The sequence below is a fragment of the Chiloscyllium punctatum genome, chromosome 29, assembly GCF_047496795.1.
Source record: "Chiloscyllium punctatum isolate Juve2018m chromosome 29, sChiPun1.3, whole genome shotgun sequence".
NCBI classification, from domain to species: Eukaryota; Metazoa; Chordata; class Chondrichthyes; order Orectolobiformes; family Hemiscylliidae; genus Chiloscyllium; species Chiloscyllium punctatum.
This window is the reverse complement of record NC_092767.1, coordinates 72703981-72843621: the sequence shown is the minus strand read 5'-3', so window position 1 is coordinate 72843621 and position 139641 is coordinate 72703981. Positions and strand designations below refer to the sequence as shown.

The window sequence follows — 139641 nt, the reverse complement described above, 5'->3', positions numbered from 1 at the left end:
GGTGAGAGAGAAGATTTCCCCTACTTGACCGGAAGAGTAATGAGAGGCCGTCAATATGAGACAGTCCCCAAGTGAGAATTCAGAACTACCACAAACCCCTACGTAATTTGAATAAAAGAACATGCCTTGTATTTGTAAGGAATGGCTCTCTCCATGTGAGTGTCCATTGATTCTGGACCTTGACCATGTTGTGAAACTTGAAAAGGTTTCAGAACAGATTTACAGGGATGTTGCCAGGGTTGGAGGGTTTGAGCTACAGGGAGAGGCTGAACAGGCTGGGGCTATTTTCCCTGGAGCGTCGGAGGCTGAGGGGTGACCTTATAGAGGTTTATAAAATCATGAGGGGCATGGATAGGATAAATAGACAAGGCCTTTTTCCTGGGGTGGGGGAGTTCGGAACTAGAGGGCATAGGTTTAGGGTGAGAGGGGAAAGATTTACAGTAGCTCAGTGGTTAGCACTGCTGCCTTACAGCACCAGCCTCAGGGTAGCTGACTGTCTGGAGTTTGCACATTCTCCCCCCGTATCTGCGTGGGTTTCCACTGGGTGCTCCGGTTTCCTCCCACAGTCCAAAGATGTGCAGGTCAGTGCGGATTGGCCAGGCCAAATTGTCCAGAGTGTCCAGGGATGTGTGGGTTAGGTGCATTAGTGAGGAGAAATGTAAAGTAATAGGGAAGGGGAATAGGTCTGGGTGGGTTAATCTTCGGAGGGTTGGTGTGGACTTGTTGGGCTGAAGGGCCTGTTTCCACAATGTAGGGATTCTATGATGAAAATCCTATGATGTAAAGGGGCATCTTTTTCACACAGAGGATGGAGTGTGTATGGAATGAGCTGCCAGAGGAAGTGGTGGAGGCTGGTACAATTACAACATTTAAAAGGAATCTGGATGGGGATATGAATAGGAAGGGGTTAGAGGGATAGGGGCCAAATACTGGCAAATGGGACTAGATTAATTTAGGATATTGGGTCAGCATGGATGAGTTGGACTGAAGGGTCTGTTTCTGTGCTGTACATCTCTATGACTCTAAGTGTAAATGAGCTATCTCACAACTTTGACTGATTATTCTATCCTGGCTGCTGTCTGGCTAATAGCACAGTCAAGATTATTCAACGAGTGTTGTCCAAAACCTATCGTCTTGGCAACGCCTCACTCCCTTGCCCATGAGTCAGCACTCTTATATAAACTGCGGCCATTATTGGAAATTTGGCACTCTTGCTTTGGATCCAGATGCATGTCAGGTGATACTTATTTCTATCTTGCAAACTTCAAGCTCTGCATGACCGAGCCATTGCTGCATTGCCCTTTCAGAGAGCCTTCGCAGATTCGATGGGCCGAATGGTCTCTGTTTGAGCAGCACCATCCTATTAGTCAACCACCCGGCTCCTGCTCCCTGGTTCCAGTTCCAATTGCACGTTGGTGGCTATCAGTTACAATGAGAGGCCTCCTCTTTGCCTAATTCCCTCTCCTGTTTCTTGCTTCCCCCGTCCCCGTGACAGATATTTCCGGATCCCTTGGAAAGTGCCGATGAGTGTTGCCGGAGGATCAAAGGCCGCCTGCCCTCGATTACAGTGGAGCTGACCGACGCGGGTGAGGTGGAGAGTGGCGAGTTACGTTGGCCCCCTCCCGAGGAGCCCAGCCCCCGTGCTGACGCGGAGGATGGCTTTGAGGCCAGTGCTGAGCCAGACGCACCCGGAAAAATCCAGCCAGGGCCGAGTGAAGCTGCACCAGCCGGTGAGGATCGCTGCCATTTCCAATTGCGGAGGCTGCACCTCTCTCTCTCTTTGCCGTCTTTTACCAGTCCGGTGTTGGGTGGGCGCCAACGCAAACATTCATGGGGCATCACTCCATGGTGACGTCACCAGAATCACCAAACTGGGAATGTTCCGTTTCAATCAGAATAGGGTGGCACGGTGGCTCAGTGGTTAGCACTGCTCCCTCACAGCACCAGGGACCCAGGTTCAATCCCACCCTCTGGTGACTCTCTGTGTAGAGTTTGCACATTCTCCCCGTGTCTGTGTGGGTTTGCTCTGGGTGCTCCAGTTTCCTCCCACAATGTGCAGGTATGTGCAGGTTAGGGTGGATTGGCCATGCTAAATTGCCCCTTAGTGACCAGGGATGTGCAGGTTAGGGTGGATTGGCCATGGAAAATTACCCATAGGGTTCAGGGATGTACAGGTTAGGGTGGATTGGCCGTGCTAAATTGCCCCTTAGTGACCAGGGATGTGCAGGTTAGGGTGGATTGGCCGTGGAAAATTACCCATAGGGTTCAGGGATATACAGGTTAAGGTGGATTGGCCATGCGAAATTACCCCATAGTGCCCAGGGATGTGCAGGTTAGGGTGGATTGGCCATGGGAAATTACCCATAGTGCCCAGGGATGTGCAGGTTAGGGTGGATTGGCCGTGCTAAATTACCCCATAGTGCCCAGGGATGTGCAGGTTAGGGTGGATTGGCCATGGGAAATTACCCATAGTGCCCAGGGATGTGCAGGTTAGGGTGGATTGGCCGTGCTAAATTACCCCATAGTGCCCAGGGATGTGCAGGTTAGGGTGGATTGGCCGTGCTAAATTACCCCATAGTGCCCAAGGATGTGCAGGTTAGGGTGGATTGGCCGTGCTAAATTACCCCATAGTGCCCAGGGATGTGCAGGTTAGGGTGGATTGGCCGTGCTAAATTACCCCATAGTGCCCAGGGATGTGCAGGTTAGGGTGGATTGGCCGTGCTAAATTACCCCATAGTGCCCAAGGATGTGCAGGTTAGGGTGGATTGGCCGTGCTAAATTACCCCATAGTGCCCAGGGATGTGCAGGTTAGGGTGGATTGGCCGTGCTAAATTACCCCATAGTGCCCAGGGATATGAAGGTTAGTCGCATTGTTAAGGGGTAAATATAGGACAGAGAAATGGGTCTGGGTGGGTTACTCTTTGGAGGGTCAGTGTGGACTTGTTGGGGCGAAGGGTCTGTTTCCACACTGTAGGGATTCTAGGATTCCACTCTGTGAAACTCCCCCTCCCCCAACCCCCACTAACAATATCCTGGGGGTCACCATTGTCCATGACTAGACTCCCCACGTTGGCTGCGAGAGCAGGTCGGAGGCTGGGATCGCAGCACTGAGTAACTCAGAGGCTGGGGGGATGTTCGTCAATGATTGCACTTACGTTCAGCACCAGTTCCTCAGATACTGACGCAATCCCTGTTCAAATCCAACAAGGTCTGGCCAAGGGACGGACAAGTGGCAAGTAACATTCGTGCCACGCAAATGCCAGGCTATGACCATCACCAATAAGACGCAATCTAACCACCGCCCCTTGGTATTCAATGGTGTTACCATCACTGAATCCCCCACTGACAACATCTAGGGGGTTACCATTGACCAGAAACCTGCCACATAAACACAGTGGCTGCAAGAGCAGGCCAGAGGCTGGGAATCCTGCAGTGAGTAACTCCCCTCCTGACTCCCCAAAGCCTGATCACCATCTACAAGGCACAAGTCAGGGGTGTGAGGGAATACTCCCCACTTGCCCCTGGATGGGGGCAGCTCCAACAACACTCAAGAAGCTCGACACCATCCAGGACAAACCAGCCCCCCGCTTGATTGGCACCACATCCACAAACATCCCCTCCCTCCACCACCCGACGCTCAGTAACAGCAGTGTGTACCATCTACAAGACGCACTGCAACAACTCACCAAAGATCCTCAGAAACTACTGTCCACAGTGAGAGAACGGCAATGAGAAATTCCCTTTTCACTCTATCTGTGCTCACCACACCCTTCCCTAAGCCTCCCTCTCCCCCCACTGTCCCGTTTACTATCTAAGTTGTACCTTACCCATAATGCCACATGGGCAGGTCTGGAAGTCCTGCTGAAAGTTCTAGAAGATCCAAAATTCCAGTCCCACCCTTATCCCCCATTACCAACGGGTTTACCCCCACGGGAACCAAGGGAGCGACTTCACCCTGAGAAAGGAACAGGGTAACAGATACGTTTTTACTCTTTCTTGGCCAGGCCAGATGGTGTGCTCCATCCCTAATTGACCCCTGAACTGAGTGCCTTCCTTCGGCCATTTCAGATGGCAACCAACAGCCGATCACACTGCTGTGGGTCTGGAGTCACGTTTAGGCAAGACCAGGAGGTAGGAAGAGGAAAGGTCATGGAGGGGGTTACAGAGAAAGGGAGGGTTGATGGAGGGGGTTACAGAGATAGGGAGGGGTGATGGAGGGGGTTACAGAGATAGGGAGGGGTGAGGGAGGGGTTACAGAGGTAGGGAGGGGTGAGTGATGGGGGTTACAGAGATAGGGAGGGGTGAGGGAGGGGTTACAGAGATAGGGAGGGGTGAGGGAGGGGGGTTACAGAGATAGGGAGGGGTGAGGGAGTGGGTTACAGAGATAGGGAGGGGTGAGGGAGGGGGATTACAGAGATAGGGAGGGGTGAGGGAGGGGGATTACAGAGATAGGGAGGGGTGAGGGAGGGGGATTACAGAGATAGGGAGGGATGATGGAGTGGGTAACAGAGATAGGGAGGGGTGAGTGAGTGGATTACAGAGATAGGGAGGGGTGAGGTGAGGGAGGGATTACAGAGATAGTGAGGGGTGAGGGAGGGGGATTACGGAGATAGTGAGGGGTGAGGGAGGGATTACGGAGATAGTGAGGGGTGAGGTGAGGGAGGGATTACGGAGATAGTGAGGGGTGAGGTGAGGGAGGGATTACAGAGATAGGGAGGGGTGAGGTGAGGGAGGGATTACGGAGATAGTGATGGGTGAGGAGTTGGAGGGGTTTGAAGACACGGATGAATATTCCCAGAATCGAGGGGAGGCTGGGTCAGGGCCTGGTGTCGGCTCGTGGATGCAGTGTTCGATAGGATTCCCCCTCCCCCACCTCACCCTCTCCCCGGGACGTCCCTGTTTCTGAGTGAGCGGCATTGTCCACAACTCCCTCCTCATGTTGTGTTTCTTTCCCAGGAGAGGAAGAGGCGGAGCAGCAGGAGGCGGAGACGGAGAGAGGTGGGGGAGCCGAGGCCGTGAGCCTACCCCAGGCCGAGGAGGGGGGTGAGGGGGTTGGCGAAGTGAGGAACTGAGAATGGTGTCCCGTTCCTGAGGTTGGTGGTGAAGGAATCAGCTCCTGGACGGAGGGTGCAAAGCCCACCATCAACATTCCAAACCCCTCCCGCCCAATAAAAGATTCGGATGACCTTCCTGACCCCTGACCCCCTCCATCTTTACCTGTCAGCTTGGCTCTGGGACCTTCACTCATCACCTCAAACTCTAGGTTGTGACCGCCTTGGTGACACGGTGACTCAGTGGGTTAGCACTGCTGCCTCACGGCCCCAGGGACCCGGGTTCGATTCCACCCTCGGGCGCCTGTCTACATGGCGTTTGCATGTTCTCCCCATGTCCGCGTGGGTTTCCTCCCACAGCCCAAAGATGCGCAGGTTAGGGTGGATTGGCCGTGGGAAATTGCCTCATAGTGTCCCAGGGTGTGCAGGTTAGTCACGGGGAAATGCAGGGTTACAGGGTAGGGGGGGATCGGTCTGGATGCCCTTTGGAGGGTCGGTGTGGACTCAATGGGCTGAATGGCCTCTGCCTGCACTGTAGAATGGAATAGATTCTCTGGTATGATCCAGCATGGAGGGAGGACAAGGGACAGCAGATCCATTGATCCCCACCCCACTGCTATCCCCCTCTTTGGGGAGGCGGGGGGGCTCCAGAATCATGTGATCTAATCTCTAGCGATCTCTCAAAGTGTGGAAGCAGACCATTCAGTCCATGGTGCTGACGATAGCCCACTTGAATAGATCGGTTTCCCATTGGATTCAAATGAATGCAGGAGTCGGCCATTCTGCCCCTTCAGCATGCTGGGTCATTTGCTGATTGGACCACCGGCTTGACTCCACCTTTTAGTCTTTTCTCCCCCTTTGGATCTCTGCTCTTTCCCCAGAATCTGGACACTGTTCCCCCACTCACCACTGTAACGTCGGGCGTTGAATTTGCTTCCATCGACTTGGTAAGAACCCATCCTGGATTACAACAACTCCCCAAGGAACCTCCTTACCTCAGATCAGCTTTGTCTGTTTTGATTCTGAGGAACGCTCATCATTCAGAAATGTTTACTCTGTTTCTGTGTCCACGGACGCTAATGACAGTTTCCAGTTTTTATTCTCTTGCGTCTTAGGGAACTGCTCCTCCTCTGCTTTGTCAAAAAACCCTTCATGTTTCTAAACGCCTCGATCAAATCTTCTAAGAGGACATCAACTTGGTCCTGCTCCAGGTGACGCAATCAGAAATTGCTGGAAAGACTCAGCAGACCTGGCAGCATCTGTGGACAGAAAGCAGTGTTAATCTTTCAGGTCCAGTGACCCTTCCTCAGATCCATTCATTTCCAATACAAGACGCACTACAGAAACTCACCAAAGATCCTCAGGCAGCACCTTCCAAACCCACGACCACTTCCATCCAGAAGGACAAGGGGCAACAGATACTTGGGAACACCATTCCCCCTGCAGCCACTCACCTTCCTGAAATGGGAATATATCATTATTCCTTCAGTGTCACTGGGTCAGAATCCTGGAATTCCCCCCCTCAGGGCATTGTGGGTCAACCCACAGCACACGGACTGCAGCGGTTCAAGAAGACAACTCATTCCCACCTTCTCAAGGGGGCAACTAGGGACGGGGCAATAACTCTTGGCGAAGCCTTTATCTCAGGAGTGAATACGAAAGTATTAACAAAGGGTCTGATGCTGGTTAAAACCAAACTTCGGCTGTCATGCGATTTGTAAACTGAATGATTTGTGGTAGAATGGAGCAATTTCAGATGCTCCCTAACTCACATTCACACACACACAAGCACAGGTGGTCACACACACAGACACACCTTCATACGTACACACACACACACACTCACACATGCTCACACACACTGCTACACAAGCACACACACACACACAGACACACAGACACACACCTTCATACGTACACACACACACAGATGCACATGCACTCACAAACACACACACTCATAAACACACACATACTCACACACACATACCGATGCTCTCTCTATCACACACACACTCGCACAAACACACATATACAAACACATGCATGTTTGGTTTTAACCAGCATCAGACCTTTTGTTAATACTTTTGTATTCACACATACACACACACAGTCACACACACTCACAGATGTACACACTCACAGTGGCACACACAGATGTACACACACTCACTCACACATACACACACATACAGATGTACACACACACAGTCACTCACACATACACACTCACTCACACATACACACACACTCACAGATGTACACACTCACAGTCACACACACAGATGTACACACACACACACACACACAGTCACACACACTCACAGATGTATACACACACACATAAACACACTCACTCACACAAACACACACACTCACACACATACACGTACACAGTCACACACACTCACAGATGTACACACACACACATAAACACACACTCACACACACACACTCACTCACACATACACACACAGTCACACACACTCACAGATGTACACGCACACACATACACACACACAGAGTCACTGTGACGTTGCCCACTGGTGGCAGTGTTCAAGATCTGAATAGGATGCAGGTTAAGAGATCCTTGAACTTTTTTCTAATTGTAATGCAGTGTACCTCTTAAATCTTGAGTGTGTCTCAGTATAACCCATAATTATTCTGCTTGCGTGAAATAGAATTGCTACAGAGACCGGAAACTGTAGAGACGTGGTGCTTGTTAAAATCCCTGAATGTTAATCTCTTTCTGCATTAAAGGAATGACTTTGATTCTGTTAAAGTGCTGAATTGTTGCATCGTTCATTTCAAAGTTTGTTTTCTGATGGGAGAGGGGGTGGCACAGGTCAGAGGTTTCTGTTTGTCGGAGGGTCGGTGTGGACTCGATGGGCTGAATGGCCTGCTTCCACAGGCTGCATGGATTCGACGGCTTACAATCCCATTTCAACGGCGTTGTCACAAGATGTCTCGCTGTTGAAGAGCACGGAGGAATCACCTCATTGTTCAGGGGCACAGGGATCAGTCACAAAGGGCTCAGAATTGTCAGCTCAGCAACAGTTCACAAGTTCACACCCCATCCGACAATAAGACCAGAAGGTGTTGGAGCTGAAGTGGGCCGTTCAGTCCATCGGGTCTGCTATACCATTCAATGAGACAGTGGTTGAATCTGACCATCCCCAACCCCATCTTCCTGCCTTTTCCCACGATTCCCCTTCCTGACTAAAAATCTCTCTCTCTCTCAGCCTTGAATACCCCATCCTCGACAGCTCTCTGTGATAAAGAACTCCACAGATTCCCTCCCCTCAGAGAGAAGGTATTCCTCCCCATCTCTGTCTTCAATGGATGGCCCCTTACTCTGAGATGGTGCCCCTCTGGGCCTAGAGTCTCCCACACGAGGGGAAACACCCTCTCCACATCTCCCCCTGTCAAACCCCCTCAGAATCTTGTACACCTCAATAAGGTCACCTCTCATTCTCCTAAACCCCAATCAGGACAGGTCCAACCTACTCATCCCCTCCTCAGGAACAGTCCCCCCCCCCCCCCCCCCCCCCGCCTTCCCCAGGATCAGCTGAGTGAACCTTCTCTGGACTGCCTCCAGGATATCTATCCTTAAAGGCCCAAGATGATTCACTGTCTCCCAGCCGTGGTCTGACTTGTGCCTCGTAGAGCTTTAGTAAAGTCTTCCTATATTTATACTCCATTCTCTTTGAAATAAAGGCCAGCGCTCATTTTCCATCTACTTGCTGAGTCATAGAGATGTACAGCATGGAAACAGACCCTTCGGCCCAACTCATCCATGCCGATTTTATATCCCAACCCAATCTAGTCCCCTATCCCTCCAAACCCTTCCTATTCATATACCCATCCAAGTGCCTCTTAAATGTTGTAATTGTACCAGCCTCCACCACTTCCTCTGGCAGCTCATTCCACACATGTACCACCCTCTGTGTGAAAAAGTTGCCCCTTAGGTCTCTCTTAAATCTTTCCCCTCTCACCCTAAACCTATGCCCTCTAGTTCTGGACTCCCCGACCCCAGGGAAAAGACTTTGTCTATTTACCCTCTCCATGCCCCTCATGATTTTATAAACCTCTGTAAAGTCACCCCTCAGCCTCCGACGCTCCAGGGAAAACAGCCCCAGCCCGTTCAGCCTCTCCCTATCGCTCAGATCCTCCAACTCCTGACAACATCCTTTGCCAAACAATTATTTGAAATGAGAGGTGGGGGGAGAGGTTGGTGCTTCACTGCAATGCCCTCCACAGTTGAATATCCTCTGGATCTCCCAGTTGACGGATGACCATTTGGAGGGTATTGGGTCAGTGTGTGGCGGGGGAGAATGGCTGAAACACCTCAGACCCTGAGGGGAACTTGACCGGGTGGATGTGGAAAGGACGGCTCGTCTTGTAGAACAATCTAGCACTGGGGGTCATTCTTTAAAAACAAGGGGGCGCCCATTTAAAATGGGGATGAGGAAACAACTTACTCTGTCAGTGGAGTCTTTGGAAACTTCCTTCCCCAAAAGGAAGCAAAGTCTTTGAAGGTAGGTAGCAGTGGACAGATTGGTGTTGAGTCATTGTGGAGTGGGGGGAAAGGTTATTGGGACGTAAGCAGGGAGGTTGGAGAGGTGAAAGGGGCTATTATTGAATGACAGAGGGGTAGAGTGGCCTCTGAGAATCAGAGCCAGCAATTACAGCTACAGTCCACCAGGAGGAGTGCCTCCTCCACAATGACTTTTTTTAACTGATTTGTAAACTCATTTAGCATCGTAGGGTCAAACAGCACCTGTATATTGGGGAGGGGATGGTCTAGAGGTATTATCGCTGTACCATTAATCCAGGGAACCCGAGCTCAAATCCCACCACGGCAGATGGTGAAATCTGAATTTAATAAAATGTGTGGAGTTAAGGATCTAATGTTGACCAGGAATCAATTGTCACTAATGTCCTTTAGGGAAGGAGTCTGCCATCCTGACCTGGTCTGGGCCTACATGTGACTCCAGACCCACAGCAACGGGGCTGACTCTGCACTGACCTCTGGGCAATTAGGGAGGGCAAGAAACGCTGGGCAAAAGTGAGGGCTGGAGATCAGAGTCAAGGGTGTGGTGCTAGAAAAGCGCAGCAGGTCAGGCAACATCCGAGGAGCAGGCGAATCGACGTTTTGGGCAAAATCCCTTCGTCAGGAATAAACCCTAGTCTGAAAGGCACCCCCCTCAACCTGTGAATGAATAAAGATAAACTTCTTACAAAGTGGTAGGTTTGTGTTGCCTCCTTAGAGGAGTTTAAAGACTTCCTGCATTCCTCAGGGGAAGGAGGAAAATAGTCTATCTTTACGGTGTTAAAAATCACACAACACCAGGTTATAGTCCAACAGGTTTAGCTTTCAGAGCGCTGCTCCTCTGTTGGGTAGCTACCCGATGAAGGAGCGATGCTCCGAAAGCTAGTGCTTCCAAATAAACCTGTTGGACAATAACCTGGTGTCGTGTGATTTTTAACTTTATCCACCCCAGTCCAACACCAGTGTGTCCAAATCATGGCTTTGAACTGAGAGAGGGACCAGAAAAACCATCCGCACTCCGCCTGCCGAGTGAATATTCCTCCTGGACATTACTGTCCAACATCGGAAGGCAGTCCTCGCTCTCTCCTTGAGGTCGAAGGTCAATGAGGAGGCCATTCAGTCCCAGAATCACTGGGATGACCCCACCTCCTGAACAAAGAACAAAGAAAATTTACAGGCCGGGAACAGGCCCTTCAGCCCTCCGAGCCTGACCTATCCAAACCCACTGTCTAAACCTGTCGGTGAATTCCTAAGCATCTGTATCCCTCTGCTCCCCACCTACTCATATATTTGTCCAGACACATCTTCAATGAATCTACCGTGTCTGCCTCTGCTAGCAACGCGTTCCAGGCACCTACCACCCTCTGTGTGAAGTACTTGCCGCGTGTAACCCCCTTAAACTTTCCACCTCTCACCTCGAAAGTTATTGAATCCTTCACCCTGGGAAAAAGCTTATCTCTCTCCACCCTGTCCATACCCTTCATGATTTTGTAAACCTCAATCAGGTCCCCCCTCAATCTCCTTTTTTCTAATGAAAACAAACCTAACCCACTCAACCTCTCTTCTGGTTTGGAGGGATCGTCTTATGAGCAAACCTTAAGGCGATTGCGACTCTACCCCCTGGTCTTTAGAAGAATAAGGAGTGAACTCATTGAACCAAGTCGGGGCTCGACGGGGTCAATGCTGAGAGAACGCTCCCCCTCACGGGAGAGTGTAGACCAGAGGGCACAGCCTCCGAATAAAGGGCCACCCACTTAACGCTGGGATAAGGAAGAGTCCCTTCTCTCTGAGGCTTCGGAACTCCATGCCTCAGGGAGCCGAGGGTATTGGGTCAGAGTGTGGCAGGAGAGAATGGCTGAAACACCTCAGACCCTGAGGGGGACCTGACCGGGTGGACGTGGAAAGGACGGTTTGTCTTGTGGAACAATCTAGAACGGGGGGGTCACCCTCTAAGAATAAGGGGGCGCCCATTTAAAATGGGGATGGGGAAACAACTTACTCTGTCGGTGGAGTGTTTGGAAATTGGTTTCCTCAAAAGGAAGCAATGTCTCGGAATATTTTGAAGGTAGATGTGCTGAGTGAGGGGGGGAGGCGAAAGGTTATCGGGAGGTAGGAAGGAAGGTGGAGAGGTCAGAGAGGCCATTGTTGAACAACGGAGGGGTGGAGTGGCCTCCGAGAATCAGAGCCAGCAATTACAGCTACAGTCCACCAGGAGGCAGAGTCCTTGTATATACAGTATTTAGATTAGATTACTTACAGTGTGGAAACAGGCCCTTCGGCCCAACAAGTCCACACCGACCCTCTGAAGAGCAACCCACCCAGACTCATTCCCCGACATTTACCCCTTCACCTAACACTACGGTTAATTTAGCCTGGCCAATCCACCCTAACCTGCACATCTTTGGACTGTGGGAGGAAACCCACACAGACACAGGGAGAATGTGCAAACTCCAAACAGACAGTTGCCTGAGGCGGGAATTGAACCAGGGTCCCTGGGAGGCAGCGGTGCTAACCACTGAGCCACCATGCTGCCCATTTGAGAGAGATTCTTGATCAGTCAGGGAATCATGGGAAAGAGCCAGAAAAGTGGACACGAGGGCTGTCGGGTCAGCTGCGATCCTACTGAATGGCGGGGCAGGCTCAAGGGGCAGAATGGCCTCCTCCTATTCCTGTTTCTTATGAACTTACAGCCCCTTGAACTAGCTCTGCCAATTGAGACTGAACGTAGCTGATCTGTGCTTCAATTCCAGACACCGGAGGCCATTCGGCCCTTCGAGTCTCCTCCACCATCCGTCACCATCATCAATAAGCTAACCCGGCTTTCTCCCCCCAGCCTTTGACCTCATTCGCCTCAAGTGCTAACCTGGATTCGATTCCAGCCTCAGGCGACTGACTGTGTGGAGTTCGCACATTCTCCCCGTGTCTGTGTGGGTTTCTTCCGGGTACTCCGGTTTCCTCCCACAGTCCAAAGATGTGCAGGTTAGGGTGGATTGACCGTGCTAAATTGCCCATAGTGTTAGATGCATTAGTCAGAGGGAAATGGGTCTGGGTGGGTTACTCTTCGGAGGGTCGGTGTGGACTTGTTGGGCCGAAGGGCCTGTTTCCACACTGTAGGGAATCTAATCTGATCTAATGTTGTGTCTACTTCCTGTGGTACTGAATCCCACAGGCTCACTGCTCTCTGGGTGAAGAAATGTCTCCTCATCTCCTTCTTAAATGGTCCACCCCCAAATCCTCGGACAGTGACCTCCTGGTCCTGGACATACCCACCATCGGGACCGTCCTCCCTGCATCAACCCTGGCTAGTCTTTAAGTCTCTATGAGGTGTCCCCCTCATTCACCTGAACTCCAGTGAAAACATTCTTAACCGAGTCAACCTCTGCTCATACATCAGTCCCCCCATCCCAGGGATCAGCCTGGGAAACCTTCACTGCACTCCCTCGAGAGCGAGAGTGGGCTTTCCTCGGAAAAAGGGGACCAAGCGTGCACACAATATTCCAGGGGTGGCCTCACTAAGACCCTGCATAACTGCAGCAACTCACCGCTGCTCCTGTACTCGGAACCCCTCGCAATGAAGGCCAACGTAAGGGCTCTCTGAATGCCCTTAACCAGAAGGGAAGACAAAACAATATATTCAAATCCAAAACCTTCCACTCTAGCCAAAAAATATTTGATTGGAGGGGTTGGGTGGGGTGGGGAGAGAGGTGCCCAATCCTCACTTTGCGTGACAAACGCATTTCGGATATTGTCGAAAAGAGAGCCCTGCTTCTGAAAAGAAACTCTTCTCCAGATTCATCTGGACATGTGCAAGAATGCCAAATTTCAGACAGCCACAATACAGGAGGAAAGGATGCTGACAGGCCGACGAGTGGGCTCTGATTGGCTGAGACATTGCCATGGAGTTAACGACAGGGAACCTTAGGCTCTGCAGACTCCCAGGGAAATCTCCAAGTGGGCCTGGATATATACTTTTTGTCTGCAGAAAGCAGGAGGGGAAGGGAAAAAGGCTGCTGATAGGTCTCTGATATGGTTCTCTCCCACCCAAGTAAACCCAGACACATAAGTAGAAAGTGGGCTACACCACCAGTGCTTCATCTGGAGGCTCACTGAAGATTGCTGGATTGCTTGATTGGGCGGATTGGCTAACCACTCTAGTATGGTGACGAAATGTCTGAAAACAAACCTTCCAGCTCAGCGAGCAAGCCTACATCCAGAACCTCAACCTGAGCTACAAGTCTTCTCAAAACTCACTAACATTTTCTCCCTGCACTATAAAGTGTTAGATGTTATCTGCAAACTTACTAACTGCACCTCTTATGCTCACATCCAAAGCATTTATATAAATGACGAAAAGTAGAGGACCCAGCACCGATCCTTGTGGCACTCCACTGGTCACAGGCCTCCAGTCTGAAAAACAACCCTCCACCACCACCCTCTGTCCTCTACCTTTGAGCCAGTTCTGTATCCAAATGGCTAGTTCTCCCTGTGTGTCATGAGCTCTAACCTTGCTAACTAGTCTCCCATGGGGAACCTTGTCTAAAGGGTTCAGAAAAGATTTGCAAAGATCTTTTTTAGATTAGATTCCCTACAGTGTGGAAACAGGCCCTTCGGCCCAACAAGTCCACACTGACCCTTCAAAGAGTAACCCAACCCCCTCTGACTAATACCTAACACTGTGGACAATTTAGCATGGCCAGTCCACCTGACCTGCACATCTTTGGAGTGTGGGAGGAAACCGGAGCACCCGGAGGAAACCCACGCAGACACGGGGAGAATGTGCAAACTCCACACAGTCAGTCGCCCGAGGCTGGAATCAATCTGGGGTCCATGGTGCTGTGAGGCAGCAGTGCTAACCAGAGTTGGAGGATTTGGGCTATTGGGAGAGTTTGAATACGCCAGGGCTGTTTTCCCTGGAGTGTCGGAGGCTGAGGGGTGACCTTATAGAGGTTTATAATATCATGAGGGGCATGGATAGGATAAATAGACAAAGTATTTTCCCTGGGGTGGGGGAGTCCTGAACTAGAGGGAATAGGTTTAGGGTGAGAGGGGAAACATATAAAAGGGACCTAAGGGGCAACTTTTTCACACAGAGGGTGGTACGTGTGTGGAATGAGCTGCCAGAGGAAGTGGTGGAGGCTGGTACAATTACAACATTTAAAAGGAATCTGGATGGGGATATGAATAGGAAGGGTTTGGGGGGATATGGGCCGGGTGCTGGCAGGTGGGACTAGATTGGGTTGGGATATCTGGTTGGCATGGACGGGTTGGACCGAAGGGTCTGTGTCCGTGCTGTACATCTCTATGACTCTATAACTCTAAGTCACATGACACCAGGTTATAGTCTGCTAGGTGAACCTGATGAAGGGGCAGCGCTCTGAAAGCTTGTGATTTGAAATTAACCTGTTGGACTATAACCTGGTGTCATGTGACTTCTGACTTTGTCCCCAACCCAGTCCAACACCAGCACCTCCACATGGTGGCTGCTATAAACCGTTGTGATTGTGTGAAATTTGGTACTCTTGTACCCGTCCTGATCAGAGGAACGCCAAGGTGATCAGCAACCGGCCTCTCTCTTTCAGTGAGATTGAAGACATTCACACAGGATGACCTGACTAGAAGGTGTATGCCCCTTCCCCCTCACTGTGGTTCCACCTCAACCCTCCACAGATACAGCAAAAGGAGTCGACCGCTGGGTCTCTCTAATCCTGGACACAGAGGGACCGTCCAATGGTGAGAGGATGGCTACATCAGGCCTGTCCTGATTGGGGTTTAGGAGAATGAGAGGTGACCTTATTGAGGTGCACAAGATTCTGAGGGGGTTTGAGACGGGGAGATGTGGAGAGGGTGTTTCCCCTCGTGTGGGAGACTCTAGGCCCAGAGAGGCACCATCTCAGAGTAAGGGGTCATCCATTGAAGACAGAGATGGGGAGGAATACCTTCTCTCTGAGGGGAGGGAATCTGTGGAGTTCTGTCGAGGCTGGGGCATCAGGATATTCAAGGCTGAGAGAGAACTTTTCTTTTTCTGTTCAGAATGGTGGCACAGTGGCTCAGTGGTTAGCACTGCTGCCTCACAGCGGCAGGGTTCCAGGTTTGATTCCAGTCTCGGGCGACTGTCTGTGTGGAGTTTGTACATTCTCCTCATGTCCAAGTGGGCCAAAGGGCCTGTTTCCACACTGTAGGTTAGGGTGGATTGGCTGTGTTAAAGTGTCCCATAGTGTGCAGGTCAGGGTGGATTCACCATGGGAAATTGACCACAGTGTTCAGGGGTGTGTAGGTGTGTGTGGATTGAAGGGCTTTTGTCTGAAATGTCGATTCTTCTGCTTCTCAGATGCTGCCTGACCTGCTGTGCTTTTCCAGCACCACACTCTCGACTCATGCTAAATTGCCAATAGTATCCAGGGATGTGTAGGTTAGGTGCATTAGTCAGGGGTTAATGTAGAGTAATAGGGGAATGATTCTCTTCGGAGGGTTGGTGTGGACTAGTTAGGCCGAAGGGCCTGTTTCCACACTGTAGGGAATCTATAAATGAGAGAGAGAGAGATTTTTAATCAGGAAGAGGAATCAAGGGAAAAGGCAGGAAGATGGCATTGAAGGTTCTCAGATCAGCCATAATCCCATGGAGCACACTTGATGGGCTGAATGGCCTTAATCTGATCCTATCCCCTCTGGCTTTACAGACAACAAATGGGAGCAAGTGTCCCATCCTGAGAAGGAGTTTTCTTTTTAAATAAAGAAAATTAAGAGAAAGTTAAGGATAAATGAAGATTTTTTTGAAGTGATGGGCAGGATAATTAAGGGTGAGATAAAGATGACGATGTGGTGTTCGTGATACATTTGACTCAGTGATAATGTCACTCGGTGGTAGTCCAGAAGGTCCGGCTAATGATCTAAGGCCTGTTGCTGACAGTGAAATTTGAATTCAACAATCTGAAAGGAAATAGATAGCTAATGGTGACCATGCCCCTCGTGACAACTACAGTCAGACAGTCACAGAGTCATCCAGCACAGAAACAGACCCTTCGGTCCATCCTGTCCATGCCGACCAGATATCCCAACCCAATCTAGTCCCACCTACCAGCACCCGACCCATATCCCCCCCAAACCCTTCCTATTCATATACCCATCCAAATGCCTATTAAATGTTGCAATTGTACCAGCCTCCACCACATCCTCTGGCAGCTCATTCCATACACGTACCACCCTCTGTGTGAAAAAGTTACCCCTTAGCTCTCTTTTATATCGTTCCCCTCTCACCCTAAACCTATGCCCCTCTAGTTCTGGACTCCCACACCCCAGGGAAAAGACTTTGTCTATTTACCCTATCCATGCCCCTCATGATTTTGTAAACCTTTGTAAGATCACCCCTCAGCCTCCGACGCTCCAGGGAAAACAGCCCCAGCCTATTCAGCCTCTCCCTGTAGCTCAAACCCTCCAACCCTGGCAACATCCTTGTAAATCTTTTCTGAACCCTTTCAAATTTCGCAACATCTTTCCGATAGGAAGGAGACCAGAATTGCATGCAGTATTCCAACAGTGGGCCTGACCAATGTCCTGTACAGCCGCAGAGTGACCTCCCAACTCCTGTACTCAATACTCTGACCAAGAAAGGAAAACATACCAAACGCCGCCTTCACTATTTTATCTAAAGCTAGTGTGTTTCCAATTAAACCTGTTGGACTCTAACCTGGTGTTGTGTGATTTTTAACTTTGTACAGCTCAGTCCAACACCGGCATCTCCAAATCATCCCAGAGACTCCAATTTCAAGGAGCTATGAACCTGCACTCCAAGGTCTCTTTGTTCAGCAACACTCCCCAGGACCTTACCATTCAGTGTATAAGTCCTGCCCTGATTTGCCCTTCCAAAATGCAGCACCTCACATTTATCTAGTTGACTGAAATAAAAACCATTTGGTTCATTAAAATCTTTTTGAAATCTACCATTCTGAGCCAGTCTGGCCTAGATGTGACTCCAGGCCCCTGTTTCGACATAAATGCCCTCTATAGTGGGTGAGTAAGTCAAGGATGGATACTGTCTATTAGCCCAGCCAACAGCAGTTCATCCGATGAAAGAATTTTTGCAAAAAAAAGATCATAGTGGTTAGAAACGGGAGAAAGAAAGGAATGAAATCAGATAGATTTAAGAGAGAAGGAGAGTACTGGGTTGGAAGAGAGATTTAAAAAGATGTGGAAATGGAAGAAATGAAGTGAAAAACACAGGGGGATTCAGAGATGACATTGCATGGACAACAGTGAGATAATTCAGTGTCCCCTTCAACATCCAGTGTCACAATTTAAGCTGGGCTTGAAAGAGTCATAAATGTAATCATGGTGTTTATTTAAGCATTTGGATCACACCCAGCATATACAAACTGCCTTATTATTGAGGGAGGATGCACATGTGGGAAACTCCAGCAGTTTCTCTGTAGCTGTATTCCTGTCACACCAGAGATTACCGGCTGCCTCAAACTCACACCGAGAGTTTCTGTCTGTCTCTCTCTCTGCAGCCTCCAAACCAGGTAAAGTGATTCTCAGTGAACCTTTCACTCTCTCTTGGGATAGTGTCCTGTAGTTTAAACAGATGGCGCAATCCTCTGTACTTAGCTAAGCTGTATAGAGTTTGCTGGATTAACTCGTATTGAGTCCGTTTTCCTGGTGTTCAGCTCGTGAACAGAATTACAAAGTATTTTCTTTTGATTATTAGATAATTAGATTTGGGAAAGTTCATTGCGATGTGTAAAAACACAATGCAGCAATAAAAACCACTTGTTGGAATATTGCGTTCAATTCTGCTCTTGCTACTGTAGGAGAGATGTTGTGAAACTTGAAAGGTTTCAGAAAGGATTTACAAGGTTTTTGCTGGGGTTGGAGGGTTTGGGTTACACCGAGAGGCTGAGTAGGCTGGGGCTATTTCCCCTGGAGTACTGGAGGCTGAGGGGTGACCTTATCGAGATTTATAAAACCATGAGGGGCTTCAATAGGATAAACAGACAAGGTCTTTTCCCTGGGGTGGGGAGAGTCCAGGACTAGAGGGCGTAGGTTAGGGTGAGAGGGGAGAGATTTAAAAGGGACCTAAGGGGCAACTTTTTCACACAGAGGGTGGTGCGTGTGTGGAATGAGCTGCCAGAGGAAGTGGTGGACGCTGGTACAATTACAGCATTTAAAAGGCATCTGGATGGGTATATGAGTAGGAAGGGTTTGGAGGGATATGGGCCGGGTGCTGGATTAGATTAGGATATCTGGTTGGCTTGGACGAGTTGGACTGAAAGATGTATTTCCGTGTTGTGCATCTCTATGGCTTTACATGTCACTGATATGATTATAGTTTTATTTCGGCTATAAGCACTTTCTGAATGTATTAAGCCCCCTTTCTGCGTGAGGTGATATACTTGCTTGATGATCCCTGCTTTCCTCCTCTGCATTTCAATTTAAAGCATTGAGTTTTCCTATCCGTCAGGAACAGCCTGTTTTCGCTTCCCGCGGTCACTCAGTGGTCAGAGCCTGTCACAGTCTGCACAGCTCTCCCCAGCTGGAGCAGGATCTCAGTGTGGGAATGCACTGCTCTCTGTGTGAGATTAGCCCTGCACTGTGGTATGGTCCTGTCAATCTCACTTATACACAATATCTGGTGCCAGAATAAGAGACTAGAGACTAGAAAGTTAGAGATATCCAGCACAGTGTCCGGGCTGAACTCACCACTCTCTGTAACCGTCTCCGATCTTGAATGGTTCCGTTGCCATACAGGTAGTGATACATCCAGACAGAATGCTCTCGATGGCGCACCTATAAAAGTTGGTAAGGGTATTCGCCATCATGCCAAATTTCTTCAGCTGCCTGAGGAAAAAGAGATATTGTTGGGCCTTTGTAACCAGTGCGTCCACATGAAAAGTCCAAGAAAGCTTGTTGTTGATGACCACTCCCAGGAGCTTGACACTCTCCACTCGTTCCACCTCTGTGCTGTTAATGTGTAGGGGGGACATGAGTAACATCGCGCCGAAAGTTAATAATGAATTCCTTGGCTTTGCCAGCAATGAGAGCTAGGTTGTTCTCAGTGCATCATTTTTACATGGTGATGTGAAGGTAGGAGAGTTTATGAGAGAGTGTGAGTGTGAGTATGAGAGTGGGTGGGTGTGAGTGTGAGAGTCGGTGAGTGTGAGTGTGTGAGAGTGTGTGGGTGTGAGTGTGAGAGAGGGTGAGTATGTGAGTGTGAGAGTGTGTGGGTATGAGTGTGAGAGAGGGTGAGTATGTGAGTGTGAGAGTGTGTGAGTGCGCGAGTGTGAGAGAGGGTGAGTATGTGAGTGTGAGAGTGTGTGAGTGCGCGAGTGTGAGAGAGGGTGAGTATGTGAGTGTGAGAGTGTGTGAGTGCGCGAGTGTGAGAGAGGGTGAGTATGTGAGTGTGAGAGTGTAAGGATGTGAATGTGGGAGTGTGAGTGTGAGAGAGTGTAGGTGTGTGAGTGTGACCATGAGAGTGTGTGGGTTTGAGTGTGAGAGTGGGTGAGTGTGAGTGTGAGAGTTTGTGGGTGTGAGTGTGAGAGTTTTCAAGTGTGAGTGTGAGAGTGTGTGGGTGTGCGAGTGTGAGTGTGGGGATATGAATGTGGGTGTGTGAGTGTGAGACAGTGTGGGTGTGTGAGTATGAGAGAGTGTGGGTGTGAGTGTGAGAGTGTGTGGGTGTGAGAGTTGGTGGGTGTGCGAGTGTGAGAGTGTGGGGATATGAATGTGGGTGTGTGAGTATGAAAGTGCGTGGGTGTGAGTGTGAGAGTGGGTGAGTGTAAGAGTATGTGGGTGTGAGAATGTGTGGGTGTGTGAGTGTGAGTTATGAGAGTATGTGAGAGTGTGTGAGTGTGACTGTGTGCACACTAGCTCAGTCCCAGTGTGAATGTGCCTGGGTTGTGTTCCTGTGAGGGTCACCAATGTCAGTGCTGTGGACCCAGTCAGAGTGAAGCAGTTCAAGGAGATTGTGGGGAGGGAGAGGGAGGGATTGAGAGAAGCTGAGAAAACGTTCAAACAAACAGGTCTGAATCCTGATTTCCCATTCAGCCAAAACACGGGATGCTACCGTCAGCTGAATGAAAGTGAAAGTATCTCTGAGATTAAAACTACAGATGACACTAGCTTTTACCAGTTACTTCCTGCTTCTCTGCCAGGTAGGTCTGTGGAGTCTACTTTCTGTAAGATATCAGCAATATCTAAATATAATTCTCTCAGTAAATATCATCCCCATGGGCTGGGTTTATACTGAGCCCAGGGACACTGACGGAGTTAGCCATCAAAATCTTATTCCTCTTCCACGTTACACCTCTCTTTCTACCTCTCTCTGCCACACTCTTGTCGATCTAACTTCCAGTCTCTCTGACTCTACCCTCTGTATCTTTCCAATTCTCGTTGTTTCCCTTTCTTCCTCCCTCTCTCATTCACTCTTTCTCTTTCTCGTTTTGCCTCTCTCTCACTCGCTCCTTCTCATTCGCTCACTCACTCGCACTCTCTCTTTCTTGTTCAGCCTCTCTCTCTCTCTCACACTCTCTGTTTCTCGTTTTGCCTCTCACTCACTCACTCGCACTCTCTCTTTCTTGTTCAGCCTCACACTCACTCACTCACACTCTTTCTCATTCTCTCACTCACTCAATCTCTCTCTTTCCTGTTGTGCCTCTTTCTCTCACTCTCTCTCTCTTTCCCGTTGCTTGACCCTGTATTCTCTCGTTGTCAATCTATTTCTTTCTTGCCGTCTGACTCTCTCCCCCACTCCCCACCCCCTTGTTTCATTCTGACAGGAGTGCACAGTCCCTTTAAACACAGCCACTTCCCACAGTGGGAGCTGTGGAGCGGGAAGGGGGTCAAAGTCTGGATCCAAGAGCTGAGTAAACCCAGATCTGTAGCACGGTGCTTAATGATTAAAAGTGTCCTGTAAGGGATTGAGAGGGGAGTGGGTTTGTATTGATTTGGAACACTGACCGTTTGTCTGATGATTTGAGTCATGATGAAGCGTGTTTTCTGGAGAGCAGGCAAGGTTGAGAAGGGAAACTGATAAAGAGTTTCACCAAATTAAGAGGGATGTAGGTAAGGAAAATCACGATGATCCTTTCTCCTCCTCTTGGGAAATAAGGCAGGGCAGGTGACTGAAGTGTTAGTGGGGGAGCACTTTGGGACCAGTGGTCATAGTTTTAAATGCATTCACGTAGACATGGACACTGCTAACTAGAGTCAAGATTAGTGTGGTGCTGGAAAAGCACAGCAGGTCAGGCAGCATCCGAGGAGCAGGAGAATCGACATTTCCATCAGGAAGGGCTCCTGATTCTCCTGCTCCTCGGATGCTGCCTGACCTGCTGTGCTTTTCCAGCACCGCTCTAATCTAGATCCTGATCTCCAGCATCTGCAGTCCTCACTTTTGCCTACATTGCTAACTAGATTAGCATTTAATGCTGAGGGCAGTTAAGAGTCAGCCCCAGTGCTGTGGGTCTGGAGTCACGTATAGGCCCAGACCAGGTAAGGGCAGATTCCTTCTCTGAAGGATGTTAGTGAATCGGATGGGTTTTTCCCAACAATGGATTCGTCATTATTAATTCCAGGTTTATATTAAACTTGAATCCCACCATCTGCAGTGGCAGGATTTGGACCTGGAGTCCCCAGAGCATTATCTGGGTCACTGGATTAACAGTACATAGATAGTATCACTAGCCTATCACCTTCCCTAGTAGCCATAGAAACAGATAGGCTGTGTATAAATTAATTGGAGTAAAGCCAATTTTGGCAGTGTAAGACAGGAACTTTTAAGAGCTGGTTGGAGTAGACTGTTCACGGGGTGATGGGGTAACTGACAAGTGAGAGGCTTTCAAAATGTGACTTAACAACAATTCAGAGACAATATGTTTCTGTCAGAGTGAAGGGTAGGCCTGGTAAGGGGGGGTGGGGAGTAATGGATGAATGTAGATATTGAAACTCTGGTCAAGAATAAGAAGGAGGTATATGTTAGACACAGATGACTGAGATCAGTTCATAGAGTCAGAAAGATGTACAGCACAGAAACACTCCCTTTGGTCCAACCCGTCCATGCCGACCAGATATCCCAACCCAATCTAGTCCCACCTGCCAGCACCCGGCCCATATCCCTCCAAACCCTTCCTATTCATATACCCATCCAGATGCCTTTTAAATGCTATAATTGTACCAGCCTCCACCACTTCCTCTGGCAGCTCATTCCATACACGTACCACCCTCTGTGTGAAAAAGTTGCCCCTTAGGTCTCTTTTAAATCTTCCCCCCCGCCCCTCACCCTAAACCTATGCCCTCTAGTTTTGGATTCCCCCACCCCAGGGAAAAGACTTTGTTTAAGCTATCAGTGAATCTCTTGAAGAATTTACGGGGTGTAGAGGCATTCTGATGAGGGAAACCAGGTGGGCAAAAAGGGGATAGGAGATAGCCTTGGCAGGTAAGATGAAGGATAATCCAAAATAGATTCTACATTAAGAACAAAACAGTAACTCAGGAGGAAATACAGCCCCTTAGAGATCAACAAGGTCACCTATGAGTGGAACCACAGGAGATGGGAGAGATACTAAACATATAGTTTTGTCAGTTTTTACTGTAGGGAAAGAAGTAGAGGCTAGGGAACTTGGGGGAATAAATATTGATGTTTTGAAAATAGTTCACATTACAGAAGAGGAAGTGCTGGAGGTCTTAAAAAAAAACATAAAGGTGGATAAATTTCTGGGAACCAATCAACTGTATCCCAGGATGTTTTTGGAAGGTGCGGAGATATGTGTATCATCTACAGCCATGAGTGAAGTACCAGAGGACTGGGGGGAGCTAATGTGGTGTCTTTATTGAAGAAAGGCTGTCAGGGGAAACCTGGGAACGATAGACCTGTGAGTTTAAGTCAGTGGTGATCAGTGTTGGAGGGGATTCTGTGGGACAGGATTTATATGCATTTGGAGAGGCAAGGACTGATTCAGCGTGGCTTTGTGCGTGGTGTCTCACGAACTTGATTGAGTTTTTTGAGGTTGGAAGTAGATGAGGTAGGTGAGGGCAGAGCGGTCGACGTTAGGTGAGGGCAGAGTGGACTTTAGTAAAGCCTTTGACCAGGTTTAACACGGTAGACTGATTAGTAAAGTTAGATCTCATGGGATTCAGAGAGACCTTGCCAACTGGGGAGGGTTGGAGTGGATTGGATTGGTGGCCAAAAGGTGGTGGGGATATCCCTGAAAGAGCGGGAAAGAGGCACGAACCCTCAAGACATTTGAGGCGCATTGAGATGAGCACTCAAAAGACCAGGGCACACAGGACTCCGGCTCAATAATAGGGTTAGAATAGAGTGAAGCTTGATGACTAGCATGGCCATGATGGGCCGAAGGGCCTCCTGCTGTGCCGAGCCCGATTCTGTGACTGCGAGGGGCGACAGAGGAAAGATCGATGATAGCTGAAGCCATGGGCACAGTGTCCCTTTAAGAAGTCAATACCCCTTCAGTGTGACAATTCACGTCTGTGCCCCATCGAATATTTAATAAGACAGTTCACCTTGAAATAAGATGGTGTCACGTTAACTGGTTGGCACTGGGTTGTGAGACTTGGCAGCCAACGACTAAAAGCAATGTGAACACATCAGCGATCAGAGATCAGGCCGAGATACAACACTGAGAAATCACGTGGGGCACGGGGACTTTAAGTAAAGCTTTTGTTAGTCAGGGCTAACACTGGACTGACGTTACAGGCAGGAAAGCTACTGAAGAGACGTTCATTCGGGAAACACAGGGGCCAGGCAGGATTTGAAACGTCGAAGGGTATGCAACAACACTGTGCATTTATGTAGCACCTACGCGGCAGGGAAGGGAGTGTTGTAGGTTGGAGAGAGTGCAGAGAGTAGGGGGGGTTGGGTGTAGGAGGAGGGGGCAGTGAGTGGGGGGGTGGGGGAGGAGGCTGCAGAGAGTGGGGAGGTGGGGTGTAGAGGGCAGAGAGTGGGGGTGTGGGGATGGAGGGGGCAGAGAGTGGGGCGGTGGGGAAGAGGGGGGCAGAGAGTGGGTGTGGGGGAGGAGGGGGCAGAGAGGGGGTGTGGGGGAGGAGGGTGCAGAGAGTGGGGATGTGGGGGAGGAGGGGGCAGAGAGTGGGGGGGTGGGGGAGAGGGGGGCAGAGAGTGGGGAGGTGGGGTGTAGAGGGCAGAGAGTGGGGGTGTGGGGATGGAGGGGGCAGAGAGTGGGGCGGTGGGGGAGAAGGGGGCAGAGAGTGGGGGGTTGGGGGAGAGGGGGGCAGAAAGTCGGGGGGTGGGTGTAGGGGGCAGAGAGTGGGGGTGTGGGGGAGGAGGGGACAGAGAGTGGGGGGGTGGGTTAAGAGGGGTCAGAGAGTGGGGGTGTGTAGGAGGAGGGGGCAGAGAGTGGGGTGTGTGTGGGAGGAGGGGGCAGAGAGTGGAGGGGAGATAAGCGACACCCAAAAAAATATTTCCGTGCAAGGATTTGAAGTAGAAAATAAAACGTTATTGATTTCGGAGTCACAGCAAGGGGGGGAGGCAGAGGGGGGGGGGGGAACGAACCCATCCCGAGATCAGAGAGGTACAGCAGGAGGCCATTTGGCCCATCATTTCCATACCGACTCTCTTCAGGGCATTCCATCCTCTGATAACCGGTGAGGGTCACCAATTCTGAATATTTATGGTCCCAGAAGTCTCCCCTTCTTTACTCAACTCTTCCCCCATTTGGTCACATTAGAATTAATTTCAAAAGGAGCTTTTCCCTTATGTTGCTGTGTCTGTGCAGCTTAAAAGGTTTTCTGCTTTAAATTTAATAATTTACAATAACGATCGAGCGAGCTTATGAGCGTGAGGAAAGGTGCTAACACAGAGATCAGGAATGAGAGGAACGTTTGAAAAGTAAGATACAATGTACTAATCAGTCATAGAGATGTACAGCACGGAAACAGACCCTTCGGTCCAACCCCTCCATGCCGACCAGATATCCCAACCCAATCTCGTCCCACCTGCCAGCACCTGGCCCATATCCCACTCTGGCTTATCTGGGCCGTAGAGATCATGGAACATTCTGGTCATTAAGGGGAGTGATTCTGGTCATGTTACCTTTGATGTTTGGTGATTGTTGGTTTCTGTCGTTAGCTGAAAGACGTGTTCAGTTTCCCTCGACAGTGGCTTTGCTGATGACATATTTTCATAACGTTTTTTATACGGCACGGAACGAGGCCGTTTGGCCCATCAAATCCTCACCAGTTACCAAACATCCATCTGTTCTCACCCCCTTTTCCAGCACTGGACTCGGAGCCTTTGTATGCTGTGGCATTTGGTTGGTACTGCTGCCTCTCAACGCCAGGTTCGATTCCACCCTCGGGCACCTGCCTGTGTAGAGTTTGCACATTCTCCCCGTGTCTGTGTGGGTTTGCTCCAGTTTCCTCCCATAGTCCAACGGTGTAGATTGGCCATGGGAAATGCTGTGTTATGGGGATGGGTGGGATGCTGTTTGGAGGGTCAGCGTGGAGTCAATGGGCCGAATGACCTGCTTCCACACTGTAGGGATTCTTCTGTAAACTATTTCCAGTGCTCACCCAAATAATCTCTTCAATGTCTTGAGGGTTCCTCCCTCTAACCATTTCAGGCAGTGAGTTCCAGAAACACTCTGGCTGGAGACTGTGCTCCCTGGGTAGTTGACTGCTCTAACTAAAGGAGGGAACGTTTCTCTCTGTCTATGCTCCTCAAAACTTTATACACCTCAGTCAGATCCCACCCACACCCGCTCCAGCCTCCCCTGCTCTCAACCCCAGACACTCTACTCTGTTTTCTATCTAAGTAGCTGCACCCCGGGCAACAGCCTGTAAGCTAATATTTAGTATTAGAGAGATTTGTTTTTAATTTAGTGCACACAGTGGGTGTCCAGTGGAAGTTCTTAGCTCTCTGGCCTTCACTGTGCTGCTCCGTCAAGAACATGGAAACCAGGGATTTCAGGTTTTGTTTTAAGATCCTTTCCAGGAAAAGAAGTACACAAACATGGTTTTTTTTTGCACAGAAGTGTCTCTGTTCAACTGCCTGTAACATGAGACATAGAGTCATAGAGATGTCCAGCACAGAAACAGACCCTTCGATCCATCCCGTCCATGCCGACCAGATATCTCAACCCAATCTAGTCCCACCTGCCAGCACCCGGCCCATGTCCCTCTAATCCTTCCTATTCATATACCCATCCAAATGCCTTTTAAATATTGTAATTGTACCAGCCTCCACCACATCCTCTGGCAGCTCATTCCATACACGCACCACCCTCTGTGTGAAAAAGTTGCCCCTTAGGTCTCTTTTATATCGTTCCCCTCTCACCCTAAACCTATGCCCTCTAGTTCTGGACTCCCCCACCCCAGGGAAAAGACTTTGTCTATTTATCCTATCCATGCCCCTAATTTTGTAAACCTCTATAAGGTCACCCCTCAGCCTCCGACGCTCCAGGGAAAACAGCCCCAGCCTATTCAACCTCTCTCTGTAGCTCAAATCCTCCAACCCTGGCAACATCCTTGTCAATCTTTTCTGAACCCTTTCAAGTATCACAACATCCTTCCTGTTGCATGGAGAATAGAATTGAACACAATATTCTAAAAGTGGCACTACCCACAGGAGATCACATCTCAGTTTTTAAAAACTTCAATCAAGTGTCAGTGTTGAAGATCAGTTCTGACACCCCTCAGGTGTGACATAGAATCCCTACAGTGTGGAAACATATTCTTCGGCCTAACAAGTCCACAACGGCCCTCCAAAGAGTAACTCATCCAGACCCATTCCCCAAACCTATTAATCTACACTTACCCCTGACTAACCGACCTATACATCTATGGGGCAATTTAGCACGGCCAATCCACCCTAACCTGCACATCCCTGGACACTACGGGGCAATTTAGCACGGCCAATCCACCCTAACCTGCACATCCCTGGGCACTGTGGGACAATTTAGCATGGCCAATCCACCCTAACCTGCACATCCCTGGACACTATGGGGCAATTTAGCACGGTCAATCCACCCTAACCTGCACATCCCTGGGCACTGTGGGACAATTATCATGGCCAATCCACCCTAACCTGCACATCCCTGGATACTATGGGACAATTTAGCACGGCCAATCCCACCCTAACCTGCACATCCCTGGACACTACGGGACAATTTAGCACGGCCAATCCACCCTAACCTGCACATCCCTGGGCACTACGGGGCAATTTAGCACGGCCAATCCACCCTAACCTGCACATCCCTAGGCACTATGGGGCAACTTATCATGGCCAATCCACCCTAACCTAAACAGGTTTGGACTGTGGGAAGGAACTGGAGCACCCAGAGGAAACCCACGCAGTCACGGGGAGAATGTGTAAACTCCACACGGAGTCACCCAAGGCTGGAATTGAACCCAGGCCCCTGGCGCTGGGATGCAGCAGTGCTGACCACTGAGCTACCATGCCACCCCTAAAATTTCCATGATTCCTCAGCCGCAGAATTTACAACCTCAGCCTACTGTCTGGTTTGGTATTTAAAAATATTTAAAAGCTCAATATTTTGGTAAGCAATTCAGGGAGACAACCTCTTTAATGACATGAGAGTCACTCTCGCTGATGGTCTTGAGATAAATTGCAGGTCCTTTCAGATTAGAATTGAGTATGAGCCATGAATTTTATTTTCCACTTTCATGTTGATATCAGGTTGATTTCCACATGAATTGCAATGCAGATTATTTTTGATCAGATAAGTATTAGTGATAGAGGAAAAGGAATAAACAAGAACAAGGTGAATTCCAGTGTGAGGTGCGACAAGACTGGACTGGATCTGCCCGGATCTTCACGTTGCTGTCAGAAACCTGATTCAATACCTGTACAAGGTCACCTCAAGGTTATTGCAACTAGCTGTGATTGAGGCAAAATGCTTTTTCTTTTCCAAAAGCGTTCTCCGACACATTCCCTTCCGGGCATCTGCTATAAAGCAAAGGTTGAGCCACGCTCCGAGAACTGAAACCGAAACACCCAAAGAGGAGCACCTTACCCTACAAACCAGTGTGACCTGCCTTTCAGTAACTTCTGTTGGTTAAAGAAAATAACCCACGACACTCACTTTAACATCAACAAGTATTTATCTAACTCTAACAGAGAACAAATTAACTAAGCTATCAACAAACCGAATAAATCCCTTCTAATGACCAACTAATCCCAAATGAAGCAAGATTCTAATGGTATGCTGTTCCAATAAACACAAGTCCCATTCGTATAACAAAAAATGTAGGATTTAGTCTCTCAAAATTACAATCGGGTTACATGTCGAGAGAGAGAGAGAGAGAGAGAGAATGATTGACTCTCACCGTCATCTACGTTTCAAAGAAAGCATCATCTAAAAAGTAATGGTTCCAACGATGGAAAAAGGTGTTCCTGACAGAAGACTCGATGGAAAAAGGCACAGAACATTCCGGAAGACGTGTAACCCGATTGTAATTTTGAGAGACTAAATCCTACATTTTTTGTTATACGAATGGGACTTGTGTTTATTGGAACAGCATACCATTAGAATCTTGCTTCATTTGGGATTAGTTGGTCATTAGAAGGGATTTATTCGGTTTGTTGATAGCTTAGTTAATTTGTTCTCTGTTAGAGTTAGATAAATACTTGTTGATGTTAAAGTGATTGTCGTGGGTTATTTTCTCGAGAGAGAGAGAGAGAGAGAGAGAGAGACAGAGCTGAGGGCTGTTAGCTCCGGCGAATGGCAGCTTGCCTTGGCGTCTTTGTCCAGCTGCCCCCTTCTTTTATACCCGTGATGACATCTCAATGTTTCTTGCAATAGGATCAGTCCTATGTTGGCAAAACCATCAGGTCAGAGTATTGAGTACAGGAGTTGGGAGGTCATGTTGCAGCTGTACAGGACATTGGTTAGGCCACTGTTGGAATACTGCGTGCAATTCTGGTCTCCTTCCTATCGGAAAGATGTTGTGAAACTTGAAAGGGTTCAGAAAAGATTTACGAGAATGTTGCCGGGGTTGGAGGGTTTGAGCGAGAGGGAGAGTTTGAATACAGTCGGGCTGTTTTCCCTGGAGCGTTGGAGGCTGAGGGGTGACCTTATAGAGGTTTACAAAATCATGAGGGACATGGATAGGATAAATAGACACGGTCTTTTCCCTGGGGTCAGGGAGTCCAGAACTAGAGGGCATAGGTTTAGGGTGAGAGGGGAAAGATATAAAAGAGACCTAAGGGGCAACTTTTTCACACAGAGGGTGGTGCGTGTATGGAATGAGCTGCCAGAGGAAGTGGTGGAGGCTGGTACAATTACAACATTTAAAAGGCATTTCGACAAATACAATAGCACCTCGACTTACGAACTTAATACGTTCCAGGACCCGGTTCGCGAACTGAATCAATTTTTCCCGTTGTTCGGATAGCGTAAGAATGCTTGGACGGCTGTTCACGGCACACGCGCCAAAGACGAACTGAATGAGATCACATGGGGCCCGAGAGCTTTTGCGTTCAACAAGCGCGTAGCAAAGCAGAACAACGAAACCACATGGTCGCACACGGGCTTTTTGTGTTCGTACCTTTGTTCGTACCTTGAATTTCGTACGTACGTTGAAGCAAAATTTTACGTACAATCCTGTTCGTAAACTGATTTGTTCGTGAACGGGGTCGTTCATACGTCGAGGGGCTACTGTGCATGGATAGGAAAGAATATGAGCCAACTGCAGGGAAATGGGGTTAGCGTGGACGGACATGTTGGTCAGCGTGGACCGGTTTGGGCTGAAGGGCCTGTGTCTGTGCCGTAGGACTCTACTGGAACATACTGTGATATGAACAAGACCCCGATTGACGTACAGTATTGCAGAGTCAGGACATTGCACAGCTTCCCCGAGCTGAGGGACATGAGCTGGTTTGGCCTCAGTGTGGTGCCAACGCAGAGGTGAATAGGAACAGGGTTAGGCCATTCAGCCCCTTGACCCTGCCCCACCATTCAATAGGATCATGGCTGATCTGATATTCCTCATGTCCATTTTCATAAATCATAGAATCCCTACAGTGTGGAAACAGGCCATTTGGCCCAACAAGTCCACACTGACCCTCTGAAGAGTAACCCATCCAAACCCATTCCCAATTACTCTACATTTATGCCTGACTAATGCACCTAACCTCCACTTTCCTGAACAGTATGGGGTAATTTCCTATTGCCAATCCACCCTAACCTGCACATCCCTGGGCACTGTGGGACAATTTAGCATGACCAATCCGCCATAACCTGCACATCTTTGGACTGTGGGAGGAAACCGGAGCACCCGGAGGAAACCCACGCAGACACGGGGAGAATGTGCAAACTCCACACAGTCAGTCGCCTGAGGCTGGAATCGAACCCGGGTCCCTGGCAGCAGTGCTAACCACTGAGCCACCGTGCTAACTCTTTCCCCGTAACCCTTGATTCCCCGACTGATCAAGAATCTCTCTCAGCCTTAAATACACACCAGGACTCTGTTACCACAGCTCCCTGGAGGAAGGAGTTCAAAAGACTCATAGCCCTCTGAGGGAAGAAATTCCTCCTTGTCTCAGTTGTCCATTGACTCCCCTTCATTCTGAGACTATTCTGGGACAGTGCCAGAGAGCACACCTAAATAAAGCAGCGTTGGGCCAATGGGTTCTTGCTGAGTGAAGGGGGTGAAAGGTCAAAGGGGGGGGTTGGAGACAAGGCCACATTCAGACTAACCATGATCCTGTTAAATGATGGATTGGACTGGATGGGCCAAGTGGCCTGATCCTCCTCTTAATCCCTGTATTTGGAATTCTGCCACTGGCAATCCATCTCCCTGTTCACTCGATTCAGACCCGTATTGACTTGCAACACCTCGATAGCATCACTGGATGTGTGCAAAGCCCTGGCCGTACTCTGTCTGGATGACTCCTCGGGCTCTTGTAGTGCCTGTATCGCTGAAACAATGCAGGCATGACAGAGCCGAGAGATTTACAACAGCCACAGCAAAACGTTCCGTCCAGGAAGACCTGATCAGGCTGGGAATCTTTTCGCTGCAATGCTAAGGGCTCCGGAATGATCTGATAGAATTCCTTAAAATTCTGAGAGATCTTTGATACGGTAGATTTGAAGAATTTCGCAACTTGACCTGACGGTCAAATAAACATCGAGACAGAGGAAATAGAAGCAGGAGGAGGCCATTCAGCCCTTCGAGCTTACTCCACCATTCAATATAATCATCGCTGATCATCCAACTCAGTTCCCTCTTCCTGCTTACCCTACACCCCATTCCCTTTAGCCCTGAGAACTGTACCTCACTTCTGTTGGAAAATATCCAATGTTTTGACCTCAACTGCTTTCTGTGGCAGAGAATTGTTGCTGGCTCAGTGGCTCAGTGGTTAGCACTGCTGCCTCACAGTGTTAGGGACCCAGGTTCAATTCCTGCCTTGGGTGGCTGTCTGTGTGGAGTTTGCACATCCTCCCCCGTGTCTGCATGGGTTTCCTCTGGGTGCTCTGGTTTCCTCCCACAATCCAAAGATGTGCAGGTTCGGGTGGATCAGCTATTGGGGAATACAGGGATAGGGCGGGACACTCTTTGGCGGTTCAGGGTGGAATCAATGGGCCGAACGGCTTGTTTCCATCCCGTAGGGATTCTGTGAATGCAGCAGGCTCCCTTCTGCTGTCTGGGTGAAGATAGAATCCCTACAGTGTGGAAACAGGCCATTCGGCCCAACAAGTCCACACTGACCCTCCGAAGAGTAACCCACCCAGACCCATTCTCCTACCCTACATTTATCCCTGACACCCTGGGCAGCATTGTGGCTCAGTGGTTAGCACTGCTGCCTCACAGCGCCAGGTACCCAGGTTCGATTCCACCCTCGGACGACTGTCTGTGTGGAGTTTGCACGTTCTCCCCGTGTCTGTGTGGGGTTCCCCCCACAGTCCAAAGGTGTTGCAGGTCAGGTGAATTGGCCGTGCTAAACTGCCTATAGCGTTAGGTGCTTTAGCAAATGTAAGGTAGGGGAATGGGTCATAGTGGGTTACTCTTCAGAGGGTCAGTGTGGACTTGTTGGGCCGAAGGGCCTGTTTCCACACACTGTAGGTAATCTAATGTGCCTAACCTACCCATTCCTGACATTTCTCGCCACCTGGGTCCACAATGACTTGCCCCAAATCATTAAAATGAGAACTTGTTTCCGAATGTTTTTACAGAACGAAGCCTTGTTTCGAAAGAGACACACGTGGCGTGTTCAGCAGTTAATAATCGGGGTTAGTAGCTGTGTCTCAGCTGATGCACAGGCACCGCCTGGTTTGTCCAGTTCCCTCCTGAGAGACTGTGACCCCTCTCCTGACGAGGGAGTGCGGCACTGTTGGACATACAGCCACGATGTTGAGATGTTTAACAGAGTGAGTGCCCGTCCACCCGCTGTTTTGAGAGAGAACAAGCAGGCTCTCTCCTTTATTTACAAATCACATCAAACCAAACGACCTGCTCATTTTTCTCTTGCTGTTTCTGGTGGGTGCAAATGGGCTGCCGCATTTCCTATCTGCCGAGATCATTTCATTCTTGTGATTTGAAAAGACTGGCACAGATTTAAAAAGAAGTGCTATCAAAATGTAACTCTTCCTTTTTGAACAGCCACAGTTTTAGTTCTGTCATAGAGATGTACAGCACAGAAACGGACCCTTCGGTCCATCCTGTCCATGCTGACCAGATATCCCAACCCAATCTAGTCCCATTTGCCAGCACTTGGCCCATATCCCTCTAAACTCTTCCTATTCATATAACCGTCCATGTGCCTTTTAAATGCTATAATTGTACCAGCCTCCACCACATCCTCTGGCAGCTCATTCCATACACTTACCACCCTCTGGGTGAAAAAGTTGCCCCTTAGGTCCTTTTGAAATCTTTCCCCTCTCACCTTAAACCTATACCCTTTAGTTCTGGACTCCCCTACACCAGGGAAAAGACTTTGCCTATTTATCCTATCCATGCCCCTCATGATTTTATAAACCTCTATAAGGTCACCCCTCAGCCTCCGACGCTCCAGGGAAAACAGCCCCAGCCTGTTCAGCCTCTCCCCGTAGCTCAGATCCTCCAACCCTGGCAACATCCTTGTAAGTCTTGTTTGCATGAAGCTCATAACTCAGTGAAAGGTTGAACGTCGGGGATTTGTCAGGACTTGTAAAGACTGAGGCACAGTAACTGTTTGACATTTATTGTGTGTTGCCTTGGATCATAGCCACATGAGCCGTCAAACCCTGGCAGTTTCTTCACAATCTGACCGATCTCTGGATCACAGATTGTGTGAAATCTCTCACACATCCACAAGTCCAAACCTTCCATGGATTCTTCCGTGATCCGGAGCTCAGAATGTACACCCACACAGTCACTGAGATTTACAGCACAGAAGAATGTCCCTAGGTCCATTAAATCTACACCAATGAAATGCTCTCCTCCCACAGTCCAACCATGTGCAGGTTAGGGTGGATTGGCCGTGCTAAATTGTCCCATAGTGCCCAGGGATGTGCAGGTTAGGGTGGATTGGCCGTGCTAAATTGTCCCATAGTGTCCAGGGGTGTGCAGGTTAGGGTGGATTGGCCATACTGAATTGTCCCATAGTGCCCAGGGATGTACAAGTTAGGGTGGATTGGCCGTGCTAAATTGTCCCATAGTGCCCAGGGATGTACAGGTTAGGGTGGATTGGCCGTGCTAAATTGTCCCATAGTGCCCAGGGATGTACAGGTTAGGGTGGATTGGCCGTGCTAAATTGTCCCATAGTGCCCAGTGATGTGCAGGTTAGGGTGGATTGGCCGTGCTAAATTGTCCCATAGTGTCCAGGGGTGTGCAGGTTAGGGTGGATTGGCCATACTGAATTGTCCCATAGTGCCCAGGGATGTACAAGTTAGGGTGGATTGGCCGTGCTAAATTGTCCCAGTGTCCAGGGATGTGCAGGTTAGGGTGGATTGGCCGTGCTAAATTGTTGAGGTAAAAACAATGACTGCAGATGCTGGAAAGCAAATTCTGGATTAGTGGTGCTGGAAGAGCACAGCAGTCCAGGCAGCATCCAACAAGCAGCGAAATCAACGTTTTGGGCAAAAGCCCTTCATCAGGAATAAAGGCAGTGAGCCTGAAGCGTGGAGAGATAAGCTAGAGGAGGGTGGGGGTGGGGAGAAAGTAGCATAGAGTACAATGGGTGAGTGGGGGAGGGGATGAAGGTGATAGGTCAGGGAGGATGGTGGAGTGGATAGGTGGAAAAGGAGATAGGCAGGTAGGACAAGTCCGGACAAGTCAAGGGGACAGTTACTGAGCTGGAAGTTTAGAACTAGGGTGAGGTGGGGGAAGGGGAAATGAGGAAACTGTTGAAGTCCACATTGATGCCCTGGGGTTGAAGTGTTCCGAGGTGGAAGATGAGGCGTTCTTCCTCCAGGCGTCTGGTGGTGAGGGAGCGGCGGTGAAGGAGGCCCAGGACCTCCATGTCCTCGGCAGAGTGGGAGGGGGAGTTGAAATGTTGGGCCACGGGGCGGTGTGGTTGATTGGTGCGGGTGTCCCGGAGATGTTCCCTAAAGCGCTCTGCTAGGAGGGGGTCCAGTCTCCCCAATGTAGAGGAGACCACATCGGGAGCAACGGATACAATAAATGATATTAGTGGATGTGCAAGTAAAACTTTGATGGATGTGGAAGGCTCCTTTAAGGCCTTGGATAGAGGTGAGGGCGGAGGTGTGGGCGCAGATTTTACAGTTCCTGCGGTGGCAGGGGAAAGTGCCAGGATGGGAGGGTGGGTTGTAGGGGGGGGCGTGGACATGACCAGGTAGTCACGGAGGGAATGGTCTTTGTGGAAGGCGGAAAGGGGTGGGGAGGGAAATATATTCCTGGTGGTGGGGTCTGTTTGGAGGTGGCAGAAATGTTGCCGGATGATTTGGTTTATGCGATGGTTGGTAGGGTGTAAGGTGAGCACCAGGGGCGTTCTGTCCTTGTTACGGTTGGAGGGGTGGGGTCTGAGGGCGGAGGTGCGGGATGTGGACGAGATGCGTTGGAGGGCATCTTTAACCACGTGGGAAGGGAAATTGCGGTCTCTAAAGAAGGAGGCCATCGGGTGTGTTCTGTGGTGGAACTGGTCCTCCTGGGAGCAGATACGGTGGAGACGGAGGAATTGAGAATACGGGATGGCATTTTTCCAAGAGGTAGGGTGGGAAGAGGTGTAATCCAGGTAGCTGTGGGAGTTGGTGGGTTTGTAAAAAATGTCAGTGTCAAGTCGGTCGTCACTAATGGAGATGGAGAGGTCCAGGAAGGGGAAGGTGGTGTCAGAGATGGTCCAGGTAAATTTAAGGTCAGGGTGGAATGTGTTGGTGAAGTTGATGAATTGCTGAACCTCCTCACGGGAGCACGAGGTGGCGCCAATGCAGTCATCAATGTAGCGGAGGAAGAGGTGGGGAGTGGGGCCGGTGTAATTACGGAAGATCAACTGTTCTACATAGCCAACAAAGAGACAGGCATAGCTGGGGCCCATACGTGTGCCCATGGCTACATCTTTGGTCTGGAGGAAGTGGGAGGATTCAAAGGAGAAATTGTTAAGGGTGAGGACCAGTTCGGCCAAACGAATGAGAGTGTCGGTGGAAGGGTACTGTTGGGGACGTCTGGAGAGGAAAAAATGGAGGACTTGGAGGCCCTGGTCATGGCGGATGGAGGTGTAGAGGGATTGGATATCCATGGTGAAGATGAGGCGTTGGGGGCCGGGGAAACGGAAGTCTTGGAGGAGGTGGAGGGCGTGGGTGGTGTCTCGAACGTATGTGGGGAGTTCCTGGACTAGGTTAGATTAGGTTAGGATATCTGGTCAGCATGAATGAGTTGGACTAAAGGGTCTGTTTCCCATCTGTGACTGTATTCCCATCCCATTATCTAGCACTTGGCTGATAGCCTTTTCTATTGCAAGTGCACATCTAAATACTTGTTCAATGTGTTGAAAGAGAGCAAAAACATGTTAATGGAGGCTTCTCTCTCTTTCTCTCTCTCTCTCTCTCTCTGTCCAGGGAGGGCCGATCCAGCCATCCAATGCCAATCATGAAGAGCATCGTATCCAGGCTCAGCCCCACCCAACCACAGGCAGGGCCTGTAAAACTGCTGGAGGAAAGGTTGCTGGGCAAGAGCATGCCAGCTGAGAATAACCCTTTCAAGACGGCAGACACAATCGATCAGACAAACCCTTTTGCTGAAGACTTAAACCCGTTCCATGAGGGGGAGGGGGAGGAAGGGGCAGAGGGCATCCAGCTGCTCAACACAAGCCTGCCATCAGGTGAAGCGACCACGCCCAAGAAAAATGGCGCCGATAAGCACCCTGCCTTGGGGGCATCGCTGAAGAGGGCCTTCAGGATGAGCAAGAAACCAGGCCGAGGCCCCACCGAGGACCAGGGTGAAGAGAAGAAGCCGTTCTTCAAATTCCCGTCGCCTCTCTCCGATCCAGAGACGCCTTGGAAAGGCCCGGAGAAGAAGGGGGTCCGCCGGCGTTCGGAGGAGCTGAGCTCGCCGGTGAAGCTCGGAGACGGGATGGAGAAGGAGAGCCCGGCCGAGCTGTCGCCCAGGAAGGTGATGTCCTTCCTCAAACGGACCAAGGCGAAGGCAGAGTCGCCAACAGAGAGAGTGGAGCCCGGGGGCGGGGCGGACAGAAAGACAGAGACGCTGCCTGAAGTCAGGGAACCCCTCTCAGGTAGGATTGTCCCTTCCACGGGAAACCCTTCACCCGGCTCCCATTCATGGCGTAGGCCTACTGTGGGTGGGGGGGTGGTGAACAACTGCCTTCTCCTGCTCCCTGATGGTGGGGAGGAGGCAATGGCCTAGCGGCATTATTGCTGGAGTGTTAAACCAGAGATGAAAAACGTGGTGCTGGAAAAACACAGCAGGCCAGGCAGCGTCCGAGGAGCAGGACAATCGACATTTCGGGCATAAGCACTTCTTCAGGAATCCTGTTAAACCAGAGACACAGGTAACATTCTGAGGATCCAGGTTCAAATCCTGCCAAGGCAGATGTTGGGATTTGAATTTCATATTTTAAAAAAAAACCTCTGGAATTAAGAGTCTAATGATGACCATGTTGGGAAAATCCCATCTGGTTCACTCATGCCCTTTAGGGAAGGAAACTGCCTTCCTTACCTGGTCTGGCCTACATGTGACTCCAGACCCATAGCGATGGGGTCGTAACTGCCCTCTAGGCAATTAGGGAATGGGCAATAAATGCTGACCCAGTCAGAGACACTCTCATCCCGTGAATGAATGTAAAGAAACAGCAACCCTTTGTTGGACTGGCAGATGGGTAACGTCCAAACCTCAGGGTTATCTGTTCGAGGCAGTCACTGAGAAACCTCTTCACACAGAGAAGGTGGCAATATCAAATGCATCGCCTCCAAATGGGGCAAATGCCAAAGGGTGAGGAACCTCTGGCACAGGGTCCACTCAGCAACAGGAAGGGCACGGCCTACGTTTCTCAAAATGGAACTGTGCAGAAATCTAGCAAACAGCAGTAGGCCATTCAGCCCCTCGAGCTTACTTCCCCATTCAATGGCTGATCATCCAACTCACTCTCCTGTTCCCACTTTATCCCAAAGAACCATTTCAGTGACACATGATCCAAAATCCTGGAATTCTCTCCCTAAGGCATTGTGGGTCAACCCACAGCCCGCAGACTGCAGCGGTTCAAGATGGCAGCTCACCGCTGAAATAACTCCACGGAGGCTGTTATCCGTCACCAAAACTGAACAGTCCTTGACCTCAGTAAGACCCCATTCAGAGGCAGCTCTCAGAGTGAACAGAACCCCTGACCCTCCTGTTTCTATCTGTCAGCCAGGGCTCCCTGATTGAACCAGGTTGACAGCCCCAGTCAGGGAACTCAGATTCCACAAGATTCAAGGACAGTTCCTTCCCTGTTGTTATTAGACTTCTGAACGTCCCTCTCGAATTTTAAATCTTATGTTGATCTTGCTTTTGGTGATGTGGAGGAGCCAGTCTTGGACTGGGGTGGACAAAGTTATATATAACATAACACCAGGTTATAGTCCAACAGGTTTATTTGAAATTGCAGGCTTTCGGAACGCTGCCCCTTTGTCAGGTGAAATTCACTCCGAAAACTTGGGATGTCAAATAAACCTGTCAGACTATAACCTGGTGTCGTGTGACGTCTGACCTTGCTTTGTTCTATCACCCTGCGATCTTTGTGTGGCATGACGTGCCTGTACTGCACACAAAACAAAGCTTTTCACTGTACTCAGGTAAATGTGACGATAATAAATCAAATCAAATCAAATCCAGATGATCTCATCATAATCATTACACCCACCACCTTCCCAAGGGGCAACTAGGGACAGGCAACAAATGCTGGGCCTAGCCAGTGACGCCCACATCTCTTGAATGATTTGTTAAACAAAACTCCTTAAAACATTCAGTGTTTTGGCTGCTTTCTGCGGTAGAGAATTTGACAGACTCCCCCACTCTTCCAGCTGAAGACATTTCTCCTCATCTCAGTCCTATCCTGTATCCTTAACCTTGTGATGACAATTTCTAAAAGTTATTTTGTCCTTGGTTTCTCTCACGAGAGGTTGTAAAGGCAGAGGTGCCGAAGAGTCTGGTTTAATAATGGAAAGGGAGTGGCTAGTTTAGATTAGATTCCCTACAGTATGGAAACAGGCCCTTCGGCCCAACCAGTCCACACTGACCCTCCGAAGAGTAACCCACCTCCCTCTGGCTAATGCACCTAACACTATGGGCAATTTAGCAAGGCCAATTCACCTAACCTGCATGTCTTTGGACTGTGGGAGGAAACCGGAGAACCTGGAAGAAACCCACGGAGACATGGGGAGAATATGCAAACTCCACACAGACAGTCACCCGAGGCTGGAACTGAACCCGGGTCCCCGGTCTCCCAGTTCAGGTTTTCTTAGTTCGTTTGAGCTGTAGCACTCACAAGGTTCTGGAGTCCAGGGGAGTTGCAAACTTCATAGCATCCCTACTTTGTGGAAACAGGCCATTTGGCCCAGTAAGTCCACACCAGCCCTCCCAAGAGTACTCCCGAGACCCATTCCCCTCCTATTCTATGTTTCTCCTGACTAGCCCACACATCCCTGGACACTATAACGTGGCCAATCCACCCTAACCTGCACATCTTTGGACTGTGGGAGGAAACCGGAGCACCCGGAGGAAACCCACGCAGACACGGGGAGAATGTGCAAACTCCACACAGTCAGTCGCCCGAGGCTGGAATCGAACCCAGGACCCTGGCGCTGTGAGGCAGCAGTGCTAACCACTGAGCCACCGTGCCACTCGTATTCGTCAGTGAGGAATACCTCTGACATTCTATTGAAGTCTCTCTCTTTGGTTGTGCTCCCCTCCTGCCTGTAAGAATCTGTCTTTGAATTCATCTTTTTGCCAAAGGGCTGTGTTTGTGGGATGTTATTGTACTGGAACAGTTAATTAGTAATAGTTACTGTGTCAGGTCGGTTAACTTTTCCAACAGTTAAGTTATTCTAAAACTCTGGTTTCTTTTGTTCGTGTTGCGACTGTAGAGTTTAAATAGATTCTGTTTTGCTTAAAGCCGGGTGGTTTGACCAGCTGTATCCCAACTGGAACATCCACTTCACATCTGCCTTCAAAATAAGGAAAAGTTAGGGTCTAGGCTACCTTCTTAAAATATTTTGAGGGGTCTGGCCTGGTCTATCACCGACTGTTGAAATGGAATCTGTGTTCACAAGAATGGCCCAAGGAATGAAATGCTTAACATCTGAGGAACATTTGAGGACCCTGGGTCTTAAGAGGAGGGGGTAGGATCTAATTGAAACTTACAGAATACTGAATGGCCTGGACAGAGTGGATGTTGGGAAGACGTTTCCAATGGTAGGCCTTTTCCCTGGAACCTACACTCACTGCCACAGAGGGTTGTGGAGGCCATGTTATTGAGTGTATTTAAGACGGAGATAGATAGGTTCTTGGGAATCAAGGGTTACGGAGAGAAAGAGGGGGAATGGGGCTGAGAAACCTACCAGCCATGATTGAATGGTGGAGCAGACTCGATGGACTGAATGGCCTAATTTTTACTCCTATGTCTGATGGATTAAGGGGGTCAGTCGGTTGAACTCTCCAAACGGTTAACGTTTCCGTTTCCTCCCATTCAGTGCTCGAGATCCACAAACTGATCGAGAGGAGGGAGCTGGCGCTTGCGAATAGCCACATTGTGGAGTTGGAGGCGGAGGAGGAGGTCGAGAGGGTGAGGAACGCCGAGGGGGGCAAAGATGGCAGCAGAAAAGCGAAGGACGTCGAGCTGCTGTACGAGGCATTGGAGGGCGAGCTGAAGAAGATTGTCGCCGAGTCCCTCAGCCAAGCCCCGGAGATGACGCACCTGGAGCAGCTGGTGCGGACAATTGAGGAGGAGGAGAAGGTGGACAGGGCGTGGACCACCCGAGGAGGTCTCCCTGGGGGCCCCAGGCCCAGGGAGCTGCGTCAAAAGTGGCGGGAAATGGTGAGGGAATCGGTAGCCGCGAGATTGTCCAGTTGCCAGGGCGACGCCCCAATCGACCAGCGCCTGAAACACCTCAAAGAGCAGATCACGAGCGACCTGATAACCATCCGAAAGAATCTCGTTCTGGCCTACCCAAAGGAGTACGATGCGTTCAATGTCCACGTTAACAGCTACCACGAGGTGGTTTCCTCCTGCCTCGCCGAGATGGCCCAGAAGGATCTAGAAATTCACCAACTCTACAGCTTCCTCCAGTGGTGCCATAACGATTACTTCAGGTGAGTGTCCCCGAGTTGGGGAAGAACGCCCACCGAGCAACCATTGGCGGTTCCTGCCTGACGTCATAATAATGGGACATATCATTGGATAACTGTGGGGACTGGAGGTCTCACTACCAGAGTTGGTTGCCATGCCAGCACTAAGGGAACATGGGGATTATAAGGTGGAAGAGCAGCCCTAGGTTTGTTGAGCAGAACGTTCCAGCTCAACATCCAAATGACAGGCACGAGTAGGCCATTTGGCCCCTCTGCCTGCTGCACCAATCAATGAAATCAGACAGACATAGAGACGTACAGCATGAAAACAGACCCTTCGGTCCAACCCGTCCATGCCGACCAGATATCCCAACCTAATCTAGTTCCATCTGCTGGCACCCGGCCCATATCCCTCCAAACCCTTCCTATTCATATACTCATCCAGATGCCTTTTGAATGTTGTAATTGTACCAGCCTCCACCACTTCCTCTGGCAGCTCATTCCATACACGCACCACCCTCTGTGTGAAAAAGTTGCCCCTTAGGTCTCTTTTATATCTTTCCCCTCTCACCTTAAACCTATGCCCCTCTAGTTCTGGACTCCCCCACCCAGGGAAAAGACTTTGTCTATTTATCCTATCCATGCCCCTCATGATTTTATAAACCTCTATAAGGTCACCCCTCAGCCTCCGACGCTCCAAGGAAAACAGGCCCAGCCTGTTCAGCCTCTCCCTGTAGCTCAAACCCTCCAACCCTGGCAACATCCTTGTAAATCTTTTCTAAACCCTTTCAAGTTTCACAACATCCTTCCTATAGCAGGGCAACCAGATTTACATGCAATATTCCAATAGAGGCCTAACCAATGTCCTGTACAGCTATAACACGACCTCCCAATGACCTCCCAACCCCGATATAAGTAGTTCTTCCATAAGTGATGGTTGTGTAGCCCTGTGTGATAGAAAAATCACGCTTTGGAAACAGCACTTTAAGTGTTGGTGCTGTAATCGTGTTACAGCCGACACACATTTTAAAAGGTTGCACTCTAGAAATAGTGTCCCCAATTCGCCAATCGCGAATTCGCTTTAGCGAAATGCGTGTTATAGTAGAGCGACCTGTACTCAATGCACTGACCAATAGAGGCAGGTGCACCAAATGCTGCCTTCACTATCGTATTTTCGAGAAGCTATGAACCTACACTCTTTGTTCGCAACTTTATCGGTCCACTCCAAGTACTCCCCTCCCCCTTTGACCTATCACCCCCATTCTTAACTAGAATCGATCCACCACTGCCCTTTTCAGATACCCTCCTCCACCACTTTTTGGGGAAGAGAGTTCCTCAGACACATCACACCTCTGAGGGAATACAAATTCACCTCATCCCTGTCTTAAACAGGCAGGGGGAATGATTCCTTACTTTTAAACAGTGACCCCTGGTTTGAGGTTCTCCACAGATGGGAAGGAGCATCCATTCCACATCCACTCACTCATAATCTTGTGTGTTTAAGTATAGTCACCTCCTAAACCCCAGAGGGCACAGGCCTACGCACTCAGATCGCTGGTCATAGAATCCCGACAGTGTGTGGTCACGGCCACAAGTCCATACTGCCCCTCCGAAGAGCCAGAACCATTCCCTTACTATTTTATATTTCCCCCTGACTAATGCACCTCACCTGCACATCCCTGAACACTACGGGGCACTTTCCCACGGCCAATCCATCCGAACCTGCACACCTTTGGACTGTGGGAGGAAACCCACGCAGACACGGGGAGAATGTGCAAGCATGACACAGACAGACGCCCGAGGCTGGAATCGAACCGGGGTCCTTAGAGCTGTGAGGCAGCAGCGCTAACCGCTGAGCCACCGTGCCAGGGTGATCCTAACAGCATGGGTTCAATTCCTGCAGCCAGCTTTGGACAGGTTGGTCAGAAAACATCGAAAACAGAGTAGTGAGAGCCCGATAGGGGAATGTCGCCTTCCTTGAGGTAGTCAATCAGCTTGACCACAGTTTCGGTCTCCTTTACTTGAGAAAGGGTGTACTGGCTCTGGAGGGGGTGGTTCCTAAACTGAGGGGGTTGATTTATGAGGAGAGACTGATTAGACTGGGATTATATTCATTGGAATTTAAAAGAAAGGGTGGGGGGGGCTCTGAAAGAAACATATAAAATTATGAAGGGAATAAATAAGATAAGAGGTGGAGAGAATGTTTCCACTGGCGGGTGAATCTAGAACCAGGAGGAAAAGCCTCAAAATAAGGGGGAGTGGGTTTGGGACTGAGCTGAGGAGGAACTTCTTCCCCCAGAGGGTTGGGAATCTGTGGAATTCCCCGCCCAATGAAGCAGTTGAGGCTTCCCTGGTGAATAATTTCAAGGTGAAGATAGAGTTTTGAACAGTAAAGGGATTAAGGGTGATGGTGAGTGGGGTAAGTGGAGCTGAACCCAAGATAAAGGTCAGCCGTGATCTTATTGAATGGTGGGGTAGGGTGGAGAGGGGCCGGATGGCCTACTCCTGCTCCTCGTTGTTATGTCCAGTGTCCAGGCCCGTATTGGGTTGGGAGGTGGTGGGGGGGGGTGGAGGGAGAGGGGCAGAGGTGTTTGTACCACATGACCGCTGGTTTCCACGGAAACCGTAACCCCCCTGAGGTGGCTTCGGAAGCTGGGCACCGGGGGGGGAGCCTTTCGGTTACATCATGCTGTTCACTGCCTCCACACCTCGCGGCCAAGCGACATGTTTCTGAAACGCAGCCGGTTTGAAAAACGGAGAAAGGAGGCAACAGCTGATTGGCCGCACAGCAAGATCCCACAAGTGACACTGGGGAATGATTGTCAGATTGCAGCGAGAGAAAAGAAACTGAAAGGATGCTGGCAATCTGGAACAGAGACAGAGCTCGGGTTACTGTACCGAGATACAGTGAATTGCGTGTTCCACAGGCAGATCATACCCAACTAAGGGCCCTCAGCAGGTCTGGAAGCATCTGTGGATTGGGAAATAGAATTAACATTTCAGGTCCAGTGACCCTCCTTCAGAACCAGGGTCTTGTGTGATACAGCGTCAAGGTGGCTCAGTGGTTAACACTGCTGCCTCACAGCGCCAGGGACCTGGGTTTGATTCCACCTCGGGCGACTGTCTGTGTGGAGTTTGCACATTCTCCCCGTGTCTGCGTGGGTGTCCTCCCATAGTCCAAAGATGTGCAGGTCAGGGTGGATTAGCGGTACTCAATTACCCATGGTGTCCAGGCTAGGTGCATTAGGTAGGGGTGGGTTACTCTTCAGAGGGTCAATGTAGACTCGTTAGGCTGAAGGGCCTGTTTCCACACTGTAGGGATTCTATTCTTTGGCTCTATATCCAGTCTACAATCACTGTAAGAGGCCTCAGTTTAAAATAACCTTTTAAGAGATTGAAATAACTCCACGGAGGCCGGTATCCCATCACCAAGTCACCCTTTATTTACACGTGCGTGGGTTCTGACTGCCCAGCTCAGAGCCAGTCCCTAGAGTGAGGGGACACTCTTGCTAATTTTGTTTTTGAACATGATGTCTGACACACCTGTTATTTTCCATTATTTTCCCCAGACCATCATCTGACAGCGGCTGTGTTTATTTTTCCCCAGCCCCCATGTCGTGTGTGTGTGTGCCGGTGTGGGACACAGTGAAGAACAACAAGGGTGTAAATCTTTATTTATATTCCACCACCAGGAAGAAAGAAAACACCCGAGTGGCCAGTGACAAGCAGTGCCCTTCTCAGAGGGCAGTGCTGTGTGATCAAACAGTGAAGGGGAGGGCAGGGATAAAATCAAAATAAAGTTGGAGGGGGAAATAATGCACTCCACTCCCTGCGGCGCCCACCTCTCCCTGAACAACTCCAGGGTGTTGGTGGACACCGCGTGTGAGACTGCTTTTTTTTAAGAGCCAGCTCTCAGAGTGAACAGCACCTCTGAAGAGACTCTTTTTTTATTTTTTAATTATTTTTTTTTTCTTTTTTCCAGAGTGTTAGTGGACACCGTGTGCTCCTTCTCCAAGGACACCCCGGCCCTAACGTAACTCCCCTTTTTATTTTTTTAAAATTAAAAAAATTTTTTTTTTAAATTTAACCCCCACACTACCGCCTAACTGCGGTAGTGCTTATTTTTTCCCCAGCACCCATGGTGTGTGTGTATGTGCAGGTGTGAGACACAGTGAAAGACACAGTGCACGAATCTTTATTCAATTTCCACCACCAGGAAGATAGGAAAACACCCGGGTGGCCAGTGACAAGCACTGCCCTTCAAACCACAGGGCAATGCTGTGTGAGCAAAACAGTGGAGGGGAGGGTAGGGATTAAATCAAAATAGAGTTGGAGGGAGAAATAATGCACTCCACTCCCTGCGGCGCCCACCTCTCCCTGGACAACTCCAGGGTGTTGGTGGACACTGCGTGCTCCTTCTCCAAGGACACCCGGGCTCTAACGTAACCCCGGAAGAGGGGCAGGCAGTCGGCCCTAACGACCCCCTCCACGGCCCGCTGCCTGGACCTGGACACTCCTGTTTCTTTTTTTTTATTTTATTAAACAGTTACAAAACAGTTTATAAAAAAACAGTTAACATTTACAGCTGTTTACAACAACAATTTTACAAGGGAGAGGAGCAGCAAAGCCAGGCCCCAAACCCTACCGTTCAACCAGTTTACAGGGAATTGAGGACTAACCATAAATCCCAGTTTCAACTATAAAAAGACAGCAACAATGACCTTTATATATAAGACAATCCAGTTACATAAAAGAAGTGCAAATAATACAGACCCAGCAAGCCCCCACCCCTCCCACCTTCCGACCACTCTAAGGCAGCCCGCCCCTACCCACCTTCCGGCTCTCGGTCCACCCCATGCCCCTTCCAGTTCTCGGTCCGCCATGACACCCCTTTCAACCACCTCTAGGACAGTCCACCCTGGTACCTGCCTAGGGCGACAGCGTACAGGACGGCCTACCCACCTTCCGGCTCCACTAACCACCCTCAGCGCCTTTCGACCACCTCTGGGGCAACACTCCTGTTTATTTATTTTTAATTTTCTTTTGGAGGCAGGCCTCTCCTCAGGCAACAGCAGCAGCAGCAGCAGCGGTGGAGGTCCTGGGGAGGGGCCCCAAGGCAAGTCCCAGGCAGCAGCAGGGAGGCAGGCCCCAAGCAGCAACAGGGAGAGTCCTCGTACGTGTTCACACACAGAGTCACAGTCCTATACTGAGCCAATTTCTCCAGAAGGGGGGAAAACACCCAAGTGGCCAGTGACAAGCACTGCCCTTCTCTCCTGTTTATTATTTTAATCCCCTGTTAATTTTTTTTTTAAACACCCGAGTGGCCAGTGACAAGCAGTGCCCTTCAACAAAAAGGCAATGCTGTGTGAGCAAAACAGTGAAGGGGAGGGTAGGGACTAAATCAAAATAGAGTTGGAGGGAGAAATAATGTACTCCACTCCCTGCGGCGCCCACCTCTCCCTGAACAACTCCAGGGTGCTGGTGGACACCGCGTGCTCCTTCTCCAAGGAATTCCCTGGTTTTTTTCTTTTCTTCTTTTTCTTTTTTTCTTTTTTTCCCCAGCACCCATGGTGTGTGTGTGTGTAGATGTGAGACACAGTGAAAAGACACAAAGTGCACCAATCTTTATTCAATTTCCACCACCAGGAAGATAGGAAAAACACCCGAGTGGCCAGTGACAAGCACTGCCCTTCAAACCACAGGGCAGCTGAACCCAAAGGACTGTCCACCGGCCGACAGGCGCCCGTGCCTCCCCCCTCGGAGGTCAACCTGGCGCCGGGTAACACTCCTGTTTATATCTGTCAGCCAGGGCTCCCTGATTGGATCAGGTTAACAGCCCCAATCAGGGGACTCGCAGACAATGACATCCATCTGGCCTTTGCTCCAATCACTGCAGAGGTTACTGCTCCTTCAGTACGACACTGCGGGATTTGAACCCGTAACTGCGGGCGGGTTAGCCACACAGCTTTGGCTGATCCTTTCATGCTTCCCCTTGGTGGTTTCTCTTTCAGAGATGTGGTGGGACACGAGGAACTTGCTGCACATATCAGAAAACAACAGCTGAAACCATTGCTACCACCAGAGACTGTGCAGCAGCTCGAAGACAGATGCATTGCCCTGGTGAAGGTAAGAACAAAACTTGTAGGCCCACCCGCCATTTTGGAAAGCAAAAAAAACACCGAAACCTTCCAGAAACTGGGCTAGAGCATCCCCCTATCTCCATGACACATGGGGGGGCGGAGGAGAGGTTACAGTTTCACAATTGTCAGTGAGGGAGGTAGGAGTGAGATGGGGAGAGTCGAGAGTGTGGTGCTGGAAAAGCACAGCATCCGAGGAGCAGGAGAGTCAACGTTTTGGGCAAAAGCCATTCATCCATGAGATAAGGAGAGATTGCTTTAATCAGGGAGTTGTCTCTTCATTCATTCACCATTTATTGCCCACTCCTAATTGCCCAGAGGACAGTTAAGAATCACAGAGATGTACAGCACAGGAACAGACCCTTCGGCCCAACTCGTCCATGCCGGCCAGATATCCCAATCCAATCTAGTCCCACCTGCCAGCACCCGGCCCATATCCCTCCAAACCCTTCCTATTCATATACCCATCCAGATGCCTTTTATATGCTGTAATTGTACCAGCCTCCACCACTTCCTCTGGCAGCCCATTCCATACACGTACCACCCTCTGCGTGAAAAAGTTGCCCCTTAGGTCCCTTTTATATCTTTCCCCTCTCACCCTAAACCTACGCCCTCTAGCTCTGGACTCCCCCACCCCAGGAAAAAGACTTTAGCTATTCACCCTATCCATGCCCCTCATGATTTTATAAACCTCTATCAGGTCACCCCTCAGCCTCCAACACTCCAGGGAAAGCTTGGAGCCCATTGCTGTTGGTCTGGAGTCACATGTAGGCCCCAAGTGGGTAAGGATGGTAGTTTCCTTCCCTAAAGGACATTAGCGAACCAGATGGGTATTTCCAACTATTGACAATGGATCGTTTTCAGACGTTTCGTCACCATACTAGGTAACATCTCAGTGAGCTTTGTCTGGAATGTGGTGACGAAACATCTGAAAACAGACCTTCCAGTTCAGCAAGCAAACCTACATCCAGGACCTCAACCTGAGCTACAAATCTTCTCAAAACTTATTGACAATGGATTTATGGTCATCATTAGACTCTTCATTCTGGATTTTTTTTTAAAAATTGAATTCAAATCCACGATTTGCCGTGATGGGATTCCAACCTTGGCTGTCAAGTCCTGGAGTGAGACTTAAACGTGGAGCATCTGATTCTGAGGTTACCTCAATTTATCGCTACGGGAGACTGGACCGCAGTGAGAGTTCGAGAGCATCCGTTGGGTGTTAGGGTGCTTCTGGCGATAAAAGAATTGATCGGGGAGGAGGAGCCAGGGTGTGGGGATCAGATGTAGGTCGAGCAGGATTATCCAACACACACCTGAGTTGGGAGGGCTCGGCCAATTGGGATTGGAAAGGGCTGTGATTTCTCACTGTCCGTTACCTGAGCACAAACACAGGCGCGAGATCTTTCTAATTGCTTCACTTGGATTGTGTTTCAAAGACGCAGATTACGAAAAATATGGATGAGGAGCTCAGCGTAGAGAAAGAGAAATGGCAGCAGGGGACTGACACCTATCAATCAGAACTGTCAACCAAGGTGATTCAGGTAATGTCAATCACTGAGGGCATCCACCCTGCGAAACAGTTACAGTCTGCCTGGAGAATCACATTTCACATTCAGCATCGAGATGCGGCCAAATTGTCACCCTGAAAATGGACCTGTTGTAGTTAAACCCAAGGTGCCTCTTTCCTGTTGCACTTAATACCACTGAGTGTCTCCCTCAAACATTTCAGAAGGGGGCTAACACTCCATCTTTCATAGGGATCCCAGATGGAGAGACTCCATCTTTAATAGGGATCCCAGATGGAGGGACTCCATCTTTAATAGGGATCCCAGATGGAGGGACTCCATCTTTAATAGGGATCCCAGACGGAGAGACTCCATCTTTAATAGGGATCCGAGACGGAGAGACTCCATCTTTAATAGGGATCCCAGACGGAGAGATTCCATCTTTAATAGGGATCCCAGACGGAGAGACTCCATCTTTAATAGGGATCCCAGATGGAGAGACTCCATCTTTAACATGGATCCCAGACGGAGAGACTCCATCTTTAATAGGGATCCCAGACGGAGAGACTCCATCTTTAATAGGGATCCCAGATGGAGAGACTCCATCTTTAATAGGGATCACAGACAGAGAGATTCCATCTTTAATAGGGATCCCAGACGGAGAGACTCCATCTTTAATAGGGATCCCAGACGGAGAGACTCCATCTTTAATAGGGATCCGAGACGGAGAGACTCCATCTTTAATAGGGATCCCAGACGGAGAGATTCCATCTTTAATAGGGATCCCAGATGGAGAGACTCCATCTTTAATAGGGATCCCAGACGGAGAGACTCCATCTTTAATAGGGATCCCAGACGGAGAGACTTCATCTTTAATAGGGATCCCAGACGGAGAGACTCCATCTTTAGTAGGGATCCCAGACAAAGAAACTCCATCTTTAATAGGGATCCCAGACGGAGAGACTCCATCTTTAATAGGGATCCCAGACGGAGAGACTCCTTCTTTATTAGGGATCCCAGACACAGAGACTCCATCTTTAATAGGGATCCCAGATGGAGAGACTCCATCTTTAATAGGGATCCCAGACGGAGAGACTCCATCTTTAATAGGGATCCCAGATGGAGAGACTCCATCTTTAATAGGGATCCCAGACGGAGAGACTCCATCTTTAATAGGGATCCCAGACAAAGAAACTCCATCTTTAATAGGGATCCCAGACGGAGAGACTCCATCTTTAATAGGGATCCCAGACGGAGAGATTCCATCTTTAATAGGGATCCCAGACGGAGAGATTCCATCTTTAATAGGGATCCCAGACGGAGAGACTCCATCTTTAATAGGGATCCCAGATGGAGAGACTCCATCTTTAATAGGGATCCCAGACGGAGAGACTCCATCTTTAATAGGGATCCCAGACGGAGAGACTTCATCTTTAATAGGGATCCCAGACGGAGAGATTCCATCTTTAATAGGGATCCCAGATGGAGAGACTCCATCTTTAATAGGGATCCCAGACGGAGAGACTCCATCTTTAATAGGGATCCCAGACGGAGAGACTTCATCTTTAATAGGGATCCCAGACGGAGAGACTCCATCTTTAGTAGGGATCCCAGACAAAGAAACTCCATCTTTAATAGGGATCCCAGACGGAGAGACTCCATCTTTAATAGGGATCCCAGACGGAGAGACTCCTTCTTTATTAGGGATCCCAGACAAAGAGACTCCATCTTTAATAGGGATCCCAGATGGAGAGACTCCATCTTTAATAGGGATCCCAGACGGAGAGACTCCATCTTTAATAGGGATCCCAGATGGAGAGACTCCATCTTTAATAGGGATCCCAGACGGAGAGACTCCATCTTTAATAGGGATCCCAGACAAAGAAACTCCATCTTTAATAGGGATCCCAGACGGAGAGACTCCATCTTTAATAGGGATCCCAGACGGAGAGATTCCATCTTTAATAGGGATCCCAGACGGAGAGATTCCATCTTTAATAGGGATCCCAGACGGAGAGACTCCATCTTTAATAGGGATCCCAGATGGAGAGACTCCATCTTTAACATGGATCCCAGACGGAGAGACTCCATCTTTAATAGGGATCCCAGACGGAGAGACTCCATCTTTAATAGGGATCCCAGATGGAGAGACTCCATCTTTAATAGGGATCACAGACAGAGAGATTCCATCTTTAATAGGGATCCCAGACGGAGAGACTCCATCTTTAATAGGGATCCCAGACGGAGAGACTCCATCTTTAATAGGGATCCCAGACGGAGAGACTCCATCTTTAATAGGGATCCGAGACGGAGAGACTCCATCTTTAATAGGGATCCCAGACGGAGAGATTCCATCTTTAATAGGGATCCCAGATGGAGAGACTCCATCTTTAATAGGGATCCCAGACGGAGAGACTCCATCTTTAATAGGGATCCCAGACGGAGAGACTTCATCTTTAATAGGGATCCCAGACGGAGAGACTCCATCTTTAGTAGGGATCCCAGACAAAGAAACTCCATCTTTAATAGGGATCCCAGACGGAGAGACTCCATCTTTAATAGGGATCCCAGACGGAGAGACTCCTTCTTTATTAGGGATCCCAGACAAAGAGACTCCATCTTTAATAGGGATCCCAGATGGAGAGACTCCATCTTTAATAGGGATCCCAGACGGAGAGACTCCATCTTTAATAGGGATCCCAGATGGAGAGACTCCATCTTTAATAGGGATCCCAGACGGAGAGACTCCATCTTTAATAGGGATCCCAGACAAAGAAACTCCATCTTTAATAGGGATCCCAGACGGAGAGACTCCATCTTTAATAGGGATCCCAGACGGAGAGATTCCATCTTTAATAGGGATCCCAGACGGAGAGACTTCATCTTTAATAGGGATCCCAGACGGAGAGACTCCATCTTTAATAGGGATCCCAGACAAAGAGACTCCATCTTTAATAGGGATCCCAGACGGAGAGACTTCATCTTTAATAGGGATCCCAGACGGAGAGACTCCATCTTTAATAGGGATCCCAGACAAAGAGACTCCATCTTTAATAGGGATCCCAGACGGAGAGACTCCATCTTTAATAGGGATCACAGACGGAGAGACTCCATCTTTAAAAGTGATTATTATTGGAATATATTCCATTTGAAAGTTTTTTTTTTGTTTAAAGATGTTTGCCCTGTTTCCCCAGCTCCTGACAGACCATGTGGAGAACTCTGCTGCAGTCACTCAGGAGCTCGGGGCTCGGGTTGCTCTCTGCTGCCTCTCTGGCCTGGCTGACTTACTGCAAAGGTATTGTCCCACAGCGCACTGGTTACAATGAACACACAGGAGGGGAGTGGGGGCAAACTCAGTGTGGGGGGGGCGGTGGAGGGATGGTACCTGAGGGATAACCCCACAACGGACGGTTCCGAGGTCATTATCAGTTAACGGCGCAACACGCCCTGCATTAAGAATCACCTCAAAGCTAAAACAAACGCTCAAAGTTAATGAATCAGTCACATTGAATCCATATAGTGTGACAGCAGGCCATTCGGCCCATCAATTCCATACCAACCCTTCCAAAGAGCAACCCAGCTAGACCCAACCCCCTATCCCTGCATTCCCCATGGCTAAACTACACATCCCTGGACACTATGGGGCAATTTAGCACGACCAGTCCCCCCTAACCTGCACATCTTTGGGCTGTGGGAGGAAACCGGAGCAAACCCACACAGACACGGAGAGAATGTGTGAACTCCACATGGACTGTTGCCCGAGGGTGGAATCAAACCTGGGTCCTTGGTGCTGTGAGGCAGCAGGGCTAACCACTGAGCTACCATGCCACCCCACCTAGTTGGGCTCAGGGTTTTGTTTATAGGAACCCCGGTCTTTAATCTTTCGGGAGTGTGATAGTAATAATAATAATAATTATTATTATTCATTCACAGCATGTGGACATTGCTGGCTCGGCCAGTATTTATTGCCCGTCCCTAATTGCCCAGGGGACATTTAAGAGCCAAACAAGTTGCCGTAGGTCCGATGGAGGGAGGGGGTGGTGTTATTGCATTGCTGCTAGACTGTAACCTCGGGGTAAAAAGGTAAAAACAATGACTGCAGATGCTGGAAACCAGATTCTGGATTAGTGGTGCTGGAAGAGCACAGCAGTTCAGGCAGCATCCAAGGAGCTTCGAAATCGACGTTTCGGGCAAAAGCCCTTCATCAGGAATAAAGGCAGTGAGCCTGAAGCGTTGAGAGATAGGCTAGAGGAGGGTGGGGGTGGGGAGAAAGTAGCATAGAGTACAATGGGTGAGTGGGGGAGGGGATGAAGGTGATAGGTCAGGGAGGAGAGGGTGGAGTGGATAGGTGGAAAAGGAGATAGGCAGGTAGGACAAGTCCGGACACTGCTTCTTGATTTGATTTAAATTATTATTGTCCCATGTCCCGAGATACAGTGAAAAGTATTGCTTTGCGTGCTATCCAGGTAAATCCTACCTTCCATCAGGGTTAATAGAACAGAATTCAGAATGTGGTGTTATAGTTACAGAGAAGGTGCAGTGAAAGATTAACTCTAATGTATGAGAGGTCCATTCATCAGTCTGATAACAGCGAGGAAGAAGCTGTTCTTGAATCTGTTTTCAAACTTTTGTATCTTCTGCCCGATGGAAGAGGTGGAAGGTGGGAGGGGTCTATGATGATGTTGGCTGCCTTCCCAAGGCAGTGGAAAGTGTAGGCGGAGTCAGTGGATGGGAGGCTGGTGATGGACTGGGATGTGTTCACATCTCTCTGGAGTTTCTTACAATCCTGGGCAGAGCAGTTGCCATACCAGGCCACGATGCATCTGGACAGGATGCTTTCAATGGTGCGTTAATAAAAATTGGTAAGAGTCCTAGTGGACATGCTGCATTTCCTTTGCCTCCTGAGGAAGGAGAGGTCATTCTACACATGTTTTGCCAATGCAAATTGGTTATAACGCGATTGACGAATTGTGGACGATGTTTGGATAACACAAGCTTGCTCCTGAATGGGTAAAGCGAGTTTTCTATGAGTGATCTTCGTCAGGGCAGTTTTCCAGAGCGTGAGCTTGCAGAGGTATGCAACTGTCACCTTATACCAGAACAACCTGTCGAGGTGTTGGTGTTCTCCAGGGAGCACCAGGTTCAATGCTGGTATCTCCTCTGGGATTTACACTCACTCCACCAACCGGGAATAGAAAGCCACTCTCAGTAGCTGTGGCCATGTCAATTCTCCTCAGTTGTTGTAAAAACCCATCTGATTCACCAATGCCCCTTGAGGGAGGGAAATCGCTCATTCTTACCCAGCCTGGCCTGCATGTGAATCCAGTCCCAAAGTAGCATCATTGACTCATTAGCAAGCTCTGAGGCAGCTGCTCAACGCTAGACAGACAAATACAGGATTTTACTCGTGTTGGTGTTGGGATGTCATGTTGAGGTTGTACAGGACATTGGTGAGGAGAAAGTGAGGACTGCAGATGCTGGAGATCAGAGCTGGTAATGTGTTGCTGGAAAAGCGCAGCAGGTCAGGCAGCCTACAAGGAGCAGGAGAATTGACATTTCGGGCATGAGCCCTTCTTCAGGAAGGGCTCATGCCCAAACATCAATTCTCCTGCTCCTTGGATGCTTCCTGACCTGCTGCGCTTTTCCAGCAACACATTATCAGCCCAGGACATTGGTGAGGCCTCTTCTGGAGAACTGTGTCCAGTTCTGGTCGCCCTGTTGCAGGGAGGATATTATTATTAAACTGGAGAGGGTTCAGAAGATTTTTTGCCAGGATTTTGCCAGGAATGGAGGGTTTGTGTTAACGGGAGAAGCTGGATAGATTGGGACTTTTTTTTCGCTGGAGCGTCGGAGGCTGAGGGGTGACCTTACAGAGGTTTATAAAATCACGAGGGGCAGAGATAAGGTGAAATGCAAGGATCTTTTCCCTAGGATGGGGAGTTGAAAACGAGGGGGAATATTCTTAAGGTGAGAGGAGAAAAATTTTACAAACACATCCGGGCATTTTTTTTTAACACAAAGAGGGTGTTCATGTGGAATGAACTTCCAGAGTTGGTGGTGGATGTAGGTACAGTTAGAATGTTCAAAAGACATTTAGATAAGTCCATGAGTAGGAAAGATTTGGAGGGAAGTGGGTCAGGAGCAGGCAGGTGGGACTAGTTTAGTTTGGGCATATGGTCAGCATGGACTGGATGGGCCGAAGGGTCTGTTTCCGTGCTGTGTGATCCAGATCCCATCAAAGAGTAACAGCAGGAGTAGGGTGCAAAGTGCTTCCAGCTATCGAGCAGAAAGGCGCTATAGAAATACAGGTTTTTCTTGCTCTTTCGGCGTAAATCCCTGAGGTACATATTCCCACCGTCGGTTTCTTCAGCTGACGGTTGATTTCAAAGGAATGCTGCCAAAGACGTGTGTGTGTGTGTGGGCAGAGACCGTGTGCTGAGGGAGGCAGGGGATTTACTGACATTTCTCAGACAAAGAAACACTTGGAAAACAACCAAGGCCTGGGGAGGGGGGTGGGGATAAAATGCAGAGGAGGCGCATAGAGCCAGGAAGCTGTGCGCAGATTTGTCAAGGGTGGGGAGACAAACTTAATAAAACATTAGGAGCAAGGGTAGGCCATTCAGCCCATCGAATGGGCCACACCTGCTCCCACTTTCCACGTTGATAAAACGCGTTGACCAATTTCCTGGACTTCTCGAAGACTGCTGCTAGGTGGGATCTTTCTCTCTGTCAGACCGTGACTGGGGAATTGTTAAGTATCATAAAACCCCCCCACTGTGTGGGAGTAGGCCATTCAGCCCACACTGACCCTCCAAAGGGCATCCCACCAGACCCCTGTGACTCTGCCTTTCCCATGGCTACCCCACACATCCCTGGACAGGGTGGGGGCAATTTCCCATGGCCAATCCACCCTAACCTGGGCATTGATGGACTGTGAGAGGAAGCCCACACAGACACGGGGATGAATGTGCAAACTCCACACAGACAGTCGCCCGAGGCTGGTATCGAACCCAGGTCCCTGGCGCCATGAGGCAGCAGTGCTAGCCACTGAGCCACTGTACTGCCCCTATAATCTGCTGTTACACAGGAAATGCTAACTTAACTTGATTTAAAGGTGGGGTCCCAATTTCCAACTCTTCCCCGCACCCACCACTTGCCCCAACTTCCTGGGTGCCAGAATTATTGAAGAGGAAGGAAAATTTACATTTTACAGTCAAAATGATACTGACACAGGAGATCTGAAACCGAAAGCGCTGGAAAAACTCAGCAGTATCTGCGGCGAGAGAAACACCAAGTTAACAGTTTCACGTCCAGTGAGAGTAAGGTGGGTGGTGGTGGTGGAGGGGGGGTTCAGTTAGTTCGGTTGGCTGGATGGCTGGTTTGCAACATGGGTTCAATTCTGAGGTGACCCTGAAGGACTCTCCTTCCTCACCTCTCCCCTCGCCCGCGGCATGGTGACCCTCAGGTCAAATCACCACCAGTTGTCTCTCTGTCTAATGAGAGAGCAACCCCTATAAGATCTTCCCCTTTACCTCATAAGACAGAGCTTTCAGGGTTAATGGGTCAGTGACTTTAAGCATTGTCTCACTGGATTGACATCAGGGTGAGGGGTGAGGGTGAACAATGAGTCTTTTATTGAGGGCAAAAGGAATGTCAAAAATTCGAGCAAGACTCCACACCCATTTCCCCCACCCTCACGCCTTCAATCGTGTTTCCCACCTGCCCCCTAAAGTTGCTACACTATTTTTCTGTAGGTTTGTCGCTGCCTCTGCTACCCAAAGGTGCAGAAGAAAAATCCCATTTGTAGGAATTCGCACAGAATATTTTATTTCCCAGAAAGCGCCCACATGTGGTGAGATCCTACAAAGGTTAGAATTCCCTGTTCGGCCCCAGCGCTAGAGGGAAACACCAAGGTGGGAATCTCAAGGCTAGCCCTGGGCTGTGTTTAAAAGCCAAAATTTAGACAAGGCCACACTGGACGTGAAACTGTTAACTCGGTGTTTCTCTCGCCCCAGACACTGCTGGGTTTTTCCAGCACTTTCTGTTTCTGTTTCCGATCACCTGTGTCAGGAGCATTTTGATTTGAATATCTAAATTTTGTTTCCCCCTTCGATAGTTTGCAACTTTATTTCGGGCGCCCAGGGAGTTTGCAGCTAAAGTAACGCTAGTCGCCTTTCCAGTGTGGAGCCTAACTGTTCTGTAAGATCAAAAGAAGGCCATTCATAAGGGTGCCCTGTAAGTGTGGCACGGTGGCTCATTGGTTAGCGCTGGCCTCTCACGGTGCCAGGGACATGGGTTCGATTCCACCCTTAGGTGACTGTCTGTGTGACCTTTGCACGGGCTTGCTCCCACAGTTGCAAAGGTGTCCAGGTTAGGTGGGTTAACCGTGGGAAATGCACGGTTATAGGGTAGGGGTGTGGTGCTATTCAGAGGGTATGCGTGGACTTGATAGCAAAATGGTCTGCTTCAACCAAGTAGGTCATCAGCCCAGAATCTGATCCTGTTTCGGCGGTGGGGGGGGGAACAAAACATGTTTGTGTTTTGTTTCTCATTTTACCCAATCGCTTCAAGGCTGCCCCTATGCAGATCTAATTTTTTTCCTTTTCAATATTATATTAGAATACCTACAGTGTGGAAACAGGTCATTTGACCCAACAAGTCCATACTGACCCTCTGAACAGTAACCCACCCAGACCCATTCCCCTACCCTACATTTACCCCTGACTAATGAGCCAAACCTGCACATCCCATGGCAGTAGGGTACGATTTAGCACAGCCAATCCACCCTAACCTGCACATCCCTGGGCACTATGGGACAATTTAGCACGGCCAATCCACCCTAACCTGCACATCCCTGGGCACTATGGGACAATTTAGCATGGCCAGTCAACCCTAACCTGTACATCTTTGGACAGTGGGAGGAAGCCCATACAGTATGGTGGCTCAGTGGTTAGCATTGTTGCTTCCACAATGTCAGGGGCCCAGGTTCGATTCCTGCCTCAGGTGATTGTCTGTGTGGAGTTTGCACTGTCGGCACCCCCCACCCCCCTTCCTTCACTTGTGCTATGCTCATCTCTATCTGCCCATCTTGGTTCAATAATGTCTATCAACCTCAGCTTTGAAGCTTCTATTGCACACTCTTCCTCTTCCCCCTTCCCGTTATGTCTGTACTGTGTCCTAGAGGGGTACAGCCCAGAAACAGACCCTTTGGTCTAACCTATCCATGCCGACCAGATATCCCAACCCAACCTGCCAGCACTTGGCCCATATCCCTCCAAACCCTTCCTATTCATATACCCATCCAGATGCCTTTTAAATGCTGTCATTGTACCAGCCTCCATCCACATCCTCTGACAGCTCATTCCATGCACGTACCACCCTTTGTGTAAAGATGATGCCCCTTAGGTCCCTTTTAAATCTGTCCCCTCTCACCCTAATCCTATCCCCTCTAGTTTTGGACATTCCCCTACCCTGGGGAAAAGACCATTCTATCCATGTCCCTTGTGATGTTGTAAAGCTGTATAAGGTCATGCCTCAGCTCTCTGTAGAGTAATGTCCTCTCGTTTCCAATGCTCCCATTGACCCTGCAAATGTTTTTTGCCCTCAAGTACCCATCCAATTTTGTTTTGCATTCCTTCACCAAACCTGCCTACGTCGGCAATGGATTCCTCGTTATTGTTACTCACTGTTTAAGGTAAAATCTTCCTAATGGACTCCCTCGCCTTTCTTGGTCATAGCTTCAAATCTGTCCCCCCCCCACCCAACCCCACCATAGTCCATGTAACATCTGTGACTGGGTCACTCCTTCCCCCCCCCCCCCCCCCCCCCAATCTGAATCTTAGCTCGGGACTCATGCCTCAAATGGACTTGACCCAGAATCATTTGGTTCGAGGATTTCTGGGTCTACAGGAGAAACATGAGCAACGGGGAGGGTTGCCTACTCTGGGGGAGGTGGCGGGGGGGGGGTGGGGAGGCGTCGCGGTATATCACGGGCAGGTTCTACCACATGACCCCTCCCCACTCCCCCACCCCCACCTCATGCCAGCCCAATGGCAACATTGCCTGTGCGCCGGATGGGTTCCCTCTGAAGGTCTGAGCACCGTCGGTTGCCTTGATGACGCACTGACTCTCGAGGTTGGAGGTCACCATGCGCACAGACTCGCGGATCCACGCCCTTCAGGTGTATGGATCACTGCTCCCCCTCAGCTCCCTTGCTATTGATCCAACCTTTGGGCACCCCGCCTTCCAGCAACCAATTGGGAAAGAGAGGAGGACTCCTTGCCAAACAATTGTGTTTTCAGCTCGGGAGTTGGCCAAAGGCCTCATCCCCACCTGATTGTCCTTCCGTTGAAAACACTAAAAGTAACATTTGTAAAAATAATGGCTCTGATGGCCTACAGGTCTCTTTCTCCCCACATCCCTTTGGGTTTCCCCCAACCCACCCCCCCACTCCCAATTCGACCCAGCTTCAGGGATTTTAAGTGTCACCTCCTGACAGAGTTAGTCTTAGAAGGAGTGGACGCTGGGAAATTGTTTCTGCTAAGCGGGGAGACTAGGACTCGGCACAGCCTTAGAATTAGAGAGGGTCAATTTAGAACAGAAATGAGGAGACATTTCTTCAGCCGGAGAGTGGTGGGCCTGTGGAATTCATTGCCATGGAGCCCAGTGGAAGCCGAGACGTTAAATGTCTCCCAGGCAGAGATTGGTAAATTCTTAATTTCGCAAGGAATTATGGGATAGGGAGAGGGTGTGGGTAAGTGGCATTGAAATGCCCATCAGCCATGATTGAATGGCGGAGTGGACTCGATGGGCTGAGTGGCCTTACTTCCACTCCTATTTCTTATGGTCTTATAGTCAGAGTGAATTCACACCAGGAGACAGGTTGCTATGGTAACAGTCACCCTTTTGTGTGCACATTCGGTCTGGAAACCTGCCTGGTTGCATTGTTTCCTTGACTATTGTGTTCAAGCCCTGGATCTGCCAGCTCAAAGGCAGGGACACTACCCACTCCACCGTGTGACCTTGCTCTGCCCAGTAACTGATTGCTGAATCTCATTTACTTTTAGATAAACTAATAATGGTGTTCACCTTCCAACGTTCATCTCAGAGACACTCTCCGCTTCCTGGGGGGAATGGGTGGGGACTGGGGAATTGAACCAGTCATCATTGCTCTGTGGGAGTTGTAGGTTCCTGCTAACTCCTCTTTAAGATTCCTTTATACTTTTTGCTTCACGCTACACAAAAAGCACCTGAGATGTCAGGTCATGTCACTCAATATTTCTCTGTGGTTCCTGTTCTGCCTGAGTAACACTAAGTATTGTTGATGAAACAGCTCATTAACTCATAATCCAGTGACCTGGATCATTCCCTTTGGGTTTGAATCACTGGGTCAGCTGGAGGCCATTCAGCCCAGTTCCGCCAGCTGTCAGTTCGCCGCAGCCCCATCACAAACTGGGAAGAGGCCATTCGGCCCCTCTGCCAGGCAACACCATCGTGGCTGGTCTCCAATCTGAATCCTCACTAAACCCTAATCACCTTTCACCCCCGCCCTCCCCTTTGCTCAATGCATGATGGGTAACCCCTAGTTTTTAAACAGTCCCATTAAATTAGTAATGTAAGGTAAATTAGGTTTGACAAAGGATCAGTTAGTCTCGAAACGTCAGCTCTTTTCTCTCCTTACAGATGCTGCCAGACCTGCTGAGATTTTCCAGCATTTTCTCTTTTGGTTTCAGATTCCAGCATCCGCAGTAATTTGCTTTTATTAGGTTTGTTTTATCATTGGATCTGTGCTTCCCTGGTTAGACCAGCCCATCCTTACTTGCCCAGAGTCAACCAAGGGTCTGGAGTCATGTGTAGGCTCAGACCAGGTAAGGATGGCAGTTTCAAAAAAACACAGAAAATTTACAGCCCAGGAACAATCCCTCCAAGCCTGAGCCGATCCAAATGTACTGTTTAAACCTGTCGCCCAATCCCTAAGCATCTGTATCCCTTTGCTCCCCACCTACTCATGCATCTGCCCAGACATACCTTAAATGAATCTATCGTGCCTGCCTCTACTCGCAACGCATTCCAGGCACCTACCACCCTCTGTATGAAGTACTTACTGCGTATATCTCCCTTAAACATTTCACCTCAAACACGTGATCTCTCGTTATTGAATCCCCTTCCCGAAAGGACATGAGTGAACCAGATGGGTCTTTCCTGACAATGGACTTATGGTCATCATTCGATTCTTAATTCCCTGGCAGGAATCGAACCTGGGTCAACCCGGGCCATTACTTGGATTAGCAGCCCAATGACAATACCAGTAGGCCATTCCCTTAACAGTACGCTGGTTCAAGGTTCGCCCACATTATCTCCACGTCCACCCGGTCAAAAACCCCCTTCAGGATCTTCAGTGTTTCAAATGAGGCACCAGTGACTCGTCAAACTCAGGCAGATAATAGCCCTGGCTTCAAACTTTTCCCCTGAGTCAACCCCCCACTCGTCCTATCCCAGTAGGCCCACACGTCAATTGCTCACAAATGCCCCTTTTGGAATCCAGCTCCACCCCCTGCGTCGATATGGCACAGGAGAACATCCTTCTTGGCTGCCTCAGAAAATGGGGGAGGGGACTGGGTTTTGACTGAATCGTTGGGGGTCCTCAGGTTTGACTTCCCAGGGCCCCCGCGACCGACCCCACCCCTCCAAAACATTGTGAAAGGAAGGAGATGGTCTTAACACCATTGCGGGTGCGGAAAGATGTGAATTTGTGTAGCCTCTGGGGATTGTAGTGACATTGTGTAAGGCACGGGTTCGGGTTAGTGAGGCGCTCAGTTGTAGCTCTCTCCATCAGCGTGTCATCCCCCACCCCACACACACACACACCCACACACACACACCACACACACCCACACATACCCACACACACCCACACACCCACACACACACACACACCCACACCCCACACCCACACACACCCACACACACACCCCCACACATACACACACACACACACACCCCACACACACCCACACACACACCCCCACACATACACACACACACACCCCACACACACCCACACACACACACACATACACACACCCCAAACCCACACACACCCACACACACACCCCCACACATACACACACCCACACCCACACACGCACCCCCCACACACACACACCCACACACACACACCCCACACACACCCACACCCACACACACACCCACACCCACACACACACCCCACACACACCCACACACACACACCCCACACACACTCACACACCCACACCCCATACACACACACCCCCCACACACACACCCACACCCACACACGCACCCCCCACACACACACACCCGACACACACACCCCCCACACACACTCACACACCCACACCCCATACACACACACCCCCCACACACACACCCACACACACACACACCCTACACACACACCCCACACACACCCCACACACACCCCACACACACACACACCACACACACCCCACACACACCCCACACACATACACACACACTCACACACCCACACCCCATACACACACACCCCCACACACACACACCCCCACACACACACACGTCCCACAAACACACACACCCCACACACACCCCACATGCACACGCACACCCACGCACACCCACACTCCATACACACACACACCCACACACACCCCACACACACACACACGTCCCACACCCACACTCACACCCCACACACACCCCACACACACACACACACCCCACACACACACACCCCCCCCCCCCACCCCCACACACACACACATACACACACACAGGTCCCATACACACACTCCCCCCCACACACGCACACCCCACACACCACACACACACACACACACACTCACACACCCACACACATACACACCCACACACACCCCACACACACACACACCCACACACACACACACACACATACACACATACGCTTCACCCCACACACACACCCACACACACACACCCCACACACACCACACACACATACACCCCACACACACACACCCCCCACACACACACATATACTCCCCCACACACATACACACATACACTCCCCCCCACACACACCCCGTCACACAGCCCACACATACACACATACACACACACCCCACACACACACACCCCACAACACCCACACACGCACATACATTCCCCCCCACACACACACACATATACACATACACTCCCCCCACACACATCCCCACACACACCACACACACACCAAACACACACACCCACACATACACCTCCCCCCACACACACACACGCCCCACACACATACACACACACCCCACACACATACACACACACCCCACACACATCCTACGCACACTCACATACACTCCCCCTCCCCCCCACACACACACCCCACGCACTCTCCCCCACACATTCCCCCCACACACTCACATGCACACACACTCCCCCCACACACTCACACACATACACTCCCCCCACACACACTCACACACACACACTCCTCCCACACACTCACAGACACACACACACACTCCCCCCCCACACTCACACATTCATACACACACATACACTCCCCCCACACACACTCCCCCCCCTACACTCACACACACATACACTCCCCCCACTCACACTCCCCTCACACACTCACATACACACATACACTCTTCCCACACACATTCACACACACACTCCCCCTCCCCTCCCCACACACTCACACACACACACTACCCCCCACACACTCTCACACTCACATACACACATACACTCCCCCCACACAAACTGACACACACACACACACTCACCCCCACACACTCACCCCCACACACATACATTCTCCCTCCCCCACACACTCACATACACACATACACTCCCCCCACACAAACTGACACACACACACACACTCACCCCCACACACTCACCCCCACACACATACATTCTCCCTCCCCCACACACTCACATACACACATACACTCCCCCCACACAAACTGACACACACACACACACTCACCCCCACACACTCACCCCCACACACTCACCCCCACACACATACATTCTCCCTCCCCCACACACTCACACACACACACACTCCCCCCACACACTCACACACACACACTACCCCCCACACACTCTCACACTCACACTCCCCCACACACTCACACACACATACACTCCCCCCACACATACTCACACACACTCCTGTCCACACACTCACACGCTCACACATACATACACTCCCCCAACACACACTCAGACACACACTCCCCCTCCCCCACCCACTCACACACACTCCCCTCATACACTCACACACTCCCCCATACTCACACACACACACTCACTCCCACACAGTCACACACACACACACTCCCCCCACACACTCACACACACACACTCGCTCCCACACAGTCACACACACACACACTCCCCCCACACACTCACACACACACACTCCCCCCACACACTCACACACTTACACACACATACACTCCCCCCACACACTCACACACTTACACACACATACACTCCCCCCACACACACACTCACACACACTCCCACCCACACACACTCTCTCACACACACTCCCCTCCTCCACACACTCCCCCCACATACTCCCCCCACACACTCAAACACACTCACCCCCCACACACTCACACACACTCCCCCCACACACTCACACACACTCCCCCCACACACTCACCCCCACACACTCACACACACTCCCCCCACATACTCACACACTCCCCCCACACGCTCACACACACACTGTTGCCCCCCCACACACTCACACACGCACATTCCCCCCACACACTCTCCCCCCAAACACTCACACACACACACACACCCCATCCCCACACACTCACACACACACACTACCCCCCACACACTCTCACACTCACATACACACATACACTCCCCCCACACACACTGACACACACACACACTCACCCCCACACACTCCTCCCCACACACAATCCTCCTCCCCCACACACTCCCCCCACATACTCCCCCCACACACTCACACACACACACTCGCCCCCCTCCACACACAGTCGCACACACACACACTCCCCCCACACACTCACACACACATTCCCCAACCACACACTCCCCCCACACACTCACACACACACTCCCCCCACACACACACACTCCCTCCCCACACACTCACACGCTCACATACACTCCCCCACACACAGACACACACACACACTCACCCCCACACACTCACACACACAGTCACACACACACTCCCCCTCCCCCACACACTCCCCCCACATACTCTCTCCCACACACTCACACACACATATTCCCCCCGTACACACACACACACACACTCGCCCCCCCTACACACTCACACACACATTCCTCCACACACACTCACACACACACATACACTCCCCCACACACACTCACCCCCACACACTCACCCACACAGTCACACACACACTCTCCCCACACACACATTCCCCCTCCCCCACACACTCCCCCCACATACTCCCTCCCACACACTCACACACCCATACACCCCGTACACACACACACACACACACACTCGCCCCCCACACATACTCACACACACACATTCCTCCACACACACCCACTCCCCCCACACACTCTCCCCCACACACTCACACACACACATACACTCCCCCACACACACTCACCCCCACACACTCACCCACACAGTCACACACACACTCTCCCCACACACACATTCCCCCTCCCCCACACACTCCCCCCACATACTCCCTCCCACACACTCACACACCCATACACCCCGTACACACACACACACACACACACACTCGCCCCCCACACATACTCACACACACACATTCCTCCACACACACCCACTCCCCCCACACACTCTCCCCCACACACTCACACACACAAACACTCCCCCCACACAGTCACACGCACACACTCCCCCCCACACACTCACACACAGTCATACACACACTCCCCCCACACACGCATTCACACACACACTCCCCCTCCCCCCCCACACACTCACACACACACTCCCCCTTCCCCACACACTCACACACACTCCCCCCACACACTCACACCCCCCCACACACTCACACACTCCCCCCCACACACTCACACACACACATTCCCCCCACACACTCACCCCCACACACTCACCCACACAGTCACACACACACTCTCCCCACACACACATTCCCCCTCCCCCACACACTCCCCCCACATACTCCCTCCCACACACTCACACACCCATACTCCCCCGTACACACACACACACTCGCCCCCCACACACACTCACACACACACATTCCTCCACACACAGTCGCACACACACATACTCCCCCCCACACACTCACACACACACTCCCCCCACACACTCTCCCCCACACACTCACACACACAAACACTCCCCCCACACAGTCACACACACACACTCCCCCCCACACACTCACACACAGTCATACACACACTCCCACCCACACACACATTCACACACACACTCCCCCTCCCCCCACACACACTCACACACACACTCCCCCTCCCCCCACACACACTCACACACACACTCCCCCTTCCCCACACACTCACACACACTCCCCCCACACACTCACACCCCCCCACACACTCACACATTCCCCCCACACACTCACACACACACACTCGCCCCCCACACACTCACACACACTCCCCCCACACACTCACACACACACACTCTCCCCATGCACTCACACACACACTTCCCCCCAACACACTCAAACACACACACACTTAACCCCCACACGCTCATACTCCTCCCCACTCACTCACATACACACAATCCCCCTCCCCGCCACACACACACACACACAAACTCCCTCCCACACATACACACTCACATACACTCCCCCCACACCATCACGAACACACACTCCCCCAACACACTCAAACACACAGTCATACACACACTCCCCCCCACACACACACTCCCCCAACACACTCAAACACACAGTCATACACACACTCCCCCCCACACACACACTCCCCCAACACACTCAAACACACAGTCATACACACACTCCCCCTCACACACACACTCACACACACACTCCCCCTCCCCGCCACACACACACACACAAACTCCCTCCCACACATACACACTCACATACACTCCCCCCACACCATCACGAACACACACTCCCCCAACACACTCAAACACACAGTCATACACACACTCCCCCCCACACACACACTCCCCCCCACACACTCACACACAGTCATACACACACTCCCCCTCACACACACATTCACACACACACTCCCCCTCACACACACACACTCACACACACACTCCCCCTCCCCCCACACACACCCACACACACACACACTCCATCCCACACATTCACACTCATATACATTCCCCCCACACCATCACGCACACACACTCCCCCAACACACTCAAACACACACAAACTCCCCCCCACTCACTCACACACACACTCCCCCTCCCCCGCCACACACACACCCCACACTCACACACACACACATATCTACACCCCCCCCACACACACACACACACCCACACCCCCGCCCCACAGTGCCCCAGAGTTTGTTCAGGGTGGCCCGGTTGCGGAGTCTGTGTGTTATTGCCTTGGCAGTGGGTCAGCCCTCGCTGTAGGGTGTGTTGTTGGTGGGTGTCTGGTTAACGTTGCTCCCCTCTCTCACCCTCGCAGTTTCCAGAAACACGCGCAGCAGTTTTTCCAGCAATACCCCGAGAAGGTGGACGGTGGGGAACTGAGGGGCGCCCAAGCCATCGCAGTGGTCAACTGCTGCCCTGCTTTCAGGTAAAGGTCACTCCACGAGAAAGGGTGAGCAGGGATGTGGGGGGGTAAAGGCAGGGATGTGGGGGGGTAAAGACAGGGATGTGGGGGGGGGTAAAGGCTGGGATGTGGGGGGGTAAAGGCTGGGATGTGGGGGCGGTAAAGGCTGGGATGTGGGGGGGCAAAGGCTGGGATGTGGGGGCGGTAAAGGCTGGGATGTGGGGGGGCAAAGGCTGGGATGTGGGGGGGTAAAGGCTGGGATGTGGGGTGTTAAAGACAGGGATGTGGGGGTTAAAGACAGGGATGTGGGGGGGGAGTAAAGGCAGGGATGTGGGGGGGTTAAAGACAGGGATGTGGGGGGTGAAGGCTGGGGTGTTGGGAGGTAAATGCTGGGATGTGGGGGTTAAAGGCTCGGGTGTGTGGTAAAGGCTGGAATGTTGGGGTAAAGGCTGGGATGAGGGGGAAAAGGTTGGGATGTGGGGGTTAAAGGCTGTGTTGAGGGAGTAAAGGCTGGGAAGTTGGGGGTAAAGGCAGGGATGAGGAGGTAAAGTCAGGGATGGGGGTAAAGGCTGGGATGTAGGGTTAAAGGCTGGGAGTTGGGGGGGTAAAGGCAGGGATGTGGGGGTAAAGGCTGGGAGTTGGGGGGTAAAGGCAGGGATGTGGGGGTAAAAGCAGTGATGTGGGGTAAAGACTGGGAGGTCAGGGGTAAAGGCAGGGATTGGGGGATAAAGACTGCAATGTGGGGGTAAAGGCTGGGATGTTGGGGTAAAGGCTGGAATGTTGGGGTAAAGGCAGGGATGAGGGGGTTTAGGGAGGGGGTAAAGGCTGGGAGGTTGGGGTAAAGGCTGGGATGAGGGCGGTAAAGGCTGGGATGAGGGGGTTTAGGGAGGGGGTAAAGGCTGGGAGGTTGGGGTAAAGGCTGGGAGGTTGGGGTAAAGGCTGGGATGAGGGCGGTAAAGGCTGGGATGTGGGTGTAAAGGCAGGAGGAGGACACACTGGTGAATAGAATTGGTGCTAGCACAATCGGCCGAATGGCCTCACCAGGCCTTAGCCCTTCAGAGTCAAGTTGCCAGCCTTTGTCTCCCGTGGTATGGATGGTTGTGACCGTCAGAAATTAGGCATTCTTGCATCAATCCTGATGAGAAATTTCAGCAATGTGACTTTTTTATTCATTCATGTGATGTGCATGTCCCTGACCAGACCAGCATTTATTGCCCCATCCCTAATTGCCCCAGAGCGCAGTTAAGGGTCAACCCCATTGCTGTGGGTCTGGAGTCACGTGTAGGCCCAGACCAGGTAAAGATGGCAGTTTCCTTCCCTAAAGGACATTAGTGAACCAGATGGGTTTTTCCTACAATTGTTTCATGATCATGATTAGATTCCTAATTCCAGATTCCTTTCTTGAATTCCAATTTCACCATCTGCTGTGATGGAATTTGAACTCAGGACCCCAGAAAAACTAGATTAATCGTTTATTGATTATATCACTAGGCCATTGCATACCCTCCCTTTTTAGTTATGTCCAAGCTCTGAACTTCCAAACTGCTCTTTAAAGTGTTATTGCAATGCCCTTCTGTCCTGAGAGAATCCCTACAGTGTGTAAGCAGGCCATTCAGCCCATCTTGATACTCTGAACAGCATCCCACTCAGACCCAACCCCCGACTCTACCTCTGCATTTCCTATGGCCAACCCACCCTAACCTGCACATCCCTGGGTACTATGGGGTAATTTAGCATGGCCAATCCACCCTAACCTGCACATCGTTGGACTGTGGGAGGAAACCAGAGCACCCCCAAGCAGACACTGGGGGGAATGTGTAAACTCCACACAGACAGTCACCTGAGATAGGAAGTGAACCCGGGTTCCTGGTGCTATTAACCACTCTGCTACCTCAGCCCCTTTTTCTATATTATTGTCATTTGAGCAGCGACATTATAGCGACAAAATAATGGGTTTTTGACCACATTTTGACAGAATGGCTGTTGTCATTGAGTCAGCCAGTCTTTGCACAGTACTACCAACATCATATCTTGTCTGTTACTCTCCATTACATGAACAGAGCAGTTATTCCATAATTGTGGGCGGCACGGTGGCTCAGTGGTCAGAACTGCTGCCTCACAGCGCTAGGGACCCGGGTTCAATTCCTGCCTCAGGCAACTGTCTGTGTGGAGTTTGTACATTCTCCCCATGTCTGGGTGGGTTTCCTCCAAGTGCTCCACTTTCCTCCCCACCGAGTCACAAAGATGTGCAGGTTATAGTGAATTGGCCATGCTAAATTGCCCGTAGTGTTAAGTGTAGGGGTGGATTGCTCTTCAGAGCGTCGGTGTGGACTTGTTGGGCTGAAGGGCCTGTTTCCACACTGTAGTAATCTAATACCCAAGCCACTGTATCACAGTCCTCAGACATAGGGAAATAAGGTTCTTCACCAGGGGAGTGACCCAGAACCTTTTATAGAGGTTAGATCCCCTAACCGCAGTAATCCTGGGCACTCAGGAAGACTGTGAAGTTCCTCAAGAGGGGTCGGAGGGAGATTTACCCAAATGGTTCCTGGGCTGAGGCATTTTGGCGGCAAGGTCAAAGATCAGAGAGGCTGGGGTCAGTCTCCTCAGAGTGATGGAGGTTGAAGGGAGCTGTGGGCAAGGCAATGGCGGCTTTAGAGAAGGGAACAGGGCAAAGCTGTTAGCCTGAGCTTTCAATGCAAGGACCAGGGAGAGGCAAGAAGGAACAGGAGGAGGAGAAGGTGAAGGAGGAGCGGCCTTCGCACAGTGAGCTGGAGGTCTCCGAAGCCAAGAGGACTTGGAAGCTGCAACAATGAATGATTTCAAAAGGGAATTGGATGGGCGGGAAAATAAACTTGCCGGGACTAGAGAGACTGACTGGATTACTCGAGAGGGAGTCAGCATACTCTCAAAGGGCCCAACGGTCTCATTCTGTGTCATTATGACTCACATACACAGGACAGGTATTCCACAATTAACGCCAAGTATTGACCATGGAATGTACACAGGTCCAGTTCGATGCTACGATGTCCAGAGGTGCTTTATAGCAAGCAGTCACTCTCTACCACGTGAGTCAGGTAACCAGTAACCAATAACTCTCTACCACATGTAAGTCACCAATAACCAGTCACTCTAAGCCATTTGTAAGTCAAGTAATTGATAACCAGTCACTCTCTACCACATGTGAGTCAGGTAACCAATAACCAGTCACTCTAAGCCATTTGTAAGTCATGTAACCAATAGCCAGTCACTCTCTACCACATGTGAGTCAGGTAACCAATAACCAGGTGCGAGTGAAGTTGGAAACTAAGGGATGAGGTGTTAAGATCTCCATCTCTGTCCCAGATGCCCTTTGCTCTGCCCGAAATATGTCAGTCTTCCAGGGTTGACCCTGAGCATGTGTTGCAGACTGACACATTCCAAGGTCCAGGACTATGACGCACTAGAACTTGGGGACATCAGCTGTCAAGGGACAGTGGGGGAAGACCGCCCTCTGAGGCCTCCCTGCCGAAGGTAAATGGGGATCCATTCGGATAATGGACCCTCCCAGTCTCTCAAATATGTGTAAATATTAGTATTGTGTGAGTAAGAGAGATCGTTGATCCGTTGGGATTGAGTCAAAGTCCAATATTTTGTTAGTTTACTTGACATGCAAATGTACAGAACCGAACAACTGACAGTGTGTATACACAAAGGGATTTTTTTAAACGCATAAAGTATATTTCTGAAATTAAAACAAAAAGGCCCACTTCGCTGTTCAGCCTCTTGACTCTCCCATTGGCTTCTGCAGAGACTACATTGAGCGTCTGAAGCAGAAGGTCTCCAGTGACGGTGAAGAAGAAGCCAAGAAAGCGTTGGCTTCCCTGGACAGAGTGGTGAAGGGAGGGAACGAGATGCTAACGCAGAGGCTGCTCGAGGAGCTAAAGGTGTGGGACCGCTGGCTTCCCTTTGCTCACTGTCACATCTGGGTGGGTTGTGCTTTGGCGAGTCAGTGTGGGCTTGATGGGCCGAAGGGCCTGTTTCCACACTGTAAGTAATCTCATCTAATTTCCAGCGACATATCGCAACACGGTTACTGTTGGACACTTGCACAACATCTGACCACCAAAGGTCTCTGCCTTCCTTGTGGCTAGAGCACAAGCTCAGCCCCCTTGTAACCCAAGAGCTGAAACGATCTTTGGTTACGATCGGGGTCAGTAGGTGTACAGTGGCGTCATGGCTCAATCAAAGGGATATCAAGGCGCTGGTGAAATCTGGGAGCAGTTAGCTGCCCTTATTTAAGAAAAGATATTAATTTGTTGGAGGCAGTTCACAGAAAGTTCAGTTGGATGATTTCCAGGGATGGAGGGATTGTCTTAAGAGCAACATTTGGGGCTCTACTCAGCGGAGTTTAAGGGGTGATCCCGGTGAAACATTTCGGATTCTGAAGGGGTTTGACGGGGTCAATGCTGAGAGGATGGCTCCCCTCCTGGGAGAGTCTAGGACATAGTCTCAGATTAAAAGGGTGCCCATTTAAGACTGAGATGAGGAGGAAATCCTTCTTGAGAGTATTTGGAATTACTTGCCACAGAGAGCTGTGGGGCTAGACCCTGAAATGTACACAATTGAGGGATTGTTGTGTATGTCTCAAGGGATCGATGGAGAGATGCCAAGATGGAGAGCTGGGTAGAGAGATGCCGGGAGGGGGAGATGCCAAACTGGAGGGAGAGATGTCAAGATGGGAGATACGCCAAGATGGATAGATGGATAGAGAGACGCCGGGAGGGAAAGATGCCGAACTGGAGGAAGAGATGCCAAGATGGGGGAAGAGATGGAGAGATGCCGAGGTGGAGAGATGGATAGAAAGATGCCAGGAGGGAGGGATGCTGAAACGGAGGGATGCCAAGATGGAGAGATAGAAAGATGGATTATGCCAAGAGAGATAGACGGAGAGATAGGTAGGTTGGTAAATCAAGGACTACAGGGAAAAGGCAGGAAAGTAGATGTGAGGAATGTTGGATCAGCCATGATCCTATGGAATGGTGGAGCAGGCTTGAGCAGCTGAATGGCCTACTCCTGTTCCTATTTGTTATTGGCCTCGCCCCCCCCCCACTCCTGTTTCTGGTTGGGAAATGTCGACATTCGGTTGAGCCCAGGGTCAAAGGTTGAAGGTCACAGGTGGGGAGTGGCCATTTTAATGAGGTACAAGGAGCCAATGGCTCTTGGGAGGAAAGAGGAGGCCGATTACTCGAGTACGGGCAGGGCCTGCTGGTTCCGTCGCTGTCTCTGAGCTGGGAGGGTGCATTCACCAACATCTCTGCCTTTCATCCCCAGCCAAACTTCTCGAAGCTGCTGAAAAGCAAGTGGCTGCAAAACAAGGAGATCTTTGAAAGTATCACCACCATCATCAAGAAACACTTCAACCAGTTTCGAAAAATGAAAAGCCCTCCCTACCAGGTAAGGAGATCTTCCTCCACCTCATCGCTTTTGGAATCCAGTGACTCGAATTGGGGAGGGGCCATAGTAGATTAGAATCCCTACAGTGTGGAAACCAACCCTCTGAGGAGCAGCCCACCCAGACCCATTCCCCTCCTCTATATTTACCCCTGACTAACGCACCTAACACTATGGGCAATGCACCTGACCTGCACATCCTTGGATAGTGGGAGGAAACCCACGCAGACACAGGGAGAACATGCAAACTCCACACAGACAGTTACCCAAGGCAGGAGTCGAACTCGGGTCCCTGGCGCTGTGAGGCACTGTGCTAACCACTGAGCCACCAAAACACCCAGCCAGCCCAGAGAGAAAATTCCAGAACAAAATAGACAGTAATTACTTGAAAAGGAACAGACTGATAGTGCTGGAGCTCAGACAAGTTGGGCCAGTATTCCTCATTGGCCAGTTGTACTGGTATTTCTGTCTAGGAGGGTTCATGCCCCTGATCTATTACCATCAGTGTGTGTTAAGAAATCTCTGTGAGTTGCTGCATTCAGTGTTTTCAGGATAAAGTCTCATTGTGAATAGACCTACTGTGCACAGTCTCACATTGACCCCATCCCCAGCACCCAGCTCCTGATTCACCAGGGAATTGTCTGGTATTGGGGATATGGGGAAAGGTTAAAAAGGCTGGGATTGTATTCACTGGGAAGACAGAGGCTGAGAGGAAGACCTGACAGAGGTTATAAGAGGCGTAGATAGGGCGGATAGTCCGGGGCTTTCCCCCAGGATTGAAGTTTCAGATTCGAGGTTCGAGGGGGAAAGTTTAAGGGGGATGTGCGAGGGAGGTTTTTCACGCAGAGGGGGGTAGGAGCCTGGAACGCACTGCCAGAAGGGGTGGGAGAATCAGGCACATTGAGGTCATTGAAAAGGCATCTGGATGGTTACACGAATAGGGAGGGAATAGTGGGATACAGACCGAATAAGGGCAGAAGGTCTGTTTTCCAGTTTAGTTACGGCATGATGATCAGCACAGGCTTGGAGGGCCGAAGGGCCTGTTCCTGTGCTGTACATCTCTTCTGTTCTTTGGATGGGGTGGGTGGGGGGGGGGTTTGGAAGGTGAGCAGAATGTGTCCGGGCCAATATTTACAAAGCAATAAACAACATCATTGTCAAGGAATTGTTTAGAGCCGTGGAATGTTTATGAAAGCAACTCCCCTTTGTTTACAGCTGCCCCACGTTCAGGCCCAGGTACAGTCTCACTGTCTACAGTCGTCCTATTGACAGACACACGCTGTCTCCATTTCCAGAGATACTGTCTACAATCCCAATGTATACAGTCTTTCTATTTACAGACACACTCTGTCTAGCCCCATTGTGTGGAGGTGCTGGTGTCGGATTGGGGTGGACAAGGTCAGAAGTCACATGACACCAGGTTATAGTCCAATGGGTTGATTTGAAATCACAAGCTTTCAGAGCGCTGCCCCTTCATCAGGTGGAGTCATTGTGATTTTAAGCAAACCTGTTGAACTCTCACCTGGTGTTGTCTGACTTCTGACCTCACTATTGACACTCCCACTGTCTACGGTCTTGCTACTTAAAACTGTATACTGTCATACTGTGTACACTCCCACGATCTACAGAAAGGTACAATCCCTGTCTATACATGCTTTGGAGATGCCAATGTTGGACTGGGGTGGACAAAGTTAAAAATCACACAACACCAGGTTATAGTCCAACAGGTTTATTTGGAAGCACTAGCTTTCGGAGTGCTGCCCCTTTACAATCACCTGATGAAGGAGCAGTGCTCCAAAAGCTAGTGCTTCCAATTAAACCTGTTGGACTATAACCTGGTGTTGTGTGACTTTTAACACTGTCTATACAGTATGTACAATCCTGTTTACCACAGACTCTGTATTCACAATCCCAGTGTGTACAGTCCCACTGCCTCACCCTCCTAAGGCACAATATTCATATAATCGTCGATGCGAGGCTGAGGGAACCTTGCGATTTGAGTCCTTTGTCCATCAAGCTGAACTAAGCTACATGTTTTGTTTTTTTTCCCCTCCTCCCCAGGATTTGGCGAATGGTATTCACAGGAAGGTGGTCACTGAGTATGTGAGAGCAGTGGTGCAGACGAGGGTGGTGTGCAGTTCGGCCGACATGCGAATGAAAGTGGCAGGACAGCTGACGCAAGAGTCTGTGGAGCTCAGGGAGATGTTTGCCAGCCTGGTAGGGTCACCGTTTGTGGGAACGTGGGAATAGAAGCGGGCCATTCAGCCCTTCGAGCAAACCTGTCCCACCGCCCGACAGATTCCGTCAATTAATTCCCGCACGCACACCCAACGCTGTTAATCTTTGGTTAATAAAAATCTGAGATTAAGAACGGGATATGGGCCGAGTGCCGGTAGGTGGGACTAGATTGGGTTGGGATATCTGGTCGGCATGGACAGGTTGGACCGAAGGGTCTGTTTCCATCTCTATGACTCTATGACTGACTGAGCATTAATGTGTAGAGCTGAAATGGTGTTGCTGGAAAAGGGATACAGCAATAGACAGGCTCTAGAGGTGGCAACACAAATGGGCAATAAATGCTGGCCTAGTCTGTCAACCCCTCATCCCGTGAGTCAACAAGAAAAGCTTGTGGTGCTGAAATTGGAATGATTATCACTAACATTTATTACTAGTGCCACTGAGTTTTTAACTACTTCTTAGCACTTATTCAAAAAATTATCACTTGCTCGGCCAGTATTTACTGCCCATCCCTAATCGCCCAGAGGGCAGTTAAGAGTCAACCCCATCGCTGTGGGTCTGGAGTCACGTGTAGGCCCAGACCAGGTAAGGATGGCAGTTTCCTTCCCTAAAGCATATTAGTGAACCCAGATGGGTCAAAGGGCTTTTTAATTCCAGATTGGTTTCAAAATCCATCTTGACGGTATTCGAACCCATGCCCGTAGTTGTGGATTACTGGGTCAGTATCATTACTCCCCTGCCTCCCTGGTACATGAATAATACCTGGACTTAAAGGCGTTAAGTTGTGAGGAGAGGTTATACAAATGAGGCCTGTTTTCTCTGGACATCAGAAGGTTAAGGGGTGATCTGATTGCAGTCTCCAAGATTGGGTGGCACAGTGGCACAGTGGTTAGCACTGCTGCTGCACAGCACCAGAGACCCGGGTTCAATTCCTGCCTCAAGCAACTGTCTGTGTGGAGTTTGCACATTCTCCCCGTGTCTGCGTGGGTTCCCTCCCACAGTCCAAAGATGTGCAGGTTAGGTGAATTGGCCATGTTAAATTGCCCACAGTGTTAGGGGTAAATGTAGGGGAATGGGTCTGGGTGGGTTGCTCTTCGGAGGGTCAGTGTGGACTTGTTGGGCTGAAGGGCCTGTTTCCACACTGTAAGTAATCTAATCTTATCATATTAGCAGGGAAAGACATGATAGGTCAAGATAAACTATCTCCATTGGTTACAGACCAGGTAAGGATGGAAGATTTCCTTCCCAAAAGGACGTTAGTGAACCACATGGGTTTTTATGACAATCAATTCATTAGATTGCAAGTTCTAGATTTTCTTTTGTTCTCCCCTCCCACCATTGTATTCAAATCCCACCATCTGCCATGGTGGGATTTGAACCCAGCTCCCCATTACCTGGGACTCTGGATTAACAGTCCAGTGATAATGCCACTGGACCATTGCTTACCCAAGTAAAGTCCCCATCATCGCAGGAATGTGGTTGCGCAGGAACAGGCCATTTGGCCCATTGTTGGTGAACCCAGACAGGCAACACCCACATCCTGTGAATGAATATCAACGCAATTAGGTTGGAGCTTCCCCAGACCGTTACACACAACAGCTCGGGATCACTGGGCCCACTGCTGACAGTGGTAGACTCAAGGCTTCGTTCCTTCCAGTCTGGCACTCATTGTTCTTCCCTGCTGTCCCCTTCCTTTCCGTCAGAATTCGAGTGCCTCATGGCTGGATACTGCTATTGAACACCTGGCTGAGATTATCTCGCTGAAGGATACTTCCTCCATCCAGATGGAAGTCGGGGCCTTGGCGGACAGTTACCCCGATGTTCGGTGAGTTGCTGCCTGATTCCTATTTCTCTCCTCTTCCTCGTCCCCAGGGCCAGGCCTCCTACAGCCGCACCGAGGGAGAAACCAGTCCTGTGGACAAATGACCCCATCCAGGGCTGAATCCATGAAGATCTTTTGGAGGAAACCATTTTGAAAGGGTGATCATGGCTCCCCCTTCCCATGGAGATCCAGGATTGTCCCTCCAAGGCCGGGAAGAGATATCGGAGTCCCACATTCCAATGGGGAGTCAGTCACCAGTCTCAGTATGTGATGGTCACTGTCTTAATCAATGTGAGGTAGCTCATAAGCTGGACAGAAAGACCCTCAACCATCATACCCATAGCTCCAAACTCTAAACTCCCCATCACCATCCTGGAGGTTACCTTTGACCAGACACTCAGCTGGACCCATCCCATAAACACACAGAAGCTACAAGAGCAGGTTCAGGGGTTGGGAATACTGCAGCGAGTAACTCTCCTCCTGACTCCCCAACTTACCCTGATGGGGGCAACTCCAACAACACTCAAGAAGCTCAACACCATCCAGGACAAAGCAGCCCCCGCTTGATTGGCACCACATCCACAAACATCCCCTCCCTCCATCACCAACGCTCAGTAGCAGCAGTGTGTACCATCTACAAGACGCACTGCAGATATTCACCAAAGATCCTCAGGCAGCACCTTCCAAACCCACTCTCTCTCTCTCTCTCTCTCACACACACACACACAAACACACACACACACACACACACACACACAGATATATCCACACACACTCTCTCTCTCTCACACACACACACACACACAGAGATATATCCACACCTTCTCTCTCTCTCACACACACACAGATATAACCATAAACACGCACACACACACACTCTATCTCTCTCTCACACACACAGATATATCCACACACACTCTCTTTCTCTCTCACACACACACAGATATACCCACACACACTCTCTCACACACACAGATATATCCACACACACACTCTTTCTCTCTCTCACACACATACACACAGATATATCCACATACTCACACAGATATATCACACACACACAGACACACACATACATATCCACACACACTCTCTCTCACACACACACAGATATATCCACACACACTCTCTCTCTCTCACACACACACACACACACACACACACAGATATATCCACACATTCTCTCTCTCTCACACACACACACACACACACAGATATATCCACACTCTCTCTCTCTCACACACACACACACACACAGATATATCCACACACACTCTCTCTCTCTCACACACACACACAGATATATCCACACACACTCTCTCTCTCTCACACACACACACACACACAGATATATCCACACACACTCTTTCTCTCACACACACACACACAGATATATCCACACATTCTCTCTCTCTCACACACACACAGATATAACCATACACACACACACACTCTATCTCTCTCTCACACACACAGATATATCCACACACACTCTCTTTCTCTCTCACACACACACAGATACACACACACACACACACACATATCCACACACACTCTCTCTCTCTCACACACACACAAAGATATATCCACATACACACTCTCTCTCACACACACACAGATATATCCACACACACTCTCTCTCTCTCTCACACACACACACACACACTGTTATAACCACAAACACACCCCCACCAAAACTCCCTGCAGTGTACGAACTGAGCTGTTGTAACATCAGTGACCCCCATGTCTCATCCCAGAGCATTCAGCAACTGGAGTCGGGGAGGAGGGGCTGGGGACAGAGCTTTGGAATTCATTTGAGGGGTTGCCAATATTTGTCCGCTGCAGTATTAGAATAATCCAAATCCTTCCTCTAGCCCTGGACAATGTGCAAACAATGGGAAGTACTTGAAGCTGACAAAATCTTCCTGAACCTGAGTAAACTCCCAAGTGCACTCAGAGTCTGATGCCAAGGGACACTAAACATTTGTAAAAATATTCTCTGCTATTCCTATCACAAGGTTCTTGGCAGAGAGAAGGTGCTGAAGGAGGGGCATTAGCAATTGGCGTTTCTTAATTTGTTATTTTTCCTGAATGCTCAGCATCCTGATGTTCCAAGTGTCACTGCTGATGGATTGTGGAGAGTGTTTCATTTTCCTGTGTGAGGTCTCGGGGTCCTTACTTATAGCAACAACAGAGGAAGGAAGATTTTGGCAAGGCCCTGAGTGTAGGAAGTGAAATTAGGAGCATCTCCTGTCCCGGTGACCACACTGAGTACCAACGAAAAATAAAAATCAGACCGGGTGAGGCAAAACCAGCCATTCCAATTCCTCGGCCTCATTTCCCAGTCTGACATCGCGAATGACCTCACTGCCAAGGGAGGTAAAATCCATTCGATTTATTTTTAGTCATGGAACAGCAGATCCCATTCCCCCTGCCCTTCCCTGGAGTGCTGCCATCTTTGTACGGATGGGCCTTCAAACCTGGAGAGCATCACAGTGCGAGATAGTGAACACAGCATGCACAAAGCGAGGGAAGTTACTTTGCATTTGTGTAGCCCCTTTCTGTAACCTCCTGACTTACCTCACAGCCCGTGAGGTGCGATGGTAAGCGTTTGCCATGGTCCCAGAGTGGTGGGCACAAGTTCTCCAAGACAGCGGTGACTGGTGGTGCGTTGAACCCAAGGGTCACCACACCTCAGGTAAGGGGAGAGGTTGAGGAGCATCCTTGGTAACCTCAGCTGGTCCAGGACTTGAGCCCACACTGTTGGCTTTGCTATGCAGCCAACTTAGCTAACCAGATTGCAATTGGCAAAGGGATTTTAAAAAAAATTCGTTCACGGCTGAGGGCGTTGCTGGCTGGGTCAGCATTTATTGCCCAGAAGGCACTTAAGAGTCAACCCCATTGCTGTGGGTCTGGAGTCACATGTAGGCCAGACCAGGTAAGGATGGCTGATTCTTTCCCTAAAGGGCATTAGTGATCCATACGGGTTTTTCCAAGCAATTGTTTGATGGTCATGAATAGATTCATAATTCCTGATTTTTATCGTATTCAAATTCCATCATCTGCCATGGCAGGATTTGAACCAGGACACTCTGGATTAATACTCTAGTGATATTGCCTCTGGGCCATCACCTCCCCATAGCCTCCCAGCACAGATATCACTAGGTCTTTGTTGGAAGGGATTTTCTTTTTGTGTGTGTTTTGGAGGTCAGCGATGAGGAGATGAACGGGCCACAAAGCTAGGTCAGGAGAAAAAATTCTGTTCTCTCGTTGATCTTACAGGAAGGAGCACATCGAGGCCCTGCTGAACATACGGGGAGACATCAGCCACCAAAACCGCCAGAACATCTTGGAGACGCTCCGAGACTTTAACGGCAACAATGGTGGCTCCACCTTGTCTCGCAACAGGGCGTTATTTGCCGAGATTGATGCCACCCCAGTTGTGCAGTGTGCCAACCTCAACATGAGCTGTGCTTTGCGATGCTTTTCCGTGTTCCGCCGATGCAGCGTGCGCGTCAGGTGACCCGGTGGAGCTGGGATCCTGATGGGAAGCACACCCCTCCCCCCCTCCCCCTGCCTCCACCCCCCAACTCCTGTTGCCTGTGAATAGCATAGAGAATGATCCCGGAAATTATCACAAACTGCTGATTGGAGGTCGAGTGATTGGCAGACGCGTCGCGGATTTACCTTGGACAACTCGGAGCCTGATCCTGACCGTGTTTGAGAGGACGCAAGCAGAGTCTGGAGACCAGAGAGTCAGAATCCATCACTTCCTGCTCCAGTCCCCAGTGGTAAATCCATCCCAAAGTGATTGGGATATCCAATATGGCGCCAATTGACTCACTCAGAGAGGGCACATTGACATGGATAGTAGGAACGACACTAACCTGGCACTATTTGGAGTCAAATAATAGGTACCCAGTACCTAAGATGGTGTCAAAAGTGGCAACATAGGAAACTTTTCACTGCGCTCAGTTGCGTGCACGTGACAATAAAGCTCATTCAATTCAAATGATCGAGAGTGATCCTGAGCTGCAATAGAGGAGGTAGCTATGAGGTGATTGAAAATACTGAGGAGATTGAGGAGTGACCTTATAGAATTTAATAAAATCATGTAAGGTAGACATAGGCAGGTGGCTTTTCCCTAGGATGAGGAATTCCAAGGCTAGGGGCCACATTTCTCAGGAGAGAGATTTAGAAAAGACATGAGGGGCAAATTTTTGACACAGAAGTGTTTCCCACGTGGAATGAACTTCCAGAGGAAGTGGTGGATGCAGGGGACGGTTACAATGTTTGAAAGGCATTTGGATAAGTCCATGAATAGGGAAGGGTTTGGAGGGATGTGGGCCAGGAGCAGGCAGGTGGGACTAGTTTAGTTTGGGGATTATGTTTAGCCTGGCCAGGGTGGCGGGGGGGAGGCTGTTTCCATGCTGTACGACTCTTTGAGCTGCTGGAACTTGAGTAACACTCAGGTGCATTTTTATTTTAATTCTTCCCTGGGTCATGAGCACAGGGAGCATTTGTTGGCCGTCCTTAATTGGCCTTGAACTGTCTCACTCAGCCATTTCAGAGGGCAGTTAGGAATTAACCCCATCGCCGTGGGTCTGGAGTCACGTGTAGGTCAGACCAGGTAAGGACAACAGTCCTTTTTTTTATTCTAAATCCTTGGTTATATTTGTCTCCTGGTAATTTTTTCTTTTCTTATTTTCTGTTTTGTTTTTATTGCTTTGTTTTCTTCCCCCACACTGCCGCCTAGATGCAGTGGTGCTGGTATTTTCCCTAGTCACCCATGTTGTGTGCGTGTGGGTGAGGACAGCGGTTCTTCAAGGGGCTTGAGAGAACCAGATAGGTTACTTTTTAATTTCAACGTCTACCTTTGAATTCCATTTTGTTTTTATTACCGGAGTTTAACTCCCAGCATTTGTCCACGGTGAGATTTGAACCCCTGGCCCCAGTGGATTTCAGATTTTGATCAGGAATCATAGAATCCCTACAGTGTGGAAGCAGGCCATTCAGGTAAAAACAAAGACTGCAGAGGCTGGAAACCAGAAGCTAGATTAGAGTGGTGCTGGAAAAACACAGCAGGTCAGGCAGCATCCCAGGAGCAGGTTTTTCCAGCACCACTCTAATCTGGAAGCAGGTCATCCAGCCCATCGATTCCACACTGGCCCTCTGACAAGGAGCAACCCAGCCGTATCCCGATAATCCTGCATTTCCCATGGCTCACTCTGCTAGCCTGCACACCACTGGGGACACGTAGCATGGCCAATCTGCGAATGTTGGACTGTGGGAGGAAACCGGAGCAAAACCCATGCAGGAACGGGGGAATTCTACACAGACGGTCACCTGGGGCGGGAATCAGACCTGGGTCCCTGGCGCTGTGAGCTAGCAGTGCTAACCACTGAGCCACCGTGGAGTTGCAATGACCTGGAACTCCCTGCCTACCGATCGAGGTGAACGTGGAAATGATGTCTGATTTGTTTTTTAATTGATTCATCCCTCATTTCCCAGAGTGCATTTCAGAGGCAACCACATGGCTATGTAGGTCAGACAGGGCGAGGGTGGTCGGTTTCATTCCTTGCCCCCTTCCCCCACAAAGGGCATTAGGGGATCAGATGAGATGTTACGGCGATTACATGGTCGTGTTTAGCCCAGCTTTTAAGTCCAGAATTTTATTTTCATACAGAATCCAAACTTGAACTCATGGCGTCGGACCGTTGCCCAAGTTGACTGGATTACGCGTTCAGGGCCATTATCACTGAGGCAACACTTGCCACTCCTCCAACAAATGGCCCATTCAGCCCATCTAATCAGTGTTGTTCTTTCAAAAGCCCATTGGACGGGCGCTTGAAGGAAATAAATGAACAGGGAGAGATTGGAAGGTGTTGGGAGGGGGTGGGGGTGAAATTGGACAGACCTACAGAGATCTATGGCCCGCATTTGGAATATCGTGAGCAGCTCGGGGCCCCGTATCTCAGGAAGGATGTACTGCAGGGTGTCCCGAGGGAGGTTTACACGAATGATCCCAGGGATGATGTTGAGGACTCTAAGTCTCCACACAATGGGATTTGGAAGGATATGGGGAGAATCTGATTGAATCTTGCAGTATATTGAATGGAGTGGGTGAGGAAACGATGTTTCTCTGAGGAGGAGAGACAGGGCACAGCCTCAGAGTGAAGGGAACTGAGATAAGGAGGCATTTCTTCAGCCAGAGGGTGGGGAATTGTTGCCACACAGGGGCTGTGGAGGTCAAGCCATTGAGTATCTTTAAGACAGAGTTGAATGATAAGGAGATCAAGGGGTTACTGGGAGAATGGGGTTGAGAAACATATCAACTACATCGGAATGGCAGAGTGGATTAGATGGGCTGAGTGGCCTACATCTGCTCCTAAAGCCGATGGTTTAATGGAACCTATGGGCTGAATGGCCTCATAAAGGCCACACAGTTCCAGCTACAACCCGTCTGAGCACAGGGAGATCCCAGTGCACCTCTGACAAGTTTAGGGTGAGAGGGGAAAGATATAAAAGAGACCTAAGAGGCAACTTTTTCACACAGAGGGTGGTGCGTGTATGGAATGAGCTGCCAGAGGAAGTGGTGGAGGCTGGTACAATTACAGCATTTAAAAGGCATCTGGATGGGTATATGAATAGGAAGGGTTTGGAGGGATATGGGCCGGGTGCTGACAGGTGGGACTAGATTGGGTTGGGATATCGGGTCAGCATGGACGGGTTGGACCAAAGGGTCTGTTTCCATGCTGTACATCTCTCTGACTCTATGACAGGGGAGGACCCTTGGGTCACATGACACAGAGCAGCAGTCAAGCTGAACGGCCCCGGGGGCAAGGTCAAAGGTCATGCGCAGCCCGGCAGTTCCACATCTGCCCCGATTGGGTCGAGGTGGGCGTTGGAGGCGAAACGTCGCCCGACGTCCACATCCGCCAAGCGAAGGGCCATAATCTTCAGCCGCTGGGGGAGTCCCAACCCACACTTCATTGACGCGAGTCTCAAAAACTCATCAAAACCACAGTGAGACTCATGGATCGACTGTGCCTTCAGACACTGTCTCCAGTGGAAGACATTACGGATATATTTATAGACTGCAAGGGAAATCCTGGGGAAGTTCTGATGTAATCACCAAGATTGTGTCCATTCAGGAACGCCACATTGAAATAAAATTCTTGTATCCCAGACAGCCTCCTGTCGCGATTCTCCGCGACTGTTCCAGGGATGACTTGCGTGGAAAGTTGGGGCTGTTCGCACAGGGTTTATGAGTCAGGAATCTCCGAATTAAGGCAGAGATGACGAAGAAGCAAATTCAGAGAAACTCAGCAGGTCAGGCAATCTCTGCAGGGAGAAAAGATCAGGGTTTGAAGGGAGGTAGCTGAAGAGGTTAGCGGAGGTGTTCATGGTGATCTTTCAGGAATCGTTAGAAACAGGGAGGGTCCCAGAGGACTGGACAATCGCTCAATTGACGCTCCTGTTTAAAAAAAGGGGGTAAAACAGAAGACCAATTAGCCTAACCTCAGTCGTGGGTAAGATCCTGGAATCCATCGTGAAGGATGAGGTTTCTGCAGACTTGGAAGTGTGTGTGGTAAAATAGGGCAAAGTCAACATGGTTTCATCAAGGGGAGGTCATGCCTGACAACTCTATTCGAATTCTTTGAGGAGGTAACAAGGAGGTTAGACCAAGGAGAACCAATGGATGTGATCTACCTGGACTTCAAGAAGGCCTTTGACAAGGTGCCACACAGGAGGCTGCTGGGTAAGATACAGGCCCATGGTGTCAGAGGCAAAAGGTGCTAGCATGGAGAGAAGCTTGGCTGTTTGGCAGAAAGCAGAGGGTCCTTCTCAGGATGGCAGCTAGTGACAAGTGGTGTTCCGCAAGGCTGTGTTGGAACCATAACTTTTCACTTTATACATTAACGATCCAGATGAAGGAACTGGGGGTATTCTGGCTCGGTTTGCAGATGATACAAAGATAGGTCAAGGGAGAGGTAGCATTGAGGAGGCGGGGAGGATTTGGACAGATTAGGAGAGTGGGCAAAGAAGTGGCAAATGGAGTACAACGTGGGAAAGTATGAGGTCATGCACTTTGGTAGGAAGAATAGGGGCATAGACTATGTTCTAAATGGTGAGAAAATTCAGAAGTCTGAAGTGCAAAGAGACTTGGGAGTTCTAGTCCGGAGTGTCTCAAGGTAAACTTGCAGGTTGAGTCAGTAGTTAGGAAGCCAAATGCAATGATGGCATTTACTTTGAGAGGACTTGAATATAAAAGCAGGGATCTACCTCTGAGGCTCGATAAGACTCTGGTCAGACCACATTTGGAGTATTGTGTGCAGTTTGGGCCCCATATCTTAGGGAGGATGTACTGGCCCTGAAGCATGTTCAGAGGAGATGCACAAGAATTGTCCCAGGAATGAGAAGCTTAACATATGAAGCACATTTGAGGACTCTGGGTCTATACTCGATGGAGTTTAGAAGGATGGGGGGGGAGGGGTCTGATTGAAACATACAGAATACTGAATGGTCTGGACTCAGTAGATGTTGGGAAGCTGTTTCCGTTGGTCAGAGATACTAGGACCCAAGGACACAGCCTTAGAACAGAGATAAGGAGAAACTTCTTCAGCCAGAGAGTGGGGAATGTGTGGAATTCACTGTCACAGAAGGCTGTGGAGGCCGGGTCATTGGGGATATTTAAGACAGAGATAGATAGGTTCCTGAGTATTAAGGGGATCGAGGGTATGGGGAGCAAGTGGGAGAATGGGATTGAGAAATGTATCAGCCATGACTGAATGGCGGAGCAGACTCAATGGGCTGAATGGCCTAATTTCTGCTCCTATGTCTTATGATCTTATGGTTAACACTTGGGGTCCAGTGAGCCTTCTTCAGTACTGTTGTGAAAAACATTATCTGTGTTTCTCTCTCTACACTCCCCCCTCCACATGGGGAGATGATAGTCTTGTGGTGTTATTAATGGGCCATTGTCCTAGGGGCACAGGTTCAAATCCTGCCGTGGCAGATGGTGGAATTTTATTTCAGTTATTTTTTAAAATCTGGAATTAAGAGTCTAATGATGACCATGAATCTGTTGTCGATTGTTGGAAAAACCCATCTGGTTCACTAATGTCCTTTAGGGTAGGAAACTGCCATCCTTACCTGGTCTGGGCCTACACGTGACTCCAGACCTACAGCATTAGGGTTGGCTCTTAACTGCCCTCTGGGGTAATTAGGGATGGGCAATAAATGCTGGCTTGGCCAGCGACATCGTAGTCCTGTTAATGAATCCTTTAAGTAGACAAGCAGAAGGCTGGGGGGACACAGCAAGGCAGGCAGCATCAGGAGGGACAGGCAGGAGGCTGGGAGAACACAGCAAGGCAGGCAGCATCAGGAGGGACAGGCAGGAGGCTGGGAGAACACAGCAAGGCAGGCAGCATCAGGAGGGACAGGCAGGAGGCTGGGGGGACACAGCAAGGCAGGCAGCATCAGGAGGGACAGGCAGGAGGTGGGAGAACACAGCAAGGCAGGCAGCATCAGGAGGGACAGGCAGGAGGGTGGGGGAACACAGCAAGGCAGGCAGCATCAGGAGGACAGGCAGGAGGCTGGGGGAACACAGCAAGGCAGGCAGCATCAGGAGGGACAGGCAGGAGGCTGGGGGGACACAGCAAGGCAGGCAGCATTAGGAGGTGAAGAAGTCAACAGTTTGGGTATTGACCCTTCTTCAGGACTGGGGGGATGGGGGTAGGGGGAGCTGCAGATACAGAGAGAGGGGGATGGGGTGGGGAGAGGAGCAGGGTAGTGAGGTCGTGAAAGGTGAACACCGGTAGTGGGTACGATCTGATTGGTAGCTGGAAGGAAGTGGATTCCTCATCCATCGACAGAGCAGAGAAGGTGAGAAACCGAGACTAGGTGAAAGCATTCAAAATCGCAAAGGGGTTCCAATGAGGGAATGTCCCTTTCAGCTGGGAGCCCGAGATTTGACTGGTCAAAGGACCAGAGATAACTTGGACAAAGACATACTTTTACATGTGATGTGAAATGGCTTTGGAAATCACTGCTTGATAAAGTGGGCGGTGTACGGATCCAGACTTCACCTGCCAAAGGGCGATGGGTTGATTTGCAGGTGAAATAAATTCACTGGGATACAGGAGAAAGTGAAGAAATGAGACAAACTGGCCCTTTGAAGGAGCCGGTACAATCTCAACGGGACGAATGGACTTAATTGGGTGCTGTATCACTCGCTGATTGGATGTCCCCACCCGAAACTTTGCTGGACAGGTCTCATTTTAGCAGATGGTGGGTGACGGGGGTGGGATAAACAGCAGAAATTGGGATTGAAAAGCAACAACGACAGGTTGTATTGGTGTGTCGCCTATTCGTAGCAGGGCGCTCTGCAGGAGCATGGTCCCTAAAACCTCTGACAGCGCATGATGGGAGGACATAGCAAGACAGCAGAGGTCAGATTTAAGGAGTAGCCCATGGGTGGGCAGAGAGAAAGAGAGGGTTGGGGGAGAAAGTCCAGAGCTTAGGGTCCCACAGAGCTGATGGTACAGCGATGGAAATCAGAGATGTTCAAGAAGCGGGAAATTGGAGGGAGAGAGGTTGGAGGAGAAGGGAATGAGGGACTTATGTCATAGAGTCATAGAGCCCTTTGGTCCAACTCGTCCATGCCAACCACATATCCCAACCTAATCTAGTCCCAGCATAGAGGGATATGGGCCGGGTGCTGGCAGGTGGGACTAGATTGGGTTGGGATATCTGGTCGGCATGGATCAGGGTCTGTTTCTGTGTTGTACAGCTCTATGACTTTTTGACTCTATTTGCCAGCACCCGGCCCATATCCCTCCAAACCCTTCCTATTCATATACCCATCCAGATGCCTTTTAAATGTTGCAATTGTACCAGCCTCCACCACTTCCTCTGGCAGCTCATTCCACACACGTACCACCCTCTGCGTGAAAATGTTGCCCCTTAGGTCTCTTTTATATCTTTCCCCTCTCACCCTAAACCTATGCCCCTCTAGTTCTGGACTCCCCGACCCCAGGGAAAAGACTTTGTCTATTTATCCTATCCGTGCCCCTCATGATTTTATAAACCTCTATAAGGTCACCCCTCAGCCTCTGACGCTCCAGGGAAAACAGCCCCAGCCTGTTCAGCCTCTCCCTGTAGCTCATACCCTCCAACCCTGGCAACACCCTTGTAAATCTTTTCTGAACCCTTTCAAGTTTCACAGCATCCTTCCACCAGCAGGTAGACCAGAGCTGAACACAGTGTTCCAAAAGCGTTCTCACCAATGTCCTGTACAGCCTCAACATGACATCCCGACTCCTGTACTCAATGCACTGACCAACGAAGGCAAGTGTCCCACGCACCTTCTTCACTGTCCTGGGAGATAGTGAGGACGGCAGATGCTGGAGATCAGAGTCTAGAGGGTGGTGCTGGGAAAGCACAGCAGGTCAGGCAGCATCTGAGGGGCAGGAGAATCGACGTTTCGGGCAAAAGCTCTTCATCAGGAATCATGTCCTGATGAAGAGCTTTTGCCCGAAATGTTGATTCTCCTGCCCCTCGGACGCTGCCTGACCTGCTGTGCTTTTCCAGCACCGCACTCTCCACTCCTAAACTGTCTACCTGCAACTCCACTTTGAGCAATTCAGGAAATTGGGTTTGTTTCGCGTAAAGGGTTTTTTTTTTAGGCTCATTAAGGGAATTGACATAAAGATGATTCAGACAAATTGTTTCCTGCTCCCAATCCCATTGGAGGCAGGCTTGTAACAGACGAAGTTTAGGAAGGGAAGTGAGTGCGGCAGTTTCACATAAAGAATCGTGGAGCATGTTCCTGAGGAAGGACGTTGAGACAAACCACCAAAACGGTTCTCTCTGCGGGTAGACCTGTCAACTCCAGCAATGGAACAGGATCTCCACCGTGACGCTGCCAGACACGTCACCCAGGGACAGACAAAAGATTGTGCGTTTTTATTTTAAACAAGGCTTTGTGAATCATAGCCGTTTACCAGGGCAGAAAGAGGCCATTCAGCCCATTGTCTGGATGCCAGCTCTCCAAAGGAGCAATGCACCTCTCCTACCTTTTCTCTCTGACCCCACACGTTCTTCCTTTACAAGTAACAAGCGACAACCTACTTCGATTGAAGCCCTTGGCTCTCAGACAGTTTCATTGGATGCATTTCTTCAGCCAGAGGGTGGGGAGTCTGTGGAACCTTTTGCTGCGGGGGGAGGGGGGGGGGGGGGGGGCTGTGGAGGCCAGGCCATTGAGTGTCTTTAAGATAGAGACAGGCTTGTTCTTGATTAGCAAGGAGGGTTGTGGGTTACGAGGGGGGCGGGGAAGGCTGGAGTATGGGGTTAAGAAACATGCCACAGTTGGGGTGGCACAGTGGCTCAGTGGTCAGCACTGCTGCCTCCCAGCGCCAGGGACCTGGGTTCAATTCCACCCTTGGGTGACTGGAGTTTGCACGCTCGCCCCGTGTCTGCGTGGGTTTCCTCCCACAGTCCAAAGGTGTGCAGGTCAGGTGAATTGACCATGCTAACCTGCCCATAGTGTTAGGTGCATTAGTCAGAGGGAAATGGGTTTGGCTGCATTACTCTTCAGAGGGTCAGTGTGGACTTGTTGGGCCGAAGGGCTTGTTTTCACACTGTAGGGATTCTAACCTAATCATGGTTGAATGACAGAGCAGACTCAATGGGCTGAATGGCCTAATTCTGCTCCCATTGCGTACGAGGTAGCCTAGGGGAGGTTCACTGAGCTGACCCCAGGTATGGAGGGACTGTCTTATGAGACGACATTGAGGAGAAGGAAAGGTGACCGTATTGTAAAGCCCAACGTTCTGACGGGGCTGGGCTGGGGAATGAACCTGCTGGAAATCAGAAACAAAAACTGCAAACTCTGATTTCTCCCCACAGATGCTGCCCGACCTGCTGAGCTTTTCCTGCAATTTCTGTTTTCGAGTTACAAGGCTGCCCTTAAGCTAGCATTTAAGGGCAGATTATATAAGTGTTTTTATTTGAATGCGTGCATCCATCCAGGATTTGGGTGACTACCCTCAACGCATAACCAATGAACGCTCTCCCCCTCAGGTCTGGGAGAGAATTACGAATCATATTGCAACGTTAATGGTGTCGCCGTGTCGTCCCTTTGCACTTCCTTCAGCCTCTGTTATAGCACAACAGTGAATGGCCATTCTGACAGCTACAACACTGGTGCGTCTGTTTGAATCCGACTGACTGAATTCACTCAGAATGAAGGGGTCCTGACATTTCAGAAATCCAGTGAGAGAATTGAATGTGTGTGGAGGTGCAGGTGAATTTGTGGGGGATATGGAAGGATCCCTTGGGGCCTTGGAGGGAAGTGAGGGGGGGGGGGGGGCGCAAGTTTTGCATTTCTTGCGGTTGCAGGGGAAGGTGCCGGGAGTGGAGGTTGGGTTGGTGGGGGGGTGTGGACCTGACGAGGGAGTCGCGGAGGGAGTGGTCTTTTCGGAACGCTGATAGGGGAGGGGAGGTTTGGAACGCTGATAGGGGAGCCCCGAAGAAGGGCTCATGCCCGAAACGTCGATTCTCCTGCTCCTTGGATGCTGCCTGACCTGCTGCGTTTTTCCAGCAACACATTTTCAGCTCAGAGGTCCATTCAATGTTTCCCAAAACAGGTGTATCCTTCTATGAAACTTAGGGTCACTGTCAGAGGCCATTTGGCCCCTCGAGTCGGTGGGTTTTACCTTTTGTCAAAATGCGGTCTCCTGGTCTCAATTCTAACTCTCCTTTCCACAGAGCCAACAGAGAGTGTGAAACTATTTTCTAACCAACCTGTCACTGTTAGAATATAGAACATTTCAGCACAGTACAGGCCCTCGATGTTGCTCCTACCTGTGGAACCAATCTGAAGCCCATCTAACCTACACTATTCCATTTTCATCCAAATGTCTATCCAATGACCATTTAAATGCCCTTAAAGTTGGCAAGTCTACTACAGTTGCAGGCAATGCATTCCACACCCTTACTACTCTCTGAGTAAAGAAACCATCCCTGATATCTGTCCTAAGTCTATCACCCCTCAATTTAAAGCTATATCCCCTCGTGCTAGCCATCACCATCTGAGGGAAAAGGCTCTCCCTGTCCACCCGATCTAACCCTCTGATTACTTTGTCTGTCTCAATTAAGTCACCTCGGTAAATACAATGACTGCAGATGCTGGAAACCAGAGTCTAGATTGGAGTGGTGCTGGAAAAGCACAGCAGGTCAGGCAGCATCCGAGGAGCAGGAAAATGGACGTTTTGGGCAAAAGCCCTTCGTCAGGAATAGAAGGGCTTTTGCCCGAAACCAAAACGTCGATTTTCCTGCTCCTCGGATGCTGCCTGAACTGCTGTGCTTTTCCAGCACCACTCTAATCCAGAATCAATTAGGTCACCTCTCAATCTTCTTCTCTCTAACAAAAAAAAAGCCTCAAGTCCCTCAGCCTTTCCTCATAAGACCTTCCCTCCATACTAGGCAACATCATAGTTGAACTCAGGCCTCTTGGCTCAGAGGTAGGGATGCTGCACCACGGGAGCCCCTCACACACTTTAATCAACGACACGGTCCAGAGCCCTGGACAGACTCTCCCAGTGCCGTAGTGAGGGAGTTGAGTGAGCAGAAGGGCTGGACTGAGGGAGTGCCCTATCTCACACCCAGGCCTTGGCTCACCCCTCGGTGTAAATGACACCCCCTTGACCTGTTCTTTCGTTCAGAAGGAGAGCGGGGGAGTCCTTCCCAAGTGTCCCAGCTGAAAACAAACATTCGTTCAGGAAAGATTATCCAACCATGACCGCGTTGCTGGCTGCGGGGAGCTTGCTGATTGGTGATCCTAGCGGAGCAGCGCAAGTGCTGCTGGGGGCCCTGGGACGGCCTGAGGGCTGTGACAGGTGCTAGGCAAATGCAGGTGCGCGAGCTCCGCCCTCATTCTTCGGCTTCCAAAGTGCCGAAGAGGCTGCGACTCCTCTTCTGAAGAGGATCTATGCGTCTCTTTACGATGACAGTGGGGTTTGTTTAATGTCAATGGGCAAGTGACTGGAAAGCAAAACTCAACCTTGCCGTGAACTCTTTGTGGAACGTTAGCCATCTATTCACCAGGTCAGATCCCCTCCCTTTAGACTAAATGTAGCCTCTAATCAGCAATTTCCTTAGTTACAGCAATGATAAACTTAACACAAAAGAATTCACAAGACAGAAGGTTCTGTGTCACACACTATGCTTGTGTAGGAGTCACAGTGCGACAGAGTTGGGGGATTTACATTTCTCTTTGTGGATTGGAAATATTCCTCTTCCTTGCGACCGTTTTAGCTCCGGTGCAATGCTTGACTGAAATGAAAACCGTGCTATCCCGTCGTTAAAAATTGCTCGCCTCACACCTGCTACTTCCCAGTTAAAGGAATTGACAGCATCTACGCCCCAGCCTGCAAGTTGGGGCAGCACGGTGGCTCAGTGGCTCAGTGGTTAGCACTGCTGCCTCATAGCCCCAGGGAACCGGGTTCGATTCCAGCCTCAGGTGAACGGCCGTGCGGAGTCTGCACGTTCTCTGTGTGCTTCCTCTGGGTGCTTCAGTTTACCCCCACAGACCAAAAATGTGCAGTTTAGAGTAGATTAGCCCATAGTGTCCAGGGATGTGCAGGTTAGGTTGGATTGGCCATGGGAAATTGTCCCATATGTCCAGGGATGTGCAGGTTAGGGTGGACTGGCCATGGTAAATTTTCCCATAGTGCCCATGGGTGTACAGGTTAGGGTGGATTGGCCGTGCTAAATTGTCCCATGGTGCCCAGGGATGTGCAGGTTAGGGTGGGTTAGCTATTGACAGGCCTGGTGGTGCATCTGGGTGAGATGCTCTTCAGAGGGTTAGTGTGGTCTCGATTGGCTGAACAGCCTGCTTTCATGCTGTAGGGAACCTGTGAAGAGGGTGGGGGGGAAAGCAAGGAGCACGGTGCTCAGTGGGAGAGCAGGTGCAGGTGTGATGGACCAAATGGCCTCCATCTGCACCATAACATTTCTGTTGTCTGGAGCTGAACATATATCAAAACCCAGAGCAACAAATCCCTAAGCCCACCTTACTGGGGAGGCAATAGCCTAGTGGTCTTAGTGGGGAAGCCATTAATCCAGAGACCCTGGTAATGTTCTGGGGTCCTAGTACAGCAGATGGTGAAATCTGAATTCAATAAGAAATCTGGAACTAACAGTGTTGTAGACCAGGCCAGACCCCATCAAAACATTTCAGGGAAGGTAGCCCCAGACCCTAATTTTGCTCGTTGTTTTAAGCAGGGATAAAGTGGATATTCCAGGTGAGATGCAGCTGGTCAAACCCCTCAGTTTTAAACAAAACAGAATTCATGTACAGGCTCCTCATTGAAATACAAACAAAAGAGAGTAGCATATAGAATAACTTAACCAATCCAAAAACCCAACCGACTCTATTGCAATGTAAGGATGCTGTCCCCATTTCCTGCAACACCTCCCATAAACATCCCCGTTCGCAAAGAAATTCAAACACAGGTTCTTACAAGAGATATGTCAGAGAGATAATCAGCACGGAATCTCTTTGCCCTGTAGCTGTTTCTTTGAGTCCCCAGCTAAAAACCCAAACCAAACCAGAAAAATCCCTGAACTGGGGGAACTGGCCATTGTACAAGTGTTTTTTTTTAAATCGAAAAGCCCTTTTCCCTCCATGTTGCCTTTGGCAGTATCTGTTAGCCATAATCGAAGTGGTCTAATCCCAGACAAACCGGAGCCTCTGTCTTTTACAACCCCCTTTGGAAAAAAAAACAAGGACAACATAACCTCGTTAAACAAGAAACATCATCACAAAATAACTGTGACACAATTTTTGGGAAAACCCCATCTCGTTCACTAATGTTCTTGAGGGAGGAAAACCGCTGCCCTTACTTGGTCTGGCCTACATGTGACTCCTGACCCACAGCCAATGTGGTTGACTCTTAACTGCCCCCTGGGCAATTAGAGTTGGGCTGACCCAGCCAGCGACGCCCTCATCCTGTGAATAAAACAAACCAGACAAGGGGTCAACAGAACACGTGGTCTGCACCAGTTCTGGTTATCAAGTTACAAACGGGCTATAGAGGCACCAGAGACGGTGTGAACATATGCATCTGGAGCAATACTAGAGTATTCAGCCCATTCCACATTCAGGCCGATACCCCGCCCTGTCATGGTGGAAGGGTCTTGTCAATCATCCCTGAGACGTGGGCCTGAGGGGTGACCTTATAGAGGTTTAGAAAATCATGAGGGGTGTGGATAGCCAAAATCAAAATGGGCGGCACGGTGGCACAGTGGTTAGCACTGCTGCCTCGCAGAGCCAGAGATCCGGGTTCAATTCCCGCCTCAGGCGACTGACTGTGTGGAGTTTGCATGTTCTCCCCGTGTCTGCGTGGGTTTCCTCCGGGTGCTCCGGTTTCCTCCCACATTCCAAAGATGTGCAGGTCAGGTGAATTGGCCATGCTAAATTGCCCGTAGTGTTAGGCAAGGGGTGGATGTAGATGTAGGGGTATGGGTGGGTTACGCTTCGGCGGGGCGGTGTGGACTTGTTGGGCCGAAGGGCCTGTTTCCACACTGTAAGTAATCTAATCTTTTCCCCAGGAGTCCAAAACTAGAGGATATAGGTTGAAGGGGGAATGATTTAAAAGGGACGCAAGGGGCAACTTTTTCACGCAGAGGGTGGTGCGTGTCTGTGGTGAGCCACCAGAGGAAGTGGTGGAGGTGGACACAATTATAACATTTAAAAGACATTTGGGCAGGTACATGGATAGGAAAGGTTTAGAGGGATATGGGCCAAACGCAGGAAAATGGAATTAGCTTAATTTGAGAAACCCTGGTCAGTATGGCCTCTGTAAATGCAAAGACTTAGGAAAGGCTCTCGTTAAGCCTCAGTCACAAGGTCATGTCCAAGTCTGCAAGGTTGACGAGTTCTGAGGGAGTGTGGGAGGAGATTTTTCGGGACTTCAGTGCGGTGAAGAGACTGGAGAAACTGGGAGCACAGCAGGTGAAGGGAAGGTTTTCAGAATTACCCAGTGGAGCGAATTGGGAGAAATTGTATTGACTGGGAAGGAGTGTTGACAACCACAGGAAACGGAATTGGCAAAGGACATTATTTTTCAAAACAGTGAGTTGTTATGATTGAGTCAGTGCTGCAGTTGGGGGGGGGGGGGAGCAGGCAGTGGAAACATGTTCAATCGGAAGTTTCAAGAGGAATAAATAGATTGGAAAGGAACAAGAAATTGTAGAGTTATGAGGAAAGAGGATCGGAGAGCCCTTCCAAGGAGCCAGGAGAGTTATGATGGGCCAAATGGTTTTTTTCTGCACTGCACCATTCTAATAGATAAAGCTTCAATTGTTTTCTTTGGAGAAGACTTATACAGCATGGAAACAGACTCTTTGGCTGAGGGCTGACCTTATAGAGGTTTACAAAATTATGAGGGGCATGGATAGGGTAAATAAACAAGGTCTTTTCCCTGGGGTGGGGGAGTCCAAAACTAGAGGGGCATAGGTTTAGGGAGAGAGGGGAAAGATATAAAAGAGACCTAAGGGGCAACTTTTTCACACAGAGGGTGGTACGTGTATGGAATGAGCTGCCAGAGGAAGTGTTGGAGGCTGATACAATTACAACATTTAAAAGGCACTTGGATGGGTATATGAATAGGAAGGGTTTGGAGGGATATGGGCCAAGTGCTGGCTAATGGGAATAGATTAGGTTAGGATATCTGGTCAGCGTGGACGAGTTGGACCGAAGGGTCTGTTTCCGTGCTGTACATCTCTGTAACTCTATGAATGAGAACATCCTCTCATGACCTGAGTCCTGTAGTCCATTGTTCCATCAACATATACTTAATGGACCAAAGGGCCTCAGACCCTGAGTGTTGATGCGTGGTTGAGTCATCACTGGGATCTTTGTTGAGCGATATATTTTACTTCTGGACCCTGAGTGATCCTGTGCGGAAATTAACATTAAATAGTGTTGCCATGTCTGAAATCTGGCCTCTATTGACATCCTGGGAGTTACAATTAACCAGAAACTGAACTGGACCAACCTTATAAGTACAGTGGCTGCAAGAGCAGGTCAGAGGCTGGGCATCGTACAGCGAGTAACTGCCCTCCTGATTCCCCAAAGCCTGTCCCACCATCTACAAGGGACAAGTCAGGAGTGTGAGGGAATACTCCCCCCAACTTGCCCCTGGATGGGGGCAGCTCCAACAACACTCAAGAAGCTCGACACCATCCAGGACAAAGCAGCCGCTTGATTGGCACCACACCCACAAACATCATAGTTCCCAGGAATGTGCAGGTTAGGATAGATTGGCTTTTATTCCTGATGAAGGGCTTTTGCCCGAAACGTTGATTTCGCTGCTCGTTGGATGCTGCCTGAACTGCTGTGCTCTTCCAGCACCACTAATCCAGTATCCATGCTAAATTGCCCCATAGTGCCCAGGGATGTGCAGGTTAGGGTGGATTGGCCATGCTAAATTACCCCATAGTGTTCAGGGATGTGCAGGTTAGGGTGGATTGGCCGTGATAAATTGTCCCATAGTGTCCAGGGATGTGCAGGTTAGGGTGGATTGGTCATGCTAAATTGTCCCATAGTGTCCAGGGATGTGCAGGTTAGGGTGGATTGGTCGTGCTAAATTGTCCCATAGTGTCCAGGGATGTGCAGGTTAGGGTGGATTGGCCGTGCTAAATTGTCCCATAGTGTCCAGGGATGTGCAGGTTAGGGTGGATTGGCCGTGCTAAATTGTCCCATAGTGTCCAGGGATGTGCAGGTTAGGGTGGATTGGCCGTGCTAAATTGTCCCATAGTGTCCAGGGATGTGCAGGTTAGGGTGGATTGGCCGTGCTAAATTGTCCCATAGTGTCCAGGTTAGGGTGGATTGGCCGTGCTAAATTGTCCCATAGTGTCCAGGGATGTGCAGGTTAGGGTGGATTGGCCGTGCTAAATTGTCCCATAGTGTCCAGGGATGTGCAGGTTAGGGTGGATTGGCCGTGCTAAATTGTCACTCAGAGCTTCTTTGTGCCCACGCTCTGTGTTGGTACCCGATGGAGTTAAATCTGCAGAATTTCCTGAGGGGCCTAGTTATTTTGAAACTTGGCTGAGGGCTATCTGACTTCATTCACTTAACCCGCCCTCCTTCTTCCGAACTGCCCAGCCTGCATTGTGTGCAATCATTTTCAGATGATAATCATGTTTATCTCACTGCCGGGTATTTCAGTCTTGTGTATTTTTCCATCAGCTCTCCAAGACACAGAGTGAACATGCTCCCTGCTCACTGACTTCGACTCAGACAATTTGATTCTGGATTTGCCCCCCCCCGATGCCTTCCAATCCATAGGGGTTGCTGCTAATTGGGGGGTTTGAGAGGGGTAGGGGGCATGCCTGTCAGAAACCAAAATACTCAGAGATTTAGGCTTGAGCTGTTATACAATAAGCTCGTTATCACTTTTTTTTAATTTCAAAAATATACTTTATTCATAAAATGATTTGATAGTCTATACATTTGGTCATGCCATACATATGTCAACATTTACATACACAGATCAGAATTTATCATTGTTATATACAGGTCTGTGTATTTCTCAATCATATATCCATATATTTTGCTGAGGCATCAGCAGAGTCCAAATGACTGCGTGGGCCCCCTGTTCTTCTTTAGGCAGGCCGATCTTACACGGTGGTCTTTCCCCACCGCGCCTTGGCGGCAGCTGCCCCAAGCTTCAGCGCGTCCCTCAACACATAGTCCTGGACCTTGGAATGTGCCAGTCTGCAACACTCAGTCGGGGTCAACTCCTTCACCTGGAAGATCAACAGGTTTCGGACCGCCCAGAGAGCGTCCTTCACCGAGTTGATGATCCTCCAGGCGCAGTTAATGTTCGTCTCGGTGTGAGTCCCGGGGAACAGGCCGTAGAGCACGGAGTCCCGCGTCACGGCGCTGCTCGGGACGAACCTCGACAAGCACCACTGCATTCCTCTCCAGAGGCACATTCCAGAAGGAGGTGTGTGACAGTCTCGTCCCCCCCGCAGCCACTTCGAGGGCAGCGTGCGGTGCGGCTGAGAGTCCGGGCGTGCATGAAGGATCTCACAGGCAGAGCCCTTCTCAGCACCAGCCAAGCCACGTCTTGGTGCTTGTTGGAAAGTTCTGGCGATGAGGCATTCTGCCAAATGGCTTTGACAATCTGCTCAGGGAACCGCTCGACAGGATCCGCCCTCTCCTTTTCCCGAAGGGTCTCAAGGACGCTACGTGCTGACCACTTCCTGATGGACTTGTGGTCAAAGGTGTTTTTCCTCATAAATTTCTCCACGAAGGACAGGTGATACGGAACGGTCCAACTACTCGGAGCGTTCCGCGGCAGCGAGGCCAGGCCCATCCTTCGCAACACCGGGGACAGGTAGAACCTCAGTATGTAGTGACACTTGGTGTTTGCGTACCGGGGATCCACGCACAGCTTGATGCAGCCACACACAAAGGTGGCCATCAGGGTGAGGGTGGCACTGGGCCTGTTTTTTTCCCCCATTGCACCGGTCTTTGTACATAGAGTCTCTTCGGACCCGGTCCATCTTTGATCTCCAAATGAATTGGAAGATGGCCCGGGTGACTGCGGCGGCACAGGTCCTGGGGATAGGCCAGACCTGTGCCACATATAGCAATACTGAGAGTACCTCACACCTGATGACCAGGTTTTTTCCCGCGATGGAGAGCGACCGTTGCCCCCATCTGCCTAGTTTCTGTCTCATCTTCCTGATCCGCTCTACCCAGGTCTTGGCGCACGCCCCAGCCCCCCCCCGAACCAAATACCCAGCACCTTCAGGTGGTCAGTCCTGACGGTGAAGGGGATAGAGGATTGGTCGGCCCAGTTCCCGAAGAGCATGGCCTCGCTCTTGCCTCGGTTTACCTTGGCCCCCGAGGCCCGTTCGAACTGGTCGCAGATGCACACGAGTCTGTGCACGGACAGCGGATCCGAGCAGAAAACAGCGACATCATCCATGTACAGGGAGGCCTTAACCTGTAGGGCCCCGCTGCCAGGAATAGTCACCCTTCTCAGGCTCGCATCCTTCCTGATGGATTCAGCAAATGGCTCTATGCAACACACAAACAAGACGGGTGAGAGGGGGCAGCCCTGCCTGACTCCAGATCTTACAGGGAAGCTATCTGATTCCCACCCATTGATTGAGACTGCACTGATAATGTTGGTGTAGAGCAGTCTGATCCAATTTCCGATTCCCTCCCCAAAGCCCATTTTGGAGAGCACAATCACTGGCTAAGTGCCAAACTTTCTTTATTTAAACATTTCAGCGTGGCATGTCATTCGCTGGGCCCAGTGTTTATTGCCAGTCCTTGAGAAGGTGGGGGTGAGCTGCCTTCTGTACCCGCTGCAGTCCGTGTACTGTGGGTTGACCCACATTATCCTTCAGGAGGGAATTCCAGGATTTTGACCCAACGCTGAAGGAACCATATTTCCAAGTCAGGATAGTCAGTGGCTCAGAGGGGAGTTGTTTTTATTTTGATTTGGTTTGATTTGGTCAAATCAATTTGCAGAGGGTGGTGTTCCCATGTCTCTGCTGCCCCTGGTCCTTCGAGATGGAAGTGGCTCTGGGTTTGCCTGCCTGAGGATCTTTGATGAATTTATGCAGTGTATCTTGTAGTTGGTACACACTGCTGCTACTGAGCGTCGGTGGGGGAGGGAGTGGGTGTTTGTGGGTGTGGGGCCAATCAAGCGGGGGCTGCTTTGTCCTGGATGGTGTTGAGCTTCTTGAGTGTTGTTGGAGCTGCCCCCATCCAGGGGCAAGTGGGGAGTATTCCCTCACACTCCTGACTTGTGCCTTGTAGATGGTGGGACAGACTTTGAGGAGTCAGGAGGGGAGTTACTCGCTGCAGTATACACTCTGATCTGCTCTTGTAGCCACCATGTTTATGTGGTAGGTCCAGTTCAATTTCTGGAAACCCCCAGGAGGTCGACAGTGGGGGATTAAGTGATGGTTATACCATTCACTATCAAGGGGCAGTGGTCAGGTTGTCTCTTATTGTTGATGGTCAGAGCCTGGCATTTGTGTGGTGCGAATGTTACTTGCCACTTGTCAGCCCAAGCCTGGATATTGTCCAGATCTTGCTGCAGTTGAACATGGACTGCTTCAGTATCTGAGAGAGTCGTGAATGGTGCTGAACATTGGGCAAACGTTGGCGAACATCCCCACTTCTGACCTTATGGTGAAGGTGGTTGGGTCTAGGACACCACCCTCAGGAACTCCTGCAGAGATGTCCTGGAGCTGAGAGGACTGACCTTCAACAACCACAACCATCTTCCTACGTGCCAACCAGTTTGCCCCCTGATGCCCATTGATTCCAGTTTGGTCAGGGCTCCTTGATGCCACACTCGGTTGAATGTAACCTTGATACCTCAGGCTGTCACCTCACCTGGCCCTCTATCGAGTTCAACTCTTATGATAGAATGGCACAGATCCACTCCTGTTAGAGACCAGGAGTTCCTCCCCATCTCTAAGAATATGCCCTCTGGCATAATCCTTGCACTTTATATCACCCCATCCAATTACAATGGCCTCCTGAGTCCCTTGCATGTTGAACTGACATTCCCCAGAAATGGTCCATATGGGATCCACTATCGCGCAAAACTGAAGCAGTCAGTCAGAAAACCAAACGAGTCAACCACAGGTGCGCGATGACAGCTTGCCTACGATGGCTTCCCCTGTCGAATAGCCCACCCATGCCCACACATGAAGGCTCACGGTTGGGACAGCCATGGGAAGCAAATGGGGTGGGGGAAGGGTCCTTGGGAAGTCATAAAAACACACTGCTCGCTCCCCTCCCCCACCCCCTACCCCTGACCCATCACTTGCTGCCCTCACACTGGTGCCCAGCCTGTGAGCCCCCTTCCCCACCTCCTCCAGGTTTACAATTCTGGGCCTTCCTTATCTCCATTACCACCTCCCAACCCGACAGCCCTGCAGGATTTCTGCCCACCCCACACCCTACCCCCTTCCCCCGCCGATCCTGAACCTCTTCCGCCATTTCCGAATTTTATCACGACACCCGTCAGCTGCCTGGGTCCTCAACTCTGGAATTCTCTCTTGCTTGCCCAACCCCCAATCTCCCCTTCGCCTTTTAAAACTCTCTTTAAAACTATTTTCTAATCAACTTCTTCAGAGATGTCACTGCACACCCTCTGGCATAGGGGGGACTTGGAGTCACAGAGATGTACAGCATGGAAACAGACCCTTCAGTCCAACCCATCCATGCCGACCAGATATCCCAACCCAATCTAGTCCCACCTGCCAGCACCCAGCCCATATCCCTCCAAACCCTTCCTATTCATATACCCATCCAGATGCCTTTTAAATGGTGCAATTATACCAGCCTCCACCACTTAGAACATAGAACATTACAGCGCAGTACAGGCCCTTCGGCCCTCGATGTTGCGCCAACTTGTCATACCAATCTGAAGCCCATCTAACCACTTCCTCTGGCAGCTTATTCCATACACGTACCACCCTCTGTGTGAAAAAGTTGCCCCTTAGGTCTCTTTTATATCTTTCCCCTCTCACCCTAAACCTATGCCCTCTAGTTCTGGTCTCCCCCACCCTGGGGAAGAGACTTTGCCTATTTGTCCTATCCATGCCCCTCATGATTTTATAAACCTCTATAAGGTCACCCCTCAGCCTCCGACGCTCCAGGGAAAACAGCCCCAGCCTGTTCAGCCTCTCCCTGTCGCTCTAACGTGAACCCAGGCCCCTGGCTTGAGTTATGAAGAAAGGCTGGGTAGGCCGAGACCTTTTCCGCTCAAGTGTAGGAGGTTGAGAGGCAACCCGATAGAAGTTTATAAAATAATGAGGGGTATAGATAGGGTTAAGGGGAGGTGTGTTTTCTCTAAAATGAGGGATTTCAAGACCAGAGGGTACATTTCTAATGTGTGAAGAGAGAGATTTTAAAAAGATATGGTTCATGTGTCAAATGAACCTCCAGAGGAAGTCATATAGGCACAGATTGTACAGCACAGAAACAGAACCTTTGGTCCAACTTGTCCATGCCAACGAGATATCCCAACCCAGTCGTCCCATACCTATGGGGACAGTTACAACATTTAAAAGGCCTTTGGATAAGTACATGAATAGGGAAGGTTTGGAGGGATATGAGCCAGGAGCAGGCAAGTGGGCCTAGTTTAGTTTGGGATAAAATGAAAACAGATGTTGCTGGAAAAACTCAGCTGGTCGGGCAGCTGAGAGAAATCAGAGTTAATGTTTCGGGTCCGGTGACCCTCCCTCAGAATGGTCAGCATTGGGCTGGTCAGGGCAAAGGGTCTGTTTCCGCGCTGTACGAGTCTGCAGTTTGTTCCTTCCCCAGGCTTCAGGTCACCTTGCGTGAGTCAGAGTCCAGCGCTGTTGGCCGATTGTCACCAAACGAGTCAGGTGCTCGATGGCAGCTTGTCTATGATGGCTTCCCCTGTCGAATAGCCCGCCCCTACCCACACATGAAGAAGGCTCACGGTCGGGATAGCCATGGGAAACAGATGGGGTGGGGGGGGGAAGGGTCTTAGGGAAGCCATAAAAACATACTGCACCCTGAGGTGAATGGGCTACCACGTCGAGACAAGTTGTGGCTGGAATGGGTGAGGGAGGCCTCAGATTGAGATTTGAGACAGTCCAAAAGTTGACACCTATGTCTGAGACCCGACGTCATCAACTGGATTCATTAAACAAACAAGTAAGGACCCGTGAAGGTTAAAACAGCAAAATCAGGAAGAGATTAAAGAATCCAAAGGTCATTAAAAAGCTCTTTACAGTCAACATGGGCAGAGTGAGTATTGGCTCGAAAAATACTTCATAACAATGAGGTGTTGAGCGGTGGGAAAAAATATCTTTGGCAGCCATTTTATTGTGTTTTGAAGCTTTAATTAGTTCAAGGAAAAAGTCAGGGGGTGAGGGGGGAGTTAGGATTGAGGTCATTCTGCAGACTTACAGTCACCCTCATGATGCTAGCGTTAATACTGCCTCTCAGTATTTACAGAGTTCCCCGGTCAGCTGCTGTTTCCAGATTCTGCTTCAGAGAATTCCCCCACAGTGTGGAGTCAGGCCATTCGGCCCAACACTGAAGAGCATTCCCACCCTTACAAACCCTGCAATCCCCATGGGCAATCCGCCCAGCCTGCACAGATTTACCAGAGTTGGAATGATATAAAACCAGGGGGCATGCATTTAAGGTGAAAGTTCAAAGGAGATGTGAGGGCCAAGTTATTTTTACACAGAGAGTGCAACACACTGACAGGGGTGGTGGTGGAGGAACACACAATGGGGACATTTAAGGGACTTTTAGATAAGCAATGAATATGGAAGGCATGGAGCGATATGGAGCAAGGGCAGGCAGAAGGGATTAGTTTCGTTTGGCATAATGTTCAGCACAAGATCATGGGCCGAAGTGCTTCTTCCTGTGCTGTACTATTCTACGTTCTAATGTCCACGGCCAATCCACCCTAACCTGCACATCCCTGGGCACGATGGGACAATTTAGCATGACCAATCCACCCAAACCTGTACATCCCTGGGCACTATGGGACAATTCAGCATGGCCAATCCACCCTAACCTGCATGTCTTTGGACTAAGGGAGGAAAGTGGAGCACCCAGTGAGAACGTGCAAACCCCGCACAGCTTGAGGCTGGAATCGAACCTTTGTCCCTGGCGCTGTGAGGCAACAGTGCTAACCACTGAGCCACTGTGCTGTGATTGGTCACGTTGTGTTGTCCATGTAAGGATGACACTGGGGAGTGTATTAGGCACCTGTCAACCACATGCAGAATACCTGGGTTGGAGCCGGCAATAACCTATGTGGAAGAGAGCTCCCTCATCCCTAAATATAAACCCCCTGTTCCCTCAAACAACCTGCAATCTCCCTCGCCAACACCCTGCCCCAAGGGGGCGGTGCTTTCTGTTCTGAGCCAAGTGTTTAATGGCTCACAGTCCCTATTCAGCAACGGGGCGAGATTGACAGAAGGAGGCCACGGGGAGACCTGATCGAGGTTTTCAAACTCAGGAGTAGGTCGGATAGAGTGAACAGAGAGAAGCTACTCCCGCTTATCAAAGGAAACAAGGCAAGAAGGGCATCCAATGAGAGGGATGGTCCAAAGAAAGTCAAAGACCAACTTTGACACTGCAAGCAGCACCACACTTGGTTAGTCTGGGATTTGAACCCACAACCATGACATTATTAGCACCATGCTCTAACTGTCTGAGCTAACCTTCCTTGATGAAGGGCTCGTGCCTGAAATATCAATTCTCCTGTTCCTTGGATGCTGCTTGACCTGCTGCGCTTTTCCAGCAGCACATTTTTAAGCTCTGATCCCCAGCATCTGCAGTACCCACTTCACCAAAAAAACCAAAGGCAACATGAGGCACCTACCGAGCAGTGAAGGTCTGCAGTGTGCTGCCTGGAAACGGGGAAGGGGCAGGTTCCATTCAGGCCATTCAGGAGGGGCATTGGATGGTTCTTTTTGGATAGTAATGGTGGGTGGGGTCATGGGGGGGAGAAGGCGAGAGAGGTTGGCACCAGATGATCCAGTCACAATGGTATAACAGTGACCAGCACAAAACGATGGGCTGAAGGGCCTCTTAACATGCATTAAAACACAATGAATGGCTTTGAGGAGATGATTTAGAATGGCTGGATGGACTGAATGGTCTATTCTGGTTTCTTTGTTGCTTGAGTGTGGGTCATGAAGGTGCCAATTCATATGTACTAATCTCCCACAAACAGGATCAGGGTGTGCAAAGAGGCCCTTCTGCTCAACAAGTCAGCACCAACCCTTCCAGTAACCCACCCAGACCCATTTCCCCCTACCCTATCTTTAGCCATGACTAACCCACCTAGCCTGCACATCCCTGAACACTATGGGGCAATTTCCCATGGCCAATCCACCCTAACCTGCACATCCGTGAACACTATGGGGCAATTTCCCATGGCCAATCCACCCTAACCTGCACATCCCTGGACACTATGGGGCAATTTCCCATGGCCAATCCACCCTAACCTACACACCTCCAGATTGTGGGAGGAAACCGGAGCAAACCCACGCAGACACGGGGAGAATGTACAAATCGAACCCGCGTCCTTGGCACTCTGAGGGAGCAGTGCTGACCACTGAGCCACCATGCTGCCCCAACAGCACTGTGAGAATGGCCAGACCACCTGTGACTGTGAAGTTAATGATTGGTCAACACCCTGGGGAGATCTTCACTGGCCTCCTTCCAAATAAGGCCTTGTACCTCAAGGGAGAACGTTGGGCTTTAATGTAACCTTTCACCCGGAGGTCAATGCCTCCAATGGTGTGGTGCTCTCTTGGCGCTGCATTGAATCAATCACCATTGACACATATAGAGTCATAAAGTCATAAAGATGTACAGCATGGAAACAGACCCTTCGATCCAACCATCCATGCCAACCAGATATCCCAACCTAATGTAGTCCCACCTGCCAGCACCTGGCCCATATCCCTCCAAACCCTTCCTATTCGTATACCCATCCAAATGCCTTTTAAATGCTGTAATTGTACCAGCCTCTACCACATCCTCTGGCAGCTAGTTCCATACATGTACCACCCTCTGTGTGAAAAAGTTGCCCCTTAGGTCTCTTTTATATCTTTCCCCTTTCACCCTAAATCTATGCCCTCTAGTTCTGGACTCCCCATTCCCAGGGAAAAGATTTTGCCTATTTACCCTATCCATGCCCTTCATAATTTTGTAAACCTCTATAAGGTCACCCCTCAGCCTCCAATGCTCCAGAGAAAACAGCCCCAGCCTGTTCAGCCTCTCCCTGTAGCTCAAACCCTCCAATCCTGGCAACATTCTTGTAAATCTTTTCTGAACCCTTTCAAGTTTCACAACATCTTTCTGATAGGAAGGAGACCAGAATTGCATGCAATCTTGGAGATCGACAGTACAGACAAAGGCCCTTCGGCCCATTCAGTCTATGCCTATCAAAAACAATCACCCGATGATTTGAGTCCCATTTCCCAGCATTTGGCCCATTGCCTTGGAATCATGTGAACATCTAAATATTTCTTTGATGTTGTGTGGGGTTTCTGCCTCATTTCCCCCTTTTCCCGACCTGCCGTCGCTGCCAGGGAGAGATATTCAAGCCCCAGAGGAGGGGGTCCTGATCTCAGAAGCTTCAGACCCTGAGGTGAGGGTGAAACCCACTGACCCACAGCCATCAGAGGAGGGGGAGAGAGAGGAGAGGGAAGGGATGTGGGGAGAGAGGGAGAGTGGAAGAGAAGGGAGGGGAATGGAGGGAGAGGGAAAGGCGGAAAGAGGGAGAGAGAGGAGAGAGGGGGAGGTGGGGAGATGAGAGAGAAGGGGTTAAGAAAGGGGGAGAGAGGAGGGGGGAGAGAGGGGGAGAGGAAGGGGAAGGGAGAGAGAGGAGTGGGGGAGAGAGGGGAGAGAGGGAGAGAGAGGGGAGAGAGGGGGAAAAAAGGAGAGAGAGGGAGAGGGAAGAGAGGAGGGAGAGGAGGAGGAGGGGGAGAGAGGGGAAGAGAGGAGGGGGAGACGGGGAGAGAGAGGAGTGGGGGAGAGAGGAGTGGGGGAGAGAGGGGAGAGAGGGAGAGAGAGGGGAGAGAGGGAGAGAGGGAGGAGAGAGGGGGGAAAGAGGAGAGAGAGGGAGAGGGAAGAGAGGAGGGAGAGGAGGAGGAGGGGGAGAGAGGGGAAGAGAGGAGGGGGAGACAGGGAGAGAGAGGAGTGGGGGAGAGAGGAGTGGGGGAGAGAGAAGGGAGACAGGGGAAGAGAGGAGTGAGGAAGCGAGGTGGAGAGAGGGGGGAGAGAGGGAGAGGGTGGGGAAGAGAGAGGAGTGAGAGAGAGAAGAGTGGGAGAGGGGGAGATAGAATGAAAGAAAGGTGTTTTTCTCTCTCTCTCTCTCTCTCTCTCTCTCAGAGAGAAGGAGAGAAGCTGTGGTGTTGTTCACCATGATCCGGAATGGTTTTATTGTCCTCTGTTTATTTTCTGTGCGTCTGCTCCGAGGGGCAAAACATTGCCATTGACACAGATGACGCATCCTGGCCTTGAGGCCTGTTTCCTGTCCCACTTGGTGATCCCTGGATGAGGAAGTTTATCTCTATCCACTGCCACTTCCCAGTCCGTTCCACACCCTGCAGAGTCAGACCGGCCTGGATCCTGTATGACCTGCGGTTAGTTGCCTGGCCACACCACACACACCAGTTCCTGCCTGCCCTGGAGAATGAGGGCAAGGCCGGGGGAGGGGGTTGGCGGGAGATAGTGAGGCGAGAGAGACCTGCACTCCTGTAGCACCTCCCGCCTCCTCAGGCATGACCTCGCGGGGAGAGTGCGATTCTTCCCAAGGGGTCGAAATGGCCGGGGGTGGGAACAGCTGATGAACGTTGCACAGCAAGATCCCACAAGCAGCCGCAGGATCATCAGGTTCTTGCCATTCCCCACCCCCCCTCCCCAGTGTCCCCTTCCTCTTCCTTGCAGAGGGAAGGCCCGGTGTTAACATACCGCGCGGTTTGCACATTTCCCGAACCAGTGTTTAATTTTGAAACGGTCAAGGCGCCAGGGCTCTGCCCAGGGAATTTGGTGTCATTTCAATATTTGCCGAGCGGGTGAGAGAGAGGGTAGGTTCAACACATTGCCTTACAGGAGGGCACCCCCAACAATGCGGCATTCCCTCTGCACCACACTGACTCGATCTCTGCGCTCCACTCCCCGGGCTGGGATTCGAACACACAACCTGCTAGTGGATTGGCCACAGCATTACACATCCAAGCATCATGATCTGGGGAAGGATGCTTTGGCAGTGGAGAGATGGTTTACCAGACTCATTCAACACTGACCAGTGGTTAGCACTGCTGCCTCACGGCGCTAGAGACCCAGGTTCGATTCCACCCTCAGGCGACTGTCTGTGTGGAGATTGCACGTTCTCCCCGTGTTTGCGTGGGTTTCCTCCAGGAGATCCAGTTTCTTCCCACAGTCCGAAGACGTGCAGGTTAAGGTGGATTGGCCATGCTAAATTTCCCCATAGTGCCCAGGGATGTGCAGGTTAGGGTGGATTGGCCATGCTAAATTACCCCATAGTACCCAGGGATGTGCAGGTTAGGGTGGATTGACCATGCTAAATTACCCCATAGTGCCCAGGGATGTACAGGTCAGGGTGGATTGGCCATGCTAAATTGTCCCATAGTGTCCAGGGATGTGCAGGTTAGGGTGGTTTGGCCGTGCTAAATTGTCCCATAGTACCCAGGGATGCGCAGGTTAGGGTGGATTGGCTGTGCTAAATTGTCCCATAGTGTCCAGGGGTGTGCAGGTTAGGGTGGATTGGCCATGCTGAATTGTCCCATAGTGTCCAGGGATGTGCAGGTTAGGGTGGATTGGCCGTGCTAAATTGTCCCATAGTGTCCAGGGATGTGCAGGTTAGGGTGGATTGGCCGTGCTAAATTGTCCCATAGTGTCCAGGGATGTGCAGGTTAGGGTGGATTGGCCGTGCTAAATTGTCCCATAGTGCCCAGGGATGTGCAGGTTAGGGTGGATTCGCCGTGCTAAATTGTCCCGTCGTGTTCAGGGACGTATAAGTTAGGTGTAATTAGTCAGGGGTACATGTAGAGTAATAGGGCAGGGGAATGGGTCTGTGTGGGTTACTCTTTGGAGGGTCGTTGTGGACTTGTTGGGCCGAATGGCCTCTGATTAATATGCAGAGAGACTGGGTCAGTTAGGATTATACTCACTCGAGTTTAAAAGAATGGGGCTAGTGGGGTAGAGTCTCATAGAAACCTACATAATACATAGAGGATTGAACAGAGTTAGTGCAGGAATGGTGCTTCCAAAACCAGGGGCCCACAGTCTAAATATAGGGGGTTTAGGAGAAATACCTTCAGAGCCTAATGAAATTCTCCACCTTAGGAAGCAGTTGAGGACAAAGCGTTGAGAAGGAGCTCGACATAATTACAGAATCATAGAGTCATCCAACACAGAAACAGACCCTTCGGTCTGACCAGTCCGTGCTGACCATAATCCCAAACTAAACTCGTCCCACCTGCCTGTTCCTGGCTCATATCCCTCCAAACCTTTCCCCTTTATGTACTTTTCCAAATGTACATCCCAAGTCTCACTGAAGATGTTACCTAGTGTGGTGACGAAACTTCTGAACAACCAACCTTCCAGCTCAGTGAGCCAGCCTACATCCAGAACCTCAGCCTGAGCTACAAATCTGCTCAAAACTCGTCTTTTAAACGTTGTAACCGTACCCACATCCACCACGTTCCTCTGAAAGTTCACGAACCACTCTCTGTGTAAAACAAAATTGAGCCTCATGTCTTTTTTTAAATCTTTCCCCTCTTACCTTAAAAACATACCCCCTGGTCTTGAACTCGCCCACCTTACCCTTGCTATTCACCTGAGCTATGCCCCTCATAAAGCTCTATAAGGTCACCCCTGAACCTCCTAAACCTCAGAGAAATAAAGGTCCCACACCTCTCCTTAAAACTCAAGCCCTCTGTTCCAGGCAACATCTTGGTCAATCTCTTCTCAACCCTCTCTTGCTTAGTTCTTAAGACTAAGGGGATCCAGAGGGAGAGTACAGGAACAAGGGACTGAATTGGATGACCAGTCGATGATCCTATTGAATGGGGGAGCAGGATTGAAGGGCCGAATAGCCTACTCCTATTATAGATGTTTCCAGGGTCACAGCAGATTCTGTCGAAGAGAGAGAGCTTAGAGCTTAAAAGCCATAAATCCATCTCTCTCTGACCTGTTGACTTCGGTGCCATGTTGAGTGGAGACCTGTAGGAGGCGACCATGGGCTCACACAGGAGACAGTCTGATACCTGCTGGCTCCAGACCAACGCTCCCTCGTAAACGGCACACGCAGTGACATCAAGCTGGATAATAGACAGCATTGTCTTCGCCACAGGAATTGACACGGGCTTCAGAACTGACCCAACGCGACCGTTCCAAATAGCCTTTGTTCCTCAGACTGACGAAAATGAGCATTGAATAAACAAGCACTGGGCCAGTGCTCAGTCAATAACGGGCTTCCTGTCATTCTCTCTTCAATCACTCACTGTGTGTGTGTGTGTGTGTGTGTGTGAGAGAGTGAGAGAGTGCCTGTGTGCCTGTGTGTCTGTGTGTATGTGTGCCTGTGTGTGCATGTGAGTTTGTGTGTGAGTGTGAGTGCCTGTGTGTGTTTGTGTGTGTGTGTGTGAGTGTGTGGGTGTGTGTGTGGGTGTGTGGGTGTGTGTGTGTGGGTGCTGTGTGTGTGTGTGTGTGTGTGTGTGTGTGTGTGTGTGTGGGTGCTGTGTGTGTGTGTGTGTGTGTGTGTGCTGTGTGCGTGTGTGCGTGCTAGTGTGTGTGTGTAGAGTGTGGGTGAGTGTGAGTGTGTGTGAGTGATTGTGAGTGTGAGAGAGAGCACGTGTGCGTGTGTGAGGTTGAGTGTGAGTGTGAGAGAGAGCATGTGTGTGTGTGAGGTTGAGTGTGTGTGAGTGTGTGTGAGGTTTAGTGTGTGTGTGAGGTTGTGTGTGTGAGTGTGAGAGAGAGCATGTGTGCATGTGTGATGTTGAGTGTGTGTAAGTGTGTGTGAGTGTGAGAGAGAGCATGTGTGTGTGTGTGAGGTTGAGTGTGTGTGTGAGTGTGAGAGAGACCATGTGTGCGTGTGTGTGAGATTGAGTGTGTGTGTGTGAGAGAGAGCATGTGTGCATGTGTGAGGTTGTGTGTGTGTGAGTGTGTGTGAGTGTGAGAGATGGCATGTGTGCGTGTGTGAGGTTGTGTGTGTGTGAGTGTGTGTGAGTGTGAGAGATGGCATGTGTGCTTGTGTGTGTGAGGTTGAGGGTGTGTGTGTGTGAGTGTGAGAGAGAGCATGTGTGTGAGTGTGAGAGAGAGCATGTGTGTGTGTGAGGTTGAGTGTGTGTGAGTGTGAGAGAGAGCATGTGTGTGTGAGGTTGAGTGTGTGTGAGTGTGAGAGAGAGCATGTGTGTGTGAGGTTGAGTGTGTGTGAGTGTGAGAGAGAGCATGTGTGTGTGTGAGGTTGAGTGTGTGTGAGTGTGAGAGAGAGCATGTGTGTGTGTGAGGTTGAGTGTATGTGAGTGTGAGAGAGAGCATGTGTGTGTGTGAGGTTGAGTGTGTGTGAATGTGAGAGAGAGCATGTGTTTGTGTGTGAGGTTGAGTGTGTGTGTGTGAGTGTGAGAGAGAGCATGTGTGTGTGTGGTTGAGTGTGTGTGTGTGAGTGTGAGAGAGAGCGTGTGTGTGTGTGTGAGGTGGAGTGTGTGTGTGTGAGTGTGAGAGAGAGCATGTGTGTGTGTGGTTGAGTGTGTGTGTGTGAGTGTGAGAGAGAGCATGTGTGTGTGTGTGTGAGTGTGAGATGGCATGTGTGTGTGTGTGAGTGTGAGAGAGAGCATGTGTGCGTGTGTGTGAGGTTGAGTGTGTGTGTGTGAGTGTGAGAGAGAGCATGTGTGCGTGTGTATGAGGTTGAGTATGTGTGTGTGAGTGTGAGAGAGAGCATGTGTGCGTGTGTGTGTGTGAGTGTGAGAGAGAGCATGTGTGCGTGTGTGTGAGGTTGAGTGTGTGTGTGAGTGTGAGAGAGAGCATGTCTGTGTGTGTGTGAGGTGGAGTGTGTGTGTGTGTGAGAGAGAGTGTGTGTGTGTGTGTGAGGTGGAGAGTGTGTGTGTGTGTGAGAGAGAGCATATGTGTGTGTGTGTGAGGTTGAGTGTGTGTGTGAGTGTGAGAGAGCGCATGTGTGTGTGTGAGAGGTGGAGTGTGTGTGTGTGAAAGAGAGCATGTGTGCGTGTGTGTGAGGTGGAGTGTGTGTGTGTGTGTTTGTGTGTGTGTGTGAGTGTGAGGTGGAGTGTGTGTGAGTGTGAGGTGGAGTGTGTGTGTGTGTGAGAGAGAGCATGTGTGTGTGTGTGAGGTTGAGTGTGTGTGTGAGTGTGAGAGAGAGCATGTGTGTGCGTGAGGTTGAGTGTGTGTGTGAGTGTGAGAGAGAGCTTTTGTGCGTGTGTGTGAGGTTGAGTGTGTGTGTGAGTGTGAGAGAGAGCATGTGTGTGTGTGTGTGAGAGAGAGAGCATGTGTGTGTGAGGTTGAGTGTGTGTGTGAGTGTTAGAGAGAGCATGTGTGTGTGTGAGGTTGAGTGTGTGTGTGAGTGTGAGAGAGAGCATGTGTGTGAGGTTGAGTGTGTGTGTGAGAGAGAGAGCTTGTGTGTGTGTGAGGTTGAGTGTGTGTGTGAGTGTGAGAGACAGCATGTGTGTGTGTGAGGTTGAGTGTGTGTGTGAGTGTGAGAGAGAGCATGTGTGTGTGTGATGTTGAGTGTGTGTGTGAGTGTGAGAGAGAGCATGTGTGTGTGTGAGGTTGAGTGTGTGTGTGTGTGTGTGAGAGAGAGAGAGCATGTGTGTGTGAGGTTGAGTGTGTGTGTGTGTGAGAGAGAGCATGTGTGTGTGTGAGGTTGAGTGTGTGTGTGAGTATGTGAGAGAGCATGTGTGCGTGTGTGTGAGGTTGAGTGTGTGTGTGAGTGTGAGAGAGAGCATGTGTGTGTGTGTGAGAGAGAGAGGGCATGTGTGTGTGTGTGAGGTTGAGTGTGTGTGTGAGTGTTAGAGAGAGCATGTGTGTGTGTGAGGTTGAGTGTGTTTGTGAGTGTGAGAGAGAGCATGTGTTTGAGGTTGAGTGTGTGTGTGTGAGAGAGAGCTTGTGTGTGTGTGTGCGAGGTTGAGTGTGTGTGAGTGTTAGAGAGAGCATGTGTGTGTGTGTGAGAGAGAGAGGGCATGTGTGTGTGTGTGAGGTTGAGTGTGTGTGTGAGTGTTAGAGAGAGCATGTGTGTGTGTGAGGTTGAGTGTGTGTGTGAGTGTGAGAGAGAGCATGTGTGTGAGGTTGAGTGTGTGTGTGTGTGAGAGAGAGCTTGTGTGTGTGTGTGCGAGGTTGAGTGTGTGTGTGAGTGTTAGAGAGAGCATGTGTGTGTGTGAGGTTGAGTGTGTGTGTGAGTGTGAGAGAGAGCATGTGTGTGTGTGATGTTGAGTGTGTGTGTGAGTGTGAGAGAGAGCATGTGTGTGTGTGAGGTTGAGTGTGTGTGTGAGTGTGAGAGAGAACATGTGTGTGTGAGGTTGAGTGTGTGTGTGAGTGTGAGAGAGAGCTTGTGTGCGTGTGTGTGAGGTTGAGTGTGTGTGTGAGTGTGAGAGAGAGCATGTGTGTGTGTGAGGTTGAGTGTGTGTGTGTGTGTGTGTGTGAGAGAGAGCTTGTGTGTGTGTGAGGTTGAGTGTGTGTGTGAGTGTGAGAGAGAGCTTGTGTGTGTGTGAGGTTGAGTGTGTGTGTGAGTGTGAGAGAGAGCTTGTGTGTGTGTGAGGTTGAGTGTGTGTGTGAGTGTGAGAGAGAGCTTGTGTGTGTGTGTGTGAGGTTGAGTGTGTGTGTGAGTGTGAGAGAGAGCATGTGTGTGTGTGAGGTTGAGTGTGTGTGTGAGTGTTAGAGAGAGCATGTGCGCGTGTGTGTGAGGTTGAGTGTGTGTGTGAGTATGAGAGAGAGCATGTGCGCGTGTGTGTGAGGTTGAGTGTGTGTGTGAGTGTGAGAGAGAGCTTGTGTGCGTGTGTGTGTGAGTGTGAGAGAGAGCATGTGTGTGTGTGAGGTTGAGTGTGTGTGTGTGTGAGAGAGAGAGCATGTGTGTGTGTGAGGTTGAGTGTGTGTGTGAGTGTGAGAGAGAGCATGTGTGTGAGGTTGAGTGTGTGTGTGTGTGAGAGAGAGCTTGTGTGTGTGTGAGGTTGAGTGTGTGTGTGAGTGTGAGAGAGAGCTTCTGTGTGTGTGTGTGAGGTTGAGTGTGTGTGTGAGTGTTAGAGAGAGCATGTGTGTGTGTGAGGTTGAGTGTGTGTGTGTGTGTGTGAGGTTGAGTGTGTGTGTGTGTGAGAGAGAGCATGTGTGTGTGTGAGGTTGAGTGTGTGTGTGTGTGAGAGAGAGCATGTGTGTGTGTGAGGTTGAGTGTGTGTGTGAGTGTGTGAGAGAGCATGTGTGCGTGTGTGTGAGGTTGAGTGTGTGTGTGAGTGTGAGAGAGAGCATGTGTGCGTGTGTGAGAGAGTGAGAGAGCATGTGTCTGTGTGTGAGGTTGAGTGTGTGTGTGAGTGTTAGAGAGAGCATGTGTGTGTGTGAGGTTGAGTGTGTGTGTGAGTGTGAGAGAGAGCATGTGTGTGTGTGAGGTTGAGTGTGTGTGAGTGTTAGAGAGAGCATGTGCGTGTGTGAGGTTGAGTGTGTGTGTGAGTGTGAGAGAGAGCATGTGTGTGAGGTTGAGTGTGTGTGTGTGTGAGAGAGAGCTTGTGTGTGTGTGAGAGAGAGCTTGTGTGTGTGTGAGGTTGAGTGTGTGTGTGAGTGTGAGAGAGAGCTTGTGTGTGTGTGTGTGAGGTTGAGTGTGTGTGTGAGTGTGAGAGAGAGCTTGTGTGTGTGTGAGGTTGAGTGTGTGTGTGAGTGTGAGAGAGAGCTTGTGTGTGTGTGAAGTTGAGTGTGTGTGTGAGTGTGAGAGAGAGCTTGTGTGCGTGTGTGTGAGGTTGAGTGTGTGTGTGAGTGTGAGAGAGAGCATGTGTGTGTGTGAGGTTGAGTGTGTGTGTGAGAGAGAGAGCATGTGTGTGTGTGAGGTTGAGTGTGTGTGTGAGAGAGAGAGCATGTGTGTGTGTGAGGTTGAGTGTGTGTGTGAGTGTTTGAGAAAGCATGTGTGTGTGAGTGTGAGAGAGAGCATGTGTGTGAGGTTGAGTGTGTGTGAGTGTGAGAGAGAGCTTGTGTGTGTGTGAGTTTGAGTGTGTGTGTGAGTGTGAGAGAGAGCTTGTGTGTGTGTGTGTGAGGTTGAGTGTGTGTGTGAGTGTTAGAGAGAGCATGTGTGTGTGTGTGAGGTTGAGTGTGTGTGTGTGTGTGAGGTTGAGTGTGTGTGTGTGTGAGAGAGAGCATGTGTGTGTGTGAGGTTGAGTGTGTGTGTGAGTGTGAGAGAGAGCATGTGTGCGTGTGTGTGAGGTTGTGTGTGTGTGTGAGTATGAGAGAGAGCATGTGTGTGTGTGAGGTTGAGTGTGTGTGTGAGTATGAGAGAGAGCATGTGTGTGTGTGAGGTTGAGTGTGTGTGTGAGTGTGAGAGAGAGCTTGTGTGTGTGTGTGTGAGGTTGAGTGTGTGTGTGAGTGTGAGAGAGAGCATGTGTGTGTGAGGTTGAGTGTGTGTGAGTGTGAGAGAGAGCTTGTGTGTGTGTGAGGTTGAGTGTGTGTGTGTGTGTGAGTGTGAGAGAGAGCACATGTACGTGTGTGTGAGGTTGAGTGTGTGTGTGTGTGAGAGAGAGAGCATGTGTGTGTGTGAGGTTGAGTGTGTGTGTGAGTGTGAGAGAGAGCTTGTGTGTGTGTGAGGTTGAGTGTGTGTGTGAGTGTGAGAGAGAGCGTGTGTGTGTGTGTGTGTGTGTGTGTGTGTGTGTGTGAGAGAGAGAGAGAGAGAGAGATAGTGCCCCCTGGGTTCTGAGGTCACCCGCAGGTTCAAGGTGCTAACAAGGCACTGTCGGGGGCTGGGACCTCAGTTTCTGACCTGTAAGAGTCACTACAAATGAAAAGGTTCCATCCCAAGGAGTGAGGGAGAGGAACTTAGACTTTTGCCAATGCTTCCTGTCAGAGGTTCGGGTCCTACCTCTGACCTTTCAGATGCTTCAACAGGGGAGTTGTTGAATCACGTTCAGAACCACAGGTCCCATTGACGGTGAGTTTTGACTTATAATCTTGCATAGTGCCCAGGGATGTGTGGATTAGGGTGGATTGGCCATGCTAAATTACCCATAGTGCCCAGGGATGTGTGGATTAGGGTGGATTGGCCATGCTAAATTACCCATAGTGCCCAGGGATGTGTGGATTAGGGTGGATTGTCCATGCTAAATTACCCATAGTGCCCAGGGATGTGTGAATTAAGGTGGATTGGCCATGCTAAATTACCCATAGTGCCCAGGGATGTGTGGATTAGGGTGGATTGGCCATGCTAAATTACCCATAGTGCCCAGGGATGTGTGAATTAAGGTGGATTGGCCATGCTAAATTACCCATAGTGCCCAGGGATGTGTGGATTAGGTTGGATTGGCCATGCTAAATTACCCATAGTGCCCAGGGATGTGTGGATTAAGGTGGATTGGCCATGCTAAATTACCCATAGTGCCCAGGTTGAGCAGGTTAGGGTGGATTGGCCATGAGAAATGCAGAGTTACGTAGATAGGGTATGGAGGAGTGGATCTGGATGGGATGGTCTTCGGAGGGTCAGTTTGGACCCGATGGGCCGAATGGCCTGCTTCCACAGACACTGTGGAGATGCTATGATTTCTATGAAGAAGAACGTGTCCCTGTACAGGAGCAGAGTTGGACGTCTCAACGCAGAGCAGCAGGAGAGAGCAGGGTGGAGAGGTTCAGGAGGAGATCCTGAGATTAGGCCTAGCAGCCGCTGGTGGGAGTACCCTGAGGGATGCAGTACAGGAGTGAGGGCACACGGCAATTGGAGGTAGCCCTCCTATCTCTGAGCAGAAGGGACACAGCCCTCCCCAGGAAGGTGTGTTCACATTACAGCCAAACAGCTCGAGGGTTAACCTGCAACGCCTCCCGTCTCGCCAGGGATACAGCAGACTCTGAGAGTGCAGCTCCCCCACCCTCAGTACTGTACATTACACAGAGAGCTGACGCCTCTCCAGTGGGAGTCTTCCCAGTGAGAGTCGGGTAGGGTGAGCTGAGCCAAGCTGGAATTGGAAGCTCTGGACTAATTACTCAACGGGTTGTGAGGAACACACACTGACAGCGTTCGGAGGGCAGGCATCTGTTTTACTAGCTAATCACAGATCATCCCTGGTTTCGGTTAGTGCACGAACTCCATTGGTCTGGTTCCTGTTCTTACACACACCCACACTACATAGACTCCCCTACAGTGTGGAAACAGGCCCTTTGGCCCAATGAGTCCACACTGACCCTCTGAAGAGTAACCCACCCAGACCCATTCCCTGACATTTACCCCTGACTAATGCACCTAACCTATACATCCTTGAACACTGTGGGCACTTTCCCACGGCCAATCCACCCTAACCTGCACATCTTTGGACTGTGGGAGGAAACCCACACAGACACGGGGGGAAGGTGCAAACTCCACACAGACAGGTGTCCGAGGGTGGGATTGATCTTGGGTCCCTGGTGCAGTGAGGCAGCAGTGCTAACCACTGAGCCACTGTGCCATCCTCTCTATATATAAAACACTCACACACACACACACTCACACACCCACACACACCCTCTCTCACATGCACACACACGCACACTCTCTCACACACACACTCTCACACACACACACCCTCTCTCACATGCACACACACGAACACACACTCTCTCTCACATGCACACACACGCACACTCTTTCACACACACACACTCTCACATGCACACACCCTCTCTCACACGCACACACTCACTCTCTCACGCGCACACACCCTCACACTCTCCCACACGCACACTCTCTCACACACTCTCTCACATGCACACACACACACACACACTCTCTCACACGCACACACCCTCTCTCACACGCACACACACTCTCTCATATGCACACACACACTCTCACACACACACCCTCTCTCACATGCACACACACACACACTTACACAGACACACACACTCTCACACACTCACACTTACACAGACAAACACACTCTCTCTCACACTCACTCTCACACACACACACTCTCTCACACTCACCCTCTGCTAACACGCTCAATGTGCTGCGTTATCCACTTTACAGCGGCAGTAACAATGTGGTGATGAATACGGGGCCAGATCTGACAAGTCCTCATGGCGTCAGGGCCCCCCTTCCAGAGAGTTGAGCAGACAATCTGTGCTGAGCCACCCAGAGAATACTGAGGGAGTGCTGCTCTGTCTGGAGTGCCCTGTTTCCAGAGGGACAGTAAACCAAAGCTCCCTCTGCTGGAAGTGAAATGTCTCACATTGAAGAGGACGAGTTCCCCTTCAGATCAGACAGCACACAGTCACACAGAAACAGCTTTATTCATGGGTGCCTATCATTGGTCAGCCAGGTGCACTCACACTGACCCTCCGACAGTGCCCCTCCCTCAGCACTGACCCTCCGATAGTGCCCACTCCCTCAGCACTGACCCTCCGACAGTGCCCACTCCCTCAGCACTGACCCTCCGACAGTGCCCCTCCCTCAGCACTGACCCTCTGACAGTGCCCACTCCCTCAGCACTGACCCTCCGTCAGTGCTCATTCCCTCAGCACTGACCTTCCAACAGTGCCCCTCCCTCAGCACTGACCCTCCGACAGTGCGGCGCTCCCTCAGCACTGACCCTCTGACAGTGTGGCAATCCCTCAGCACTGACCCTCCGACAGTGCGGCACTCCCTCAGCACTGACCCTCCGACAGTGCGGCCCTCCCTCAGCACTGACCCTCCGACAGTGCCCCTCCCTCAGCACTGACCCTCTGACGGTGCGGCACTCCCTCAGCACTGACCCTCCGACAGTGCGGCGCTCCCTCAGCACTGACCCTCCGACAGTGCGGCACTCCCTCAGCACTGACCCTCCGACAGTGCGGCCCTCCCTCAGCACTGACCCTCCGACAGTGCCCCTCCCTCAGCACTGACCCTCTGACAGTGCGGCCCTCCCTCAGCACTGACCCTCCGACAGTGCCCCTCCCTCAGCACTGACCCTCCGACAGTGCGGCGCTCCCTCAGCACTGACCCTCTGACAGTGTGGCAATCCCTCAGCACTGACCCTCCGACAGTGCAGCACTCCCTCAGCACTGACCCTCCGACAGTGCGGCACTCCCTCAGCACTGACCTTCCGACAGTGCGGCACTCCCTCAGCACTGACCCTCCGACAGTGCCCACTCCCTCAGCACTGACCCTCCGACAGTGCCCACTCCCTCAGCACTGACCCTCTGACAGTGCGGCGCTCCCTCAGCACTGACCCTCTGACAGTGCGGCACTCCCTCAGCACTGACCCTCCGACAGTGCGGCACTCCCTCAGCACTGACCCTCCGACAGTGCGGCACTCCCTCAGCACTGACCCTCCGACAGTGCGGCACTCCCTCAGCACTGACCCTCCAACAGTGCGGCAGTGTCAGAGGATCAGTACTCCAACCTGTGGTGTTCTGATCCCGAGTGAAGGTGTTGGTACAGCTCGTTGTGGAGGAAGTGCAGTAAATTGCATTGTGAATGCACTATCCCTGGGAATTTCTCTTGGGATCAGCCATGAACATATTCGCTCCATTTCCCCTTCGGCCTTGTCACTGATATTAGCGGCAAATATAACAACAGGCGTTTTCATTCAAATACTCCCAAACTCACTCTCACATACACACTCATTCATACTCACTCACACACACTCACACACTCTCATAATCATATACACTCATTCATATTCACTCTCACACACTCACTGACACTCTCTTACTCACACACACTCACACACACTTTCATACTCACTCACACACACTCACTCACACTGTCACACACTCACACACACTCTCATACTCACTCACACAATTACACACACTCACTCACGTACTCACAGATACTCTCATACTCACTCACACACTCTCACACACTCTCATACTCACTCACAAACACTCTCACACAATCATACACACTAATACTCACGCACTCACAGATACTCTCATATTCACTCACACACACACACACGCGCGCATACAATCACATACTCACTCACACCATTGCACACACTCACTCACACGCACTCACAGATACTCTCATACTCACTCACATACACTCACACACACTCTCACACATTCTCATACTCGCTCTCACACACTCACACACACTCTCATAGTCATACACACTCATTCATATTCACTCTCACACACTCACTGACACTCTTATACTCACACACACTAACACACGTTTTCATACTCACACACACTCACTCACACTCTCACACACTCTCACACACTCTCTCATACTCACTCACACACACTCTCACACAATCATACACACTAATACTCACTCACGCACTCACAGATACTCTCATATTCACTCACACACACTCACACACACTCACACACACTCTCATACTCACTCACACCATTACACACACTCACTCACACACTCTCACATACTCACTCACACCATTACACACACACTCACTCACACATACTCTCAGATACTCTCATACTCACTCACACTCACACACACTCTCACACACTCTCACACATTCACACACACTCTCATACTCACTCACACCATTACACACACTCACTCACACGCACTCACAGATACTCTCATACTCACACACACTCTCATACTCACTCACACACACTCTCACACAATCATACACACTCATACTCACTCACACACACTCTCATACTACTCACACAATTACACACACTCACTCACACGCACTCACAGACACTCTCATACTCACTTGCACACACTCTCACACAATCATACACACTCATACTCACTCACACACTCACAGATACTCTCATACTCACTCACACACGATCTCTCACACTATCACACACATTCTCATACTCCCTCACACACTCACTCACTCACACACACTCACAGATACTCATACACTCTCATATTCACTCACACACTCTCATGCTCACACGCTCTCACACACTCATACTCACTCACACACACTCATTCACTCACACGCACACACCCCCCCATATACACACTCTGTCTTACACTCATACACAGACTCACACACACTCACACACACACACTCTCTCACACTCACGCACACACAGACTCACACACACTCTCACACACCAGACCCACACACTATGTTTCCCACGGCAGGTAAAGCTGGGATAGAGAGGGAGTAGTAGGATCTGCAGAGGGATAGCATGCCTTCCTGTTGCTCCAGAGATGATGTGAGATCTCTCTTCGAACGGGACAAGGCGGGGAAGACTTCAGCTAATTTCTGTCACTTGACAGCTGAGCTAGAGTGATCAGGAACCTGAACAACTGAGTCAGCAAATTCATCTGGGTTTGTGGTTGTGAATACACTCTAGTTTGAGTTCTAAGAAATGCGCAGCAAGGCTTTGTTTTTCCAGAATAGTGGTACACCACAAACTTTGTAACAGGGGTTCAAGAACTGACAACATCTCAGCACAAGCACACAGCCTGAAAATCAAATTCAGGAAGAGGCAGATCTGAAAAATGACACCAAGTTCAGTGGGTCACACGCGATTACTGGGGAGGTCGGTGTGACAGGAAAGGTGCTCTCTCCTGGTCAGTCCACCCAGCAACAACCACGCACTGCATTTACGTAGTCCCCTGGAGCCTCTCAAGGTGCCCCACGGGTGCCTCCTGTAAAATGTCGCTGAGTGAGTGTCGCGATGGGAGAGCACTCCAAGCGGCTACGGAGGAGGGGGAGGGAGAATCCAGAGATAGATTCCACCCAGAGGCACGACTGCCCAATGAGGACGGTCGGGGTGGAGGGCAACGAAAATCAGAAAGGTCTGGGAGGGCATAGTCAGAGAAATGTATGGATTTCAGGGAATCAGAGAGTTCACCGGAGAGTCGGAGGGGGAAAATGACCCATTACGTCCGCCCCAGACAAAAGGAACCACCAACCCACTCAAATCCCATTTCCCAGCATCACCTTGGCATCACAAGTACCCACCTTAACATTACTTCAATGTTACCAGGGGTTCTGCCCCTCGCCAGTGAGTTACAGATTTCCAACACTCTCCAAATGTGAAAACCTTCCCCTTTAATCCCCTCGAAATGTCCTGCCCCTTCCCTGGTCGTTGGTTCCATCATCAAGGGGGAAATGTTCCTTCCTGTTTTACCCTGTCAACGCCCCTCAGCATTTTATATGATCAAAATGTACAGAATACTGAATGGCCTGGACAGAGTGGAGGTTGGGAAGATGTTCCCATTGGCCGGGGAGACACGCACCCGAGGTAACGGCCTTAGAGTGAAGGCCAGACCCTGTAGAACAGAGATAAGGAGAAACGTCTTCAACCAGAGAGTGGGGAATGTGTGGAACTCAGTGCCACAGAAGGCTGTGGAGGCTGGGTCACTGAGGATGTTTAAGACAGAGATAGATAGGTTCCTGATTGTCAAGGGGATCAGGGGTTACAGGGTGAAAGTGGGAGAATGGGGATTGAAAGACCTATCTGCCATGATTGAATAGCGGAGCAGATGGGCCGAGTGGCCTAATTTCTGCTCCTGTGTCGTCTGGTCTTATCTCAATCATGCCCCCCCTCTCAATCTTCTCTGCTCTGAGGAAAACAACCCAGTCTGTCCCATCTCTCTTCATAAACTCTCGAAGATCAATTAACAATCCAGCACGGGAACAGGCCCTTCAGCCCTCTACAGCCTTCTGTACTAAAACTGTCTTCACTTCCGGGATCTGTATCCTTCTATTCCCTTCCTATCCATGTATCTGGGTTGGTGTGGGCTGGTTGGGCTGAAGGGCCAGTTTCCACACTGTAGGGAATCTAATCTAATCTAATCTATCCGTCCAGGTGTTTGCTGTGACTGTGTCTGCTTCCACCGTCTCCTCTAGCAACACGTTCCAAGTGCTCACCACCCTCTGTGTGAAAATCCTGCCTCACACATCTCTGTTAAACGCCCCTCCCACCACCCACCCCAATCCCTGAACCTGTGTCCCCTGGTAATACACCCTGGGGAAACAGCCTCATATCTCCCATGCCATTCACAATCTTACCAACTTCTCTCAAGTCGCACTCCCTCCCCCTCACCTCAACCACCTGCGTTCCAGTGAAGGTCAGGCAACACCCTGATTAAATCTCCCCTCCCGTTAGAGAAACGGGAAAGGATTGAGGCAATGGATGGATACCGGGAATTTTGAAAGCAAGGCATTGGATAAATGGGAGCCAATGTTAGCCAGCACCAGGATGGGGTGACCCCGCATTCCCCTGGGTGTAACACTTTGGTACATTCCAAAGAGAGACCCCCTTCTGACTGAGAGGTTGCTATACTCCAAGCCACCCATCCCCTACCCTCCATGGTCATAGAGTCATAGAGATGTACAGCACGGAAACAGACCCTTCAGTCCAACCCGTTCATGCTGACCAGATATCCCAACCCAATCTAGTCCCACCCCTCAGCGCCCGGCCCATATCCCTCCAAACCCTTCCTATTCATATACCCATCCAAATGCCTCTTAAATGTTGTAATTGTACCAGCCTCCACCACTTCCTCTGGCAGCTCATTCCATACACGTACCACCCTCTGGGTGAAAACGTTGCCCCTTAGGTCTCTTTTATATCTTTCCCCTCTCACCCTAAACCTATGCCCTCTAGTTCTGGACTCCCCGACCCCAGGGACAAGACCTTGTCTATTCCCCCTATCCATGCCCCTCATGATTTTATCAACCTTTATAAGGTCACCCCTCAGCCTCCGACTCTCCGGGGAGAACGTAGAACCTGACCTTTCTCCTTATTTTAAAGGCAAATGTCAGGTGCCGTGTTCCAGACACAATTCGATTGGTCAAACTATTCCTCTCATTCCTGATGAAGAGCTTATGCCCGAAACGTTGATTCTCCTGCTCCTCGGATGCTGCCTGACCTGCTGTGTTTTTCCAGCCCCACACTCTCGACTCCGACCTCCAGCATCTGCAGCCCTCACTTTCTCCCAAACCACTCGACGTTAAAGTAAAACACAATTTATTCAGACACTATAGTCAAAACACAACCAGACAAAAGAAGGAACGAGCACAGAAATTGCTGGGAAAGGTCTGTTGGCATCTGTGGAGAGAAACCAGAATTACCGTTCCAGTGACCCTTCCTCAGAACCGATGGTAGCTAGGAAAGGGTTGGGTTTTGTGCTGAAGATTGTGGCGGTGGGGGGGGGGGGGGAGGCAGTAAGGGGTAAACAATGGGTGGGAATACAATCCAAAGAGAGAGAGAGAGAGAGAGACAAAGGAGTGGTGACTAGCCAGGAGAGTGAATGTTGGTAGTGAATGTTGCCTGACCGGCTGCGCTTTTCCAGCATCAACTCCGATCTCCAGCAGTGCTCACCTTCTCCCTTCCACCTCTCCATCCCAGGATTTGCTCTCTCTGTCCTGGTTTTCCCTCTATATCCAGGTTTCGGTTAACAATGGGTTGTCGCGGACCGAGTGATAACAAGACGTGGCGTGTGGGGGTGGGGGTGAAGACATGGGAGAAGATACCTCAAACTCTAAAACTGTTAAACTCGACGTTGAGTCTAGAGGAATTCTCGGGCGGAAAATGAGGTGCTACTGTTTTTGCTGGTTAAGCGATTGGTTAACTAACAGAAAACAGTGTTTGGATAAGGGAGACATTTTTTAAAAGGGAACATGGAGTGGCGCAGGGACCAGTGCAATGGGTCACTTTTATTTACAACATTTATGGACAACTTTGAGGAGGAAATTAGCAGATAACCCAAAGGAACTGGGTGAGGGGTAACACACAGACTCTTTCCCCCCCCTCCCCAGGGGGATAGAGACAGGTTAAGCGAGTGGGTACAACCTCTATAGATGGCAGTAAATTATGCTAAAACGTGAGGTTTGCCAGGAAGAATAGAGGGGATGACTATTGTTTAAATGAGGAAAGACTGCAGAACGCTGCAGGCCAGAGGGATTGGAGAATCCTGGCACACGAATCACAGAAAGCTAGCATCCAAGTTCAGTGGGTAACAGGTAATAAAATGCTCGCCTTGACTTCGAAAGAAATTGCGTACAAACGTAGGGAGGTTTTTCTAAAATGATATACAACTGAAAGGCGGAGGAGAGTCAATGGGCTGAATGGCCTAATTTCTGCTCCCGTGTCTTACGGTCAGACCACGGCTGGAACACAATGAACAATCGGGGGTCCACTATCCAAGGGAAGATATCCCGACATGGGAGGCGGTCCGGAGAAAATTCACTCGGCTGATCCCAGGGATGGAGGGAGTGTCTTGTGAGGAGAGGGGGAGTATATCGGGCCTGTCCTGATTGGGGTTTAGGAGAATGAGAGGTGACCTTATTGAGGTGTACAAGATTCTGAGGGGGTTTGACAGGGGGAGATGTGGAGAGGGTGTTTCCCCTCGTGTGGGAGACTCTAGGCCCAGAGGGGCACCATCTCAGAGTAAGGGGCCATCCATTGAAGACAGAGATGGGGAGGAATACCTTCTCTCTGAGGGGAGGGAATCTGTGGAGGTCTTTATCACAGAGTGCTGTCGAGGATGGGGCATCCAAGGCTGAGAGAGAGAGAGAGATTTTTAGTCAGGAAGGGGAATCGTGGGAAAAGACAAGAAGATGGGGTTGGGGATGATCAGAATGGTAGAGCAGGCTCAATGGCCTACCTCTGCTGCTTTGGTCTCACAGCCTCAAGGTGCTGAGGAGAAGCCAGGAGCAGATGCAGGAGGCAGCTGTCAGATGGAAGAAGACAGGAGTGGAAGCGGAAGAGCACTGCGAAGGGACGGAGGGGAAGGCCTTCATCACGGCTACCACCAGCGATCTGTCCGAGGAACACTGGACGGGCTCATGGACCACGTTGGGGTGGTCCTCCAGCCAGCGGCTGAGGTACAAGATGGATGGGCAGTCGCAGGCCCAGGGGTTGCCGTGGAGCTGGATTTGCTCCAGCCTGACCAGGGGCTCGAGTAGGCCTCTGCTCAGGTCACGGAGCCTGTTGAAGTTCAGGTGCAGCAGGTTGAGGCGGGAGAGGCTCTGGAAGAGGCCCGCAGGGAGAGAGTAGATGGCGTTTCTATCCAGGTGCAGTTCCCGGAGGCTCTCCAGCTTCTGGAAGGTTCCGGGGAGCAGGGCAGCAAGGCGGTTGTTGTGCAGTTGCAGCTTCTTCAGCTTGCGGAGTGGGCCGAAGACCTGGGGTGGGAGGGAGAGAAGGAAGTTGAACTGCAGTTGGAGGTCCTCTAGCCTCTGAAGGTCCTGGAAGATGAGGGGGTGGAGGGAGGACAGCCTGTTGCCATCCAGATGCAACTCTTTCAGCTTCCTGAGATTCCTGAACAGGGCCTCAGACATGGCAGACAGCTGGTTACTGCTGAGCTGCAGCTCCTTCAGGTTGACCAGCCCGTCGAAGACGTTGCCGGGAAGAGACCGGAGGACGTTCTGGTTGAGCTGGAGGACCCTCAGCTCCGTCAGGCCAGCAAAGACGCCCTCGGGGAGGAAGTCAATGGCATTCTGCTCCATCTGGAGCTCCCTCAGGTGCCCCAGGCCTCGGAAGATGGCCGCCGGGACGGCAGTCAGCCAATTGCTGTCGAGGTACAGGGTCCGCAGGTTGGTCAGGTTGGCAAACAGCTCCTGGGGCAGGCCCGTGAGCTGGTTGTTGTCCAGCTGGAGCTCCCTGAGCTCCGCCTGCCTCCGAAACAACTCGGGCGGGAGGGCCGAGATGCGGTTGTTGTCCAGGTGCAGCTCCTTCAGGTTGACCAGGCCCTCAAAGATGGCCGCCGGCAGCGAGTCGATGTGGTTGTTGAAGAGGTTCAGGATGGTCAGGTTCCCCAGTTGGCGGAATACCCCGGGAGGGAGGCTGCTGAAGTTGTTGAAGCTCAGGTCTAGCAGCCTCAGCCTGCTTAAGCCGAGGAGTGCACCTTCTGGCAACGTGGCCAGTCTGTTGTTGCTGAGGTCCAGGATGACGAGCTTCTCGAATCGGATCAGGAACCCTTCGGGAAGGAAGGCGATGCCGTTATTATTCAAGTAAAGATCTTTCAATCCCTTCAGGTCCATCATGGCCTCCTCAGGCACTGAACGCAGGTCATTGTGGCTCAGACTAAGGATCTGGAGTTGGTCAAGACCGTCTAACGCTCCTTTGGTCAAGGCCGGGATGTTGTTACTTCGGAGGTAGAGCTGCTTCAGGTTAGTAAGGCCCCTGAAAGCTCCAGGATGGATGGTCACAATCCGATTGCCGTTCAACTGCAGCAACTCCAAATGGCCGAGCGCATCGAAGGTACCGGGGGCCAGGCTCGTGATGTTGTTCAAACTCAGCATGAGCCTCTGGAGATTGGAGAGGCCAGAGAAGGCGCCAACGCTCAGAACCTGGAGACGGTTGACGCTCAGGTGCAACTCCTGAAGGTTCGTGAGGTTGCTCAAGGACCCAGGCAGCAAGGTGGCTATCCAGTTGCCGGTCAGGTAGAGCTTCTTCAGTTGACGCAGGGAGGCCAGGGCTTCGGTTGGCACGGCGACCAGCCGGTTGTGGCTGAGGTCCAGGAGGCGGAGGGGGGACCCCCAGGAATGGGTGGGCGCCACACCCGAGATGTTGTTGTGCTGCAGGAACAGCTCCTCGATGTTGGGTGGGATGGTCCGCGGGACCGTTCCCAGCTTCTTCTCGATGCACCACATCGCCCTGGGGGAGATGCTGGGGCACTTGCAAGGCAGGCAGAGGTCAGAGGGCGGGGAACAGAACCTCAGCGGGCACAGTGTGAGCCCCAGGGCAGTGAGGGTCAACAGCAGTCTCTTCATGGTGGGCTGGAGTCCCTGAAAAATAATCAGATTGCAGGCACCATTGCTTTATTAACGACAATGATCACGCGGCCCACCTCTCCCTCCTCATTATCCAGACCCACGTGGCTTCCCCTCCCATCCCTATCCAAGTCCTTTCTGCCCACTCAAAACCAAGGCTTTCTCGTTTCCAAGTTGGAATGGAGTCGGCTCTGAATTAGAGTCATGGATAGTGTGGGTGACAGCGTTGGACTGACTTGGACCAAAATGAGAAGACTTCACCAGATCAACGCTTGTGATTTCAAATTGGACGATAACCAAGTGTCGTGTGACTTCTGATTAAAGTCACAGCACGGAAACAAACCCTTCGGTCCAACCCGTCCACGCCGACCCGATATCCCAACCCAATCTAGTCCCACCTGCCAGCACCTGGCCCATATCCCTCCAAACCCTTCCTATTCACATACCCATCCAAATGCCTCTTAAATGTTGCAATTGTACCAGCCTCCACCGCATCCTCTGACAGCTCATTCCATACATGTACCACCCTCTGTGTGAAAAAGTTGCCCCTTTTAAATCTTTCCCCTCTCACCCTAAACCCTCTAGTTCTGGACTCCCCCACCCCAGGGAAAAGACCTTGTCTATTTACCCTATCCATGTCCCTCAGGATTTTATAAACCTCTATAAAGTCACCCCCTCAACCTCCGAAGCTCCTTATTGTGTAAAATCAAGAGTAATGATTTCATTGTCACAGATAATTACCCATCTGATTCAAGCTGGATAACTGCGAAGTGATTCATTTGGGAAGGTGGAATTTGACTGCTGAATATAGGGTTAAAGACAGTGTGGAGGAACAGAGGGATCTTGGGGTCCATGGCCATAGATCCCTCAGAGTTGCCACCCAAGTTGATAGGGTTGTTAAGAAAGCGTATGGCATGTTGGCTTTCATTAGATTGAGTTTAAGAGCCGTGAGGTTGTGCTGCAGCTCAGTAGAGCCCTGGTTAGACCACAATTGGAGTATTGTGTCCAGTTCTGGTCACCTCATTATAGGAAGGATGTAGATGCTTCAGAGAGGGTGCAGAGGGGATTGACCAGGATGCTTCCTGGATTGGAGGGCTTGTCTTATGAAGGAAGGTTGAGGGAGCTTGGGCTTTTCACATTGGAGAGAAGAAGGATGAGAGGTGACTTGATAGAAGTGTACAAGGTAATGAGGGCCATAGATAGAGTGGCTAGCCAGAGACTTTTTCCCAGGGCGGAAATGGCTGTCACAAGGGGGGCATAATTTTAATGTGATTGGAGGAAGGTTTCGAGGTTGGCTCTTTACACCGAGAGTGGTGGGTGTGTGGGATGCGGTGGGAATAGAGTCAGGGACATTAGGGACATTTAGGCGACTGATTGGCATGCACATGGACGGTGGTAAATTGAGGGGTGTGAAGGTTAGGTTGACCATAGATTCAGATAAATGTTGGGCACAACCTTGTGGGCTGAAGGGCCTGTACTGTTCTGTGCTCCATGTTCACTAATGCCCTTTGGGGAAGGAAATCTGCCACCCTTACCTGGTCTGGGCCTACACATGACTCCAGACCCACAGCGATGGGGTTGACTCTCAACTGCCCCCTTGAAAGTAAGTGACTAGCCAGTGAGGACAACGCACCGTGATTAAGTAAAAGAAACCTCGAGAAGGTGATGAATGAGAATTTAACAACAGTTACCATGTGATACCACACCCCCTCACCCTGTCCAAAGGGCAGGTAGGGAAAAGGTTTTGTAGGATCCCAAGCAGGGGAGATTTAACAATTTCAAGCCAAAAGGGACACAATTAAAAAATTATTTTTCTCACACTCCATCCAAAGCCGTTGTTCTGAACACTGCTCCCCTCTCCCTACGTGATAGGCAAGATGGAATCTTTCTCAAAAGGGAGCCCAGCTTCCAAAGTTTATCACCATGCATCCAAACAGACACATTTCTGATGATCGCAAGAACGTTACAGGATTAAAAGGAAAGTTCATAGGATCCCGATGGTGCAGATAGACACCATTTAACGCTATGGCCAAGGCACTGAGGCGACAGTTCTATTCATTTCTTCCACCCCATGACATGTGGGGAAAAGCTGTGAGAATGGACATGGCATGGGAGCTGTGAGACTGAGCAGGTCAATAAACTCTCTGAGTCTGTTCTGACCGTCCGAAGATCATCTCACCCAGATCCACCCTCTCCCTGTAATCCCACACTTCCCACGGCTTACCCACCTAACCTGCACATCCCTGGACACAATGGGGCAATTTAGCATGGCCAATCCACCCTAACCTGCACATCCCTGACACTATGGGACAGTTTAGCGTGGCCAATCCACCCTAACCTGCACATCCCTGACACTATGGGACAGTTTAGCGTGGCCAATCCACCCTAACCCGCACATCTCTGGACACTATGGGGCAATTTAGCACGGCCAATCCACCCTAACCCGCACATCTCTGGACACTATGGGGCAATTTAGCACGGCCAATCCACCCTAACCCGCACATCTCTGGACACTATGGGACAATTTAGCACGGCCAATCCACCCTAACCCGCACATCTCTGGACACTATGGGGCAATTTAGCACGGCCAATCCACCCTAACCCGCACATCTCTGGACACTATGGGACAATTTAGCACGGCCAATCCACCCTAACCCGCACATCCCTGGACACTATGGGACAATTTAGCACGGCCAATCCACCCTAACCCGCACATCCCTGGACACTATGGGACAATTTAGCACGGCCAATCCACCCTAACCCGCACATCCCTGGACACTATGGGACAATTTAGCACGGCCAATCCACCCTAACCTGCACATCTCTGGACACTATGGGGCAATTTAGCACGGCCAATCCACCCTAACCCGCACATCTCTGGACACTATGGGACAATTTAGCACGGCCAATCCACCCTAACCCGCACATCCCTGGACACTATGGGACAATTTAGCACGGCCAATCCACCCTAACCCGCACATCCCTGGACACTATGGGACAATTTAGCACGGCCAATCCACCCTAACCTGCACATCTCTGGACACTATGGGGCAATTTAGCACGGCCAATCCACCCTAACCCGCACATCTCTGGACACTATGGGGCAATTTAGCACGGCCAATCCACCCTAACCCGCACATCTCTGGACACTATGGGACAATTTAGCACGGCCAATCCACCCTAACCCGCACATCTCTGGACACTATGGGGCAATTTAGCACGGCCAATCCACCCTAACCCGCACATCTCTGGACACTATGGGACAATTTAGCACGGCCAATCCACCCTAACCCGCACATCCCTGGACACTATGGGACAATTTAGCACGGCCAATCCACCCTAACCCGCACATCCCTGGACACTATGGGACAATTTAGCACGGCCAATCCACCCTAACCTGCACATTTCTTGCTAAATTTCCACAGTGCATCTCGTAGATAGTACACACTGCTGCTACTGAGCGTCGGTGATGGAGGGAGGGGCTGCTTTGTCCTGGATGGTGTCGAGCTTCTTGAGTTTTGTCGGAGCTGCCCCCATCCAGGGGCAAGTGGGGAGTATTCCCTCACACTCCTGACTTGTGCCTTGTAGATGGTGGGACAGGCTTTGGGGAGTCAGGGGGTGAGTAACTCACTGCAGGATTCCCAGCCTGTGACCTGCTCTTGTAGCCACGGTGTGTTTATGCAGTGATCCAGTTGAGTCTCTGGTCAATGTAAGGATGTTGAATAGTGGGGGATTCAGTGATGGGAACACCATGGAATGTCAAGGGGGTGGTGGTTAGATTGTCTCCTATTGGTGATGGTGATTGTATGACATTTCCTGCTCGGGGACAGATCACTGGATCGGAAGGTGTTTTCAAGGGAGTCTTGCAGAGTTACCGCAGTGCATTGTACATACTGCTGCTCCAGTGAGTGACAATCTCAGCTCCTGATCCACGTGAAACATCACTGTCCCTCCTCATCTCCCTCTGCGTCTGTCTCAATTCTACAGGAGAGAGCTTTAGCTTATCACATTGCTTTTCCCCTCCTCCCCCCCCCACCACCTTACCCCAGTTCCCACCTTCCAGCTCAGCACCATCCCCATCACCTGTCCCACCTGTCAATCTCCCTTCCCAACTATCCACTCCATCCTCTCTCTCTGACCTATCACCTCCATCCCCCACCCCCATCCACCTATTGTACACTTTGCTACCTTCTCCCCAGCCCCACCAACCCCTCCTCCCCCCCCCCCCACAATTTATTTCTCCACCCTGGAGGCTCCCTGCCTCATTCCTGATGAAGGGCTTTTGCCCGAAACGTCGATTCTCCTGCTCCTCGGATGCTGCCTGACCTGCTGTGCTTTTCCAGCACCACTCTAATCTAGATTTTATCCCCGACAGCTGAAGTCTCTCTGTTCTGGTATTACTTGAGCAAAGATTTTATATAACTTCCTGAGTGCCTTTGTGTACTTTTAATGATATAGACTACCACAGCCCACGATGCTTTAAGTGTGGTTGAATTTAAGCAAGTTTGATGTTTTGCAAAACCAGAAACCACCTCAGAGTGCTTCGTACGCATTGATTGCTTTTTTTATAACTCACTCGTGGGATATGGACGTCGCTGGCTGAACCCAGCGTTTATCACCCCATCCCTAGTTGCCCCCTTGAGAAGGTGGGGTGAGCTGCCTTCTTGAACTCGTACGGATTTCATACAACAATTCGGTTTGGGAGGGAGCGCCAGGATTTTGACCCAGCGACATTATTCCCAAGTCAGGACGGACAAATCCCTCTGGTGATACAGCCACCCAATCGCACAAGGAAAATGTAGGCAAAAACGAGGACTGCAGATACTGGAAACCAGAGTCTAGATCAGAGTGTGGTGCTGGGAAAGCACAGCAGGTCAGGCAGCATCCGAGGAGCAGGAAAATCGGGCAAAAGCCCTTCATCAGGAATAGAGGCGGGAGCCTCCGGGGTGGGGAGATAAATGGGGGATGGGGGTCGGGTGAAGGTAGCAAAGAGGACAATAGATAAAAGGGGGTGGGGATGGAGGTGATAGGTCAGAGGGGAGGGTGGGGAAGGTAGCAAAGAGTAGAATGGGTGAATGGGGGTGGGGATGGAGGTGATAGGTCAGAGGGGAGGGTGGGGGGAGGTAGCAAAGATAAATGTGGAATTCCAAATGCTTCCATCACCTTTGCCTGCTTTCCTCCTGAATCTGATTCCCTTGGTGAATAATTATGGTCAACACCCCCCCACCCCACCCCCCCCAAGCCAAATAAAACCCCTCTCTCCCGAAAAATACTGAGTCAAAATTGAAAGTGACTCACTGTGATGAGGTGCCTCCTGGTCCCATAAGCTACGAGTCCCAGACGAGAGGCGCTGGCGTTCTGTCTGCTGGTAGCGACAGGACCACACTGGGTTTCTGACAAGAGGTGCTCCGCGCTCAGCTGAAGGATGTGGACAAAGTGAGAAACAACGGCTGACTCTTTCTCACACGACAGGTGTCAGGAAGTGGCCACAGACTCAACGCTGGTGTGCGATTCACAGCAAGACATTAAGGCACGTACCTATCAGCCTTCCACGCGACCTGCCTGAAGGGATTACTCATAGGGTGGCAACGACAACAACAACCCCCATTTACACGGCACACTCTCCCGTGAACTGAAGCGAGGTTGGAGTGATGCGCCTGTTGAATCTGCAACCAGCCCTCCAAAGGTTTGGGTGACTCGGTGGCACAGTGGTTAGCACTGCTGCCTCATAGCGCCAGAGACCTGGGTTCAGTTCCAGCCTCAAGTGACTGCCTGTGTGGAGTTTGCACATTCTCCCCGTGTCTGCGTGGGTTTCCTCCAGGTCCTCCGGTTTCCTCCCACAGTCCTAAAGATGTGCAGGTCAGGGTGGACTGGCCATGCTAAATTGCCCGTAGTGTTAGGTAAGGAGTATGGGTGGGTTGTGCTTTGGCGGGTCGGTGTGGACTTGTTGGGCCGAAGGGCCTGTTTCCACACTGTAATATAATCGAAAGTCTGCAGTAGGCCATTCAGCCCAGCAAGTCCATTCTGCCATTCACTGAGGTCATGGTTGATCTGATAATCCTCAAAACCCCACTTTCATGCCTCGATTCCAGGCTGAGGCTGGGAGATGTTTAACGGTGGCTCAGTGGTTAGCACTGCTACCTCACAGCAACAGGGTCCCAGGTTCGATTCCAGCCTTGGGCGACTGTCTGTGTGGAGTTTGCACATTCTCCCCGTGATTAGATTAGATTCCCCGCAGTGCGGGAAACAGGCCCTTCGGCCCACATCGACCCTCCGAAGAATAACCCACCCAGATCCATTTCCCTAACACCTAACACCCTGGACAATTTCCCACGGCCAATCCACCCTGACCTGCACATCTTTGGACTGTGGGAGGAAACCCACGCAGACACGGGGAGAATGTGCAAACTCCACACAGACAGTCGCCCGAGGGTGGGAATCGAACCCAGGTCCGTGAGGCAGCGTTACTAACCACTGAGCCACCGTGTCGTGTCATCAAAAATCTCTCGGTCTCAGCCTTGAATATACTTAATTCCAGCCCCATCACTCCTCTACGATGACAGATTTCACAGATTCACTCCCCTCTGATCTCTGCACACTCACTCACAAAATTCTGAGGGGGGGCGGAGGAGTTCCCATCAAATTACATTCACCCCAATCCCCTGGGATCAGGAAGAGGGTATCTCCCGAGAGTACCCCACAGTGCAGCATCCAAGAAGAAAGTTTGCTTTGTCTTCAGAGACGTTAATACATTCTCTGACCCCGTCTGAGGGAACTAACCAGCCCCACCATCCTCAGAGTACAAACATTCAACAGTAACATTGACATGACTGGACATCCTCAGCCGAGAGTCGAATATCTGCCAGGGTTCTAGGCCCCAAATGTTTCACCGTCCAAGTGTAGGCCTCCAACTCATCATACATGTCTATCTATTGACTTTTATTCCGGGGAGTTGGACATCTCTGGCTGGCCCAGCATTTATTGCCCCGTCCCTAATTGCCCCAGAAGGCAGTTAAGAGTCAGCCGCATCGCTGTGGGCCTGGAGTCACGTGTAGTCCGGGGACTAGGTAAACGGAAGGGAGGTCACGTTAACGCAAGTGAAGTAGAAACAGAAACAGAATTTGCTGGAACAGCTCAGCAGGCCCGGCAGCATCTGTGGAGAGAAATCGGAATTAACGTTCCAGTGGCCCTCCCTCAGGACTGGGGGTTCTTAACCTTAGCCTTGGTCACGGTGGCCATAGAAACAATCATTGATTGGTGATTAAAAATCCATAAGTTGGAAGACTGGGATGAGGAGGAATTTCTTCCCTCAGTGTGCTGAGAGTCTTTGGAACTCCTTACCACAGAGAGCTGTGGGGGACAGAGTCCTTGTGTATGTTTAAGGTTGAGAGAGATTCTCAATCAGTCTGGGAATCATGGGATAGATTCCCCCCCAGTGAGGGGTGTCGGGTCAGCCATGATCTTATTGAATGATAACGCAGGCTCGAGTGAGTGAGCGGCCTACTTCTGTTCCTAATTCTTAACGTCTTATATCATCTGAATCACTAATGTCCTCTAGGTCTGGCCTACATGTGACTCCAGACTCACCGTAACACAGTTCACTCTTAACTGCCCTCTGGGGCAATTAGGGGCGGGCAATAGACGTTGGCTCAGCCAGTGATATCCACATCCCGTGAAAGCAAAATAAAACGTGCTGGACGGAGGTGATTTTGCAAAGTGCCCCTGACCTATAGGCATCGTGACGTTATTAAACCCACCCAGACTATGAAGATACCTGAACAGTGTGGTGGTAGTGCCCCGCCCGCTCTGGGACAGGAGGCCTGAGTTCAAATACCCCAGAGAGCACGTCAGTATAAAGTTGGAAATGGAAATTGCTGGAAAAACGGGCCTAACAGGGCCAGAGTCCGAGGTTTGATTCCAGCCTCGGGCGACTGTCTGTGTGGAGTTTGCACATTCTCCCCGTGTCTGTGTGGGTTTCCTCCCACAGTCCAAGGATGCGCATGTTAGGGTGGATTGGCTGTGCTGAGTTGCCCATAGTGTTAGGTGCTATAGTTAGAGGGGAATGGCTCTGGGTGGGTTACTCTTCAGAGGGATCGGTGTGTGTGGACTTGTTGGGCCAAATGGCCTGTTTCTACACTGTAAGGAACCTAATCTAATCTAATCTAAACTCAGCAGGTCTGGCAGCATTTGCGGGGAGAAGTCAGAGTTAATGTTTCGAGTTGAGTGACCTTTCCTCAGGTCAGAATGCAAAGTTGACGTCGCCCCATTGATCTATCTCTCTCAAGAGAGAGAAAGAGAGACACCTGGTGGTGATTTAACCCGAGGCCTCAGGTAAGAGATTGGAGCAGCGTGGGCCCACACTGACTGGATTCCAGAAGAATGAGGAAGGATTTAATTGAGATATAAAATGTGCTAAAGGGCATTGACCAAGCAGGCACAGAGAGGGTGCCTCCTGGTTGTGAGTTTGCTCACTGAGCTGGAAGGTTAGTTCTCAGACGTTTTGTCACCATGCCAGGTAACATCATCAGTGAGTCTCCGCTGGTGTTCTGTCCCATTTGCTGTTTGTGTGTCTCGGTCTGTTGTAGTGGGCGATGTCATTTCCAGTTCTTTTTCTCAGAGGATGGTAAATGGGATCCAAATTGATGTGTTTGTTGATGGAGTTCCGGTTTTGAATGCCAAGCCTCGAGGAATTCCCACGCGGGTCTCTGTTTAGCCTGTCCCAGGATGGGTGTGCCGTCCCAGTCAAATCGGTATCCTTTGTCTGTGTGTGAGGAGACCAGTCAGAGAGGGTCATGTGTTTTAGTGGCTAGTTGTTCTACTGTGTTGTTTTAATGCATCACAAAGCTAGTCCCTTTTTTTTCTAAAAGCTGTTCCTCGGCTCAAGGATACTCTGTGTTTGATTTTCTTCAGAGGGTTAATAAACCAGGCCGGGCTCCAATCAGTCTGGTTTGGTACAGAGATGAAAAGGATTTTGAGAGGCCCTTTGTTTATATGTAAACAGATGAGACTTCAGGCCAAAGTGGTCATCTTTTAGAAGTGACCTGTATAATGAAAGGGGAGTGGTCAGCTCTCGCTGAGCAGTTTAGTTCAGTCCTGAACTGGTGAGGAGTTCAACAGGGAGCTGCGTGGAAACTCTCTCTCTCTGTCACTTTCTGCCCTTCAACTTCAACCTGTAAGTATGTGTTCCATTTATAAAGTCAATGTCATAGAGATGTACAGCATGGAAACAGACCCTTCGGTCCAACCCGTCCATGCCGACCAGATATCCCAACCCAATCTAGTCCCACCTGCCAGCACCCGGCCCATATGCCTTTTTAAAGGGAGTTTGATTATTGGGACTGTTGTGTATATTCGGAACAGCATAATTAAGTCTCGTTTGGACAGACGGAGTTCTGTTCTTGATTCTGTTCTTTGTGTTTCATTGTGTAGTTTTGTGAATAAATGTTTGTCTGTTTTAAAATCTGTTAGTCAACCTAACTAACTTACCCCAGGTAACTTTCACTGTACACTGACCGAAACAACTTGCAGAGATATGGTATGGGGCTGCCTGTTTCGGAATGGTTTGATTGGTCTGGCCTAGTCCAGGACACTAGTTGGTGTTTGTGGTACCCTGCTGGCTACTGTCTGTCTAATACCGTATTTGTTCCAATCCTTGCGTGGTATTTTGTAAATGACATTTGTTTTGCTGGTTGTTGGTATAGGGTCCTTTAGGGTCCATCAGTAGCTGTTTGTGTGTTGGTAGGTTTGTGGGTCACCATGATGCCAAGGGGTCAGAGTTGCCTGGTGTCTGAGATCCCTGTGATGCACGGGAGTCTCTGGCTCGAGTCTCTGGGCATCTTGTGTCTCTTTGTTTCTTCAAGTGTTTCCTGACGCAGTCAATCTAGAACGAGAGGTCATAGCTTTAGGACAGGGGCCGACACATCTAAAACAGAGAGGAGGAGGAATTAGCAGCAACAAAAACTGAGATTGCTGGAAAAGCTCAGCGGGTCCGGCAGCGTCGGTGGAGAGAAATCAGAGTTAACGTTTCGGGTCGAGTGACCCCCCCCCCCCCCCCCCCCTTCCTCAAAACCCGGACCTGAAGCTTCAACTCTGCTTTCTCTCCACCGACGCTGCCCGATCTGCTGAGCTTTTCCGGCAACTTCCATTTCTGTTGCCGATTTCCGCAGTTCTTTTGGTTTTCTTGAGGAGAAGTGACTTCTCTCGAGACTCTGTGGAACGCCCCCCCCCCCAGAGTGTGGGGGTGGGGGAGGCGGGGGGGAGCTGAGATGCTGAGTGAATGTTAGGAAGAGGTAGAGAGAGTCTTATAATCAAAGGACGTGGGGAGCTGGCAGAAACGTGGAGTTGAAGCCGCGATGAGATCAGCTAAGGGAGTATTTGAGGAAGGAGCACTCTCGAGGGGCTGAACAGGCTACTCCTGTTCCTAATTCTTATGCCCGAGGTAACTCAGTGTAATAATATCTGTGAAGGTCAACATTTTTATACAATGGAAGCAGTGAGAGGTTTCCTGGTACATTGCCACCATCTGGTGGCTCTGACTGGTAATGCAGGCCACTCTTGCCTCATGATTTGGAGATGCCGGTGTTGGACTGGGGTGTTGAAAGTTAAAAATCACACAATAGCAGGTTATAGTCCAAAAGGTTTCATTGGAAGCGCACTAGCTTTCGGAGCGACGCTGGCGCTGTGTTTTGCTGGTGTTGTGTGAGTTTTAACTCTTGCCTCAGCTGACCTCAGTAATGGTGAAAGTGGGGACTGCAAGTTGCTGGGAGATCAGAGTCAAGGTCAGAGTGGTGCTGGAAAAGCACAGCAAGTCAGGCAGCATCCGAGGAGCAGGATTCCTGATGAAGGGCTCCTGCCCGAAACGTCGATTTTCCTGCTCTTTGGACGCTGCCTGACCTGCTGCGCTTTCCCAGCACCACTCTGACCTTGACTCACCTTAGAAATCAGGTGAAAAATATTCAGTTTGGCAAAACCGACCTTGCCGGCAGTCAGAAGGAACCCAAAGTATGGCCCAAACAGCAGAAATAAATCCCACTTTAATTTGAATGTTCTGGTAATCAGCGTAAGGAAATACATTTCTGGAGTAGACGGGGCTCGAACCTAAATTAGCTTCAACCTGGAGTTTAGGGACATTCCCTCGAGAGTCCCCACTGACTTACCTTGTAGAATTCAAAATATCCAATGTCTTAATATCATTTATTTACTGTCCTTGGGGAAGGTGACGAAGGAAGAGGACAATTTGAATTAAAAGCAAAATACTGCAGATGCTGGAAGTTTGAAATATAAATGTAAAGCGTTGGATATTCTAAATTTTTTAAAAACTTAACCTACTTTTCTAATCAATCTGTCATTATAGGCCTCTGGAGCAGGTGAGACTTGAACCCAGGTCTCTCAGTTCAGAGGTAGGGACACAGCCACTGAACTATAAAAGGGTCCCTTATTAGACAGGGCTCACCCACACCAGGTCTCAGTGTGAGAGAGACCCAGCACAATTGGCAGCAGCAGGATTTGATCACACACCTCTTTAGAGGCTGGAGCCTGTGCTGTCGGACTCTGTGATTTTAAGTTGTGGAAGAGATTCAAGGTGGTACTGACACAGAGCGACTCTCCGTGAGCCCTCTACAGCAGATCTTATTTCTTACAATCATTTTGAACCTCAAGTCTCAGTCTGTAAAAGTTACTAAACAATATTCACTTGTAACTTAGGACATTGTTAAGCTGCAGAAGGTTCAGAAGAGATTTACCAGGATGTTGCCGGGTATCGAGGGGTTTGAGTTATAGGGAGAGGCTGGGGACTTTTTTCACCGGAGTGTAGGAGGCTAAGGGGTGACCTTATAGATGTTGTTAAAATCGCAAGAGATATAGATGAGGTGAATGGTGGTTGTCTTTTCCCTAGGGTGGGGCATTTCAAGACTAAGGGTATATTTTTAAGGTGAGAGGAGAGGGATTTTAAAAAGATGTGAGGGGCAAATATTTTACCCAGAGAGTGGCTCATGTGTGGAATGAACTTCCTGAGGAAGTGATGGATGTGGGGA

The 139641-nt window shown here is 50.3% G+C and overlaps 2 protein-coding genes across 9 annotated transcripts in view; both read left to right on the top strand.

Moving 5' to 3' along the window:
• LOC140454562 (protein LBH-like) overlaps positions 1 to 7833 on the top strand; it is a 32299-nt gene extending 24466 nt beyond the window's left edge. For all 5 annotated transcript variants that reach the window (XM_072549401.1, XM_072549404.1, XM_072549403.1 and 2 more), the window contains 2 exons: positions 1496 to 1730; positions 4957 to 7833. In XM_072549401.1, coding sequence (XP_072405502.1) covers positions 1496 to 1730; positions 4957 to 5072 — 351 coding nt within the window. In that variant the 3' untranslated portion in view covers positions 5073 to 7833. The remainder of the gene's footprint in view (positions 1 to 1495; positions 1731 to 4956) is intronic.
• Positions 7834 to 18023: 10190 nt separating this feature from the next.
• Positions 18024 to 81586, top strand: LOC140454560 (exocyst complex component 3-like protein 2). Of its 4 annotated transcripts, none has more exons than XM_072549397.1 (12): positions 18024 to 18119; positions 36576 to 37249; positions 40701 to 41319; positions 47307 to 47421; positions 48872 to 48976; positions 52135 to 52235; positions 67630 to 67740; positions 71507 to 71642; positions 73030 to 73152; positions 75211 to 75366; positions 77091 to 77212; positions 80492 to 81586. In XM_072549397.1, the coding sequence occupies exons 2-12, from the start codon at positions 36598 to 36600 to the stop codon at positions 80730 to 80732; spliced, it is 2481 nt and encodes an 826-aa protein (XP_072405498.1). In that variant the 5' UTR covers positions 18024 to 18119; positions 36576 to 36597; the 3' UTR covers positions 80733 to 81586. The 4 variants fall into 4 exon arrangements, with proteins under 4 accessions (XP_072405498.1, XP_072405501.1, XP_072405500.1 ...); XM_072549400.1 differs by lacking the exon at positions 18024 to 18119 and adding an exon at positions 20709 to 20744; XM_072549399.1 differs by lacking the exon at positions 18024 to 18119 and adding an exon at positions 21564 to 21654.
• The last annotated feature ends 58055 nt before the right edge of the window (positions 81587 to 139641 follow it).

Coding starts and splice junctions, on each gene's coding strand:
- LOC140454560 (XM_072549397.1), top strand. CDS start 36,598: ATGCCAATCATGAAGAGCATCGTATCCAGGCTCAGCCCCACCCAACCA. Junction 75,367..77,090: donor GGGAGATGTTTGCCAGCCTG/GTAGGGTCACCG, acceptor CCTTTCCGTCAG/AATTCGAGTGCCTCATGGCT. Junction 77,213..80,491: donor GACAGTTACCCCGATGTTCG/GTGAGTTGCTGC, acceptor TTGATCTTACAG/GAAGGAGCACATCGAGGCCC.